Raw genomic sequence first — 144,179 nt, forward strand, 5'->3', positions numbered from 1 at the left:
AGGGACCATTTCCACGTCTCCTAAAGAGACCAGGGACATTTCTGCGGGACCCCACCCACCGGGGGCACCCATCTCCTCCCCTCCCAGGGCTACACTCGCTACCTGACGAGGGGGTGCACGCGGCGGTGCATTCGAATCCTTCATGGGACACTGGGGATCATAATAACGGTGTCCCACCTGCTTACAGGCATAGCAGGTCATGGGGCCCCTGTGAACAGGTTTACCTGTCGGGGCCTCTGGCTTCTTTACAGGGGGAGGCTGGGAACCCTTCCCTTGGTTCCCTTGGGGACTACTTTGGGGCCCTTTCTGAAACTCCCTCTGTTTACCCCTGTCCCCCCCACTCTTCTGCTGGGGACCCTGCCCACCTTTGGCTGAGTCTCCCACTGGACCCTTGTGGACCCTGGTACTGACCCAGCGGTCCGCCTCCTCAGCAAGTTTTCTAGGGTTAGATAGCTTGCTGTCAACAAGGTGCTGGCGTAGCTCTGGAAAACAGTTATTAGACAAGTGCTCCCAAGCAAACAAATCATAAAGAGCGTCATAACTATCAACCTTGCTACCCTTTATCCAACCATCCATGGTTCTGCAGAAAAAAGACACATATTCAACCCACGTAGTACCAGGCAACTTCTTACATTCTCTAAAGGTTTGTCGGTACCTTTCTGGGGTTAAGCCATATCTCAGCATTAAAGCATCTTTCATATGAGTATAAGACATCCTATCCTCAGCAGGAAGGCTCAACAAGGTATCTCTCCCCTCGTTTGTAAAGCGGCTCCACAACCCCGTTCCCCAATCCTTCTCAGGGACCCGGTGGGCCAACAATGCTAACTCATATGCTTTAAACCATTGGCTAATATCTTCATTCTTACTGTAATCCTTGATCACATCTTTAGGAAAATAAAACCTACTTTCTGCAGGCACAGATGGAGTGCTGCCACCAGAGGGATTCAACTCTAAACTCTTAGTTTTAAGCTCCATCTCCCTCACCATCTTCTCACGTTCAAACGCTAATTTCTCTCTCTCAAAATCTAATCTTTTGCTCTCCATTTCAGCTTCTCTCTTGCTTCTTGCATTCTCTAATTCCAACTGCCCTCCTAATTTAAGTTTTGCCATTTCTAACTTGTACCCCCTCTCCCTCTCCCTGTCTTCCAACTCTTCAGGAGAAAGGCTCTTAGAGGAAACACTGCTGCCTGGAGATGACACTGGCCCACCTGTGGGCTCTTCCTCTTCCTCTTCTTCTTCCTCTTCCGGTACCACCACCGGGTCAGAGGGATCTCTGGCCTCTAACCAGGCCTTCAGCGCTTTGAGGAAGTCGCCTCTCGATTTGAGACCTGTGGTAGGAACTTTAAACTGCTTGCAAAATCCTCTTAGATCCTTTAGCTTGTAGGAATCTATCTTCTCCTTATCAAATTCCCCCACAACAATCTCCACAGGTGTAGCAGCTCCGGCATTCTCCATGGTCAAAACTGGCAGTGTTTAAAAAAAATAAGCTCCAGGAAAGCGGAGAACAAAAATAGAATATCCTACCAAACAGACTGTGGCTGCGTTATGGTCTGCTTTCACTATGTAGCGTACACTAATCACTGCACATGAGTCATAAATGCAAAGTTCAAATCCTCACCGCTGACCACCAATGTTAGAACCGGCGGTCTCTAGTTGGCAGAGGTATACACTTCTGACAAATAGGGACCAACCAACTCTAGTCAGGGAAAGGGGTTTACACACTCAGATAACCCCTGCTACCCCCTTGGTAGCTTGGCAGAGCAGACAGGCTTATCTCAGAGGCAGTGTGTTAAGCATTTATGACCACATACAGTAATAAAGTGGATACACTACAGATGGACACGACACAGAAGTTATTATAAAAATAGTATTTTTATATAAGGCTTAGCACAAGACCAAATAACGACAAAAATATACCACAGTCTTAATAAATACTCTTTGGAAGGAAAAATAGTAGTTCAAGTAAGGTTTCTTCTTGGCAAATAGTTCTTTAGCAAAGTATTCTTCTGAGCACAGTTCTTTGGCAACAATGTAACCCCCACAGGAGTCACACGACGTCGAGTCTACAAGATTCCCAAGGTTCGGCGTCGACCGCGAGGAGCGCTACGTCGAGCCTGGAGTCGCAACAGACCCCACAAGTACAGTACCTTGAGAAACGAAGAAAACGATGATCCACGGCGTCGAGATGTCGGCGTCGAGGTCGGCGTCGATCGTGCCTCGGAGTCGGGTCAATCCGCAGCGGCGTCGAGGGATGTCGGGCCGGAGCAGCGCTCACGGCGTCGAGAAGGGCGTCGAGTCGATGCGATCAGCAGCGGCGTCGGGACGGGGTCGCTTGGAGGTAGAGCCGATACTCACTCCTCACTGGCGTTGATACCGGCGTCGAGACGGGGTCACTTGGAGCCGGGGCCGATACCCACTGCTCACTGGTGTTGCTGCTGGCGTCGATCGGGCCCGGCGGCCGGCGTCGAAGGCTCGGGACACTGGAGCCGTTACTCACGATGTCGAGCTGGATTCGGCGGCGTCGGCGGCGTCGAGACTGCAGATTTTCCCTTGTGTACTGGAAACAACACTTTCCAGCAATTCAGCAAATGGTGAAGTCCTTTGGCCCTGTGACTTCAGCAGGAGACTGGCACTCTTCCAGTCCTTGGAGATTTCCTAGCAAGTGTTCAGAGAGTACACACCAAGTTCCTCTCTCCTTGTTCCTTGGCAAAAATAAAGAAGCAGCTTTCAGGTTCCTCCACAGCAAAACAGCACTCTGGCAGAAAGGGGAGGCAAGTCCTTAGATCAGCAGGCTTCTTGTCCTTGGTACAGGTTTCCTTGTCAGAAGTGATCTGAGTTCTTGGTTCAGGGGTCCTTCTCTTATACCCCTTTTTCCCTTTGTTCCCTTTGTCCAAGCCGGGCGATTCCCACCATCTCAGGTTTGTTGTGGGTGTTGCCAGGCAGAGGCACCTGGCCTATTCACTGAGCAGGGCAGAGTCCTCAGCCGCCCAGCAGGAGGCGGAGCCAGTATTGTCACTGGTAGGAGCAGGGCTATCAGTCGCCCAGCAGGAGGCGGGGCCAGTATTGTGTCAGGCAGGGCAGGCTACTCTTCCCTCACTCTACGTGTAAACGCCCCATTCACCCCACACTGACTCACTCAGACCTCTGGAGCCACTCAGCCCCTGACACACACACCAAACCAGCAGAGACCGGTAGATAGTTGGACAAGAAAATAGCCACTTTTCTAAAAGTGCTATTTTCAAACATAGAATTTAAAAACCATCCAGCCTAAAGGGTGTGTTATTAAATTCTGAGTTCAGGGATACTAAACTCGACTTGCTACCATGCTCCCTGAGTCAGATAGATTATAATGGAGTTAATAATCAGTCTGCCCAGTCTGGCCTATTGGAGGCAGGTAGCCCTTCAATAGTGAAAAACGAAAATGGCTGTAATTCACTATTAGGTCATGCCACACACATCAGGGCATGACCTACCTTTTACCAACAATGCACCCTGCCCTAGGGCCTACCATAGAGGTGTCTGAAATGTGGCAAAGGGAAGGTTTAGAGACTGGTAAGTAGGTTTCCTTACCAAGTCGACATGGCAGTCAGGGACTGCACGCAGGCGCCGCGGTGGCAGGCCTGAGACACATTTTGCACGCTGCTTCTGTGGGTGGCACAACCAGTGCTGCAAGCCCACCAGCAGCAGTTAACTTACACGCCCTTGGCACGCGCAGTGCACTAGACTAGGGTCTGAACAGTAAGTCAACCAAGCCAATCATGGTAACACCAATCAACGTAACAATTTAGCATAGGGAGCACTTGCACTGTGGCACTGATCAGCAGTGGCACAGTGCCCAAAGCAATAATCCAGCAAAAACATCGTAAACAGAGGAGGCAAACAGAAAAAAATGGAGGAGAGACTCATGCCAATGATGCCAGGTCTAACAGTGAGAGATTGGAAGAGTTCATGTACAAATAAGTATGTGTTTCTATAAGTGATTGTTTAAAAGATTAAGTATGTGTAAGTTTCTGTAGAAGTAAGTGTGGTGGTGTGTGTATAACTGTATATGCAAGTAAATGGATGTTTGATTCTTTATTAGCATGAGTGACTATGTGTGTGAGTAACTCTATGAATGAGTGGCGTTGTGTAACAGGGTGTATAGGTGTATGAGTACATATGATGAGTGAGTACATGTATGAGTGACTGTATAGGACTGTTGGTGAATGAGTGGATGTGTATGTGGATGTTAGAATTACTGAATAGGTTGTTGTAACTGGTATTGGTATGTCCATTGTTTTGAAAATTTTAGTTTCAATTTTTGAATGTGTGTATCAAAGGTTATATTAGGGGGAGAGGAGGTCTGCCACTCTATCACAAGGATGATGTCATCAGTGCTGTCATTTGAGATGTCATCAGTGATGTCATGAGTGATGACACTGACCATGTCATGAGTGATGTAATATGTGACGTCATCAGCAGTGCATTGCGGGCACGCGAGTTATAGTTAGCTGAACTAACTATAACGGGGGAATTTCAATGGTTTTGTACGAGTGAAATGTCAAGCTAACTATAACGCCCCTGAAACCTATGGTTTTTCAGTGTAATTTTTAAGGTTTTTTAAATGCTAATTCCTAACTATAATGTGCCTGAAACCTATGATTTTTTAAGGGAATTTCAAAGGTTTTTTAAATGCTAATTTCTAACAATGCCTACAGAGATAGGACATGTGAAGAAAGAAGAAAAAACGCACACAAAGAAAAAAAAGAAATGCAGAAAGAAGCAACAGAATTCCTCAAAGACGAAGAAAAGTGCAGGGAGAAGGATAACATGCAGAAAGAACAAACAGAAGAGCAGAAAGAAGCCTTGTTGCAAAATCATCCTGTACCCTCAACTTTTTCAGACGGATACTGGTGGTAACTGAGTCTGAATAACCAGTCCTAGAGCCAGTGCTATGTTAAAAGACACTCAGAATACAGTGAAAACACCTACATACACTAGGGAACACTATGCGTTGGGGTCCCCCTGTGATTGGCATGACCTCCTCTGTAAGCATCTAGTATATAATAGGGCAGGGGATTAAAACTACCTCTTAAAACGCGCCACAGGGCGTGTTTGCACACGTCACCTCAGGCCCCGTCCCCTCCCTTCCCCACTGTGTAAACACTGTGGCCGTTTTAAGTTGGGAGATTAAGTCCCCTTGAATCCTGAGGGTCCTTAAGGTCCAACTAGCCCACTAGGTACCTCCAGTAAGCGCCACAAAGCTGCGTAGCAGAGAGATGTACAAAGGGGCACGGCCTAGACCACCTCTCTGCAACGCAGTGCAGTGGCGCTTACTGGAAGCACCTGGTGGGCTTGTTGGCCCCCAGGGTCCCTCAGGATTGAAGGGGAATTATTTCCCCAACTTAACACGCGCCACAGGGCGTGTTTGCACACGTTAACTCAGGCCCCGTCCCCTCCCTTCACCACTGTGTAAACACACCCTGCGGCCATTTTTAGTTGGGAGATTACGTTTATTTGAATCCTGAGGGTCCCTAGGGTCCAACTAGCCCACTAGGTACCTCCAGTAAGCACCACAGGGCTGCGTTGCAGAGAGGTGTAAAAAGTGGTACGGCCTGGACCACCTCTCTGCAATGCAGCTCTGTGGTGCTTACTGGAAGCACCTTGTGGGCTAGTTAGCCCCCAGGGGCCCTCAGGAGTGAAGGGGAATTATTTCCCCAACTTAAAATGCGCCATAGGGCGTGTTTGCACACGTCACCTCAGGCCCGTCCCCTCCCTTCCCCACTGTGTAAACACTCCCTGTGGCCGTTTTAAGTTGGGAGATTAAGTCCCCTTGAATCCTGAGGGTCCCTAAGGGCAAAATAGCCCACTAGGTACATCCAGTAAGCGCCATTGCAGAGAGATGTAAAAAGGGGCGCGGCCTGCACCACCTCTCTGCAACGCACAGCAGTGGCGCTTACTGAAAGCACCTGGTGGGCTAGTTGGCCCCCAGGGTCCCTTAGGATTGAAAGGGAATTATTTCCCCAACTTAAAACGCGCCACAGGGCATGTTTGCACACGTCACCTCAGGCCCCGTCCCCTCCCTTCACCACTGTGTAAACGCACCCTGTGGCCGTTCTAAGTTGAGAGATTAAGTCCCCTTGAATCCTAAGGGTCCCTAGGGTCAAACTAGCCCACTAGGTACCTCTATTAAGCGCCACAGAGCTGCGTTGCATAGAGGTGTAAAAAGGGGCGTGGCCTCAGAACACCTGTCTGCTCCCTGGCGCATACTGGAGATACCTGTTGGGCTAGTTTGCCCTCCGGGACCCTCAGTATTGAAGGGGAATTAATTCCCCAACTTACAACTGGCCACCGGGCGCGTTTGCAGAGTGTTGCAAGGAGGGGGCGTGGTCTCCGGCGCGATGTCGGTCTTTTATTTATTTTATTTTTTTAAGAAGGAGGGCTGTGTGGCCCCACTTCTTTTTCTAATTTATTGGCCCTGGGGACACCATCCCCCAGGGCCTGCACCCTAATTTTGTTTGTTGAAAAAAATTAATTTGGATGGGGGCCGCGTGGTCCCCCTCCCAAGGCCTTAATCGGCCCCAGGGACCCCAACCCCCGGGTCATGGCCTTTTTTTAGGAGGGGGGCTGCGTTGCCTCCCTCCTAAGGCCACTTATGGCCCCAGGGACCCTATCCTCTGGGGCTGGCCTTTGTTTTTTATTATTTTAAAAATATATATATTTATAGAAACACCTAGGACATGCTGGACAAACCGTATGTACCTATCACCATGACGATTTGCGTGATATTCATTAAAAGGTGACTATGCATACAATGAATCCACGTGGAATGTATTTACACCGCTAGTGAAGCTCTGACGTGACGGTGGGTACTCTCCAAGTAGACACCCTTGTCGTTTATTATACAAACATGGGTAGCTATTGACGGGCACATTTAATACACACACACACCAAGCCATTCAAAGGGGATTTGACAAAAATTCGACCAATCTATGCAAGAAACCCCCTCACGGTTAATAAAACACACATCCACCGCCGGATGTGTAATACTTTTTATCTTACTCTCTGGAAAGGACACAAACCTCACTTGAGAGTCACAGCGTGCTCCTGGCTGAGCCCAATGCTGTGTTACACCCACCAGTGCCTGCCGAGTACCACGCACCTCTGTGTTGTATTCCACCAGCTAGTACGTATGCTATGACACTCTCTAGCCCATGTGCACTGTAACACCACCCCGTGAATATGTCATGCCAGACTTGCCTTCGCACGGGTTATATTGCCCCATCTAACGTGCCTTCCTCGATGCCTATGTTATAACGCACAGCGCTATGCCATACATATTACAATCTGGGATCCATATCTTTGTCACAGTGCATATGCAACGTTACACTCCCCAGCACATATTTTATATTACAACTTTAGAGACTAGTTAGGTTACACAACACTGCCCTGTGCATATTACACTCCAAGGCGCATATCACATAGCACGAGCTAGTGCCTGTGCTATCTCGGGCTCTCCAATGAATCTGTCATTGCGCACAATGTATTGCATATTATATTTCACGCCCCGGCTCATCTTATATCACACTTTTTGGTGCATAGTTTATACCATATACTATATCTAGTTTTCATTTTCAATCGTGCTCTCAGGACTATGTTCTATATTACACTGTGTCCCCCTACCCTTTTCACGGGCATTACATTTTGCGATGGGGGTGGAGGGTCAGGGGGTGTTTCTGCCAAGTGAGCCCGGAGTCACAGTCACAAACGTCCTCTTCTTCCTGAATAAAAGTGAGATTATGCTGCATACTTGTTCATATTTTAAGTAGTTCACACAGACACACATTTTAAAAACAATGAAGTTCCTAATACCCACATTCTCTGAACAGTTAGCTTGCTGCCCCATCCACATCCTCCCTATCCTCTGTTGTCTGAATCCATGGACTAGCCTCCTCCCTCCTGCCATGCATGGTCTGATGTGCTGCCACTGCCCTCCATTTAGCATGTTGTACCAGTCCACTCCTCCTGCCCTCCATTGCCCAATTCTATGGCCCATCATTGACCTCCTGCTTAGCCTCTGTGCTTAGATTGCTGCCCCTATTCTCCTTCCCCCTGCTCTCTGATGTCTTTGTGCATGCCCCTGCTCGATTCTTTTTGCCCACCATGTTCCATGGACCTGCCACTCCTATCTACTCTGAGTGTTCTGTTGAGCTGCCACTCCCCTCCCACCTGCCTAGCATTGTCAGATGACTGTAACCTGTCCCTGCCACCTCCACCCTGCCTGTCCACATGCCATGCCCCTATCCCCATCCTCCTGTCCTCCATGGTCCATTTTAATGCCACACCCTTCTGCCCTCCCTGGTCTGTTGTGCTGCAACTGCTCCTCCAGCCTGCCCCGCGCAGTCAGTTGTGAGGGCCCCTTCCCCTGAACTCTCTTGTCTGTGCTCAGGTCCTGACTCTCCATTCTATCCTCCATGGTCCTTTGTGCATGCCCCTGCACCCTCCTTCTTGCCCATCATAGCCATTGTGCTGCCACTAACCCTCCCGCTTGCCATGCATGGTCTTCTGTGCTGCCATGGCCCCTCCCACCTTCCCTGTGTGGTCAGCTAGCTGTCCCTGACCACCTCCCACCTTCCCTCGTTGGTCTGTGTGTATGCCATCATAGTCTCACTGTTGCTCCCCATGGTGTGTCTTGTTTCTAGTGCCCATCCTTCATGGTCATCTTGCTGCTCTTGCCCTGCCCCCTTGCCCTCAGCCCTCTGTTTACATGTGCAGACCCCTTTTCCCTCCCTCCTGGCTTGTCTGTTCCATTGTATTGCCCCTGATCCGTCCCTCATGCCCTTTATGGTCTGTTATCCTGTCTCTCCATTATGGTCAGCTAGCTACCATTGTCTCTTTCCCCTCTGTTCTCTGTTGTCCATGTGCATGGTCCTGTCCCCTCCCTATTGCTTTCTATGGATTGATGTGCTGCACTCCCGTCCCGTATGCCCTGTGTGGTGTATTGTGCTGCTGCAAACCCTGATGCCTGCCCTGTAGGGTCAATTTGGTGCACCTCTCCCTGTCCCTCCTGTCCTCTTTTATCCATATTTTATATTACAACTTTAGAGACTAGTTAGGTTACACAACACTGCCCTGTGCATATTACACTCCAAGGCGCATATCACATAGCACGAGCTAGTGCCTGTGCTATCTCGGGCTCTCCAATGAATCTGTCATTGCGCACAATGTATTGCATATTATATTTCACGCCCCGGCTCATCTTATATCACACTTTTTGGTGCATAGTTTATACCATATACTATATCTAGTTTTCATTTTCAATCGTGCTCTCAGGACTATGTTCTATATTACACTGTGTCCCCCTACCCTTTTCACGGGCATTACATTTTGCGATGGGGGTGGAGGGTCAGGGGGTGTTTCTGCCAAGTGAGCCCGGAGTCACAGTCACAAACGTCCTCTTCTTCCTGAATAAAAGTGAGATTATGCTGCATACTTGTTCATATTTTAAGTAGTTCACACAGACACACATTTTAAAAACAATGAAGTTCCTAATACCCACATTCTCTGAACAGTTAGCTTGCTGCCCCATCCACCTCCTCCCTATCCTCTGTTGTCTGAATCCATGGACTAGCCTCCTCCCTCCTGCCATGCATGGTCTGATGTGCTGCCACTGCCCTCCATTTAGCATGTTGTACCAGTCCACTCCTCCTGCCCTCCATTGCCCAATTCTATGGCCCATCATTGACCTCCTGCTTAGCCTCTGTGCTTAGCTTGCTGCCCCTATTCTCCTTCCCCCCTGCTCTCTGATGTCTTTGTGCATGCCCCTGCTCGATTCTTTTTGCCCACCATGTTCCATGGACCTGCCACTCCTATCTACTCTGAGTGTTCTGTTGAGCTGCCACTCCCCTCCCACCTGCCTAGCATTGTCAGATGACTGTAACCTGTCCCTGCCACCTCCACCCTGCCTGTCCACATGCCATGCCCCTATCCCCATCCTCCTGTCCTCCATGGTCCATTTTAATGCCACACCCTTCTGCCCTCCCTGGTCTGTTGTGCTGCAACTGCTCCTCCAGCCTGCCCCGCGCAGTCAGTTGTGAGGGCCCCTTCCCCTGAACTCTCTTGTCTGTGCTCAGGTCCTGACTCTCCATTCTATCCTCCATGGTCCTTTGTGCATGCCCCTGCACCCTCCTTCTTTCCCATCATAGCCATTGTGCTGCCACTAACCCTCCCGCTTGCCATGCATGGTCTTCTGTGCTGCCATGGCCCCTCCCACCTTCCCTGTGTGGTCAGCTAGCTGCCCCTGACCACCTCCCACCTTCCCTCCATGGTCTGTGTGTATGCCATCATAGTCTCACTGTTGCTCCCCATGGTGTGTCTTGTTTCTAGTGCCCATCCTCCATGGTCATCTTGCTGCTCTTGCCCTGCCCCCTTGCCCCCAACCCTCTGTTTACATGTGCAGACCCCTTTTCCCTCCCTCCTGGCTTGTCTGTTCCATTGTAATGCCCCTGATCCGTCCCTCATGCCCTTTATGGTCTGTTATCCTGTCTCTCCATTATGGTCAGCTAGCTACCATTGTCTCTTTCCCCTCTGTTCTCTGTTGTCCATGTGCATGGTCCTGTCCCCTCCCTATTGCTTTCTATGGATTGATGTGCTGCACTCCCGTCCCGTATGCCCTGTGTGGTGTATTGTGCTGCTGCAAACCCTGATGCCTGCCCTGTAGGGTCAATTTGGTGCACCTCTCCCTGTCCCTCCTGTCCTCTTTTATCCAAGTCCATGTCCCTACCCCAATTCCTCCTGCCTACCATGATCCAATGTACCATACTTGCAAACATTTTGAACTTGGTAAGAGGGAGATTTTGAAAAAAAAACTGGGGTATTGATTTTCCCCTTTGAGTTACATTGAAAAAGAGGAGATTGTAGACAGGAGACAGATCAAATAAAGCCCATTTGAGCTTAAAAACATTGGACGTTTCCTGGCTGAAACGGGTCTGTTGGCATGTATGGTTGTACTACCACTGCCTCTTCCTTCTGCCCACAATGGTCTATTATATTGCCACAGCCTCTCTTGCCAGTCCTGTATTGTTGGTTTCTTGCCCCTGCCCCCCTTTCCACTGCTCTCCATAGTCTGTTGTGCTGCCACTGCCCTTCCTTCCTGCCCAGTGTGGTCAAATTGTTGCCTCTGCACTCTCCTACCTGCCTTCAATTTTCAGAGTCCGTGCCCCTGGCCTCTGCCTCTCAACAGTATCCAAATGGACAACTAGATTGCTAATATTCTATATTTATTACAAAAGTGTGGAACGCCTGACGTCATCTTGATGTAATCAAAACTGTAATACCTAGAGCATTTCCTTTAGAAATTACATATATGAGAGGGTCTTATTTGCATCAAAATTGTGGTTAGTGCTCTAAAAAACTAAAATGAGGACATAGTTTCAGAATTTTCAAATAGCGACAAAGAACTATTACATTATTTGTAATCTTTATGTTTTTTTATCCAGTTGACCACTTGATTAAATGTTTCACTTAGGGGAGAGGATGTGGTGTTACTTCCAGAGCTGCAGACTTTGCAACTGGGGGATCAGGTTGGAGTTTCTGCTTCAGCTCAATATTCTGTGATTCTGGTCAAATCACTTAATCTCCCCATGTCTACAACCAAAATAAATTTGATCTTATGTGATGTAACCAATGCTCATGTAAAGCACTCCAATACCTGACAAGTCTGCACTATATAAAACTGCAAATACACAAAAAATAAGTGTTTTGCACACTTCTGTCATTGGGCTACATGTAGGCTACATCTGGGTAGGCCTGGGCGGTAAATTCCGTTCCGTTCGCGGAATTTGCGGAATTTGGGTAATTTCGCGTTCCGCGGAGACCACGAAATTGCCCAAAATTCCGCTTTCCGCGACTTCGCGAAATTTTTGCTTGTTCGCGTTCTCAAAATGCGTGTTCGCGAGATATTTCTCCCCGAACACGCAAACAGCGATTGTGAACAGGAAAAAGGCATCGCGAACAAGCAATTCCGCGTGTTCGCGGAATTTCTGCGTGTTCGCTGAGATTTTTTACCGTTTCGCGGAGATTTGCGTAACGCGATTCCGCAAATTCCGCCCACCCCTACATCTGGGTGATATTTGTGCTGCATTTGGGCTCTTTTGTCTCTGGTGGCCATCTTGGGAGATTTATTTGTTATGAAGTTTCCTAATTTCCTCATTCACTGCAGTCTCCTCAGAAGGAAATGCTTTCAGTTTTTTACTTTGATTCCATCAAGAAGGTATTCAGATATGTCACACATTTGCCATAAATTCTGAATATTAGCACTTTAGTTGCTCATTAGATCACTGTAGTAAAGCTACTGCTCACCATGGAAGTCTGCTGCTGGTATTAAAAGTGCATGTTTCAGTCTGCATATCAGAACTTTTTAATGAAATAGAAGAGGATTTGAGAAGTCACTCAAAATGTGCCCTAATTTTTCTTTCTTCAGCACTAATCATAATTTCTATGGCAAAATGAACCCCCTCGTGTTCCTTTTTAAATTAAATGTTTTAAGTGTTACCAGTTTATTCCTATTAAGATGGCTTCAGGTGTGCCATACTTTTGTCATAAGTAAGACAGTAAGCGCTCTAGTTGTTCGTTAGAACACTCTGGGACATTCTGTCATTGGGCTATACTTGGGCTACATCTGGATGATATTTGTGCTACATTTGGGCTCTTTTGTCTCTGGTGGCCATTTTGGGAGACTTATTTGTTATGAAGTTTCCTAATTTCCTCATTTACTACAGTCTCCTCAGTAGGAAATACTTTCAGTTTTTTACTTTGATTCCATCAAGAAGGCATTCGGATGTGTCACACATTTGCCATAAATTCAGAATGTTAGCACTTTAGTTGCATATTAGATCACTTTAGTAAAGCTACTGCTCACCAGGGAAGTCTGCTGCTGGTATTGAAAGTGCATGTTTCAGTCTGAATGTCAGAATTGTTTAATGAAATAGAAGAGGATTTGAGAAGTCACTCAAAATGTGCCCTAATTTTTCTTTCTGCAGCACTAATCATACTTTGTATGGCAAAATGAACCCCCTCATTTTGTTCCTTTTTACATTAAATGTTTTAAGAGTTACCACTTTCTTCCAATCAAGATGGCTGCAGGTGTGCAATACGTTTGTCATAAGTAGGACTGTTAGCGCTCTAGTTGTTCTTTAGAATACTCTGGGAAGCTGCAGTAGAACACAAAGGAATCAACTGACAGTCTCTGCCCTTGTTGGATGTACATGTTTTACTGAGAATTTCAGACTTCATTCTCACATGACTGAGAAAGATAATATGAATTTACAGAAAATATGCTCTCAGTTTAGCTTATAGATCACCTTCCAAACCTCTGTGGGAAAAGTTTTCTCTCAAACATGATTCATGATATCACAGCAGAAGACTTTTTCACATGGTAAAATCACCTTAGAACACACCACAATTCCTAAAATGAGTATGGTACCATCAACAAATGATTTATAATGTAACTAAAGTCTTAAAACCTTCTATTAACTGCAATGCTTTTTAATGAGGTGCTATCATGTATATTGGTCCCAAGATGGCTGCCAACACTTCTTGGATGAAGTGGTGACAGCCAATCAGATCTCACGATGAGATGTGTGGTTAGGCTCTTCCCAGATATATATGTGATTTTACTTTTGATTTTCTCAGGAACTACTGAACGGATTTACACCATTTAAGCAAAAGACACATGCCTGACCTGAGGACTACCTCTTTGCCAAATTCCAAGTAATTCTGTTCAGCCGTTCGGGCTGTACCTTCGACTAAAGGTCCTATGGGAAAATGCATGGGAAAAACGCGTTTTGGGACCCCCCTTTTTTCTCAGCCCCCGCTTAACGAATCACCCCGAGACTTTCAGGGTAGGAGCTGAGCGGAGCACCCCATTAGTTTAGAAAATTTCACGAAGACAAGTCAACCGGCGCCAAAGTTATTCAAAATAGAATGTTGCGGATTTCCTATGGAAAATAGGTCCTAACTATAACTATCTACTGGCGACCGCCAGTAGATAATATATATATATATATATATATTATTTCCATAGGAAATCCGCAACATTCTATTGGGAATATCTTTGGTGCCGGTTGACGAATCCTCGCGAAATTTTCCAAACGTTTGGCCAGCTCCGCTCTGCTCCTACCCTGAAAGTCTTGTGGTGATTCGTCAAGCGGGGGCGAGAAAAAAGGGGGGTCCCAAAACGCATTTTCCCCATGCAATTTCCCTTAGGATCTGTTGTCGCAGCTACAGCCCGAACCGCTGAACGGAATGACACCAAATTTGGCAAAGAGGTAGTCCTCAGTTCGGACTCATGCCTTTTGCATATTTGGTGTGAATCCGTTCAGTAGTTCCTGAGAAAATTAGAGTTAAAAGTACATATATATCTATGGCCGCGGAGGATCCACGGACCCTACCCGCACCGTACGCGAACCCTCCCCGAACCGAGCACGCACCCTCCCGATCGCGCATAAAGGGGGCAGAGTGGAAATACTCTGACCCTCTAGAGGTGCTTAGGGGGTCCCAGAAGGACCCCCTGGCCCCCCCCCCTTTTTAAAAAAAAAAAACGGCGAAATGTGTGCACGGTGCGCGCATCCTATCGCGTTGGATGCATGGATCCTCTCGCGGTGGGTTCGCGGATCCAAGGGAAAAAAAATGAAATTGTTGGGAGATAAAGATTAAGCTTAAGTGTTTTGTTCTTGAGTGGCTCTAAAAAGAGCTGTTGTGTTCATTGAGAGTTTTTGGTACTTATAAGTAAGTACCTATACAGAGTATAAAGTTGTTGAGGAAGACTCTGTTTCCTTCATCAGTAAAGTGTACTCCATCTCTCCTATACATCTCTTGCATATGAAAGCGCAGATTGTTATTGTAAATGGACCCCATTCTGTAGTCTCGGAGAAAAGCAGAAACAGATTTATTCACATGTTTCCTAGCTTTCTCAATCTGTGGACACAAATTATCGGACCAGTTCCATTTCTGCCTTTGGCATATGTTAGAGTACACAAAGGCAGTTTTAGGGAAAAGTGAAATCAGTTGTGCAAAGGTGTCCTTCCTAAGCATTTCCAGACCTACCCCAGTCAAAGTGCCTAGGTCATTGCCACCACAGTGCACTATTATGAGGTCAGGGTGTTGGATTTGCATGAAGGATTTCACCAATGGCATCAATTGGTGCCACTTTAACCCTCTCTGTCCAGTCCATTTAATGTCTACATTTGGCAAACCTAGGTCTTTGTGAATGCCTTTGTTTTCTGCATACCTTTGGCTCCAGCATCTTGTAAGGAGGTCTGGATGCACTCAGATGGTCTCTGTAAATGAAATGGTAGTTTGGAAAGTAAGATGTTTCTAAAATGGTGGCTAAGATGCAATTTTGAAAAAATACAAGAAATCATTGGTTGTTTGACAACCTTTTACACTGAAAGGCAGGGTGCATATTTCTGTTTTTTAAACACTTGATTCTTATTGGTTAACAAAAACAGATTGTAAGGAACATTATATATGATAAGCTGATATGTTGAGAAGTCAAGCACACTTGGTGTTTTGATTAGCAACATTGTGTGTGCTGAACTTGTGACCTGTGTGCTCAGTACAGTGTTCCATGACCTGTTTCTATGGTAACGGGCAGAAGGCAGATTGGGGGAAGGGTTGAAGTTTATGTCATTTGGAAAGGGTTGAAATGTTTAACCAATAGAAATGTGTGTTTGATTTAAAATTTATGTGGGAAGGAATGTGATTTGATGTTTACATGTATATGTGTGGAAAATGGGGGTGGGGGTTCGACTCGTACATACACGGGTGTACATACAGGGTGGGGGTTCGACTCGTACATACACGGGTGGGGGTACGACTCGTACATACACAGGTGTACATACACAGGTGGGGTTACGACTCGTATATACACGGGTGTACATACACGGGTGGGGGTTCGACTCGTACATACACGGGTGTACATACACGGGTGGGGGTTTGACTCGTACATACATGGGTGTACATACAGGGTGGGGGTTCGACTCGTACATACACGGGTGGGGGTACGACTCGTACATACACGGGTGTACATACACAGGTGGGGGTACGACTCGTACATACACGGGTGTACATACACGGGTGGGGGTTCGACTCGTACATACACGGGTGTACATACAGGGTGGGGGTTCGACTCGTACATACACGGGTGGGGGTACGACTCGTACATACACGGGTGTACATACACAGGTGGGGGTACGACTCGTACATACACGGGTGTACATACACGGGTGGGGGTTCGACTCGTACATACACGGGTGTACATACACAGGTGGGGGTACGACTCGTACATACATGGGTGTACATACACGGGTTGGGGTTCGACTCGTACATACACGGGTGTACATACACAGGTGGAGGTTCGACTCGTACATACACGGGTGTACATACAGGGTGGGGGTTCGACTCGTACATACATGGGTGTACATACACGGGTGGGGGTTCGACTCGTACATACACGGGTGTACATACACGGGTGTACATACACAGGTGGGGGTATGACTCGTACATACACGGGTGTACATACACGGGTGGGGGTACGACTCGTACATAAATGGGTGTACATACATGGGTGGGGGTACGCACCGTACATAGGGGGGGCTGGGGGGGTGTTTGTCGCGTATGCGGGCACATGTCTCCATGGTTGCTATTGCAGTTCGGTTCGTACGGTGTTTTTTCCTTACCGTTGTAACTTCGGACGCACCGTACGGATCGTACTTGCGCGCTCAGACTTGGGTTATCACATTTGTACGTAAAATCGTCCGGGGACGTGTCGGACATGTTTTCCGACCCAAGAACGTGTGGGAGAATTTTCCCACTGCGATTCGTATGGACTTTTTCCCATACGAATCGTACTTGCCAGTTTGTACGGTACTTGTACGATTCATACGGAAAAAAAATCCGGATACGAGTCGTACGGGGAATTTTTTTAACGGATCGGAATCGGCACCTTATTTGTGACTCTTTTTTGCAGATACTGTTTTTCAACTTTAAAATCGTGAAAGTATGCCAGAAAAAGAAAAAAAAAGAAAAGAACAGAGACAGGAGGATTATTTGAAGAAACATCAACCACAAGTATTGAATGAAAAAGATAATGTGGCTAAAAGGAAAAAATCTTCTGGTAAGATCACAAAGCAATTTATTAAAAATGTTTGTAGGAGCAAACAGAATGTAGAGAATGTTGCAACTTCAAATAATTTTTCAAGTAAGAAAAAAAATCAAAATAAGAGGAAAAGTAAAAAAGCAAATGTACAGTCAAAGGAGATAAAGTATGGTAAAAGAAAAAAAAATCAGTATAAGGAATTACGCCAAAAAATATTTTACAAGAGAGTAGTGCATAATTTGCTGAAAGATTTAAAGAAATATAAAAAGAGAGCTTTATTTTATAAAAAGAAGAAGCATATTGAAAGCATTGTGGAAAAGGCTTTTGAAGTAAAAAGGAAACTGTTTATTTTAGCGTTAAATAGAATTCGATCACTAGATAAATCAATATATGTAATGAAGGCCAAAAGTAGGAGGAAAAGAGTTATTAATAAAAAAAAAAAATTGTGATGTTTTTTGGGAGAATGGAAACACAGTTCTAGTTCAGAGCCTTTTTTTAATGAAGAGAGTTATTCACTAAGTGAAAAATTATTGTATGCAGTTGACACCAGTGGTAGAGGTTATGAGGTAAGTGATGGTTGTCCAATGGAGAAAGAGAAAATGGTTGAAAGAAATGCATAAGAAGTGATAGCTGATGAAGTTTTAGGGAGACGTGCTAAAAACCCTGTGTACACTTGGGATTGCAGTAGTGTTTGTAGTGTACGGCAGGAATCTATTGAAAAATTATGTCGTTTTTTACGAGTCTATACAAAAAAAGTGTAAAACAAAAGATTAAGCTGATGCAAGGACTAGACCCTTGCAGAGTGAGAAAACATACTGGTTTGCAAGGTCCTTCTCTGGCTTGTCTTTCTAGGAAAGTTTGTGAAAGTGTTTTTCACCATTTCAGAATGCTGGCAGTACATCATACTAAAATGCGAAAGTTAGTGAGAAGGTTGTATTATGCAAAAAGTCCAGCACTAAAGTTAAGTGAGTTGAACAGTGCTCTTTTGCGTGGGTCAGTTTCAGATGTGAAGCAGGTCTGTGAGTATATTGAGTTTTGTTACTTTGGGCCTCAGCAATAGAGTGAAGAAACTGACACATTAGTAGAACAAAATGTTGAAGACAATGTAGAACCTGTAATTACAGAAAAATTTGAGGATGAAATGACAAAGTTTAAGGTAATTTCAGGTGAAAGACAAAATGTTTCTTGTATTTGTGGTCGGCGAAGTCACTATAAAAATCAGACTAGGGGTGTCAATCTGTATTTAAAAAGTGAAATAGAAGATAATGATAAGTGGATGGAATTTGCAACTTATTTGTTGGTAGAGGATTGTTTTGATTTGGGATGTGAGCAGCGTATTTGCAAATATTGTTATAATAAATTAGATGAGAATAAAATGCCTGCTAGAGCTGTTCATAATAATCTAGAGTTGGTTGCTATTCCTCCAGAGCTGATAGATTTAAATACGTATGAGTCTATTCTGATACAATGTGTTCACCCATTTCAGGCTATTGTTCGTATGGAGCCCAAAACAAGTAAATTACCTCCATCAGAGTTGCAAAGAGGATTGAAAGAAAGAGTTGTGTATTTACCATTAGATTTAAGGAAAAATGTTGAAACTATTGGTGTAGATCATGCAGAAAATGAGCCACTAGTCATTCTAGTTAATGGTGTTCCTACTAAGAATAAGAACATCTGGCAAGAGTTAGTGGATGTTAGAAAAGTGCAAAAGGCATCATTGTATCTGATAGAAAATAATGAGTACAATAGAAATGCGTTTGTTGGAGAAGAAGAAATAGATATAGCAGAAGATATTGAAACATTAAGTGGACAAATTGAAAAAGTGGACATGTCCAGATGTGAAGAGATCTATGAACATTACAGTGTACATCCACTTCATTCCAAAGAGGTGATGGGGAATACAATTGAGTTGTTTCAAATGAAAAAAGCAACAGGAAGTCCCATGAGTGGATGGGAAGAGAGTTTGGAAGCTCGTTGTTTCCCGTAGTTGTTTCCAACAGGAAAAGGTGGACGTTATGATGAACGTCCTGTGCAGATTCCTGCATCTGAATATCGGACAACAAGATTATATGCAGAAGATCCAAGATTTCGTCAATGTATCCCTTATATGTTTCATCTTCTGTTATGAAAGTGACTAGTCTGGACTTTCATATGCAGTAAATCACATTTTAAAAACTGGAATGCATCTGCAAAGGATTTTATGGATAAAGTGCATCAGAGAGATGATCATTTAGAATCTCAGTTGATTAATCTGATGGCATGTCAGCGTGGGACTAATGAATATTGGTACCGTCGACATGGAGAACTGAAATGCATGCTACGGAACTTGGGAACTCCTACATGGTTTGTTACACTAAGCTGTGCTGAGTATGCTTGGGATGATTTACTTGAATTTCTTCGAGAGGCAAATTCCAAATAATATTGAATACAAGACACCTGGAGAATTGTGCTCTTTGGATCCTGTCAATGTATGCAGATATTTCAATCATAGATTTGAAGCTATGATGTCTTTCATCTGCAATAAAAAGAATCCTCCTCTTGGAGAAGTTGTGGATTTCTTTTGGAGAAAGGAGTATCAAGCAAGAGGTGCACCTCACATACATATGTTGTTATGGGTCAAGGATGCCCCCAAATTTGGAACAGATTCAGATGAAAGTGTTTTGTCTTTCATTGAAGATTATGCTACATGTGCTGTACCAAATAGCAGAGAAGACAAAAACTTAAAAGAACAAGTCTTACAATTTCAAAGCCATAGGTGTGGAAAATACTGTCAACGAAAGTACAAGTCAAAGGATAAGTTCTATACCAAATGTCGTTTTGGATTTCCACGTCCTGTATTAGCCAAAGGAAGAGTGAACAGTTTCATGTCAGCTGTACGACATACCATCACAAGAAAGTCTCGGAAAAACACGTACAACTTAAGAAGAAGTAAAGAATCAAAATACATAAATGACTACAACCCAGTTATTTTATCCATGTGGAACGCTAACATGGATATTCAGTATGTTGCGGACAATTCTATTGCTGTTGCTCGATATGTAACATCTTACATTACTAAATCAGAAAAGACTGAATTGAAAGAAATGTGGGAAGAGATTTCTCACAAGAAGAGTCTAAGTAAGAAATTATACAGTTTCAGTTTGAAAATGTTATCATCTGCAAGTCTATATTCCAAAAGTAGAAGAATCATTTTCGTGAGTCTAGGTCTTGCAGGAATGAGAAATCGGGTACTGAAATCTGTTCAAGAAATTGAATATTTAGCAGAAAATGACCCTGAAAGTACAGATATTTTGAAAACCAATTTGTTGGACACATACTATCCAAAGAGAAGTCATCATCTTGAGAACACGTGTCTCTATGAAGTGTTGCAAAACTACACTTTTAAACGGAATATTACAGAGAACATCAACGATGGAAAATATGGAGTGATTGGTTCTGAAGGATGTCTGGTGAAACAAAGGAAAGGAAATTTAATTAATCACAGAAAACTGAGTTGCGACACTGCTGACAAAAGGGAATTTTACTATTTAGCCCTTTTGCAAATGTTCAAACCATGGCGGTCTGAACTGGAATTACTTGGAGATTTTCCCAGCTATGAAGATTCATTTAATGCTTGTAAAGATAGCATACAATGCAGTGCTTTCGCAAATTATGTGAAAATGTTGAATGATGAAATTGATCAAGAAGCTACAGTTGCAGCTGAGATTGCTAGAGACAGTTCTCAAGATAGTCAAAGTTCTGCTGCACTGAGTCACGATCCACTTGGACAACCAATTGTTGAAAATGAAGCAGCGATTGCCATGAATGAGGTGGAAACAGCAATGTATCAAGCACAAGAAGATGCAATACAGTTAGGAAACTTGGAAGAGCAACTAAATGTTGAACAGAAACAAATATATCAGCAAGTGAAAGAGCAGATTGACCATGGATTACTTCATGAAAAGAAAGACTGCTCATGTACATCATTTCAACCTATCCGAATGTATGTGAGTGGTCAAGCTGGAACAGGAAAGAGTTTCTTAATTAAAGTAATTACAAGTTATCTGCAAAAAACAACTGAGTCGCATTTGTCTTTTCTTGTCACTGCTCCAAATGGGTTGGCAGCACATAACATTAAAGGAATTACTTTACATCGTTTACTAATGCTGCCAGTAGAGCATGAGAACAAATTGGAATACCACAAGCTATCTGGAGAAGCTTGTTGTGAAGTTTCAAGAGTGCTGAAGAAAATGAAACTTCTCTTTATTGATGAGGTGAGCATGGTTTCAAACTTGATGCTTGCCTTTGTGCATTTAAGAATGCAGCAGATTCTTAAAACAGAGTATGACATGTTATTTGGAGGAAAACACTGCATAGTTTTTGGAGATCTACTGCAACTGACACCGGTAAAAGGACAACCGGTATTTAAAACACTTGCCCATGAAGATACTAGAAAGTCTCTTGGCAGTGTTGATAATGTGAACATTTGGAGTAATTTTGAATACAAAGACCTGACAACAAATATGCGACAGGCAAATGATGCTGAATATGGAAGTATTCTTCAAGATATAAGAATTGGAATTCTTTCAAAACAAGGCAAACAAACTTTGGAGAGTCGATTACTTTGCAATGTTTTTCCAAATGAAAATGCAGTTGCTGCAAAAGTGTACGTGGAAATTGCTAAAAATAAGTCAGTGATTTGCTTAATGCCAACACTGCGTGAGTGTTCAATATTCAACGAAGAATTATTAAAATTGGAAAATGAAGAAATTGTCAAAATGTAAGCCATCGATAAAATACTACATGAAGGAATCACTATTATTTTAACGGGTAAGTTGAGATCAAAACTAGATTGTTTAGAAAAAAAAATATCTAAAAATGCTGGTTTGGAAAAGACACTGTATGTGTGTGTAAACTATCGGGTAATTTTAAGGCGTAATTTGGATGTAGAGAAAGGTTTAGTTAATGGTGCAATGGGCAAAGTGGTGGATTTTGTGAATTATCAGAAAAAACAAGGAATTGAATTTTTTTAAATTAAATTTGATCAGATTGATGAAGTTAAAGAAATTGGTCATAGTTCAGTTCGTTTTTTGCTTGTTAAAGATTTATATGTCCGTAGGAAACAATTTCCATTTTCTCTGGCATATGCAGTGACTATTCATAAATCTCAAGGATCAAGTGTAGACAGTGCATTGGTGAACATTGGATCTACTGTATTTAAAGAGGGTATGGCATATGTTGCTTTGTCGCGAGTCAGAACATTATCTGGGTTGTTTTTGATTGATTTTGATGAGACAAAGGTTACTGCAGATGCAAACTGTGTAAAAGAGTATAATCGGTTAAGAAGGGAGTATGCTCCAAATTTAGGTCAATATCCTGTATTTGAAAAGCGTGTGGTTGGTCGAAAAAGAAGGTTAAAGAATATCTGTTCTGAAGGTATCAAGAAAAGAAAAGAACAAGATAATGTTGTGATTGCAGGTAAAAAGAAATTGGACACTGTTGAAGAGATTGTTGGTTATCAGTTTGAAAATAGTTCTGGTGTCAACTGCTATGCGAATGTAGTGGTCAATGTTGTTTTTTATCTTGAAGATTTGCAAGAGCAAATTATGGAGAATCGGCAAAAAAGATTTTGTTCTCTGTTGCACTCTGTTTATGAAAAATTGACAACAGATAGAAGTAAAATACAATCCGTTTCAGATGTTCGTAGTCTTTTGGAGGTGTGTTCTGGTCCTACACAATTTACACCAAATATCCAACAAGATGCTCAGGAATTTTTAATGTATATGCTTACCATTTTTGAAAATGAAGGTGTAGAAATAGAAAATATTTTTGGCCTTTCTTACAAATGGGAACATCATTTTGAAAATTGCACGTATACATGTAGCACCAATGTAGACACTGAGAGATTACTGTATTTAACATTACCAGACTGTAAATCAGTGGCTTTCAATAAATTAGTGAAAGGTGCAATTCAAAACATGGAGTGTAGCCAATGTAAATCAGAAATGTTATCCACATTATTGTTAACAAAATATGGAAAATACATAATTTTAATGATGCGACGTTGTACAGCTGATGGAAGAAAATTGGATACTTTAATAAAACAATTTGTAGCAGCACAAATATCAATATCAGGAAGGACTTTTGTAGCAATTGCAATAATTTTCCATGATGGTCCTTCCACCACATCTGGACATTACACTGCCTATCTAAAATGTGACAAAGGCTGGACACTTTGTAATGATGCCCAGTTGGTTTTCAAACAACGTTTGCCTAGGGAATTACAAAATTCCTACCTAATATTTTTGAAGCCAAAGTTTTAGGAAGCTAATTCACTCTCTGAGGAATTTATTATTATAATTTAATAGAACTACTACAGGACAGTTTACATAAAGAAGAAGTGCCAAAAATACCATTTGGCCTCAAGGAAAGGTATATTTTTGAATTATGGACTTTTTGGTGGTCATTTATTCGGTGATTATTTTAATGTGGCAACATTTACAGTTTTTATAGGTTAAAGTTATAAAATGTTGTAATCTGTAAGCATTTCATATATGTATGATTTGTATTTTATGGTATTTTACTGAGAATAGAATGTTGTTTTTTTTTAACAATCTTTCTGATTGTTTTTTTTTTGCCCGCTGTTAAGTGATGAGTACCATTGAAATCACTATTTCGAGTGAAATTCAATATATTCTGAGAACAGCAAAAAAGGCAAAAAAATACTTTGTGGAAATTATGTTGTGTTGTAAAAAATGTATTATTATATGTTATATATTTTTTTTTTTTCACAGATCCAAATTTTTAAAATGAGCAATCTTTAAGAATTTATATTTTAATGAAAAATAGGCAAAAATGAATAACATTTTTTATTCCTATTACTGTGAGGGTAAGTTTAACTAAGTCTCAATATGCAGAATGAAGAGGCCTGCAAGAATCTACAAAGTTGAAACACGTTTCTTAAAACACTTTGTTTATGTAGTTTTGAAACCTGACCATAATCAGATATCAAGTGACCTGCAAAAAAGGAGATTTGAGGGGTTCATAATATTTCATCTTTTTAGCTGTTGAAGGACCGCAATCATTTCAATCATTCTTCTTTGAACATCTTTTCAGTCAAAATTCTGGGGCAGATTTATGACGACTGGCGCATCCCTGCATACCAGCAGGGATGCGCCAGTTATTTTGCGCACCAGCTCCGCCACCATGGATGCGCCGCATTTATAATGCGGCGCACCATGGGGCAAAAATGGCACAGATGCGTGACGCATCTGTGCCGTAAAAGTGACGCATTGCTGGAGTTGAGTCGCAAGCGCGACGCAGCTCCAGCAATGCTCTGGGGGGCCCTATCTTTACAATGCTGCGTCAATCCTTACGCCTGCTTCAAGCAGGCGCAGGGTTTTGACGCAGCATGGGCCTAAAAGTGACTGAGTGAAATCTTGTAGATTTCACTCAGCCACTTTTAGGAGGCGTTCCTGCGCCGGAACGCCCCCACCTGCCCTGGAACGCCTACATGTGGCGCAGGGCTTTACATGTGACGCATCTCCCAGATGCGTCACGTTGTAAATACCCCGCACCATGGCGCAGGATTTGCGCCGCTGCTGCGTCACAAAAGTGACGCAACGGCAGCGCAAAAGTGGCGCAAGTGCTACATAAATCTGCCCCTCTGTGCTTACCTTCTATCATTCGCAAGGAAATTTAAAAACGGAAATATGTCACTTTTTGTAACATAGTTATTGTGTAAGATACTCTTTCATATTTTCAAAGAGAGGAAAAGGCACTCTGTGCACTTTTTATACTCCATGAAAATATAACCTCATCATGCAGACCACTTTCGGTTGAAAGGGTGTTCTATAAGTGTTGTTGTGCATGATTGCACTTAATACTCATAGAACAAGACACATGTCTAGATTTATTAGAAATTGTAAATCTCGATATGTGTGTGAATGGTGCACCATTCTACAATTGGTGTTGGAAAGCACAACAAAGAGAGTTGTTTTAATTTCTCCACATTTTTATATCTTCAATGCATGCTGAAATGTTCAGCATACATTGAAGGAGAAAAATGGATTTTCTCATTGTTTTTGTACAGGAAGGTGTGTCTTCCTGTAGAAAAACAAACAGCACATGACACAGATATCCTTGCACTATTGTGCAAGGGTGCATGTGTCACCACATGGCTGCAGTTTAAGCAGCCGTGCAGAGAGAAGCATAGATTTGCAACATATTTATGTACATATGTTGCATCCCTGTGCTTTGAAAGTACTACAGCACACTACAATTAAAGAGGTTACTGTGTGATGCTGCAGCACTTCCTTATAGTTCTGCACTTATACATTCACCATATGCTACTAATGCATTCATTCAGTCAATTACGTACTACACATACATTCATCTAAACTTTCACACACTAACAAAGAAATTTAGCTCTTTTTTTAAATCAGGAAAGTTAGTTCTTACAAGAACTTTTTTTTTCTTCTTTCTTTTTTTATGTTTATTTTGGGTTTTCTGAACAATTTTGTGATTTTTTTGGTTTTTCTGAAAATCAAAACAAAAAAACAAAACAGGAGAAACCAAACAATGAACTTCAGGGAACAGTAAAAAAAAATAAAACTAGCAAATATGACTTTCCTGCCGGCGGCAGATGGGGTCGATTGACTGCTCGCCATAGCACAAAGTCTTATTGCACTTAGTGCAGAGCACTTTTAAAAATTGAAATTGAGGACAGATGTCCAAGGTTTGGTCTGAGGGATGCACTCTTGACGTGCTCGGCTGCGATGAGGTGGATGGCGCAGGAGCAGGAGTGTCTCTCATCCGTCGGCACTCTTCACGTGCAAGATTGTTTGGATGAAGGCTCCTCATGTGCTTCATCATACTTGCCATGCCGCAAGGGTATTTCTTGGTAAAATCCCCTCTCGATAAGACTCTTTTGCAAATCTTACATGTGACCAAGGTGACATTGATCTTATTCTGTCCATCGGGAAAAGTAAAACATTTCCACACCACTGAAGCAAAACGTTTTTTGTGTGGTTCCTCCGGCAAAAATTCATCCTCAGAGGTTTGAGGTGATGCAGGTGATGCCTGCTGCCCTGAAGCCATTATTGGTTGCAAAAAGTTAGAACTAAGTGTATACTTAGACTAAAAAAATCTTCTTCTCTCCAAAGAGATGGTTCTCCAAAGAAGCTCAAAGAAGAATGATTGAAATGGGTGGGGTCTTTCAGTAGTTAGAACAGGAAGTGTAATGAACCAATCAAATCTCTTTTTTGCAGGTCACATGGGATCCGCACACCATGCGCTTACGCAGCACGCACCCAGCGCGCATCCGCGAAATTGAATTAAAAAAAAATATAGGGTTAGATGTAAAAATATATTACTTTTAAGACTAGTTTAGAGTTTGTCTTCAATTAATATTCACATGAAATACATAAATATGTTTTTTTAAATGTTAAATACTTCGCGGGATCCGCGCACCTACAGCGTCACGGACGCATATGACGCATCGCGGAAGCCCGTAGACGTCGCGTTACGTACATTGAACGTATCGTGTATAGGCTGGGAGTCGCGTACCGGTCGCATAGCGATCGCGCACTAAACACGTACCCAACGCATACCATGCGCGGATGCTATCACGTACGGATCGTGAACGGTGCGCTTAGGGTGCGCAGATCCAAAAACATTGAAAAAAAACATATCTAAAATAAAGTTTTGCACTTATAGTTAAAAAAATATTTTTAAAAATATTAAAAAATATGTTTGAAAAACTCATTAAGTTCAAATAATATTTTTTAATCTTTAAAAGAATGAATTGAAAAAATAAGTTTAAAAAATGGTGATAAAAAAGTATTTTAAAAAAAATAATTAATGAAATTGACACACTGAATTTGAAAAATATAGAAATCCAATCAAAATCATTAAACATGATATCTTTAGAGATAAGTTATAGATAGGAATTAGCATTTAAAAAACCTTTGAAATTCACTGAAAAAACAATAGGTTTCATGCACGTTATAGTTAGGAATTGGCATTTAAAAAACCTTTGAAATTCACTGAAAAAACCAAAGGTTTCAGGGGCGTTATAGTTAGGAATTGGCATTTAAAAAACCTTTGAAATTCACTGAAAAAACCATAGGTTTCATGCATGTTATAGTTAGGAATTGGCATTTAAAAAACCTTAGAAATTCACTGAAAAAACCATAGGTTTCAGGGGCGTTATAGTTAGCTGGACATTTCCCTTGTACAAAACCCTAGAAATTCCCCTGTTATGGTTAGTTCAGCTAACTATAACTCGCGCCCCCGCAATGCACTGCTGATGACGTCACATATTACATCACTCATGACATGGTCAGTGACATCACTGATGGCATCACTGATGACATCTCAAATGACATCACTGATGACATCACTGATGACGTCATCTATGTGATAAATTAGTACACCTTTTCACACCCTAATATAACTTTTGATACACCAACTCAAAATTTCAGACGGCCATTTTGAAGACCATAGATACTCCAATACCAATAACTACATACCCTCTCATTGACTCTTAGATCTACATCCATCTCCACTCACTCACCTGTACAGTCACTCATACTTACAGTCACTCTGTGCATTTATACACCTATATAGACACTCACACACCGCCAATCATCCATTGAGGTACTGACACATCTAGTCAGTCATGCAAATAATTAATCACAGTAAAATTTACTCACCTATACAGTTAAAAACACTCAAGTTCACTTACTCATAAAAATACTAACAAATTCTGTGTCTTCCTGCAGAAAAACAAACAGCACATGACACAGATATCCTTGCACTATGGCGCATACAGCCACTCCCAAAATCACACACTCTCACATATAGATAGTTATATACTCTTACACACATATACACTGCGTTTCACATATGTAGTTACTGACACATGTACAACTGAGATATACATTCAATCACTAGCACACCCATACATACACTCACCCAACCATACAGTCCATCACAGATGCACTCTTAAAACCATGCACCCACTGAATCACCCACTCACACATCTAGTCACAGAGTCACACACACCCTACCCACACAAACACTCAGGCACCCATACAGATCCTCAGACAACCAATCAATAACCCATATAGACACTCATATAGCTATTCACAAAACCATGCAGCCACGTATACACCGACACACAGACACATACAGACATTCACACAGTTTAGTCACTAGTCTGCAGTAAGATACATTTAATGACTCACTTATAGAGTCAGTTACACACCTAGAAAATCATCCATTCACACACTTGTACACCCAATTATTTTTCAACAGGCCTTTCCCTATATATATTAAACATATTAAAACTGTTCAGAAACACATACTCAATGGATGATGTTATCAGTGATGTCATCAGTGATGTCATTTGAGATGTCATCAGTGATGTCATCAGTGATGTCACTAACCATGTTATGAGTGATGTAATATGTGACGTCATCAGCAGTGCATTGCGGGGGCGCGAGTTATAGTTAGCTGAACTAACTATAACAGGGGAATTTCTAGGGTTTTGTACGAGGGAAATGTCCAGCTAACTATAACGCCCCTGAAACCTATGTTTTTTTCAGTGAATATATATATGTATAATTTGGGTAACAGTTTCAGCCCGACACTTCGTATCTCAGTTACTGGTCCCCAGTCTAGATTTCTTTTGACATTATGCAGAGTTTCTCTTTTATGACCATTACAATATATTGTCCTTGTGTATGTCTTCTATTCTTTAAAACCCCTTGATACGGGTCCGCTGTATGCAGCACGTCTCACGATCCTCCTTCTACTGTTCCAGAACACGTAATCTAGAAGAGAATATTTCACAGAAGATGAGAATTATTCATAAAGAAAAAATTAGAGTGAAGGAATACATTTTCAAGAAATCACAAACTGGGCCCTGAAGAAGCACAGTGAAGCGCGAAACACGTGATGGCTTCTGTCTGATCACTTACAATGTACAATAAATGAAGAATGGTGCGAAAGGAAGAATAAACACAACTTAAGAAACAAATCAAGAAGACTTGTTGTAAATTGTTGTGAATGAGGATATCTCAGTGATGTGTTGCCAGTAGGTAATTATAGTTAGGACCTAGTGTCCATAGGCAAAGTGTTTTTTGATTTGTCAATATCTTTGGTGCCGTTTGACGAATCTTCACGAAATTTTGAAAACTAATGGCCCGCTCCGGTCAGCTCATGTCTTGAAAGTTTCGGGGTGATTTGTCAAGCGGGGGCCGAGAAAAAAGGGGAGTTTTCTCCCTGTTAATTTCCATTGGCAACTTTAGACAAAGCTACAGCCTAAACTGCTGAACGAAATTACACCAAAGGTAGCTCTTAGTTCAGAAAGTGTGCTTTTTTAAAATGGTGCAAATCTGTTCAGTAGTTCCTGAAATATTCATGTTTAAATCTTTTTATATCTGGTGACTGAGGAGGATTTGCGAACCCTTCTGAGCACAAGCTTGATTCTGATTGGCCTCCAACACATAAAACCAAGAAGTGTTGGCAGTCATCTTGTGACTCTGTAGAACCGAATCACAAGAAAAAAGGTTAAGAAAAAAGAAAAGGGGGCAGGGTAGAAACACCCTAACCCCCTAGACGTGTTCAGGGGGTACCAAAAAAGCATTTTGTTTTCTAAAAAATTGCTGGGATTCGCACTGGGCGTGTGAATCCAGCTGAAACCCCACCCCCAAAAAACTAAGCACGGGCTCCCGCACTTCGTTTTAATACGCCCCCGTGTGGGCCAAGTCCTGGGGGCAATGTACAAAATATATGCAGGGGCTGTACGGGACACTGCAGCCCCAGGGACCGCCACCTTCCCAGGGCTTGAAAACAAATTAGTGTGGGGGCTCCCCCCACGCTGCCCCGGGACCGCCACCTCTCTGGAGCTTCAATTTATATGAGGTGGGGGGCCTTGTGGGTCTCTCCAAGCCCCGGGAACCGCCACCTCACCGGGGCTTCAATATAAATAAATAGGTGTGGGGCACATCTGCCACCCCCACACTGCCCCGGGGACCACCACCTCCCCAGGGCACTAATTATGCTAATGAGGGTGTCTGTTGTGGACCACTGGCCCTGGGGACCACCACCTCTCCGGGGCTATGCAAATGTTGGGAGGGGGCACGCGGCCCCCTCCTCCTGTAGCCCTAGATGGCCCTGGGGACCACCACCCCCCAGGGCCGGCTCCAGCAATGTCCTGGAGTGCCCACCCTGGAACATTGCAGTTTACAATGAAAGGGCGGTAGCACAGATCCTGCCCTGTCATTGCAAACTCTGCTTTGCTTCATGGAAGCGAGAGCAGGAATCCTGCTCTCGCTTCCATGAAGCGAAGCAGATTGCCTTTGGACAAGGGAAGCTGCATGTCAGCAGCTCCCCTTGTCCAAAAGCAATGCCGGGTCCCGCAAGAGGCTCACCCCGCGGTCCCAGTGAGATCAAGCCTTGGGGATGGGGTCCCCAGGGCCAGAAGTGGCAAGGGAGGGGGGGACTCGACTCCCTCCCTTTTAATTAATTCTTTTTTTTTTACAAAAAAAGAAAGGCTACCCTGGGGGATGGGGTCCCTGGGGCCACAATTGGCCTCAGGAGGCAGGCCATGCAGCCCTCGTCTAAACTGAAAAATAAAGTCTGGCCAGGCCCCAGGGGATGGGGTCCCCGGAGCCAATAGTGGCCAAGGGAAGGGGGGCCATGCGTCCCCGTCCCATATTAATAATAAAAAAACTAAATTAAATGAGGCCATGCAGCAGGGGATGGGTTCCCTAGGCCGAAATCGGCCTTGGGAGGGGGCTGCGTGGCTCCTTCCTAGTTTGCAGAGTGGCGTAAAATGGGGCGTGGCCTCGGACCACTCCCAGCAATCCAGGTGTGTGGGGCATACTGGAGGTACCTGGTGGGCTAGTTGGCCCCCAGGGACTCTCAAGATTCAAGGGGACTTAATTCTGCAACCCAGAATGCACCAGGAGGTGCATTTGCAGAGTGGCGGAGAAAGGGGGTATGACCTGTGTCCACCTGTCAGCTATCCCACTATCTGGCGCATACTGGAGGTATCAGGTAGACTAGTTGGCCCCTAAGGACCCCCAGTAGCGAAGGGGACTTTAATCCCCATCCAAGAGCATGACAGGAAGTGTGTTTGTGGAGTGGTGGGGAAAGGGGGCATGGTCTGCTATGAGAACTTAGCAATCCTGCTGTGTGAGACTTACTGGAGGTAATAGGACGGGTAGTTGGCCCCCAAGGTTGACCTGGGGGGGCCAACTACCCCTTCTGTTACCTCCATTGAGTCCCACAAAGTGGGATTGCTAAGAGGTCTTCGGAGGCCATGCTCACCTTTCTCCGCCACTCTGAAAACGCGCCTCCTGGCACAGTACTGGTTGGGGGATGAAGTCCACTTTACTCCTGAGGGACTTTGACGGCCAAGTAGCCCTCCTGGTACCTCCTGTAAGTCCTAAGCAGTGGAATTCCTGAACGCTGGTCAGAGGCCCAGGCACCTTTCTGCACCAATATGCAAACACGACTACTACCTTATAGTTAGAAGTTAGCAAATAATTAATTGCAAAAAAAACATAGGTTTCATGGACATTATAGTTGGAAATTTGCATTTAAAAAACCTTGAAAATTCACTGAAAAAACACAGGTTTCAGGGACGTTATAGTTAGTTGGACATTTCACTTGTACAAAACCAGAGAAATGTGGCTGTTATAGTTAGTTGAGCTAACTATAACTCGCGTTCCCGCCATGCACTGCTGATGACGTCACATATTACATCACTCATGACATGGTCAGTGACATCACTGATGACATCACTGATGACAAAGATAGAGCAGCACTGTTTTGCATCGCACTCGCAATGGTTCATTCATAGTTCCGCCCTTCAATGGCAGAGCCACGGCCATACATGTTACCAGCTAACCCACTGAGGTATTTAATTTTTAATGAAGAGAACATAGCGGCACCAACTTGGGTAAAACCACCATAACCACAATGCAATGCTATCTACGCCATTGAAGGGCGGAACTATAAATGAACCATCGCGAGTGCGATGCAAAACATTGCTGCTCTATCTCTCTACAAGCCAAGACCATTGACAAAGGGCGGAAGGACGCCCGAAACGCGTTTGGGACGTCTTTGGCAAGTTTTAAGCTGGAACTAGCGAGGTTGTCGGCTCTACTTTCCCTGCAAATAAAAGGATTTATACACGATCGAGTGTGGCGCCTTCACTTTGGGAGCAAAGTTCATTTGGAATATATATATATGTATATTTCAAAGCCGCTGCATTCGCTCTGGAATATTCAACTATTTTTATTGACTTAAACTTCTCTCCACCTACGCGTTTCGAGCTGAACGCAGCTCTTGATCACGGTAGTTTTACAAGTCCGTTTTTTGTTTCATCATATTTATACCATATAGCCACAGGCGCCGATAATGAGGCATTGTGGACTAGGTAGTTTTAAATGCTTACAAATTACAAATCATTTGTCTGTCAAACGGGTTTGACCTTGTGGGTAATTTTATTATTCTACATTACGGATGTAAGATTGATTGCCTAAGTGGCCATATCAAATACAAGAAAGCATTTATGATAATTCATAAAGTGGCGGCTTGTAGCACTAGTGCTGACATACGCGCGACTTTAGACTCATTGCTATTAGGTAATACGTCAGTTGCTATATTGGCTAAGTGCCCTAATTACATCCGGTATCTATCACAAAGTCGAGCCTGTTGACAGAAATTATACTTTTGTATACAAATCTACTCATCTAAAAAGAAAAGAAAAAGGGGGGGAGGGGTAAAAACAGAAGGAAGGGGGGAGGAGGAAAGGGCATTATTGAGTTCCTATGACTTTGGTCGATATTTAGATTGAGTGTGCATATAGCAACTATAAATGTACATGCATCTCTTCATCTCCAATGAGCCCCAACGGGCTTCTAGTTTTAAAACGAATTATGAGTTTAGATTCCAGTCGTCGCAGTTTTTGAGTTCTGTTACCTCCACTCTCATGGTCGAGTATCATGGCTAGGCCTGAGTATTTAATGTCTAGCCAGGTCTTCCCAACATGATTTTGTATATGCTTGGCTGTGGCATAAGTAGTGTCTTTGTTTTGAATCGCTCGAATGTGCTCTAGTATGTGTTTTTTCAACGGACATATGGTTGATCCTATGTAACGTAGGCCACAACAACATTCGATTAGATACACCACAAATTGTGATTCACACGTGATTGTTCCCTTGACTTCAAATGTTTGACCTTTGGGATCTTTGATTGTCTTCAGATTTTTTCCCACTTTACAGGCCTTGCATGTCATGCATTTAGTGAATCCTTTCTGTCTTTTTTGGAGCCAGGTTTCTGTTTTCTTGATCTCAAAATGACTGTGGACCAATGTGTCACAGATTGAGGGTGCTTTCCTGTTCAATGGTCGATTTCCTATCTTGATACCAATGTCTGTACCCTTCCTGATTATATTCCAATATTTCATAAGGATTTTCCGAATTTTAAAGCCTTCTTTGGAATATGTTAATGTGAGTCGCGGTATGTCATCTTTCAATGCTGTTTGCTTACTTTTATTTTTATCAATCAATGTTTGGGCTCTTGTTTTTTGTCTTGGTTTGGTCTCTCCACTTATAATATCCCTATATTTGTATCCCCGTTGAAGGAACCGCTTTTTGGTCTCATCGAACTTGGCCTCCATCTCCTTAGGTTCAGAGCAGTTCCTTTTCATCCGTAGGAACTCCCATATGGGATACTTTTTTTTAGATTTTCTGGATGGAAGCTTGTTCCGTGGAGAAGACTATTTGTTGCTGTTTTTTTGCGAAACAATGTTGTATGTATTTTGTTAGATTTTATATACACTTTGTTATCCAAGAACTCGATTTCCCTTGATTGTATGTTGTAGGTGAATGTTAGGCCAATGTCATTCTGATTCAATGTCATTATGTACTCTGTGAGTTTTTATATATAACCCAAAACCTCCCTTCTTTGAAAAAAGAGTCCTTGCACCTCCAGAGGGGGTTGAGCAGCAAACTTTATTTAAAAACTGTTCCCCAGAGACACGTTTCGGCAACAAAAATCCCTTTATACATTTGGGAACTTCGTGCCGCCTTTTGGTTTGAATATGCTGATAGTCTTTCCATTCTTATAAGTTTGGAATGAATACTCATCATTAGTTCTCTTTCATTAAACAAACTGGTGTCGTGGTGGACGTAAGGTATCCCAGAATGCATGGCGAGTATTACTAATGTCACTGGTGTGAACATAAAGGCGGAACGATAAAAGGTTGTTTGCTCTTTAATCTCTCACTTTTACCTCCTTTCATATTTTCAGCTCATATATATATGCCAAGCAACTAATAATCACTCCTAAAATAATTAAATGCATGAGATAAAACACAAGCAGTTAATAATGGTAAAACACTCAAATAATGATAATAATGAAACACTTACAAAAGAGTTAACAATGAAACATTCACAAGTGAAATGCAAGAGACCAAAACCTAAGCAGATAATAAAAACGGAACATTAACAAGTCGAATTTAAGAAAATAGATCACAAGCAAATATGAAAGCAGATAATAATGGACATCCAATGCAAGAAACGAGCTCAGTCAAATGCTAAGAATAAACACTGTTAAATGAGTGAATAACTAATAAAGAACACAACATGAAATCATCACAGAGCAATGAAACTCATAACTCATTCATCAACATTTGAGTGCATCATTCTGATGAGCTAGACTGGGAAGCCCTTTCAGTCAGTCACCCAGAAGTCTCAATGGGACAGCAACACTTTCTTGTGATGATGCGTCCATCTCATGAGTGAGCTTCAGTATGACCGCAAAAAACGTCCTGTCTTTAATACTCTTTAATAACACAGAGAGAGAGGAGGAGCCTAGCGCGCAACCAAGATGGCCGCGTAGGTGCGAGGCTCCCGAGGACCTCCGCAACCTCCTACGTCTATCCTGATTTCATCCTGCCTCGGTTGAGGGGACAGTGTTGGTGAACCTGAGTTGAGGTGGTACCCATTTTCCGTTTTCAAATCGGACCTCGGGTGCCGGAGTGAGCACCGATTGAAGTTTGCGACCTTCTCCTCGCCGGACCCCGGATTTGCGTTGGGGGGTGACCCAGCAACAAAGTGAACAACAACGGCGGGCCGGGCCTGGCGAGTGGCGTACCCCGCACTTTCGCTTTCGCTTTCGCACCGTCTCTGCAAGTGTGATCGCGGAGCCTTTTGTGTTGGTGTGGCCTCGCTGGGGGACCCTGCCTGCCTGCCGGCTGTGACCCACCCTGCCTATCTGGGGTGGCCCCCCCCGGAGCTTGTGGCCCTGATTGCCTGCCCTCTACGGCGTTGCTGGTGCGATTGTGGGACCAGTGGCGATGGCCACGAAACAAGATGGAGATCGGTCAAAGGCCAAGTCGACCCGGCGTGGCACCGTCCATCAGGCCAACAGTATGGACCGCTATACCCTCCAGAGGGGATCTCCCGGCGGACCGCACAAGTCCCCCGAGGGCCCTTCTGATGCCCCGGACTTGCCCACGGATCTGACTCTCCACGACGTCATGGGCGCCATTTCGGAGATGAGGGCCTCGGTGGGCCAGCGGTTTGATACCCTGGCACAGAAGATCGACGCGGTCCTTGTGGATGTCGGCCTGGTGAGGGCCGATCTTTCCAAGACCAACGACCGAGTTAATTCTTTGGCCCAAACCGCATCGGGCCTTACGACTGAGGTGGCGGCACTGCAAACGGAGGTGCGCCGGCTTACTCAGGCGAGTGCACTTATGGATCGACGCCTTGAGGATTCCGAGAGTCGGGCCCGGAGGAACAACATCCGCATCATCGGAGTACCCGAGGGACGGGAGGAAGCGGCGGCGGATCTATTTGTGGAAGACCTGATCGCTACCCATCTCCAGCCTCGGGGACTGAGTAGATTTTTTGCCGTGGAGAGGGCCCACAGAGTTCCCGGGGGAAGGCCGAAGGTCGGAGCCCCTCCGCGACCTCTCATTGCCTGGATTTTTAACTTTCGGGACAGAGACGCTATCCTGCAAGCCTCCAGACTACAAGGGCCGGTCAAGCTGGAAAATATGGAGGTGAACTTTTACCCTGATTTCACCCAAGCGGTCCAGAAGCAGAGACTGAGCTTTCTGGGCGTCAAACGCCGACTTCGGGACCTGAACTTAAAATACGCCATGCTCTTCCCGGCCAAGCTGCGAGTGGAGGTGGATGGTCGCACGCACTTTTTTGATCGTCCCGAAGCGGCTGGGGACTGGCTGGACACTCTGTCTGGGGATCGTGATCGGGATGGCGGGGGGGGGCGGCGGGAGGAGATGGCCCACTGGATCGTGACTGAGGGTTCAATATTGGGCCTCACTCTGGACGAAAACGATGCTATTTTCGATCAAGCGTCTGTCTTTGTACATTCCCCTCCCATGGAGGTTGTGTGGGGTCTAGGAGGGGTACTCTTTCCTCCTCTAGGGGGTCTAGCTAGTTTCCTCTATAGGGGCGACAGGCACACTGCAAGTTGGGGGGGCTGTCCGGGCTCATGCAGGGGTGCAGGGAGGGGGGAGTTTTGTTGGGATGGGTGGGTTGGGGTTGGTTGTTGTTTGTTTACACCACAAGGCAAACGTATCATTGTGTTATCTCTATAGTGCTCTCTGGGGGACGAGTGATGACTTCTGTTTATGATGGGGGGTAGAGGACTGAGTTTGTTGTCCTGGAATGTTAATGGACTGGGGGACAGGATAAAGCGAGGTGTGGTCCTGCAGTTCTTGAAGCGAATTTCGCCTGATATAGTTTTTCTGCAGGAGACGCACCTCATTGGCAATTCCTTTTGCGCTATGAATCGACGGGGCTACCGCCTCGTGGCCCATTCGGGCTTCACGTCTGGTTCAAGGGGTGTGGGCATTATGGTTAAAAACTCGCTCCCGTTGGCGATTGATGAGGTGCGCCATGACGATAGGGGACGTTACACGGTTTTGGTGGGCAGAATGGAGGGCAGAGTGGTCGTTTTTGTGTCAGTATATGTCCCGCCGGGGCTGCAGACGACCACCTTTGCGGACCTTCGCTTCCTCCTTGGCCTTCCGGAGGGGATTCTAGTGGTGGGGGGGGATTTTAATGCTGTAGTTTCCGGAACTGTGGATCGTCACCCCCCTAGGGATCTCCCCCGGGCCCAAGCGTGGTTATCTGGCCTTTTGGATACCCTGGGGCTGGTGGATTGTTGGCGTTTAAAACATCCCACGCAGCTACAGTACACCTTCCATTCAGGGGCTCATGGTAGTCTCTCACGGCTAGATTATGTCCTGGTTCCGGCGGCACACGTTGGGAGGGTAGGGGAGGTGCGCCATTTGGCACGGGGTATTTCGGACCACTCTCCACTCTTGTTGCAATTTGATATTATTTCGAGGGTAGAGGGTAGGGTGGTCCCGATTAATCCTTGGTACCTGCGTGACCCCACCATTCGCGCAGAGCTGATTAAATCCCTTAAGCGCTATTTTGATGAGAATGTGGGGTCTGTGTCATCGGCGGTCTCACTGTGGGAGGTGTTTAAGACAGTACTCCGAGGAGAGGCCCTGTCGCTTATTTCCCACTCCCGGAGGCGCGAGCGGGAGGAGGTGACCCGTGTTGAAGCTGAGATAGCCGAGTTGGAGGGGGATCTAGAATGTGGGGTGACGGATGACAAATTACATGTTCTCCAACTCAAGCAAGCGGCCTATAAGGCCCTCGTCACGGAGGCGGCCAGGGGCCTCAGTAGAGAGCAACAGGGGAGACTGTATGATGTGGGTGATAAGGCTGGTAAATTGATTGCGTGGCTGGACAAAAAGGAGAGAGCGAGTCGAGTTGTCCCGTTGATTGAGAAAACAAATGGTGTGTGTGTCACTGAACCGGAGGAAATAGTCTCCTGCTTCGCGGAATATTTCCAGGGGGTGTATTCCCCGGTGTCTTCCCGCTCTGAAGAGGATTCCCATGCCCTGCTCAGAGATATCGCGCTGCCTTCCCTTTCGGAGGAGGACAGAGTGTCGTTGGACGCCGCTCCAACCTCCGAAGAAATTGCCCTCGCCATACGCTCGGTCGCTTCCGGCAAGGCCATGGGTCCTAATGGTCTTCCCATCGAGTTGTATAAACTGCGACCGGATACGCTGGCGCCGCATCTCCGTGCTATGTTCCTTGCGGCCCACTCGGTGGGTTCCCTCCCGCTATACCAGCGTCTGGCTACCATCGTGGTTATCCACAAGGAGGGGAGGCCACGGGACCGGGTCACGTCCTATCGACCCATTTCGTTACTGAATGCAGAGCCCAAAATTCTCGCCAAGGTGTTGGCCAATCGGCTGGTCGGCGTAGTGTGTGACTTGGTCCACCAGGACCAGTCCGGCTTTATTCCACATCGCAACACAGCGCTTAACCTGCGGCGTTTGCATGGGGTGCTCGCACGTGTCCCGTTCATACGGGAGCCGGCCATCTTGGCGTCTTTGGACGCCACTATGGCGTTTGACACACTTGAATGGCCATATATTTGGGCGACGCTCGCGAAATTTGGGTTTGGCCCAGGGTTTATTAGCTGGGTTAAATTGTTGTACTCTGGCCCACTTGCGCAGGTGGTTGTGAACGGTAGAGTGACGGCTCCGTTTGAGTTGGGCAGGGGCACGCGGCAGGGTTGCCCATTATCGCCGCTCCTTTTTGCGCTTGCCTTGGAGCCCCTGGCGGAGTGGCTGCGGTGGGAACCTTCTATTCGTGGTCTCCGCTGGACCCCCGAGTATAAGGACCGCGTATCTCTATACGCTGACGATATTCTCCTGTACCTGGCTTCCCCACGTAAATCACTGATAGTACTGGTTGATGTATTGCATTCATTTGGTCGTAACTCCGGCCTTGTCATCAACTGGGCTAAATCGTGCGTGTATGTTCTTTCTGGGGAGGCTCCTATCCTTCCGCGGGGCTGTCCTATCCAGATCGCCCTGCAGGGATTTAGGTACCTGGGTGTCTTCATTACTCTGGACGCGGAGGCCCGGTATGATCGGAACTTGCTTCCCCCCCTCCAGCGTCTGAAGGAGGATGTCGTGCGTTGGAGGCGTTTGCCGCTCTCGCCGCTCGGCCGGGCGGCATTGTTTAAGATGATGTCGCTACCGCGTTTCCTGTACGCGCTGCAGAATACAATGGACCTCGTCCCGGCGCGCTACTTCCGCGAGGTGGAGAGTTTGCAACGCCGCCTGTTCTGGGACGGGAGACCGCGTATCGCCCTGGCGAAGCTGACGCTCCCGTGGTATGACGGGGGGATTGCCCTCCCGGATATCAAACGGTATTATTGGGCCTCCCAGCTGGCTGCGATTAATCACGGCCTATACGGGCCCGCCCTAAACCCGGCCTTTGAAATGGACAAGATGCTACTGCCGGGTGGTGACTATAATCGAGCGCTCTACTCCGGCTCGATCGACGCACGTCTGACGGGCCCCACGCGCGTCATGGTACGAGTGTGGCACGCGGCTAATGTTGCGATGGGGTGGAAGGATCGTTTGACCCGGGCATCACCACTATACCCATCTGAGCAGTTGGGCTCCCTGTGGACCTCGAAGGGCTTCGAGAAGTGGGACATGATAGGCATCAGCAGGGTGGGGGATCTCTGGACGAGGGGGGGATTCAAAACGTTCGAGATGCTGCAGACGGAATTCCAGTTGCAGGACAGGGAGTACTTTCGGTATATGCAGATCCGTCATGCACTATGCTCCGCCTTCCCGGACGTCGCCTCCATCCCGGAGTACTCCCCTCTGGAGGATAGAGTGCTGGATGGACATGTACCGGAGAACACGATCTCCTTGATCTATAAAAAACTGATTAATGACCGCTCGGGATTGCTGACTAATCTTCGTGAGGCTTGGGTTGCCGATGGATTGGAGCTGGACGACGAGGACTGGGTCTCTGCGGTGGCCTCCCCGAAAGAGGTGGCCATACCGGCCCGCCTTCGCTTCGTCCAGCTCAAGATACTCCATAGGGTCTACATAACGGGGCCAAGGCTATTGCGTATGGGCTATGCTGTGGATGGGTTGTGTAAGCGTGGGTGTGGTTCTTTGGGGACCTTTCTTCATATTCTGTGGGAATGCCCAGAGGTGGAGCGATTCTGGCGTGGTGTGCATGAGGTCCTGCGGGTGGTCAAGCGTGTGTCGCTGCTGCCTGAAGCGAGGAGATGTTTGTTGAACGTGTGGGAACCAACCGACTACTCGGCGCCACAGACGTGGTGGGTGACTCTGGGATATATGGTGGCCAAGCGCGATATTGCTCAATTGTGGGGCTCCCAGAGGTCCCCGACTGTTTCGGCCTGGAAGGAAAGTATGGACTGGTGCATGTTTCGGGAAAAGGTGGTGTATGTAGCGAGAGGTAAGCCTGGGACATGGGTGAAAGTATGGGGCCTAGTTACAAAACGGTTGGATACCGGAGGGTCAGAGGGAGCAAGTTTAGAGACCGCACAGGATTGGATCCCCCAACAAAGTACTTATAACACAGAAAAATCCTGAGGTCTATAAAGGCAAAGAGAAAAGGTGGTATGTATAGTGAGGGAAAGAAGCCTAATGTACGTGGTGGAAGGGCAAAAACTCCGAAGACGTGGTCATACAATCACCCTGGGTAACTAACCCCATCACATGGGATTTTCATCCCAAAGAAAATCTCAAACTCCCAAGGGGCAACAGGACCCTCAGCGAGAGGTGAGAGCTTTATGCTATTGGTATTGTGCACTGAGAAGTAGAATGAATCCACATATGAACGGGATGTGAGTGGGGGTTGCAGTGCTAGTGAAATAGTAGTGCAAAAAGGAGTGTATTAAAACTAGTGACGGGACGGCCAGGAGAACTCTGTTAGACAACGCCGTACCGATGCTAGATTAAAAGGAGTGAAGGCACCACTAATCCGATGTAATCAGTGGAGCAATGTATGAGATAATGGTCGACATGTTTCAGCCGTGGCGCCTAACTAGGCTCGGCTTTCATCAGGACCTAGTAAGCTACTGCAAGAAAGAACGTGACAAAGGATATAGGGGACGCCCTCAAGTTGCTTGTAGGGTGCACGACTCCTCAATGATACATACATCACCTAGACAAAAAAAGGGGAGACTCAGTGTCAGAATGTGGGACAATGTTGCTCAGTAAAGACAAGTGAGAAAGTATAAACTTAAAGCAAACTCCACTCACCCGTATAAACTGGGTGGAAAAAGGACCTCCACCTGGCAACCGCTCAGGAAGGAACACCGCTCTGAAAAGAAGATGTAAGACTACTGAAGGGATAGTGGCTTACATGTCATGAGCGAGTGTGAAATATGTGAGTAGGTCATCTAAAAACGAGGGAGACTGACAAAAGCAGTATTTGCACAGAAAGCTAAACTAAGCAAAGATCATCGTTTGTCAATTGAAAGAAGCAGAGTTGGAAACGTGACCTGTGCATGGGTAATGGGTCAGAGCAAAATGAAATTGTACATGTCTGTACAATAGTAAATCAAAGTCAACAGATATACTTTAAAAACATCGCTCGAAGGTGGAGGAGTAGTCACCTTCATAGTAATGTGAACGAAAAAAGAAGAAACAGGGGCAGTGGAGCCCAGCGAGCAAGCGTCCTACCTCTCCGTCGGGGAACCGGGCTGGAATGAGCCTGCAGCCGGAGGTCCCGCGGGGTTGGACGAAGGCGGATAAAGTAAGAATGTGTCAGCAAAAAACGGACCAATCACGGGACAGGTAGTTCATGCTCTCAAGAGCGAGAGCCAATGCGGAGCGCTGAGTCACCCGTATGGCAGTAACCTAGGAGATAGGAATGCAGCTGACAAGTAGAGGGTGATGCTGTCAGAAGTTCAAAGGTAAGAGCGCCACATTCAATTAGGGAGATGACGTGGTAGCGCAATAGCGCAAAGAATGCGGAAACGCACGTCTTATAGCAAAGCTAGCTGTCAAAGCGCGTGTCGCTCCGTGTTGCACAAAACGCTGAGGAGGGTGCGAACTGATACGAGAGTTCGGCTCCAACAGCGCAGGAGGTGAAAACTGCCCTGTATTCGCCGGGAAATAAATGGCGAATAAAAGATGAAGCTACAGGGAATAGTACATCAGCAGGGGGTGTATGTGCCGGTGTACAGAAGCCGTGCAGAGCAGATGCAAACAAAGGTTTATCATGACGATAGATTTGTATAAAGGCTAGATCGAAGGTGCCCATGAAAACGGTGTGAGGCATGGGTCAGTTGGTGAGGAGGTACGAACGAGCCAAGTGTGTTATAAAGATAGCCAAGGAATATCATCGTTCAGACCCTGAACGTGTGTCTTCAACTTGTACACCCACCTCTGCTCACGTTTGAATAGGAAAGAGGAGCTGTCTCTGAGATGTGGTGGTATGTAGGGTTTGTCAATGACTGTCCAGTGTAGGTCATTGGGAGCATGATTGACCTCTAGAAAGTGGTTGGTGAGTTTGGTAGAGGAGCGACCACACCGTATCGTGCTTTTGTGTTCCAAAATGCGAGTTTTGATACGGCGGGTGGTCATTCCAATATATCTCAGCCCGCAGGGGCAGGTTATTAGATAGATCAATTGAGAGCTGTTGCAATTACTGTGGCTTCTAAGAGTCCACGGTCTACCAGTACCAATGTCAATTTCCTTGGTCACGGAGGTAAGGCTGCATGCCGCACATGAACCACATGGGTAGTGGCCCACAACTGGAGGGAGACCCCACAGAGTTTGTTGGGTGCATCTTTGGTTGGTGCGTGGGCGGGTGTGTACCAACTGGTCTCTGATATTGCTGCTGCGTTTGAACGCAAAGAGGGGTCTAGGCAGCCCTACCTCACCTATGTTGAGAATTTTCCAATTGGATAAAATGATTTTCTTGAGTTGGTTGGAAAATTGACAATAGGTGTGCACACAAGTGAGTCTGTTCTCGGATGCCTTGGGGATCTTAGGTGCCAAAAGAGCCTCCCGATTGTTATTCGCGGCTACATACCACCACATCTCAGAGACAGCTCCTCTTTCCTATTCAAACGTGAGCAGAGGTGGGTGTACAAGTTGAAGACACACGTTCAGGGTCTGAACGATGATATTCCTTGGCTATCTTTATAACACACTTGGCTCGTTCGTACCTCCTCACCAACTGACCCATGCCTCACACCGTTTTCATGGGCACCTTCGATCTAGCCTTTATACAAATCTATCGTCATGATAAACCTTTGTTTGCATCTGCTCTGCACGGCTTCTGTACACCGGCACATACACCCCCTGCTGATGTACTATTCCCTGCAGCTTCATCTTTTATTCGCCATTTATTTCCCGGCGAATACAGGGCAGTTTTCACCTCCTGCGCTGTTGGAGCCGAACTCTTGTATCAGTTCGCACCCTCCTCAGCGTTTTGTGCAACACGGAGCGACACGCGCTTTGACAGCTAGCTTTGCTATAAGACGTGCGTTTCCGCATTCTTTGCGCTATTGCGCTACCACGTCATCTCCCTAATTGAATGTGGCGCTCTTACCTTTGAACTTCTGACAGCATCACCCTCTACTTGTCAGCTGCATTCCTATCTCCTAGGTTACTGCCATACGGGTGACTCAGCGCTCCGCATTGGCTCTCGCTCTTGAGAGCATGAACTACCTGTCCCGTGATTGGTCCGTTTTTTGCTGACACATTCTTACTTTATCCGCCTTCGTCCAACCCCGCGGGACCTCCGGCTGCAGGCTCATTCCAGCCCGGTTCCCCGACGGAGAGGTAGGACGCTTGCTCGCTGGGCTCCACTGCCCCTGTTTCTTCTTTTTTCGTTCACATTACTATGAAGGTGACTACTCCTCCACCTTCGAGCGATGTTTTTAAAGTATATCTGTTGACTTTGATTTACTATTGTACAGACATGTACAATTTCATTTTGCTCTGACCCATTACCCATGCACAGGTCACGTTTCCAACTCTGCTTCTTTCAATTGACAAACGATGATCTTTGCTTAGTTTAGCTTTCTGTGCAAATACTGCTTTTGTCAGTCTCCCTCGTTTTTAGATGACCTACTCACATATTTCACACTCGCTCATGACATGTAAGCCACTATCCCTTCAGTAGTCTTACATCTTCTTTTCAGAGCGGTGTTCCTTCCTGAGCGGTTGCCAGGTGGAGGTCCTTTTTCCACCCAGTTTATACGGGTGAGTGGAGTTTGCTTTAAGTTTATACTTTCTCACTTGTCTTTACTGAGCAACATTGTCCCACATTCTGACACTGAGTCTCCCCTTTTTTTGTCTAGGTGATGTATGTATCATTGAGGAATCGTGCACCCTACAAGCAACTTGAGGGCGTCCCCTATATCCTTTGTCACGTTCTTTCTTGCAGTAGCTTACTAGGTCCTGATGAAAGCCGAGCCTAGTTAGGCGCCACGGCTGAAACATGTCGACCATTATCTCATACATTGCTCCACTGATTACATCGGATTAGTGGTGCCTTCACTCCTTTTAATCTAGCATCGGTACGGCGTTGTCTAACAGAGTTCTCCTGGCCGTCCCGTCACTAGTTTTAATACACTCCTTTTTGCACTACTATTTCACTAGCACTGCAACCCCCACTCACATCCCGTTCATATGTGGATTCATTCTACTTCTCAGTGCACAATACCAATAGCATAAAGCTCTCACCTCTCGCTGAGGGTCCTGTTGCCCCTTGGGAGTTTGAGATTTTCTTTGGGATGAAAATCCCATGTGATGGGGTTAGTTACCCAGGGTGATTGTATGACCACGTCTTCGGAGTTTTTGCCCTTCCACCACGTACATTAGGCTTCTTTCCCTCACTATACATACCACCTTTTCTCTTTGCCTTTATAGACCTCAGGATTTTTCTGTGTTATATGAAAGTATGGGGCCCCTGGAACGCCTACCGCGGGGGAATCTGTACCCCGCCGTTATTGCCTGATCCTTCGCCTGCCCCGTCCCCCTAGCAGGTTTAGCTCTCCGGTGCCGGGCACGAAATCCACCCAGTCCCTGTCCTGAGCTTCTCCCCCCCTTGATACTCCTATGGATCAGTAGGGTCCCCCTTCTAGGGGAGCACATGCTGCTGTTTTCGATTGTGGGTTGCCTTGTGGTTTGATTTTTTGTTGTTATTTATGTTTAAAAGAAACCGTTATGTGGGGTTCGGATGGTGTGGCCATCAACGCTGCTAACTCCTGTACGTTTCCCTTTGTTGCAGCATGCGTTCTACTGTGTGTATCATATGCTCCTCTTGTCTGCTAGCGGCCGGCCTGAAGGTTGTAGGCCCATCTTTGTATATTCTTTGAACTTTGTAATAAACGGTTTCAAAAAAAAAAAAAAATAACACAGAGAGAGACTTTTAGAAGTTCCCCCACCCTGCATCTATTGCAAAATCAAAGCAGACCGTCCTGGTCTCTTCCAAGGTCAAGACGGAAGCTGGCCGAGCTTCTGTGTTTTGACTTCAAGACAGAGAAGTACATTCCATACATTTCTCTCTCATGCTTTCAAATGCACATCCCACACGTTCTGTTCGAGTCAAGGCTATTTAACTCTGTCCCGAAGAGAAACTAAACAATCCTACTACGAAGCTACAAGGTGGCACAAAATGAAATCACAAGTTAAAATGCAAGAGCACCAAAAATTATGTCGTACATTCACGATGGAGTAAGTTAAAACACATCGGGCCCAATTCCGATCCCGTTAGGAAAGCCCTTCGAATGACTCGGTTCCGGAGAGATTTCCAAGGGAATTGCGCTCCGGGAGTTTGTGTGACCGATTCCGATGCATCCGTATAGTGATGGACTTGGTTCGCTTGGACTCCCATTGAACTCTATGGGAGCCTGTGTACCGAACACAAGAAGAAGAGCAGGTCCAATCTTCTAGGGTCTTCTCAGGTATCAGACAGCAGGTTCTGTCCTCTTCTGACCTTTCTCTGGTACAGCAGTGTTCTGAAGTGGATGCCTGGAGATGCCACATTTATGCCTGGCATGAGTTACTGTTTAGAAATGACTCGTGGGCACACTCTAATCAAAAGGGTAAAGGTTGCCATGACCTACCCTATCGACTTTGGACATTTACAAAATGACAGATGTCTTTGGTCTCATTAAAGTTGAGCTGGGAGGGTTGGGAGTATGTAGGGGGAGTGTACAATGATAATCCTAGTGCTCCCCCATAGCTAACACTAAAGTCAAGTTTTGGGACGTCAATATGCCCCCAATAAATCCTAAAAACAGATGTCTGGTAGAAAATAAAGTAGGGTTTTTCAGCAACCAGACAGTGGATACACAAGAACTGTTTTGGTGTTTTATTTTTGCCCTTGAAGTGTGACCCATGTGTTATATGCAAAACCCCAGTAGACCTGTTAAGCAGGATTTGACATTCAAGCCCTGTTTGATACCATAATATCAAAATGAGTCCCACTGTAATTAGAGCCTGCCTGGCTGGAGGGATAAAGGAAGGGCCATGACCAGGTGTGTCAGCTAACATTTGCCTGTGACAGGGGAGGCCTCTATGAAGTGTGTACCAAGTGTTTTATGTATATCGCCAGCAGACCTGCCAAGCAGCTTTGACATTCCAGCAGGATTCGACACTGTAATGTCAAAAAGGAGGCTCACAGCTCCACCCTGTATACTTTGTCGGGTTCAGATTGGCCATCTCTCTTCAGTCAGGTCAGCCTATTTATTGCTCTTGGGAGCATTTCCCACCCATTCAAATGTTAATTATTAGCTGGCAAAAGGGAGAGAGCAAATGCAAATGTGTCCCTGGAGGCTTTAGACAGGGCAAAGGTAAATGTATAAAAGCACCTTTTCCTTAAGATTTATCAAACATCCAACTACGCCATTGAATAGGATTTTTAATAAATTCTTTAAAAAGTTGTTCCAGGTGGATTGTCAATGGATAAACAGAGAGTACTGTGCAATCTCAGCAGCATATGAACAAACCAGGCCACAACTGTGCCAAAGAAGTACAAGATGGGTGTATAAGAAGGCAAGGAAATTATTCTAAGCTTCCTTAGTTGTAGGTTTTATGGTAATAGTGACACATTGACATCATATACCACAATGCAGCAATGTTACTGTGCATTCTTACTTATTTATGCAGAGCCATATGCATTATAACACAAATTAAGAGTAAATAAAAGACATTTTAAATGCCATGTGACCAGGCTCTGTTCCTTTATAGGAGACAGGAGATAATGTGTTTCACAAACTGAGGCAAGCTGTAGTTAATTCCTCTATTCTTTCCAGCCCCCATTGAGTCAATGCCTCAGCTGTACCATATGTTATCCGAGAACCATTGGCTGTATAAAAATACAGCTCCTCCAGCACATAGGCAATCCTGTACATGGTTGATACTATATCTCCTTGCTCACTTGGTCATTTGTGCAGTAATGGATACATGCTATAACATGGATTACTCTTGTTAGCACTGAGCTTGAACGGTAGTGCCCCAGTGATTACCTCACATTTCCATAATAGCTTTCTAGATGTTGGCATTTGACCTTGCATAAATATCCATTAGAGCAGTCTGGGTGGCCTTTAGAGTTGCAGTGTCTTGAAGGCCCTCCTTAAGTCAGTCATCAGTGCTAAGGGGGAAACTGTGCGTGTATTTTGAGCACTCATCCATGTCATTAAACTACTCAAGAATGACTGTGATCTCCTGAAAGTTTACATGTCATATAGGCAACCCTTCACCATCTTTTCAGTATGTTCTGCATAGTCAATGCCAACCTAACTTTCCTTCAATAAATTTGGATGTTTGCTGGTACAAAGCTCTGTATTCCATTATATTGCTCACAGAGAGCAAGTTGAAATATGTCAGCATGGTGCAAATACGTTCCCACTAATTTAAGCCCATGAACAGATGAGCTGGAGGTTTTTCAACCAGGTACAATGCCTTGTGATTGAAAAACACCCTCTGGAGCACTGAGGCAGGCTCTGTTTCCGCAGTCAAGGTGAAATTGAATGAAGGTTTTGATTACAGTCACTTGCATCTGAGGGCTAGAACATGAAGAATTCTATAGAAAGTCCTGAGAATGCAGTCCGCTGTCACCATGGAGTACATGATCAGACACAGCTTGTACACTGTTTTCAATGGAACCGGATTGCTGACCACAAATTAAGGCCATCATAAGGCAGCCCATGTAGGGTTCCCCAGGAAAGTCAAAATAACCTCTCTTTTTTTAGTAGTATTTATATTTTAAAAGTTTATATTCCTTAACCTTCGCACACTAGGCAGCCAGGAAAAAAGACTTGCCTGATCCTCTTTATACAGATTGAACATCAATTGCAATTCATGTGCATACATGTGAGAACGCATCACCACTGTTCCCAGGATGGGTTAAAACAGTTACAAATAATCATGATAAAGAGGATGACGGTTTGTTTCTTGCACCCTGAGTTTGCATTATAGCTTATATTATAGTACATGATAAAGCTCTGGACTCAGAAAGCCTGAGTTAAACCCTTTCTGGCTGGATCACGAAAAAAACATCTCTTATCACTAATGGTCTCAAAAGAATTATTTAAAGATCAATATGGAATATTTAAGAGTGTTCAGTTTAAACTTCAAATTCATACACAATTTGATATAACTTCAGCTAATAATGTGACTGCCATTGGTACAGATAGGTCTCATTGATTATCCACTGAGCCCCTGAATATACAGGACTTATTAACTTTTTGTGGGGACAGTCACCTTGTGCAAAGTGACACAAAGCATTGTTTGGATTTACTTGCTCTTAAAAAATCACAATGCAGTAGACTAAAACTGTGCACTACAAGCACCTGCGCAGTCATTAGTAAAGTTATGCCTGAATCCAACTCAGCGGTACAAAAGGGGGTGGTGATGGACGGAGCATCAGAACCAATCAAACACTCACACCCAGTCAACAGATCTGAGTTTAATCCATCACCGTTCTTTAGCCCACTCTGCCACCCCAGTTCAGACATGGCCATATGCAAATCAGTCTGACCCTGTGCCTCATGAGAACAGTCCAGCCCGAACTGCCAAGCCATGCCTTCCCTGGACCGGACACAAGCTTCCTAGGACCGGTTTCTGGCATTTCAGCCGTCTTCAGCCAGGCTTGCTTGAATCCAGTGGCAAAGTGAGCAAGGGACTCAACGTCTGAGCATACCCTGCCAACTTATGGCGAACAAAGCGGTACAAAAGGGGGTGGTGATGGACGGAGCATCAGAACCAATCAAAACACTCACACCCAGTCAACAGATCTGGGTTTAATCCATCACCGTTCTTTAGCCCACTCTGCCACCCCAGTTCAGACATGGCCATATGCAAATCAGTCTGACCCTGTGCCTCATGAGAACAGTCCAGCCCGAACTGCCAAGCCATGCCTTCCCTGGACCGGACACAAGCTTCCTAGGACCGGTTTCTGGCATTTCAGCCGTCTTCAGCCAGGCTTGCTTGAATCCAGTGGCAAAGTGAGCAAGGGACTCAACGTCTGAGCATACCCTGCCAACTTATGGCGAACAAAGCGGTACAAAAGGGGGTGGTGATGGACGGAGCATCAGAACCAATCAAACACTCACACCCAGTCAACAGATCTGGGTTTAATCCATCACCGTTCTTTAGCCCACTCTGCCACCCCAGTTCAGACATGGCCATATGCAAATCAGTCTGACCCTGTGCCTCATGAGAACAGTCCAGCCCGAACTGCCAAGCCATGCCTTCCCTGGACCGGACACAAGCTTCCTAGGACCGGTTTCTGGCATTTCAGCCGTCTTCAGCCAGGCTTGCTTGAATCCAGTGGCAAAGTGAGCAAGGGACTCAACGTCTGAGCATACCCTGCCAACTTATGGCGAACAAAGCGGTACAAAAGGGGGTGGTGATGGACGGAGCATCAGAACCAATCAAAACACTCACACCCAGTCAACAGATCTGGGTTTAATCCATCACCGTTCTTTAGCCCACTCTGCCACCCCAGTTCAGACATGGCCATATGCAAATCAGTCTGACCCTGTGCCTCATGAGAACAGTCCAGCCCGAACTGCCAAGCCATGCCTTCCCTGGACCGGACACAAGCTTCCTAGGACCGGTTTCTGGCATTTCAGCCGTCTTCAGCCAGGCTTGCCTGAATCCAGTGGCAAAGTGAGCAAGGGACTCAACGTCTGAGCATACCCTGCCAACTTATGGCGAACAAAGCGGTACAAAAGGGGGTGGTGATGGACGGAGCATCAGAACCAATCAAACACTCACACCCAGTCAACAGATCTGGGTTTAATCCATCACCGTTCTTTAGCCCAATCTGCCACCCCAGTTCAGACATGGCCATATGCAAATCAGTCTGACCCTGTGCCTCATGAGAACAGTCCAGCCCGAACTGCCAAGCCATGCCTTCTCTGGACCGGACACAAGCTTCCTAGGACCGGTTTCTGGCATTTCAGCCGTCTTCAGCCAGGCTTGCTTGAATCCAGTGGCAAAGTGAGCAAGGGACTCACGTCTGAGCATACCCTGCCAACTTATGGCGAACAAAGCAAAAACCAAAGGAAATGATGGACGGATTGTTGAACATTGCAAGCACTCACCCCCAGTCAACTGATCTGGGTTTAATCCATCACCGTTCTTTAGCCCACTCTGCCACCCCAGTTCAGACATGGCCATATGCAAATCAGTCTGACCCTGTGCCTCATGAGAACAGTCCAGCCCGAACTGCCAAGCCATGCCTTCCCTGGACCGGACACAAGCTTCCTAGGACCGGTTTCTGGCATTTCAGCCGTCTTCAGCCAGGCTTGCTTGAATCCAGTGGCAAAGTGAGCAAGGGACTCAACGTCTGAGCATACCATGCCAACTTATGGTGCACAGGGTCAAGACTGATTTGCATATGGCCTGGTTCAAACTGGAACGGCATGGTGAGCAAAAAAACGATGGATTTAGGCCCAGATCTCTGTACTGGGGTGAATGTATGACATTGTTCTGCATTCTGTCCATCAATTGTTGTTTTTGCATGTGTCACCCCGAGTGGGAAGGGTATGCCCAGACGTGGGTCCCTTGCTCTCCATGCCACTGGAATCAAGCTATCCTGGCTGAAGAGGGTTGAAACCCCGAAACCGGTCCTAGGATGCTTGTTTCAAGTCCAGGGAGGACCTGGCTTGGCAGTTCGGGCTGGACTGTTCCCATGAGGCACAGGGTCAAGACTGATTTGCATATGGCCTGGTTCAAACTGGAACGGCATGGTGAGCAAAAATACGATGGATTTAGGCCCAGATCTCTGTACTGGGGTGAATGTATGGCATTGTTCTGCATTCTGTCCATCAATTGTTGTTTTTGAATGAATCCAACTCAGGCAGAATTTAAACCTATGAACTTTATATTAAGCATAGACTTGTTCAGAGACTCATAACACCCTCCTCTCCTTTCCCCAGTGGCGTAGCAAGGGGGGGGGGGTTGTCCGCCCCGGGCGCCACGAGTTTTGGGGGCGGCTGCGGCTCCCCACTCCCTCTTACATGAAATTACTGCGGGGCGGCAAACGTAAAAAATCTCACCACCCCCGTGCTTTTCAGCGCTGCCACAGGGCAAGTGCCAAGCTACGCCACTGCCTTCCCCATCGCATCCTCGGTTCCCTCATGGTTTTCTAACCGTTGAGTATGAATTACTGTGCAATATCTATAGAGTTATTAATAAGGGCATTTTGGAGGATGTAAAGTAGCGAGTCGGCTCCAAAACATCTTCTAAAATGGTAATAACATCGAATTATACATAGAATATAATACACAATTAGTACAAACAGAAAGTACTGTGCTCTCTTTGTGCTTTTCCCAATAGGGCGTTTACCGCTCAGAGGATAATTGAAAAAGGTATGTAAGAATACCTAAAAGACTTCCCTTGTACTAATTCCGGTAGTCAGAAACTCTTTTGGGAATCTGCCCCTTTATTTTTAATACTCCCAGACCAAGTAGCCTGCTACAATAACCATTGCTAATTTACCAAAAAATCATGCCATAATTAAGTTGTCATTGAGAGAGCAGTTCTAAAATGTTCTTTTTTGTCTTGGTTGGACTTCGCCTGTTATGTCAACAACTATAGATAGCTCTACGCGTGGTACTGTAGATTGTCATGAGCACTCCTGTTGACAGATTCCATATGTACTTTAACCATTTTGTAGAGTCAATTGCTTGTTCTAATTCACCCGAAATAGATTGAAACAGCAAGAATCTCTGAGGTTGCAGTGCTTGAGCTAAAGATTGCCATTTAATAGGACCAAAAATACAGTGAGATTACTTGACTTATTTCGGTTTCTGTAGCAACGCAGAATGGGCCCCTGTTTTATTGCTTGAGCTGAAGGTCAAGTGGCTTTTTCGTCAAAGCCATTTGCCACTCTGCAGTCTATGTTTAATCACAGACTTTCACTCCCAAAATCAATGCCTGCTAAAAGCAGGACGGATTCAGTGGATCGTACAGTAGCGCCTTTATTTCCATTTTTAACGCTTTTTGTTGACACTCACTTATAAATGGTTATCCGACGTTATAATAACTTGGACTGAATAAAATATTGACCCTGTTTCAGATCCTTGATAAAATGTCAGGAACGTGTCACGGTTGATAATGAAAACATTTCTAGCAGAGTATCTATTTTCGTGAAGGGGCGGCATACAAAAAGGTTACAAGAAAGATTTGTCAACAAAAGCACATCCGTTTCTGTGGTAAATTGCAATGGATAGCATTGTAATTACAAATGTCAAGTTTTATCTAGCTGCGAGTCACTGAGCGAACTTCTTCAGAGTATATATTTCCAGGGTCCTCGTTATATGTGAAAAAAGTAATTTCCTTCAGAATGGCAACTGGGTATGAAAAGAACGATAGCTTGTAACCTTTCACCTCATTCACATGCATGCCAACTACTTTTGTGAAAACAGTAGTAGGTTTTTGTGAGAAGACATTGTTTACATCTGACTTAGGCTTTAAATATGGGCGAGTATCACATGATGTCACTACCAGCAGCTGTCTCCTTAAAATGGTCTCTCAATCATTCTTTTGCAGCAGCCTGAGGTGTGACCCACCTCCCTAAGTCCTAAAAGCCTATCCCCTTACCTCGACCGCGCCCTGAGGCCTAAAACCTACCCCGCCATGCCCTTAAAACTATCCCTTCCACTCCCCCTGCCCTGAGGCCTAAAACCCTGACCCCACCAAAAACTACTTAGACCCCAGCTCCCCTGCAGAGCCCTAAAATGTACCCCCACGCTGCCCTTAAAACTACCCCTACCTCTTCCACCGCCCTGAGGCCTACAACCCTGTCTCCTTTAAAAAAAAGTCCTGACCCCCCCTGAGCCCAAAAACCAAACCCCACCCCTAAAAACTCGCCCCAAACCCAGCCCTTAATACTACCCCAACCACCTACCCCTGCCCTGAGGCCTAAAACCCTGCCCCCTTTTAAAAAGACTGCCCGACTCCCTGCCCTGAACCCTAAAACCGACCCCACCCCTAAAAGCTACACCCCCAACCTGGCCCCAGTCCTTAAAACTACCCCGACATCCCCTGCCCTGAGCCCTAAAACCTTGCCCTACCACCCCGAAAAACTTTCCCCAAACCCAGCACCTGCCTTAAAACTACTGCAACCCAATCTTCTGCCCTGAGCTCTAAAACTCTGCCCCCTTTTAAAAAGACTGCCCCACAGCCTGCCCTGAATCCTGAAACCGCCCCCCATCCCCAAAAACTACACTCCCAGCCTGGCCCCAGTCCTTAAAACTACCACGAAACCCCTCGTCCTGAGCCCTAAAACCCTACCCTACTTCCAAAAACTACACTGACCTCCCTCCATCCCTGAGCCTTAAAACCGCCCCCACCCATAAACCTTACCCCCACAACCCTGGCCCCAGCCCCACTTACCTGTCCACGTCCAGAGCTTCCTGTTCCAACGCTACCACTTCCTCTACCTGCCCATCTGGACACTAGACCTTTATTTGCCTTGACCATATATGCGTGGTTATGGCGGGTGCGTGGTTCAGGCAAGCATTGTTACACTTGCGAGGAAACGGCCCACGTGGCTCAGCCCGTGTTGTAAAGGTGGCTTTCCTTCAGGATATGCTTGCATGCATCACATGCTGCCATCCCTCACTATAGGCAGGAGACTCTCAATTTTACTTCAACCAAAAATTACTTTTGTGTCTTTTTGAGTATATTTGAAGCCTTATGTTTTAAGCCCCTGGGTTTTGCTAAAGATTGTTTTTCTGGGTAACCTATCTTTGAGCTCATTTGATGAACTTTTATGCGTGGCATATGCATAATTCTATATTGTGTTGCAGCTCAGTGTTTGGGATTGAAGGGACCTAGGTGGAGCAACAGGCACAGCCAGACTTTCCCTGTGTGATTTTGTGATACGGAATGACCCACTATGCAAAGGCTGGGGATAGAATAGGTGACACAGGAGGAGTTAAGGGACAAGTTATGTAGAAACAGTGAGGTCAGGAGTTCAGTTACTTGCTGACTCCATCACCATGTGGCTGGCCGTGAAGGTGTTTTTCATGAGAGAGAGGTGAGCACTAAATGACTTGAAGCCCTGCCCATCATTTTCATTGGGTCGCGTCAGCATTTATGCTAAACGCTGGCTTTCCATTGAAAATTATGCTTTTGGGCCACTGCCCTGTCTCCCTTTCATCCGGCCCATCCGGACTGGCTTGTCTGCTTCACGACTGTCGTGAAGCAATTTCTTATCTTACCATCTGTTTCAGTCAGCCCCGTGTTTATTTTTGCATCGCGCTTTCACTTACAGTGAAAGTGAAAGCGCGATGCAAATTTAAACAAGCGGCTGCCAAGCGCTTGTTTTTGAATGCCGTGTGTGTGAAATTGTGAAGGCTGAAGTGACAATCCCAATCCGTTGTTCACCAGCTGAATTACAGGACGCGAGGCAGTCTTTATGATTACAATGAACTCCTATCATACGCTGATAGTGGCTGTGCATTAGTCCCACTCTAAACAAGCTTAAGATCGCTTGCAATCAATCGCAGGAGACGGCAGGGGCAGCTCGGCCCTTGCTTAGGGCTGCATTATCAAACATGAGACATCCATGCTTGTTAAACTCACCAATCTCGAAGCGGGTGCTGGGTAAGCACTGCAAGGCGCCAATCTGATGGTCAGAGCCCTGTACACTAGGCTGGAAAGAGTCACAGTACTGACACCCCTCTTCCCACCCCCTCCATCCCACAGGTTTGCCGAGACTGGAGGTGAAAGTTTTTTGCAGAGAGTGCGTGCCATCAACACTTGCAGTTGTGCTGGTTTAATTAAACGTATTTTGTACAGAGATCTGATGAAGTGAGTTTTAAAATTCGTACAGTAGAAATACTGGACCAGCAAAAGTACAAGGTAGTCCACATTTCAAAGTTACTTGCCCTGCTTGTAGAATACTATATGTATGTGTGATGTGTGAAACCTTCATTGTGAGCTAGAATGCATGATGTGATTTCTCACCACTCCCTCATTACTCCCCATTCCCACCAAGCCTCTCGTCCCTCCCTCATTGCTCTCCTCTCACTCCAGGCTTCTCTTCCCTCCCTAATTGATTTCCTCTCCCTCTAAGCTTCTCATCCCTCCCTCATTGCTCCACTCTCCCTCTAGGCTTCTCATCCTCCCATGCTGCTCTCTTCTCCCCCCAGGCCTCTTGTCCCTACTCTCACTCCAGGCCTCTCATCCCTCCCCTCTCCCTCCAGGCTTCTAATCTCTCCCTCATTGCTACCCTCTCCCTCCAGGCTTCTCGTCCCTTCCTTGTTGCTCCCCTCTCCCTCCAGGATTCTCGTCCCTCCATCGTTGCTCCCCTCTCCCTCTGCTTAATTTGAGCCGGTGGTTGCAGTAGCCAGGATAGGTGTAAATTACTATCACTTGATATAGGTGTGACTTAAAATCACTGTAGACATAGGTGTGAAATTAATATTGTTGTTGTTATAGGTGTGTAATTTGTATTACTGTAAATATTGGTGTGAGATTGTTATTACTATAAATATTCGTATGATATTACAATCACAGCACTTAGACATATGAATTCACTGTCCTTGTGTATATTACTATAACTGCACATGTAGGTGTGAGGGAGTAGTACTTAGAAAGTTGTGACTAGACTATGTGTGTGAATTTAGGTGTGATATTACCTCTAATATGTGATTAGTAATATCCACTCAGAGTCCTTATTCTCAAATAGGTGGGTATTAACCTTAATTATGCATTAAATTAATATAATACACAAATAACTCATAACTAAAAGACAGTGCTTTACAATAAAAAAAATATCTGGTACAAAAGCAATGCAATAGATTAGAAAATACCAAAGTGACCTATTGCCATTTGGCATTACACCATTTGATTATTGCTTCACAAAAGGATAAAACAAACAAAAAAAACATTTACAATGCCAACAGCTCAATATAATGTCAGTATGAGACCTATTGCATTGTAAATGTTTGTTTTTTCTTTTCACTGGGGCTGGTTATAACTCGTTTTTTGAAAAAGCATTATTTCAAATTTGAAAGAAGGGTAACATATCCTCTGTTATGCAGGACGGCAAGACAGAGAGACAGGCACTGTGCACTTTATGTGCTGCAGGGAGAGTAGACGTAACTAAACCGGAGTTCTAAAACAGGCTTGGGTGGGCATGGCAAGCTCATTCAGTCAAACTTCAGGGGGTGTGCCAGAATAGATAGCGACTTGCTCTCCTCCTCAGGTCAGGTCAGTAACTGAGCAGCAGTGGGGGGAAAAAAAAACAACGCCGCATGTAAAAAAAGAAACAAATCCTCCGCACAGGAGAAATAGCTACCGGCATGTGTTGGGTCCAAAGAGTCAGAGGGGAAGCGGTTTGCATTACTGCAAAGAAACATGGGCATTGAACGAGGGTTGAAAGTGTCTGGCAAGAGCGCTTCAGCTGAAGAAATTGAAGTGCGCTTCACACCCGAGGTGGAAAAGGGGCCAGCACGTGCCACTGCCAGCGGGAGTGCAACGATGCCAAAGGTAGGTGTAGCGAGTGCGGTGTGCAAAGTGGGCCACCAGGGGGTGCTGAATAGGAAGAGCTTGGCGGCCCAAATGAATACAGAGACTGCAGAGGAAGGCATGATGGGACTCGTAGTCCCTTTGGCCACACATAATTAAAATACAGCCTGTTCTGGGGGAAACAGCAGTAAACAAGCCAGCAAATGGCAGGAAGGGGACTTCAAAGCTGAAAATCAACGAGTAGAGACAGCTTTTAAGGGAAACAGAGATTGAATGGGAATGTTAATATAAAGAAAGAGATGCTATGGTAGAACAGGGACACATTGAAAAGAAAGTGAGATGCATGCAGGAGGGTTCAGTTTGAAGAACATTTTTACAACAGGCCCTAACGCCCAGTGGATCGAGGAAAGGACAGTGGTTATAAGTTCCAGTAACAGAGAAAGAGCAGTTAGGGAGAGTAGGAGTTGGTGCGGCTCAAGGGGCCCATGGTGAAGAAGGTCCTCTAGTTTGGTGCAGCCTTGAGGAGGATTTTTCTGCAATGTCAAAAGGAGAGATTGACAAATAGGTGGTGAAGTCAACAGGGCATAGAATGGCTCTTGGACATTGGCCTGAAGAGATGAGGGGGTTGGTTTCAGCTCTCCCTGCGTTGACGGATCGGTCGACCACGGAACAAAAAGAGACACAAATGATGGACGTTTGTAAGGGAGAAGCATGGGGAGGATGAATTGGCTTTGCATTATGGTGCTGATAGTGAGTGGGAGGAAGTAGAGCTGAGAGACAATGAGGGGGCATTGAGGCAGACGATTACAGAAAAGGACAGAACAGTGCTAAATGGCTAGGGAAGACGTTTTGGTGTGTTTCAGAGGTCATGAGCCGACACAGAAAGCACCAAGGGTTTTCAAAAGGAAAAGGGAAAGAGTGTATCTGAAACCAGGGAACAAGGAAGCAGAAGAGAAAGACTTCAACAAGGTAATAAGGAATGGTGGTCTATGTGGGAGCATAGTGAAGGGCAAGCAAGGAAGTAAATCAGTTTGTGTTAGGGAAGGAATCATTGACAAATAAATTGAAAGGAATGCAGACAAAAAGAGGAGTCAAATTTAGGAGAGCTTTTGCAAGGCAAGAGAAAGCAGTTGACGAAAATGCTGTGTGAATATGAGATTCAAAGTGATACTAAAGAAGATACTAAACACAAAAGAGTAAGGAAGAAAAAAAGGATGAACTACAACATAGGAAGAAGTTTCACTATATGGGATTAGCTATGCCTTTAGGGTCACATACATCTGAAAAGACAAAAAATGTATTTGGAAACATAAATACGTGGTTGTTTTTAAACAGCTGCATAGAGACATTCAAGCGAAAGAGGGATCCAAGGAAGAGGAATGGGAATTTGCTAGGTAGCTCACGGCACCTATAATTATGGAAAACATTGGCATTTTTGATTTATGCCAATATATATTGTGAGAAGCATACACACAAGGCAAAAGCGATATTCAATATATGGAAATAATTAGGCAAGCCTTTTGGGGAATATTACTGGGTTAGATATGAGGAGGAGTTTATGAAAAGCGTCAGTTTGAACCCTGTAAAACCATGGAGGATGTCGATTCGGAAATATGGTTACAATGGATGTCTTCTACACAGCCACTGGCAACTACACATTTTAAAAAAAAACAGCCCTTTCAGTATCGCCTTGCATAACAGGGGGCAGGAGTTATACAAGAGGACATGGACACAATGTGGGGGTGTGCTAGAATTTCAACAAGGATGGCTGCCCAAGGCAAAAACCCTTGCTGAAATGTAAGCACAAATGTTCTAAATGTGGGGATAGGCAACCTATTGCACAATGTTTCGCAAAGGTCAATACCAGACAGCAATGGAGAGCACCCAGAGGGAGAAGATATCAGGTGCTAACTACTCCAAAGGGCTCCGACACCAGATAAAGTGTTAGAACGTGGTCAATTTCTATAGACATATCCTGATCAGGAAGCAGCTTTGAAACACGAGTGGGGTTTAAGGGAGGGTTCTGATAAGGATATTAGGGTCCCAGGGTGCAAAGGTGAGCAAAAAACTTGCAATCTGCTAAAACTTTGAAATACATTATAGCAAATACACTGGAAAAATAGGTGAATGAAGGGAGAATTGTAGGTCCTTTTTATGAATGGCCTATGCCGGAAATGATAATATCTCCACTGGGAGTAGTTCCAAAAAAGGAGGAAGGGGAGTTTAGACTGATTCATCACTTATCTTGGCCAGAAGGGAAATCGGTTAATGATTTCATTGTGCCAGATGACACAAGGGTAGTTTACGCTTCTGTAGATGATGCTCTGAAATGGTCAGAGTGGTCATGTTGCGGAACTCGCCAAATGTGATATCAAATTTGCATTTCGACTATTGCCAATACATCTAGCTGACTTTCCCCTGATGGGCAAGCAATTTGAGGGCACAATTTATGTGGATAGAGTTCTGGAGATCCACTATGCTATATCCTGCTCACTTTTCTTAGACATTTAGCACATTTTTGCAGTGGGCTTTTTGAAAAAGAAGCGGCCACAGAGGTTTTTCACATTATATGGATGATTATCTGTTTATTGGATGGAAGGATACAGGAAAGTTTCAGAGAGCTTTAGAAGAGCTTGAGGATATGGCATTGAGCTAGCTCTTGAAGAAACTGAAGGCCCATATACGGTCCTGACCTTTTTGGGCATTGAGTTAGATACCCAGAAGTTGGTGTTGAGGTTGCCCTGGCATAGTGGTTAAAATAAGAAAGTTTCTGGATGATGTGATTGGCATGAGATGTCTGGAATGGTGAAAGGTACAGAAGCAGTTTGGTTTCCTGAAATTGTGTGCAGGGTGGTGTGAGCAGTTGTGAAATTTTGTAGAAGACTGGGCATGACAATGTCAGGTGCAAGTTTACCACACCACAACGTTAAAAGGTCAATGGCTGTAGAAGCTGACTTATGCGTTTGGAGAATCTTTAAGGAAGAATGCTATGGGGTATCCATGTTTTTCCTGGAAGACAACACAATTTGGCAGGTGCACAATTTTTCAGATTCATGAGGTGAGAAAGGTTTGGGCATTTTTTGGGAAGGTAGGTGGAGTTCTGAATAGTGTCCAGAGCATTGATTGAGACAGGGAAGAATTATTTCCACTAATTGTAGCACTAGTGGTATGGAGTAGAGAATTATCCAACAGATCAGTGAGGTTTTATGTGGATAACATGAAAATGGTGGAGTTGGTGAACAAAGGGAAAGCACGTGACCTTAGGGTTTTACGATTGTGGAGACAATTCATGCTCATGTGTTTACAAAAAAAACTTATTTTTCGGGCAAAGCGTGTGCCAGGTGTGAACAATATTATACTGGATGCTTTATCTTGTTCATGGTGGCAAAGATTTTGAAGGCGGACTCGAGTAGCAGAAGAATGGAAGACGCAGTTACCATACAAAATTTGGTCATAGGGGGAATGAGATGTTATCAACATGCTTGTCAAGAGTTTAGGAGCTTTAAGTTGAATGCCCCGATGCAGACCTTTGATGAACATGAAAGCAATGAATGTAGAGTGATAAGTTTTGTACTTCATCTAATAGACAAAGGTTTATCCCCATGACAATAGTGGGGAAACTGGCTGGTGTGTCTTTCATAGGGAAATTATACTGGGGTTATGCTCAAGGTGAGCTGTTAAGTAGAATTTCGAGGGGTCAGGGAAGAGAGCATGGATCTAATCATTTAAACGGTTGCAGAACATTTTTTAAAGATTACCAGAATGCTGTTATGATCTTTTTTAAGTTCCTATTTTTAGATTATGCATGTGGTAAATGTTTTTTGGCTCCTTAGGGTTTTAGAATTATTTGATTCTAAGGGGATGGCAGGAGTAGTGCCTAGTGTAGTTTTTTTTAACAGACTGCAGTTGAGGATATGGTTAAGAAGTTCAGAATCAGATAAGGCTGGTAGGGGTAAATGGGTATGGTTAAGTGAAGGAGGAAAGGCAGGGACTTGCCTTGTGAAGGAATGGATGAGATTTAGGCAGTGGCCTGAAAAAAGAACGAAGGACAATTTTTTGTCATGAAAGGGGAACAATGGTTACAGCTTTTCATTTGCTAGCGGTGTTGAGAGTGTAGTTAAATCAAATGGGATGGATCCAGGCAGGTATGCCACACATTAAATTAGAACTGTTGCAGCCACGGAAGCAGCAAACCTAGGTTGGTTTGTGGACAGATACGAAAGATAGGCAGATGGAAATCTTAATGCTGCAAACAATATGTGAGGAAAAAGAAGGTAGAGAGTAGATGCTAGCTTATTTGTGGTCTCAAATTAATTTCTTGTTTTTGCCACAGGATGTGTGAATGGTTCCTGCAGGAGCAAGACGGTGAAATGACTAGTGGGATATTCTTTTGTGCGTTGGGCAGCTAAATATGCTGATCAGCAAATTTATGGAAGAAGCCTTGGACTATCAAGTAGTAGACATGAGGTGATATGGTAGGCATGGAGTGGGATGCAATGGGGCAGCTTATTGTCTTTCCTAGCGGGTTTGCTTCCTCAGAGGGATTGCCCAGATATCCTATTGAAACACTTGGGGGAGAATGATTTGGTTAGACTGTCAGGTTTAACACTTTTGCTGCAAATGAAGGAGGACCCACAGTTGCTAAAGAGATTGTTCACCGGGACATGTTTAATTTGGACAGAATTTGTTACCAGAAGATATTGGAGAGGAGTCCTAAAACACGCACATAGTGACATGGCAAGGAGGAAATTGATCAGATTAATGAGAGTTTTTTGCATGTCAGTTAACATATTTTTTTCATGTCAGCTGGTTTAATCACGCGGTTGTATTAAAGAAGAAGTTGAGTTATTTTTCAGGGGTCAATGGGGTCATTTACCTCTGTTTGGCAATGCCTACTACATAATGGAATTGAAGAATATCATGGGGTAGCTGTGGAATGAAGACGTGGTGTGCAGGAGTTTATGAATGAACCTATCCTCAGCATTTGTTTTTGAGGGGGGTGCAAAAAAACACACTTTGGGGTCTTAATGGATGGCAGTAGTTTGGGTGGATGGAGAGTCAAGTATGGGCTTTTCCACCCCTCGGGATGGGGGGCGGGCAGCACAAGGGAGGGGAAAAGAAAGTTTGGGGCTTGGAGCAGGACAAGGAGGCTTGGGAGGTTGTGAGAAAGAGAAACTGGGAAATGCAAGGGGGGCAGTAAAAGAAATAAGAAAGAATGAGGTTCAGGGTAAGGGGACTTGATTGGGTAATGGTTTGTACACCTTAGATGATTTGTTTAAGGGAATTATTTGATGTATTAGTGAGGTTTATAATATGTCATATTTGTATTTTAAATAATATATCCAACTGCCAAACTGTCTTAACAATGTGGCCTTTGGAGCTACAAGATGGTGTGTGGCATGTGAATATTTCACGATCAAGCACAGAGGAGGGGAAGATTTATTTTGGGGCTTTGGAGCAGGACAAGGAGGCTTCACTTGGGATGCTTGGTATAGAGAGAGAGAGAGAGAGAGAGAGAGAGAGAGAGAGAGAGACTGGGGATTGCAAGAAGGACGGTAAACAAAAGAAATAAGAATGAGGTTCGGGTATGGGGACTTGGCTGGGGAATGGTTTGTGCACCTTAGGGGATTTGTATAAGGGGGAGGGTTGATAGGAATTTGATGTATTAGTAAGGTTAATACTATGTTGTATTTGTCTTTGAATTAAAATATCCAACTACAAACCTGGCCTAATAAAGTGGCCTTTTATGCTAAATGATTGTTTTTTGGCATGTGATTATTTCATGATGTCAGTTTCAGTGAGAGATTTGCTAATATTTTTTCCAGAATTTGACTGCATTTTCACATTAATCATGTGTTTGAATCCTTAGGTTTAAAGCACACTGGAAAAGCATTGGTTCAAGTTTGTGCCATATTTTACGAAGTAGTACTATTTTTTTTACATGGACACTTTCGTGCTGAACTCTTCGTCCAGCTATGAAATTATCAATTAGCATGGAAAGGATACTTCATATGCTGGACTTAATTCCCTTGAAACAGGCCTTGGAAAAGCCAATGTGTGTCTGGCTTTAGCTGGCAACATTTTGACTTTGTCAATGCTTGCTTTATTTTTTTATCGTTTTTACACAACATGTTGCTGGGACCTCATTAACCTAAAATAAATTGCTAAAGCAAAAATATTTTTTGGTCCCAAAAAAAACATAAATTGCCATGTCAATGGCACAAAAGGCAAATACTTGGTCTGTGTAAATGTTGCTTGTGAAAAGGGCATTATGCCATCAAACACAGTGAAGTTAGCCAATAAATGTAGTGGGCTGACCCACTGCCTCATGCTGTAGCACACAGAAGATAAATGTGAAGAACACAATGACAGACCAATGGATGAAGAGGTCCCTCTGAAAACTGGTAAGTATGTTTTACATATACTTTCATGACAATCAAAAGGACTTCACTAACACTAGACCTAATAGTGGTGCATCAGCAGGTTTCAGATAGGGGTGGGCATAACTAGTGTAATTTTGTTTAGAGTGATTCTGCGAAAGCATGGCAAAATAATGCAAAGTTATGTATAATTACACAAAATGCAATTCACACTAAAAAAACGTCTTGAACGGCCCTTTCAGTTAAAATAGAATTTGAAAATATCATTTCGGGTTGATTTCCGGTTGCTCATTATCAGAACACTGCCGCTGGCATTCGGATTTGTACTTTCCAGCTCATAAATTACCGGAATGCTAGGTTAAAAAAGTATTACTGAAATACCGCTCACTTTTAAAAATTACCCTAGTGGCAAATCTTGCATTAAAACCTCTCCCCGAAATTACGCAATGTGACATAAAGGCGTAATCTAGGTACTTTTGCATAAATTTTGCTATGCAAAACTGACAATATTATACAAATTGCTCCGGGACAATTAAAATTTAGCCCAGGCCTAGCCATCTTTCCTTACCTTCTGTTTGTATACAGGGAATTGTCTAAAAAGGGCCTGGGGTTCAGTCCCTTTGATCTTCTGTTTGGCCATTCAGTGTATAGACCTCTCAGTCTTGTTAAGGAGGGATGAGAGCAAGGTCCCAAGAAATCCCCCAAGATGTAGTGAGCTACATGTTAGCCCTCAGATCTCAGGTGAAGCACTTGCGGAAAGAGACCATTGAGAATATAGTTCCCAGTTAGGAGGCAATGAAACACTGGTATGATCAGAAGGCCATCCTGTTGGAGTTTCAGCCTGGCCAAAATGTGTGGGTAATGGAGCCTGTGGAAAGGAATGTGCCCTGAGAGAGGAAGCAGTAGAAAGGGGAAGTCAGCTACCTGATGGAACCTAAAGACACCTAGCAACCACTTAAGGGTCCTACATTTGAAATGCCTCAAGCCCCACTTTGAAAGGTCTGAGGTCACTATGGTCTTGGTGACAGATGATGGTGAGGAGGAGGACAGTACACCCCTCCCAGGCCTCTTGTCTGCCAAGGAGCAAGATGGGTCAGTGGAAGGAGTTGTCATCTCAAATACCCTGAGCACGGAGCAACAGAAGTACTGTTGCCACTTGCTGGGGCATTTTGCCTCTTTATTCTCATTTACCCACTGAGTGGTGTAGCCATAATATACACACAGGGGACAGCATGCTTGTGAAAAATGAAGTCTACAAGCTGTTTGAAGAGAGAGCCAGCATCAAGAATGAGGTATCTAATATGCAGTCCCTGGTACTGGAACCTAAGCTGCTAACCTGGCATCACCCCAGAATGTAGGTTCTGTGTGGATTAGAGAGTCTAAATTCAGTCACCAATACTGATGCTCACCCCATCCCCAGAGCTGATGAGCTCTTTGGTTAGGGGCTGCCAAGATCCTGCGTATCTTTTACTTGACACCAGGATATCTGCAGATTAGCCTAACTGAGGGGGCCAAGGAAAGGTCAGCATTCTGCACCCTAGAGAGCCACTTTCAGTTCAGAGAAATGCCCTTTGGACTAAAGAATGCCTCTGCCACCTTCCAGAGGTTGCTCAACCGGATCCTGGCTCGACAAGAAAACTTCAGTGCCATCTACTTCAATGACATTGCTGTTTTCAACTCCAGCTTGGATAACCACCTGCTTGACCTCCTTGAAGTGCTTCTGATCCTGCAACAGGCATGCCCGGCTAACAAGGCCACTAAGTGCCAGATAGGGCAGGGATCTGTGATGTACTTGGGTCATCAAGTAAGTAGAAGCAAGGTTCAGCCTCTTCAGCCCTAGATACTGACCATAATGGCTTGGGAACCTCCTAAGACCAAGGCCCAGTTGAGAGCTTACTTGGGCCGTGCTGGGTAATACAGGAGATTTGTTAAGTGGCTTGGTACAATTGAAGCTCCCTTCACAGATCTGACTTTCAAGAAGCAGCCCAAGAAGGTGATCTGGACAAACGTGTGCCAGAAAGCCTTTAATGCACTGAAGAAGGCCACATGTGCAGTGCCGGTGCTCAATGCACTTGACTTTTCCAAGGAGTATCTAGTTTTAGACAGATGCTTCCAGGCAATGTATTGTGGCTGTCTTTTCACTAGGCCTGGGCGGTAAATTCCGTTCCGCTCATGGAATTTGGGTAATTTCGCGTTCTGCGGAGAACGCAAAATTACCACAAATTCAACGATCCGCGGTTTCGCAGAATGTTTTGCTTGTTCGTGCTTTTAAAATGCGTGTTCACGAGATATTTCTCCCCGAGCATGCAAACAGCGTTTGCGAACAGGAAAAAAGCACCGCGAGCGGGCGGAACAAGCAGTTCCGCGTGCTCGCAGAACTTTTGCGCCCTCCCGGAGATTTTTTACCGTTTCGTGGAGCTTTGTGTAGCGCAGCTACGCAAATTCCGCCCACCCCTACTTTTCACAGCTAAATGATGAGGCCTTCATCAGCAGGAGTTTACTTCCCAGGGAAGGGAAATTAGTGCAATTGAGAGAGAAACATTTACAGTGGTCTGGGCACTGACACAACTGAGACCATACTTGTTTTGGACTCACTTCCGGATTCAGACGGATCACAGACCACTCAGATGGCTGATGCAAATGTTGAGTGAAAATCCAAAACTGTTTAGGTGGTTCATCCCCTAAAATGAATAGACTTTGCAGGGGAACATTCCCCTGTGACTGACCACACCAATGTTGATGGTCTTTCCAGGTTTTTCCTCCTTAACGATGATAACTTGCAGGATTTTGTACAGTTCGTCCAGCCTTCTGCTGGGGGACATGTATTGGAAATTACCATCTTAAGTGTGGTGTTCCCCGAAATGTTTGCATTCTTTTGCTCAATCTGTTTATGTTGGCCATAGGATGCTGGGCACTTTACCCTTGCTAACCAATGGTAACGTGTGTGCTCTCCATTTCAAACATGTTAAAATTGGTATACCCCTGATTGGCATATTTAATTTACATGTTCTTCTTTACTATATGGGACTACATGTGCCCAGGTCATTAAATGTAATACTACCAGTGGGTTGCAGAACTCATTGTGCCACCAACTACATTCTGACTTTAGGCCTGCCAATGCAGCATAGGTGTGTAGTTTTAAACTGCCATTTTGACCTGGCAGAATAACAATTTATAGCAGGCCTGAACCTTCCTTTGTAATACTTCTAAGTCACCCCTAAGGTAGTTTTAAATACTCATAGAGCAAGTTGCTTTATATTTAAAAGTAGTTCATATATATTGGTGTTTTACATGTCCTGTCAGTGAAAAACCTCCAAAGTCAGTTTTCACTGTTGCGAGGATGGCTGTGCAATAGGGAACACCTGGGTTACGTTATACTAATGTGTAATGCTTCATTTCGGTTTGGAAGCAGCAAGAGAAATTATTAAAGTAGTCATTTAAATGGTAATTTAAAATCCTACTTAAATGATAGGTCTGATTTTATATTCCTATCAAGAAAAAGACATTTTAAGAAAGTTGGCCCTTTCCATTCTAAAACTGAAAGGACATTCTGCTGGTGTCCAACTGTCACTTGACTATTGATGGCTCCCCTGTTGTGGGATGCGGATTAGTCCCAGACAGTGGACAAGGGCCCTGGGTGTGGGAAGGGAGTTTCCCTCCTTGAGATGCTGGCCTGGCCTGGGGTTTTTTGCCCAGCCCCTTTCTGAACTTCAAATGGTGACAGTCTTCCACTGGCAGATGAAGCTCGCACCTATGCCTGCAACCATTTTGTCTTTCTAATCATGCTGCCTCCAAGCTCACTGGGGGGCTGCTCAGAACTGGTTTAGAGGGTGGACAAAGATTGCTCCCACCCACAGGCAGGCACTGGGTTCCACAAAACTCTCCTAAGAATACTCTTTAGACTGAGAAGAATCACAAGAAGGACTGTCCTGCTTTCTAATGAACCTGAAGAAAGACTGGACCTGCCTGCCTTGAACCTAGGACCAGAGAACTGACTCCAAAGGTCAGTTGGCTGACCTCCTGTTTGAGCTACAGGGCCACAAAAGCTTTTACCTGCTTTCCAGCTGAAAGGTTCCAGCTGAACCTGACCTGGTCCTCTCTGCTAGCCTCTGTAGGAGTGAGTCCTGATCCCCAAGTATTGTCCCCAAGGTTCTGGACCCTTGGCTGTGGTCAGAGTGCATTCCCCCTGCCTGAATGAAAGCTTCACCAGGCCCAGCACCAAGCATCGACGCCGACAATATTCCTCGATGGCTTCACCAGGTGCCACGTTGAGCAGCTTCCAATCAACTCTGAGACCTTGTGAAGGAGATCACCATTGTCATCAAGCCCTTCCTGGAATCCAGTCACCTACCAGGCCCCACTGAAAAGTTTCTACCTCAATTAACTTTTCTGAGACCGAAGGTAACTTTCTCATCAGGACAAACCTGGTTGCTGTATTCAAACCATGCTCCATCTCAATCGGTCTCAACTTTTAACATTGCCCCTGTCTTGTGAAACAAGATAACCACAGTTAGAGCTTCATGTTTACTGGTGTTACTTTTAACTCAAACTTTAAGAATTCATATCTCAAGTTATAGGTATTGGATTTTTATCATGTTGGTGTCATGTTAATAATTGCAATATTCTCTAACTTGTTATAATTGTTTTGAGATTTGTATTGTGTTGTGTCTTCACTTTATTACTGTTTGAGCACTGCAATACTTCATACATTCCCTTATAGTTGATCGTGATTGCTCTGTGCCAAGCTAGGCCCAGGTTTATTCACTGACTCTAGTGGTTCACCTGAAAAGGATTGTGGTTATTAATGAGGTGGCTGCCCACTCACCTCAATTAATAGTCCAATTTCTTACAGACATTCATCAAAATGCCATTTGGTTACACAAGTCAGATAATACACCCTTTGACCTCACTGGCATCACAGGAAGTGACATTATATGACCTATGAGTCTGAAACCCTGCATGATGACATCATGATCAAGAAAATCACTGAAGCCTACTCTATTATTGAAAGAAAATGTATTGATTAATCACATTGAGATTCACAAAACAGGGAAAAAAACAATAGTGGTTATGCCCACCGGTATTAATCAGTGCAGTTTCACAAACTTTATTTGGATAAACATTGTATCCATAAAAGTGCAACTATGGTTAAAATGACAGAAGAGGATAGTAATACATAATAGTAAGAATTACAGTTGTATAAACACAATGTCATGAAATTTAGATGGCACATTAAGACAAAAAAAAAAACGTCAATAATAAATAAATCACTAATATATAAAACCAATCCATTCGATTATTATAAACTGTCCATACATGATTAAAACTCACTGATTAAGCATTGTCTTGCGCGCCCTGGTGGCAATTCTCAGAAATGTGCTTAAACGAAAAACCAGCTCTTCGTCAGCCAAGGCAAGCATACATGAATAAGCAGAATCGAAACTGATGGGCCTGCTCTTGTTAAAAAATGGGAGAAGAAGCCACTTGATATATTTCATGTAGTATTTGCAGAAAAACAAGAAGTGTTGGGTTGATTGACCACTCACCCCGTCACATGGACAAGGTAGCGAATCAAGTTTCGGGTGGTAGCCCAAAGGAAAACACAATGCAAATTTAATTGTCCCAGCCCTCAGGCGGAATAAGGGGCTCCTTTCCCAACGACTCATGGGTAGGATGAGATAATTTGGTAGGGGGTAGCAGTGCTGTTCATAAGCCATATAACTGGAAACAAAGACTTTCTTTGATTCCAACACAGTTCTTGCAATGCGATATGACCAAGAAAGAGCGTATCTAAGTTCTTTTTTATTTACAGTTTCGGCTTCGCTAGGATTTAAGAAGATGTAGCCTTTATTACCGCTGCATAAGCTCTGATATACTCCAGATAACCAGGAAATATCCATCCTCTTCTCACACTTCAAACAGTCTGTTATGATATTTTTTGTAAAGGTAGCTGTCTGATTCTTCCAAACTGATAGCCAGAAAAGAGCTGGGCGGGCACCTATAAAATCAGATATATAATTTAAATTCAGTTCCTTGTGGCAAATCCAGCCGCGGTCGGTAGTAGGAGTAACTGCAGGGCGGTGACGTGGGGAGGGGGAGGGGCAGGGTGGGGGGTAGTAAACTATGGATTACGGAGGTTTACAGGTAAGTTAACATATACATGAATAAAACGAATTTCGGTGTGTGCACAGCATCGCATTTGGGGATGCAGTGCACGCAACGAAATTCGTTTTATTAATTTATATATTAACTTACCTGTAGTTCTGCCTTGCCAATTTCACATCTGAGGCACACCTAGGTTTGGCTGAAAGGGCCCTACGTAGGTTCCTATTCGCCAGTGAACATTTATCGTCAAACCATCTAGGGCCCTGCTTCCTCAAAGAAGCGGGCTTTGACAGTAATGTTTTGATGACCGTGCAAAGTCTAGAGAAATCATGAACTACCTCTAGGTGCAGGGTTTTAAATGACAGACATGAATTAATGAGGGGCAGATTATCCTTCACTAGTAACTTAAACAATTCATCACTATTAATGGGGGAACAACCTTTACAACGCAACTTTTACAATGCACTACACTTACAACGCAATTTTTACAACGCAACATCCATTACATCGCATGACACTACAACGCATTTTTAAAAACTACCTTTACAACGCATTCCATTACATCGCATACTACCTTTACAACGCATACCATTACAACGCATAATGTTACACTACACTATCCAACACTTACCCTACTGCTGCACCCCCTGGAGTTAGAATAGTAATTTTTACCCCTATACTATCCAACACTTACCCTACTGTTGCACCCCCTGGAGTAAGAATAGTAATTTTTACCCCTATACTATCCAACACTTACCCTACTGTTGCACCCCCTGGAGTTAGAATAGTAATTTTTACCCCTATACTATCCAACACTTACCCTACTGTTGCACCCCCTGGAGTTAGAATAGTAATTTTTACCCCTATACTATCCAACACTTACCCTACTGTTGCACCCCCTGGAGTAAGAATAGTAATTTTTACCCCTATACTATCCAACACTTACCCTACTGTTGCACCCCCTGGAGTTAGAATAGTAATTTTTACCCCTATACTATCCAACACTTACCCTACTGTTGCACCCCCTGGAGTAAGAATAGTAATTTTGACCCCTATACTATCCAACACTTACCCTACTGTTGCACCCCCTGGAGTTAGAATAGTAATTTTTACACCTATACTATCCAACACTTACCCTACTGTTGCACCCCCTGGAGTAAGAATAGTAATTTTTACCCCTATACTATCCAACACTTACCCTACTGTTGCACCCTCTGGAGTAAGAATAGTAATTTTTACCCCTATACTATCCAATACTTACCTTAAATGCAATGTAATATTATGCGTTGTAATGGTATGCGTTGTAAAGGTAGTATGCGATGTAATGGAATGCGTTGTAAAGGTAGTTTTTAAAAATGCGTTGTAGTGTCATGCGATGTAATGGAATGTGTTGTAGTGGATGTTGCGTTGTAAAAATTGCGTTGTAAGTGCATGCGTTGTAAAAGTATGCGTTGTAACGTCATACATCCCTATTAATGCCCCTCCATAATAATCTTAAATTGTCAGTGATGGCGTTAGATCTTTATCTCCACATTCAACTTAAAACACGGGTCGAGATGCCAATTTCAGTGCTAGTTTGATAGGGTTATGATCCCCATGAATCGTGGCAATAACATCTGCGGCCGTTAAGTAATCCACAAGCACAGAAGAAATAAAAACAAAATCTATTGTAGAGGAATGGCCCCTACCTCTGAATGTCAGAGGTTGATAGTTAATGGCGTGTGCTGGACCCATCTGGTCCATTAACGTTAACCAGGTCATGTGAGTTTAAGAACACAGCCAGCTCTGCGCCCCTACGAGAGGAGGAACCTAGGTTAAGTGTCTCAACACCATAATATGTATCATTAAGTTTTGCATTAAAATCTCCCCCTAAAATAATCCTGATAGTATCGCCCGAACGTTGCTGACAATCTAAATTAGAAATAAAATCAAAAAGCACAATAAAATTCCTATTAGGAACAGATTGGAAATCATTATTATAGAATTTTACCAAATAAAAAGAGACTCTTCTTTTGTAAAATACAACATGATAATTACAACTATTAGTTGATAGGACCTTAAAGCTCCCTCCAGCTGCTACATTAAACCCAATGAAAAGTCCCCCCGATGGACGGCCCGGTTTAATGAGATGCCGCTACACTAATGCAATGAAACCCCTCAATATGCAAGTCATGAGTGGCCCAGGTTTCCTGGAACATAACTACGTCCTGTTCCTTAACTAGGCACAACCAATTCTGGTCACCAAGCTTAGACTGCAGCCCTGCTACATTCCAACTTAGGATATTTAAGTCTGCTTCAATACTGCTTTTGATTGAGGATGGCTTGTCATTAGCATTGTAAGTTAATACCGTAGTAGCAGGAGAAACCGTCTTAATTCGGAGTGGCTTATCATTATCATTATGGGTTGATACTATAGTAGTGGAAGGGTCCGCCAAATAGAGCAGCTGATGCTGTTGGTCTGCCATTTATGGTATTTGTCAGTCCTGTGCGTCTAAGCTGGAGAGTGCATTAAACCTGTTGGTTAGCAAAGGGAGGACATGAGTGTCCCTAACGGGTTTAAAAGGTGGCTTATAAAAATAGCTCAAAGAAAGTGCACTAATACAGGTATTTTGTGTGGAGGGATGCTCAAAAATATTCAATAACCGCTGAACCATATGGGGCCTGCGAAAATTCAAAACAATACAGTCACCGTTTATATTCTTGGCAGAGTGACCAACCCACCTTCTCTTCTGGACATAAGAATGTCATTCATATTGGAAGGGTGAAAACCCTTATATTTGCAGAGCCAGTCTATGGACTTATTACGCAGGTCTACCCAAGACTCCCTTTGATCCTCCACTAAAATAGGGACCCCAGCCAACACCAACACATAGGGACAGGAGGCAAGAGGTAAGCTTAGTACATCAATATCTGGCCTCATACGAGCCTTCCTAAGACTATTAGAAGTATCCTTTCTTATGCTCAGATCACTTGCAGGAGCACTAGTCCGTGGCTGGATAATATTACTACTTCCTAGAGCAGAATTTAGGTTAACTATCCGCTCACTGATAAATTGTGGCGCTGGAAATATATTTAAATTACTACAATTTGTGACATCTTTATTCGGGACAAGACTAGGTTACCAATTCAGAGTCCAAATGCTCCAGTTTCCCCCAGAGTACATCAAAATTCGCTTTGATTAAGTCCTTGAGGTTTGCCAGTACATTTCCAATAGATTCTGCTGCAAGGTCAATGTCAACAGTGGCTCCCATGGTATCTGTATTGAGATCATTACAGGCAAAGTTGGAGAGAACATCAGTCTGTGTGCCCACTGAGTCGATAGAACTAGCCACCTGGTTTGATGCATTATTAACAGGTTGGCAGCCTTTAGTATATTTGATCTTAGCCTTAGTCGCCCCAGTGTTCCTCTTTCTTTTTACAATTTTGGCGGTTTGTGGTTTTGCTTTGGAATTCCTTTGTGGACGTGCTACCCGTGCTCTGGTGTTAAGACTAGGTGCGTCCGGGGCAGCCTCACTGGAGGCTCCCAGATTTCGTGAAGATGGGCTTGTAGGAGCGGGGCATGCTTCCGTTAGCAACACATTTTTTGGAGTTGCGCAAGTTACGCTATCTGTAATCAAACCACCTAATGATAGACGAAATTGTAAAGATACAGGGTCGAGGGACAATTTCATGGGTTAACAGTGGCTCAGCCCTCACGAGAAAAGCGTCCAGTGTCCCGGCTACTCCCCTGCATTTGCTCATTTTACAACAAACCTAATCAGTCCGATTGTAGAGCCATGAGGTAGCAAACTCTCAAATAGGGTGTAACAATTATATTAGCAATACTTGGAACTTACATTATGGATGCTTTTCTCAATGACAGATGTCAGAGGGGTGGCCCAGCCGAGCCTCTTCCGGCCCCAGACAGGCGCAGACGGGCCCGCCCTTGGTCCGGGCTACGTCCCGCATCGCGGTGTGAGAGGCTGCGCTATGAGCGCGTTGGCCCCGCCTCTCCCTCACTCGCAGCAGCTGCAGGGAACGGCAGGAACAGCGGAGCACTCTGGGGGTTGCAGTCCCCAGAGTGTAATTACCAGCGTGGATGGTGCAGCGGCGGTTATGGCACCCCTCAGACCCTTGTCCCACCAGGGGTTCTTAGCGGAATGGTGGTGTGGTGAGCAGCAAAGGACAAATGAAAAACAAGAGGGAATCAGGCAAAGGAACTAAGCGATATTAATCAATATGGATCATCTATTGAATAAAAATGAGAGGGTTATTTAGAATTTGTGAAGGATATCCCATCTGCTGTGTTACAAGTACCTTAGGTAATATTGCACTTCTAACACTGCAAATGGAACATCTGACACGTTTGTGAAGGAATATTTCATCCAATAAATTGTAAATAATGCCTTATGTTATTGGCTTGATTTACTCCTTCTCATTATTAACACATTTTGAATTATGATTACTTGTAAGAATCTATCCGACTTTTGAATCATAGAGGTGACTGTTTTGTTCAAACACATAATTAGGTGTAGCTTAGAGACAGCTTTTAGCTGTTTCGCCACCCTGATGTCATGAAACCAAATCATAATAAAAAAACACAAATATATCCACACATACAAAGAGGGACTTTGGGTCAGCTCTCTTCGACCATTGGTCTGTTTACTAGTCTGTCACCTTTTGCTTGTGCTCACTGCTTGATGTCATATTTTGCATCTGCGCACTACTGCATACAGCATGGAGCAATGGATCAGCCCACGCTTTCCATTGGCTTCCTTGCGCTGTGAGTGGCAAACTTTTTCCTGATCAGATATGCCTATCTGCCAAAAAAGATGTGCACCCCAGTGCCAGGAATGATGGACAAACACACTTGTGTGTTTGAACTATGTATTCAGTTTTTTGTACCTCAATAGTATCTCTGCTATGCACCTACAAGATTCATATTTTCCTGTGAGGTTCATTAAAACTTAGGGGCATATTCACAAGAACGTGAGATAACTATTGCCAAAGTAATTTATCGCCAAAAAAGTTAGCACTGCCGAACCCCGATTATTATCGCCGTGATAGCGGGGTATTCACAAGGCCGCGCTACATGGCAATAATAACAGTGAACGGTGGAGAAAACATGCGACAACAACATCGCAATGGTGATGGTTATTCCTGCATTAGCAGGCAATAGCGGTGGATCGGCACATCAGCGCCAGAAATCTCACCTTTCTAAACCCAAGCCATATCGCATTGCGAACATGGCCCTACAAATATTAGGATGTGAGGGTGAGGATGTCAAGTGAATAACAAATGCAGGAGACATCTGGTTCCTTTAACATTTGGCAGGCAGCCTGAAAGACTGCTTTGTCAACAGAGGCCCTTTCCCCGACCTCTGTACCTCCACTCTAGTGAAAGACCCTGCCAGCCAGCATCTACAAGTGATAGATGGAAATGCATTCCCGGGTGATTGCTGAGGAGCTGGCAGGTTATTAAAAAAATATGGCGGGGCTAGGGGTGGTGGCGCTGGGTGTTGTGACCCTCATGTGTATAGGAGCTTCATGATCATTGCTTCCATGGCATCTGTGGGTCTTCAGGTGTGGCTCTTGGCTGGGCTACCTTTCATGCTGTGGGTAGTTGTCCTGCTTAGCACCAGCAAAAGGCAGGTATAGAATCCCTGGTGCTACTGCGGGTTATCCCCTGTTTTTGCTTTGCTTCGCAGATCTGGCAGTTCGTTGTGAATGTCGTGTTGTGGTTTTCTCGTGTGTTTTTGCACGGGAACGCCTACTCTGCACCTCATTAGTGTTAGTTGGTGGTGTCCACCGTGGAGATGAATTTTGGGGCAGTTATCGCGAGAATACTGGTGTTGTCTGCAGTTTGCACCAGCTTGTGAATGGGGTGTTAAATCTATCTCCACTTTTGCTGCGTTAAGGTGGAGATAAATCGAAGTTAACTCCGTGTGAATATGCCCCTAAATATTTTGTATACATGATATATAGGAAGGAACCAGAATGTTCTATTAAAATGTGTGTAATTGTTATATTTAATTTGCGTTAATTTAAAATTCTTATAGCAAGCATATGGTGCTAGGTGTGCTTTTTCTTTTTAGGTCGAGCATTCAAGACCTCTTGTATATACTTTAATATATACTTATATGTGTATGTACTTTGTGGGCTCTGGAGATCAGCCCTAGGACTTGTCTGCTTCCACGTTGGGACTCTATTTAACTGTCTTGATGGAAAATGACCAGCAGAGGGCAGTAAAATAACAGAATTGCTTTCTGCTGAGGGACTTTCTTTTTTTATTTTTCTGGCAACTTCCTCTATTTAACTTTCTTGATAGAAAATGATCAGCAGAGGTCAGTAAAATATCAGAATCACTTTAGCATTCTCTAGATTCCAGTCCATAGAAATTGTCTTCCACGAGCACCCGTAGACAATAATATTTTTTTCAAATCTTGTATGTTCAGTGATATGACCACCGAAGGCCCTGATTTCATTTTAAAAACAGAGCTGTTGACTATACCATTTCCCTCTGAAAGGCAATATTTCTCTCCAAGTATTCCCATAACTGGCATGTCACGCAGTTTGGTGCTTACTTTGAATCACTGACAGACTATCTACTACAGACATTTCGACAACAAAAATATCGGAGGCTAAATATCGATGTCCACAATATCGAAGTCCTATCTACATTATGGTAAGTACAAAAATATCGGGGAAAAAATTACGTTGTCAAAAATATTGTTTTTTTAAAATGTTTAAAAAATAATGTAAAATAAAGTAAATAATACATCTAATTAAAAGGAACATAGTTAAAAATATATTAAAATGTTTAAAATTATAACTAATACATATAATGTAAGAATAAATTAAACATATACGTATAACATATAATATAAATACTTACTTAATAATATTTATAAATAATTATTTTAATAACGTATACATTTTCAAAAAACCTTTTATAAATTATAAATACATGTATACACATACAACAATAATATAAATACAAATATATATAACAATAAAAAAAATGTAATCTTTTTAAAATGAATTATACACTACTTTAACTAAAACAATAGAAAAAAAATTGGATAGCGGAGGGGATAAAATTACTATTCCCACTCCAGAGAGTGTAACAGCAGGGAAAGCGTTGGATAGCGTAGGGGTAAAAATTACTATTCCCACTCCAGTGAGTGCAACAGTAGTGAAAGTGTTGGATAGCATAGGGGTAAAAATTACTATTCCCACTCCAGACAGTGCAAAAGTAGGGAAAATGTTGGATAGCGTAGGGGTAAAAACTACTATTCCCACTTCACTGAGTGCAACAGTAGTGAAAGTGTTGGATAGCATAGGGGTAAAAATTACTATTGCAACTCCAGAGAGTGCAACAGTAGGGAAAGTGTTGGATAGCATAGGGGTAAAAATTACTTTTCCCACTCCAGAGAGTGCAACAGTAGGGAAAATGTTGGATAGCGTAGGGGTAAAAATTACTATTCCTACCCCAGAGAGTTTAACTGTAGGGAAGTGTTGGATAGCAGAGGGTTAAAATTAACATGCTTATCAATTATTATTTTTTTATTAAATAACCTATTAATGCTTTAACAATAAATTAAATATGAATACCAATAAATTACAATTAATAATTACTTTAATAAAATTCAATTACTTACCACCCTATTCCCCTATAAACCCACAACCCGCTCCTAAAATAAATTAAAACAATTAATATAATAATCAATTATTCAATTAATAAAAATTACTTACCAATTAATAATTAATTAACAATACATTAATCAATACCAATAAATAAAAAATATTAACTACTTTATTATAAGTAAATAACTTCCCACTCTGTTCCCCTATTAACCCAAAACCCACTCCTAAAATAAATTAACACAATTAATATAATAATCAATTAATAAAAATGAATTACCAATTAATAATTAATTAACAATACGAAAAAATAAAAAATTATAATCACTTCATTATAATTAAATTACTTCCCACCCTATTCCCCTATAAACCCACAACCCGCTGTGGTATTAAAACGCAAAATTTACTTCTAAAAATGTAATATATATATTTAAAAAAAATACAACACTTAAAAAAAGATATACAACACATACATATAAAATACATACTAAAATACATAACACTAATATAAACATTGATATTATTAACAACGATATTTATGCAAACAATATTACTGACTTCGATCTTAACAAAAATGATATTTCTTACCTTCAGGTCGATATTCTGGTCACCGCTATTCTTGATGTCGATATTCTGTCCCTTAGATATTTCCAACTCAATATTTCTGTAGTTCGAAATAAAAAACTCGATATTATGTCTGCATCGCTTACCTTGACCTCCATGTTAAAGAATAGTAGATGTTTCAGCACCCAGGCTAATGTGCTGCATAGCTAAATACATATAAGCTCCCAAAGGCGAGACCGATTGCATTGCAAATGCTTGGTATTTTTGAGGCACATCGTACAATAATAATAAATAAGCATCTCACAAGCTTGCCATGGCCGGACTTATTGACTTTACTGATTCTTGTTATTGATTTCTTCAAAATACTGAAACAAGGCAACAATTTAGAAATATTGAACTCGTTTTTTTGTTTCATTTTATGGTGTTTTCCAAAGAGCACTGCACAGTTTGCTGAATGTTTTTTTTTTACCAAACATGTCCTAGAGGAAGTTGAAAAAACAAACTGTGTTCATCAGGCATTTTTAACCCTTTGTTGTTGATGCTGCTTTTGTAACTTCTATTATAAAGGAGTATATGATGTCCATGACAAAGCAGATAGAAGCGTTGCACATATGAAATGAATGCCCTGTATCAGTGTCATATCTCGTTGTTTCTCCCAGATTTTTCAAAGATCTAGTGAAGACCAATTTTAAGCCTTTGATAATTCTTTTTAAAAAAAAGGTATTTCACGTCTCTATAGGTTGCAACGTGATGAACATATGTTGACACCTTTCTGGTTACATAAAATCTTTCACAAAATCCCCTATAAATTCCAAAATCCCAAACCCCTAGGCATTCCTCATAATATGTGTTTGTGATATCTATGAATTATGCCCCCCCATCTCTCCCTTGTCACAAATCTTCAGAGTGGTACATGCCATTACTTTATATGGCTGGGCAGACATTGAATTTGCACTGCTGGTGTGCATTCCTTTTTCTGTCTTGGCCTGCAAGTATTGATCAACCTAGACCCCTTTCATCCGCATCCAAATTTTCCAAACCCACTATTCTGAAAAGTGTGGTTCCGTAACAATGGAAGGACCCAGAGAAAGCCATCTTAAACAAATTCCTGTATAAAATGTACCCAGTTTTAGAGGGTCAGACACCGGGCTTTCAACCCATTTGCTTATCAGGTGCTGATTTCATTGCCATCCATTCCTTTTCTATGACCTAGGTCAAGCACTGTTAATTGACTTATTGTGTTTGTGTAGGGGGGGGTTGATCCCTCTGCTGGGGAGCAGAGTAATTAACTCAGCCCCGTAGATGGACATATGCCTGGATTATGATTCTGAACTAAGTCATGGAAATAAGACTAATCTTGAAGCTTGAAGTGTATGTGAGATGTTAGGGACTATCAATTCACACATGGGGCGCATTTTTATCTCAGACCCCCAGATTTTTACCTCACAGGACCATGTTGACCTGAGTGGACTGTACTTTAGGGCAGATTTATCCTATAATAAACACACAGTGAAAGCACCACAGGCCTTTAACATGCATTACAGATCTGCACTTGAATGCCCTCTCACATTATAAGGCTTACCCCAAGTCAGCACCAATCCCCGATGAGTCCCCTCTGAGCCAGGCTACTTGAGCACAGATGCAAGGCTGTGCAAGACAGCAGTCTCACAAATGCAGCATGCACACGTGTTCACATGTAACCAGCCTAGAGTATCTTACTATAGATGCACAGCAGGGCCTTATTTTAAAATGCGACACTGGCTCTCAGCACGCTCAGTCTAATTACTGTGAATTTACCATGAGTGAGACTCAGGTACTGAGGCTCGCTCACAGTAAAAGTCCAAAACCGGGTGGTCGAAAGCAAAATATCCCCGTGGCTAAATGGGCTGATCCCATTTGCTGCAGTTATTTTCTGTCCAGGTCCTAACATCGCCTTTGTCGAAGTCTCAGTTGAGAACTTACTTTTATAATTTTTACTGCTTCATCTAGACAGCACTGACTTCCATGGGCCATATTGTAAGGACTACTATGGGGAAATGTTGGAAAATATATTAGAGAATGAGAATTTTTTTATTTTTTGTTCATTTAAGAAAGGCATACCCTGCTATCAGATAAATACATTTGAATAGCATTTGTTGTTAAATGGTTATGGTTTAATTTCCTTAAATTGAGGGAATGAGGTCACACACCAAGTTCCTTTGGCGTTGTGCTTTTCTTTAATTTTTTATGTGCTTTTGCTTCCATTAGTCTCACATCCTCATTTCCTCATCAGGTTCTGTTTGCAGTTCCAAAGGCACATACTCCCTGTTACAGTCTAGTTTTAGGCTTAACTATTTTGATTGATTTTAGAGACAAAACATTATGCATCAAGCAATAGAGCCCAAGTCGTGGACCATAAGCAGTCATAGTACTACGCAAAGCATCAGAGAGAAAACAAGATAAACATCTCTGCCCCCCTCATCTCCCCATCCCATCCCTCCCCCACCCCACCTCAACTGCCGCAAAAAGAAAGAGGGGAAACCAAGCATGCCGCGGTGCAAATCGCTATTTGCAGTCTAGCTTTTTAGCTTAGGGTATTTAGACTTTGGTTTCCTACTAACATTTTAATTGTTGTTTAGAAGAAGAAATTGGGCAACTTTAAATACAATAACACTCTTTCATAAAGCTTTATGCACAGCATATCTGAAAGACTGCTTGAAAATGTATATTAATGTAACATACAGTATGGTGAGCAATCTATAGGTAGTGTGTGGCGTAGATGAAAGGGCTGGACCCATTCTTTCTAGACCTGTTCTAGAGTCACAAATAAATGGTTCTTTTTTGCAGCATGAAAGTTTCAAGGGGAGAAAAGTCATTAGGAAAAAATCAATGAACCAGTAACTTCCTTGGATACATATTAACCCACGGAAAACTACTTAAAGTTAGTTTGGTGTATTACAAAGCCACAAATAACTGAACATAAAGACACCTCAGTGTCAGAGTGTGAAAATACAGAGGAATTAGCATGAAGCCAATCTGCAGATCCAACTAATTCAAGAAGTAAAAAATTGAAAATCAGGAAACATGAGTCCAAATTCCCCTGCATCGAGGGTTGGTGATTGAAAAGCATTAAATCTGTCCCTATACTAGCACTAAGGTAAAATCCATAACTGAGCATTTTCAGAAGGAAGGGTTAAAGGTGTCAGCATGTGGAGTCTTCCTAAGAAGTCTCTCCAATATCAATGGGTCACGAAGCATAAAGCTACCAAAGACAGAGCTTGTTCTAAGATGCTCTCTCTCTAAAGGCAAGAAAGAAGTGGTGCACTATCCCTAATTCCAAGATCAATTATCCACACGTAGCATTCCCTATGGAGCTGTTAGAAAAGGGTTTTCTGGTTGGCTAGGGCATGCGCCTAAGCCAGGCAGAAACCACCACTCTAGTCAGGGCAAGGGAATTACACACTGAAGATAACCCCTGCTCACTCCCTTGGTAGCTTGGCAGAGCAGTCAGGCTTATCCCAGAGGTAATGTGTAAAGCATTTGCGCAACACACTCACACATCAGCGACACACTAGGCACACCAGAAAAGAAACTCCACACAAGGTTATATAAAAATATCCTTTGTGTTATCCATAAAACACATTAGAACATATCACATATATAAACTGTGCCACCGGCACTTGTCACGTATTTACAGGTATTTGCATAAATCATTAGGCCAGTCGGGCCACTGTCATAATACACAATTAGCACAACTCAGCCACTACTGGTAGGGACTGTTCCTAGCATCACACGTTATGCATATATCATAATCAGCAGTGCACCTTAGTACCCACTAGTAGCATACAAATATTAGGAACTCCCAATCACTGTGAATGCAATCCATAGCCCAATCAGATCAGGGCATAACACATTTGGCTGGGACGTAATCCAAAGTGCACCATAGTGGAAACCTGGGAAAGGCACATATTACCAAAACAGCATAAAAACATTATGCATAAATGCTGGGTGCCTATGCACCAACCCTGAACATGATCAGCAGGACACCATAGTACAAATCTTATAAGAGGCACAAATTTCTGTGTTCGCTCCACAATCAGCGCGTTCCTAAGCGGGGGCCCTGTACTGGGCTCACCCCGCTAGTGCCCTCGTTAGTGCAAGGCATCTGTCCACAGACAAGTGGTGCAGCTGCCAACAGCCAGTACAGTAGAGGGCAGAGCTCGGCGTACTCTACCCCTGCCAATGGGACCGCTGGCCCTCCAGAGATGCCGGCAATCAAAATGCCCCCGAAGGCAAAAGCCACCCTCAACTCCACCTGAACTAAATGACCCCCGGCAGTCCAGAAATGGTGGGTTCACTGCACGCGAGACCTTCCCCGGTCTCCCCCACTAAACCGATGTGGTGGCTCAACTGCCGCCTTATGGGTTTCCTCTCAAGGAGACCGCCTCTGTCTTTTAGCTCTCCACTTGTGTACGGCCCAACAAGATCTCCTCCAAGGACCTACTCCTCGAGCCTCTCTTCTCTGGCTGATTACTACCTGGGACGCGGTCCCATTCGGCCACACCCACACTCCGGTTTGGATGTCCTGCACTGCCTGGCTCCCGACGCCTCTACTCGCCCCACAGGGACCAACTACAACAGCTACCTGCAAGGCAGGAGCGGTACCCAGAGTGAAGTCTCCGGCTGCTTCTTCCTCGGAAGGTGGCCCCACCCACAACTAGGCATCCTCCACCTGCCTACGGCTTCTCCCGCGGCTCCCTCCAGCTATGGCAACTTAATGGGGGGGCGCTCGGCCACGGAGTCAACTTCTGTCTCATTGCAGGCTTCCTCCTGATGGTCCACAAGGAGAACACCTCCTGAGTTGTCAATCGCTAGACCTCATGGCACAGTGTCGGATCCAGACACACAGCGCCCCGGCCACAGGGCAGAGGGGGGTGCTGCCCACGCTGCTGGGCAAGAAGCTCTCCTCTCTACGTCAGCCCTGCCCAAGCCCACTCTTTGGGCAACAGAATCAAAGATCGCACACCAGTGCTATAATTTCCCCAACACAGGGGTAAAGAAAAGGGGCACAGCCAGGCCAGCACGCAGGGCCCTTTAGCAGAGGTGGTTCCTCTTGTCACACAGCAGTCCTTGCTATCCTCTTCTGTTTTAGTCCCCAGCAAGCTCAGCTCCAGTTCAAATGACATGGGGGTCACAGCCCCAATATTTATATTCCAGAAGGTCTTTGTTCTGCCCTGGTACAGGGCCCTGAACCCAGTCCAAACCAGTTCTGGGGGCACTTATCAAGTGCACAACACTCCCCATTGTAAGTGTAGGCTATGGCCCAGACACACCACAGGGTGGCGGAGCCGGCATTGTGGAAGGCAGGCACAGCCCTATGCAGATACAGGTGCTACTCCTCCCACCACTCTGAATGCAGATCAGGCCTATGCAGCCTAGTGCTGACCCACCCAGACTCTCTGGAGCCACTGCATCTCCCCAGCCCCTGTCACTCCAAGGCCTTGACAATCAATACACAACAGGCAGGCACAAAGACACATAACACACAGAAATGCCTACTTCTAAAAGTGGCATTTCTAAAATAGTGATAATAAAGATGCGAACACCAGTACGCAACATTTATCACCACTATTCCAAACGACTCTATTCATGCTACCCCTCTCATGTCAGGAATTACCTCTGAAGCACATATCAGGGGATCCCCAATACTTTCCTATGTGAGGATGCTTTTCACCACCAGGACATGCCACACAGTTAAGGTACATGTCCTACCTCGTACCTACAGTGCATCCTGCCCATAGGGCTTGCTAGGGTCTTTCTTAGGGGTGACTGATATGTAGTAAAAAGGGAGTCACTGACGTGACAACCACTTTATGTGCCACATCATAGCAGCAGTAAACTGCGCACTCAGGCCCTGCAGGGGCAGTGACCTGAGATAGGTTTGAAAGGCCACTTTGGTGGGTGGAGCACACAGTGCTGCAAGCCCACCAGTAGCATTTAATTTACTGGCCCTGGTTATATGAGATACCAATGTACAAGGGACTGATAGGTAAATTAAATATGTCAAATAGGTGTAGACCAATCTTACAAAGTTTACCATAGAGAGCACATGCACTTTAGCACTGATCAGCAGTGATAAAGTGATAAGGTCAGAAAAAATACCAGAAAAAGTTCTGGGATGACCATGCAAAAAGGGCCAAGTCCACCAGGAGCCATGCAAGTCACACCATCTGCCCTGGGTACAGTCCTGAATGAAATTCTCCACGATGTCAACGGTGAGCTTCTCTTGTTAAAATTTGTGCTTGGTTCCCGGCCTTCCCCTGTGTGAAGCACAATGACCTTCCTTTATCAATGCAAGTCACACGATTGTGTAATTTCTACTCTCCTGGCCTAGTTAGTAAAACAAAGAGAATATTCTATCTAATGAGAGCGCTTCTTTCACTTACATTTCAGGCCTACGAATTTCAGCAAACATAAGAAACACCACAAGAGCTTTCCAAATTCAAATAACATTAAGGCAATTTCACTAATGCATTTACCTATGTATAGGATGGCACAATAAATATGCACACCTAATACATTAAAATTTGTCAGTTACACAACACAAGTTTTCTGCTAGTTACATTCATTTTCTAGTTGATTCTCAATGTTACCTTTCAATAACCTAAAATACATCATAATCCATGTTAATACATTTCATAATTCTAACACTTCACGTTAATACAACAAATGATTATATGTTGGTGCCCTCTACGTGTGATTATGATGCACCCCTACAAATGACATAGGATCTCCACACTATCAGTTCCCCCCTCTGATGACGTTGAATCATCACAAAACACTCCATAATCCCTGCAGAGTAGACCAATCTAAACATACTCCACTTACCTCACCTTGTGCCACTTGTATGCCCTTATCATCCCTACCAAGATAATAACACAGATCATAACGAAAATTATTGGCTTCAAGATGTATCCAAAGATTCTACTTCCTAAGTTTGTAAACCAACTTCCAACTGCTCCAAATCCTTTTCCAATCTTGTCCCAAACTCCTTCAACTGCCAGATCGTGTATTTCATGATGTATATCAGTGATGTTATTAATATATCCCCTCAGCTCAGATCCTTACTTCTGTCAGGGATATAAGTACAATGCTGTTGGACCGTCAGCATCCGACAGACTCCGCCTTCTTTTTCCAGTAACACATCTAAAGCAAGCCGGGTCTGCATCACCATCACCTTTTTCGAACCCATCTCCCCACCTATGAGTAGCAAGGACTGAGCTGTGTTGACCGACAACTTAACCACGATAGTAGACAGCCTTTTAATCTTGATGTCATTCAATACCACTCCTGCACTAGGTATCATCGTTCCAAATATATCTCCCACAACTTCACCAGCACTCAGTCCAAGTTTCTCTCTTCTGTCCAATCTTCTCTCCAAACCCTCCTGATCCTTCACATGATAGATCTTTGGAAATATGACTGCCACAGAACAGGTCCCATACCATTTGCTCGGAAGCCAAGCATATGCATTCTTTCCGCAAACAAAATATACCCCTGGCACCATTCAAACTGACTCTTGCAGACACAACTTCCAAGGACCATTGACTAGAAATATATGATCCCACAAATACAGTGTCATAACAGCTCCCAAAGCAAAGCTTTCCTCGTTGTTCCCAATGTAAAGCTATAGAACCATAACTTCCTTTAGCCTTGTGAGCTAACTCCTCCTTGGTCCACTCAGAATTCTTGTCCTTGATATCAGACTTAATGACTAACCCTCTACTTCTATCTTGTACTTGATCTATGAGTTTCTTTTCTATGCCTGTTAACATGCAATTTAGGGTATGTCTATGCGTGTAAGCAGTGTCTAATGTTACTATGGGTGTAAAATAATTGTCCAGTCTCTCTATTTGCTTATGGTAATCGTATTTGTTCAGATGTTTATAGACTGGTATTTCTGAAAGTACCACATCATAGTTTGAGAAGTAGTACTCATATTGGCCTTTTCCCTAGAACATACTAAGGAGTAAACTACAACAAATGCCATATGTTAAGGGTAGGTGGAGGTAGCGAATGCCCTCCTCAACCGAAGCAGGTAATTGCATGCACACATAACAATCTCTCACTTCCATAGTATCAACATACTCGTACAGCAACTTAGCATAAGCATTCAGTGAGTAATCACCTTTGGACAGATCTTCAAAAAGTAAGCAACTAGTTTGCTCTATTAAACCTTTTTCGGATCCTAGTGTACCATCTTTTTGAGGAGGCAGTGGTAGGTGTGGATGTCCCAAGTACCCCCACCCTATGTCCCTCACCTTTGTGTGCGCTTAAAATGGACTCAGTAATGACTATAGCTATTAATATGAGTACTCCTACGATGGGTGTACTTATAATACATTTTTGCATACGATTCGAATTTCCAGACTCCATATTAAAAATGGCTCGGATTACAGCATGGAAGAGGATCAACACACAGTCTTTTCTCTGCACCTCTTATTCATGTGTGACAAAGTATTCGAGCAACCTTTTCTTTGAAGCCTTGGAAAGTTCTTTTTCAGCAAGACACTGCTTTGAAGACTTTATGAACCCTCTTTCTTCTACTAGATGAAAGTCCCTATTTTTGTTCTCCTTTCACTCTGGCCTAGGTTATCCTCTTTCAAGCAACTTATTTACAGTTCAAATGTTCAATTTACATCCCTTATGAGATCAGAGCCCATCTCCTCAATGACTTGTTGTAACAGATCAGTTCTCAAAGCTGCAAACTCTTGAGGAGACCGTGGTGCTCCAAAGCTTGAGAACTCAATGCCTTCCAGAATCAGAGTCTGTAAACCACTCAACTTTGGGGGAAAGGCACAGAAAGTGACAGAAGTGCATTAGCCTTGATTCCAGGAACTCTCAGCAAGATATGAACAATCATGATCGAAATCTCAGACCTCACTCTCCCTGGCATCTGTAACTGGATAAGTCCACTTGGGAGAGGAATATTTGCGACACGGCACGCAACCTCTCCTGGACCTTCTCACAATTTCTGTGGTTTGCTCAGCTTCATTCAAGTTAGACACTGAAAATTCACCCAGTGGTGCGAGTACTATTTCCAATGCAAGTCTCAGATTTCTCCTCCTTTGTCTCACAGGCCAGGTTTCATCTGCATGATCTCTCTTTCTCAACTGCACACAACTTCTTGTCACACCAGTCTCTTCTGCTGAGTCAAACTCTATACCACTTGCAACGTTACCATCTCCCTCAGAGTCTATACCAGGGTCTTGTGTAGCCTGACCCCACTCACTCGATCTGGTGTTTATCCAGCCTCTTCAGGAACCTCCACAGCTTGGCTTTTCCTCTCCAGTCGCAGCTGGAAATACTTCTGGGAGAGGAGCTGTTTCATTGGAGGGACCTGTGACTCTTCGGGTATGGAAAGCGTGCATCCAGTTCGGTATCCCGCCTATCTTGACAGCAATGTTTGTCACCAGTATCACTTGGTATGGCCCACACCACCGAGAGTCAAGACAGTTTTTCCTCACATGATTTTTGATGTGCACCCAGTGTCCTGGGCTCAGGTTGTGGCAAAGATCCTTTGAACTCTGTGCAGTCGCTGCTTCAACCTGATGAGACACAGAATGAACCACATCAGCCAATTCATCTGTGATGTTTACTAATGCAGCGGTCGGCACAGCACACAGATGCATTGCTCTTTTCATTAATATCTCTTGAAGTGACAACCCAGTTCTCCTTTCAGGAATACTGTATACTTTCTGCAAATAGGCAGTCTAAATTTTAAGATGATAATAGTCTTGCATCTCCTGGCGCGCCTGTCTCAATGCCAGTTTATTCCAATTGTTTTTATCCCTTAAGTATAGCTCATTTATATGTTTAACCTTGGCCTCGAAAAGGTTTCTCTCTATCATGTGTGCCTTTTTCTCGTGGCAATCTGCTTAGATGATATGATCCCGCAAATTGTTTCTTTAAAAGCATCCCAGATGTTCTTCAGCGAGGCTGTACCTCTATTGGTCTGGAAAAAACCCTCTATCTCCCTTTGGATACTTTCACACCAGTCTTCATCCTCCAAAAGAATTCTATTAAATATCCATTTCGGGGTATTTAAATTTCTGCTAGTACCAACTAATTCTAATTTTAGTAATGCGTGGTCTGAGAAACTATTTTGAATGTATTTAGACGTAACTTGTGTCAGTTCTGTGGAAATCAAAACGTTATCTAATCTAGCAGCCAAATTGTATTTAGCTGAGTAACATGAATACTCTTTTTTCTTTGGGTATCTTGACCGCCAAGAGTCTATCAAATGTAACTTTATCATACAGTCCTTTAATGCTTTTCCTACCCATGTTTTTTTTTATTTCCTCACCCCTGACGAAGAATCTAAACCTTGATTTCTGTATGTAATTAAAATCCCCTCCCAGAATAATCGAACCAGGAATTAGCAGCAAAGCTTGGTAGAGAACCGTCAGGGGAACGGGATTGTCCTCTACTGAAGCGTAGATCGTTGCTATAGTTATCATAGTATTGTTGACTGTACCACTAACCAGTCCCCATCTGTCATCTTTGTCAATCTGTGAGTATGTAGCCTGAAAAGGGAAGCATTTACTAAAGAAAATTGCTACCCCGCTTTGTGCCGTGCCTGCTGAACAGGGATAGCAACTGCATGCCCACTTCTGGAACATATTAAAATAAATTTTCCTCTCACCACGTAGTGGGTCTCTTGCAAGAGGACAATATCTGGAGAGTAGCCTTTTAGCCATTCCTCCATGGCTCGCGTTTTAATTTTATTATTCAGGCCATTGGCATTAAAGGAAAGAATTCTTACCCCATTACTTGCTACCTGATGGTTAAGTGCTATTACTGGTATTATGGAGAAGTTGATCTAAAGTGAAGTCGGTGCATTCCCTGGTCTATCTGTGGAGTAAATCTTCCTTGGTTCAGATGAGTGTCAAACAAATTTCTGAATAAAACCCTTAAAAACATTAGGCAATACGCAGAACTATACAGCATTTTTAGAAGACAGTTAACCACTGAAATTGCAGTGTACTTAAAGTAAACAACCATTGAAAGCAATTTCCAGATTGCCCTGAAAGCGAACACACTCTTGGCCCATAAAAATATAAAGTGACAGTGTGAATAAATATCTTGACATAAATAAACAATGCATCCTTCTCAAAAAAGAGGTTGCGAACCACTGGGCAACACACCTAATTTGCAAACAGCTAGAAAGCATGACATCATCATACTTAAAGTGCTTAAAGTGATTTTCTTTTTTTAAAACAGGCCTAGTGAATCACTTTCATAATAGGAAACATATAAGATAGTACTAATGATAAAACCAGAGATATCGGAAAAGTACATAAGTATAAAAAGTCCAGATCGCGACTTATAATTCAAGACTCCCTGGGGTAATGTTAACTCTTGCCAGTCAGCCATCTTTACTTGGTGGCAAGATAGAGAGTGCCATAGCGAGATGCTTAAGCTATGAGTCATATAAAAGCTTAACAAGAAAAAGTAGGCATATAGCTGAGCAGAGAATCTGACTTTACAAATTTGCCAGCGCCGATAAGAGTTGAAATACCGCTCTTGGCAGTGGCGAGGTAATGGCGAACACCTAAAAAGTAATGTGACAAGCATATATTACAGTATTAATATTTTAACGTGCCTAAACAGAGGCAATGGCGAACGCCTAAAAAGTAATGTGACAAGCATACATTACAGTATTAATATTTTAACGTGCCTAAACAGAGGCAATGGCGAACGCCTAAAAAGTAATGTGACAAGCATACATTACAGTATTAATAATTTTAACGTGCCTAAACAGTCCAAGATACGTGATCCTAATGTGCAAATAGTGCTTGTTGTGCAAAAACCAGTTATAGTACTGCCTTGAACTCTAGCTTGGTTATTATATTTAACTTTCCTTGTCAAATTGTAGTCTTCTCCAGATTTATAAGAACTAGCTCCTATTTTTTTCCAATGCTTCCCCTGTGCACCCTGTGCACGCCGCTCATCCTTCAAAGAAACCCCCCACTGTGTTCCCTGTGTGTGTGGAAAAGTGTATAAACACAGTTAACTTCTCGGGTCTAGACAAGCTTAAAGCGCAGGCACAAAAAAAAGAATGAAATAGTAAATCAGTGTCTCAGTAACAACAACCTAGTAGGGGAAGAAACCCTTTGTAGGATGAATGCCCTCACTCACCAAAGGTGACATGCTTCATCATTTGGGCTTTCTCCTCCCAGTGGGAAAACCTAGTCCCACTGAGGGCTACAACCACCTCTTTGAGAGGTGGGAGCTCAGGGATGTTTTCAATTATATGGAGAATCTGGATGCTAAAATCCCAAAGAAGAGCAATAAAGTGATGTAAGGGTGCAGCGCAAGGAAATTAATAATAAGTGAGTGCAAGCTAAAACTACCTAGTGCGGATGAAAATAATTTTTATTAGCTCATCTGCACTGACAGAGATAAAAAACAGTGCAAAGCAGTACCTATTGAAAACTGCTTGATGGAAAAAAGGTCAACATGTTTCAGCCATCAACCATCTAAATAGTACGTCTGGCTTTCGTCAGGACCAAGGAAACAAAGCTGCTGCAGTAAAGTGTAAAGCAAATAATAATGAAAAATAATTTTAGATACAAAACCAATCATCCAACTGCGGATTCAATATCACTGGAACTTGTCTAAAATAAAACAAAGAGACACAAAAAACACATAAACACTCTAATGTCATGCCAAATAATTGTTATATCGTTTGAGGATAATTGTATTATAAATGCCTCAGACGCAATTTATTTTTGAGTCCTGTAGGATACTCAAAAGATATATACACTCACCCAATTTGAAGGACAAGTGAGCCCGCCTCAACCTGGTTACAACTCAGGGAAGGGAGCCCTCTCTGAAAAAAAAATCAAACGTAAGATAATCAATACGTTTTGCTATGTAACATGTAAGGATGTGTAAGTAGTGTGAGTGACCACCAACAGAAATGGACAAGTGCAGAAATTTTTAAAACATAACAATGGCAATGCTAAGTTAATTCAATGATCTGGACAATTATCCAAAATGCCCAAGCCTTATATTGCTTAATAGAGGTCTCTAGAGTATAAATACCTACTCTAAAGCTCATCGCTTTCCTCAATTGTGGCATAACAATAAACAGCGAGGACCTACAATTTTGCTCATATGCGTGCATTGGCAATCATCTTATCGCACAATAAGGCAAACATAACACTACTCGACCTTTAGTGTATGTGCCTATTCCAAGCACGCTAGCTTAAAAAAGGTGTATATCCTACTTATGTCACACAGTCTATGATGTACTCCAAATTGCCGTTAATTTACCAAAGGAGAAACCAGCCATTTAGCAGTCTCACAGAACAGCAAGACATTTATCTGATCCTCCCAGCTCACCTCTCCGTCGGTACTCCATCGTAGTAAAAAAGTTGCAACTGGAGGTACCGACGGGGGTGATTAAATGATGTTTAAATACCTGCACTGTTTGTCTGCGTTTACGTAACTAAGGCCCCCATAGGTGTCTTACTGGGATGCCTGTTCAATTCTATAAACGTGGCCCAAACAAAAGTGTTTTATGTTTGCACATGCGTGTTTTACCGCATCCATTCCCCGCATTGTAGTGGGGAAGGACCCCAATTGGTGTCTAATTTAAGGGCTTGTTTAGATGAAGGACCTGCGTCACAGAGCAGTGTTCTAAAGCATACATGTGCAAAAAAATGTAAATTGTTAAGCTTTTTAAAAAAAATAACTTTATCATTGTCCTGCACGATCAAAAAGACCCCGAATCGCACTTTAAGCACAGCGTGATGTCACAAGTGCAATTGGATTTTGTAGAAAATTCTTAATCTAAAGCCCAAGAATATAATAATGTGAGTGAAAAACTACTCCTAACACTTTAATCAGTCTTAGGCTACCGAAAGGGGGCTGGAAATACTCCTCAGCTAGAATTGGTGCCCCCATAATTAAAGCAGATCAATCTCGCTTATGATCTGTATATAACAAGATCAACACTTGGATGATGGTCTAATATTCGTGACACAAACTGAATATGGTGTCCCCCTTCAGAGACAACCAAGCAATGTCTCTTACTTGCTCAAAAATCTGGATACCTAAGTATGTAATCATTGTCCAGCCAGCCCACAGTGACTGTCGTAATTGTTGGAAAAATCACATTGTAATAGAAAGATGATCATACGCTCATTTGTGTTTTCAAAGAAACACAAAAACAACAACAGATCTTATGTAGAAAAAAATTCCTGACAAGAATAAAGCTAATATCATCTTACAGAGACAACCAAGGAATGTCTTCCTTGAGTCCTAATGTGTCACTTTTGATACCAACCGCTGTTCTTTTCTAAATAAAAATTTAGAAATATCAGTAATGTGTTGGGGTATTAAAGGTTGCTCAAGGATTGTCCATCGAATATCATCTGCTTCATCATTAAAATCTAAGAAATGGTTTGTCATTTTGGTTGATCTCCTCTTGCACCGAATGGTGCTTTTATGTTCCAATATTCTTGACTTTGCCTTGCGCGTGGTCATACCCACATAGCGCATGGAACAAGGGCACGTGATCAGGTAGATAACCTTTTCACTGTTACAATTTGTATGCTTTTTAAGAACCCAAGGTTTGTTAGTACCAATGTCTACCTCTGCCATGTGTGTCGTCTGTGGGCAGGCTGCACAAGAGCCGCAAGGATAATGTCCTACCACTGGCGGTAACCCCCATAGTGAAAGTTGTTCAATGTTCTTCTGCATGACTCTGGGTCTAGTTTGGACAATGTGGTCTTTGATGTTAGCACTCCTCTTAAAGGCGAAAAGTGGAGGGGCTAAGGGCTCAGTGCCAATGTTAAGAATCTTCCAATGTTTAAGAATACTACTCTTGATCTTATTAGAGTGAGTGCAAAAAGTATTGACACAGGTTAATCTACTGAGAGGTTCTTTAGGGCCGATCAAATCAATGAGAGCTTCTCGGTTCTTATTGGCAGCTCGTTTGCGGGACCTCCGGATGATTTTGTGAGGATAGTTCTTGTCTTTGAGTTGGGTACTCAATAATTTAGCATGTTCATTGTACTTTTCCATTGTGGAACAATTCCTCCTTATCCTTAAAAATTGACCGAAGGGAAGGTTCGTTCGAAGGGCTTTGGGATGGAAACTTTCAAAAGACAGCAACGAGTTGCGAGCCGCGGGTTTTCGAAAAAGTTCTGTGCCTAACCCTCCTCCATCAGGAAAAATACGGATATCCAAAAATGGTAAAATACTATTTGAATATTCAACCATAAATCTCAGGTAATGATTTTGTGTGTTAAGCCATGCATGAAAGGCAACAATGGTATCGGGAGTACCTCTCCAAATGACAAACACATCATCGATGTATCGCTTCCAGGTGCGTATATGTCTCCTGAAGGGATTGTCTTCTTTGAGGACGGTAGACTGTTCAAACGCATGTGCATAAAGATTGGCCAGGCTCGGCGCAAAAATAGTGCCCATGGATGTTCCGGATGTCTGCAAGTACATGTCATTCTCAAATTTGAAGAAATTTTCCTTCATTGCTAACCGTGCACACATCATTATGAAGTGGACTGGAGTAATGCTCTCTCTCGGTTTAGATTGTAAGAGAGTCTCAACTGTCACAAGGGTCACCTCTTGTGGTATTGAGGTGTATAAAGCCTCCACATCAAAGGAGACCAAGTATTCTTGCTCCTGATCAAATGTAATCTCATTCAAGAGACGCAATAGATGTTTGGTATCCTGGAGGTAAGTAGGCATCTCCAACACCAAAGGTTGTAAAAAGAAATCAACAAACTTTGATAAAGGTTCTAATAGAGAACCTATTCCAGAGATAATGGGTCTCCCTGGAGGCGGTAGCTGTCCTTTATGCACTTTAGGTAGCACATAAAAGTATGGTATAACTGGATGGAGTGCTGCTAAAAATGCTGCTTCATGATCAGTAATCCACCCATTGCCCTTAGCTTCTTCTGTCATCCTTACGTTTGCTTGCTTTTTCAGAGCGGGCTCCCTTCCCTGAGTTGTAACCAGGTTGAGGCAGGCTCACTTGTCCTTCAAATTGGGTGAGTGTATATATCTTTTGAGTATCCTACAGGACTCAAAAATAAATTGCGTCTGAGGCATTTATAATACAATTATCCTCAAACAATATAACAATTATTTGGCATGATATTAGAGTGTTTATGTGTTTTTTGTGTCTCTTTGTTTTATTTTAGACAAGTTCCAGTGATATTGAATCCGCAGTTGGATGACTGGTTTTGCATCTAAAATTATTTTTCATCATTATTTGCTTTACACTTTACTGCAGCAGCTTTGTTTCCTTGGTCCTGACGAAAGCCAGACATACTATTTAGATGGTTGATGGCTGAAACATATTGACCTTTTTTCCATCAAGCACTTTTCAATAGGTACTGCTTTGCACTGTTTTTTATCTCTGTCAGTGCAGATGAGCTAATAAAAATTATTTTCATCCGCACTAGGCAGTTTTAGCTTGCACTCACTTATTATTATTTGCCTTGCGCTGCACCCTTACATCACTTTATTGCTCTTCTTTGGGATTTTAGCATCCAGATTCTCCATATAATTGAAAACATCCCTGAGCTCCCACCTCTCAGAGAGGTGGTTGTAGCCCTCAGTAGGACTAGGTTTTCCCACTGGGAGGAGAAAGCCCAAATGATGAAGCATGTCACCTTTGGTGAGTGAGGGCATTCATCCTACAAAGGGTTTCTTCCCCTACTAGGTTGTTGTTACTGAGATACTGATTTACTATTTCATTCTTTTTTTCGTGCCTACGCTTTAAGCTTGTCTAGACCTGAGAAGTTAACTGTGTTTATAGTGAATATTTATTGGGGAAAAACTTCTTGCAGGTCTCTAAACATACATTCCCTTTGACCCCTTCTCCTTTCTAGTGTGTTACTATGTGTGGAAGAGTGACCCACATCTCCTCCCACCCCCCACCCCCTTTGGTTGCTGGGTGCCATGTTACTGCACCCCCTAACTTGTGTGCTTCCGCTACCGGAGGCTGTGATGCCTCCTTACCCCTGGCGACCCCGGCCCCACTTACATTCTATGTAAACATTATTATTTTAGAGGGCCCCGCTGTCCCTAAAAAACCCGACCCTTGTTAATTGTGGCTTACTCTTGTCTGGCAGCCTTATCCCAGAGTTGAGAGCTGCTGCAAATGTTCTTGTGCTCTCATTACATTGTCCAACTTATGAAATGTTCCTCTTGCCAGAACCTTCAATTTTGATTGTTGGGCAATAGATGCCTGTGCGCCCTTCTATTTAAACATGTCGATCATTTTTACAAATTCACGGTGCCTCTTTGCTGCCACAGCAGACATGTCTGAGAAGATTCTGAAGTTCGGTACTTCTTGTGTGGACAGTGTTCTTCTTTCAATGGCTTTAGAAAGAATCTTCTCCTTAATTCGAAATTCAGCAAAGTTTAACAGAATCGTACAAGGGAATTTTGCAAATGGGATCCGCTGAATGAGGACTCTGTGGACTCTAGTAATGGTTAAGAGCGAGTTTACGGGCAGGTTCCTAGCCTGGAAAACAAAAGATAAACAAGCTCAGAACTGAGTCCTTGCATTAAGTAATAAACTCACTAAGAGCCGAATCACAGATGAAAACTTAATACAAAGTGAGTTTATTAGGCATTATGAATCCATTTATTCCGTTAGACATGAAATGGATATTGCAAAATTGGATTATTTTTTTAACGGATTACAAATTCCAAATTTAACTACAGATCAATCTACAAGCTTATTGGCCAACGTCTCAATACAAGAAATAGAAGGAGTAGTTAAAACAATGGCCAATGACAAAGCATGTGGAGATGACGGTATTCCAATTGAGTTTTTCAAAAATGTTAGCGCAAATCTGAATAAGGAACTGGTGCTACTGGCTAACCATATTTTACGGGGCGGGGAAATACCATCTTCTTTTAGAACAGCTGTGGTAGTCAGTTTTTAAAAATAAAGATAAACATAGGGAGGATATAAACTCTTATAGACCCATCAGTTTGCTGAATTCTGAATACAAGATTATAGCCAAACTACTGGCTAATAGAATTAGCAACTGTACAGGGTCTATAATCCACAAGGATCAATGTGGCTCTATTGCAGGGCGACAATTATCTATTAATACCATTAATTTGATCAAAATAAAACTGTCTCATATTATGCTTTGAGACGCAGAAAAGGCCTTTGACCTAGTGTGCTGGGAAAGCCTTTTTTACTCACTTGCTAAATTTGGTTTTCCCTTGGAATTGATCGCAGTTATTTCAAAAATCTACACGGGGCGACGGCCCAAATAATAGTGAACGCCAAGAGGGTAGGCACTTGCAGAGTAGTTAGGGGGACAAGACAAGGCTGCCCGCTTTCCCCCCTGCTATTTTCCTGTTTTATCAAGCCCCTTGCAATAGCTGTCCGTTCGATAAGCAGTATAACCTCTCCAATGCCTGGTATGACTAATATTAAATTATACACAGACGATATTGTGCGTTTTTTAAAACCTGAAAGGGAAGTGCAATTGCAAATCTTTAACTTGTTTCATGAATTCAATCTATTGGGGGCTATAAAATTAATACATCTAAAACAGAGATTATGTTATGTAATTGCATAGCCGAATCACTACTAACAGATTTAGATTAATTCGTTAATATACAACCTAAGAGATATTTAGGGATATACGTAACAGAGAATATTAATGATCTGTATGCATTAAATTATATCCCTCTTTTTAATAAAATAAAGAGTAAAGTGCTAAAATGGAAAGAGCTTCCAGTTTCATTATTAGGTCGTGTAGATTTAATCCGTATGATGAATCTTCCATTATGCAATTTTCTGTTTTTATCCATCCCCAACGCAGTTCAAATGAATTTTTTTAGGGAAGTCCAAGCCCTCTTTTCTACATTTATATGGGCAAATAAGGCGGCAAGACTGTCAATGGAAATGCTCTTTAGGCCAGTATCAGAAGGGAGACTAGCACTTCCTAATCTGAAAGAGTATTATTATGGCAATTTTGCACACACTTTATATAGATCCATGAAGGTTTTAAACATTAATAGGTACGATAATTTTTTTTAGATCTGATTTACAAAGAACATTTAATCCAAGATTTTATGCGCCTTATAAAAATCCCCCAAAAAGTAAGATATAGAACCTTCCAATGGAGCATTAATCGGAAAAAACTGCTGCTGAGGCATTTTGCGATCCCCATACTAAATGCAGAAACCTATCTCTCGGATATTTACGAAGGTCAAGATTTACTTCTAGATCCAGCAATTACGAAGAATTGGAGAAGCCAGGGCTTCAGTAAAATAGGAGACTCCCTGCAGGGAGAGTGGAAAACCTGGCCCGAAATAGAACTATCGCTTAAGCATAGTAAAATTATTTTACAATGGTCATTCGCTAGGGTTAAAAGCTTTTTGTCAGGACTTGACCTCATACATATCCGGGATGCCTGTGATGTCGCAGGGTGTTTAGTAAACAACTCTCACCGCATTTCAATAATCAGGTGGGTCTCCTTATTTCGGAAACAAGGTGAAAATAAACTCTGCCAGAAGGCACAGATGAAGTGGGAAAGTCAGGAAGGGCTACACATCTATAGTACAGACTGGCACCAGGTCAATAAGTTTAATAGCTCCTTGCTGAAAGGAGCTCATTTTAAGCAGATACAATTTTATAAAAAATGGCTGTTGTACCGTACACAGGATTTTTTTGCAGAAAATCAAACCCAGATCTCATCAAATTGCTTTAGGTGCAATTTAGTGGGAGGGGGGAACTGGACTCATATTATTTGTGGCTGCCTGAAATTAGATGGATTCTGGGAAAATATTAACAAATATTGCCAGAACACGCTGAAGGTCCCACAGGCTTTAGATAATCAGACAATGGTTTTAGGATACTCAACAGACTTTACAGCAACTATCCTTAAAAAACCCCAGATATTCATCCTGGTCCTGGCTGCCAGGTTGCTAATTCTGCAGCGATGGAGATTGGCTGAAATCCCTACTTTCACACAGATATTAAGTAAATTGTGTAGGATTAAAGAACACAAAAGAAAGTAAGCTCTGAGAGCAGGTTCTTATACAAAATTATGGTTCTGTGGGAGAACTCGGGTTAAAAGTAGCTGGGGAGGCTGCAGAGTTGGTTTCGGATATATACGGAAAATATTATTAAATCAGATTGAATAATTAAGGATGTGATTCATTGCACTTTATTATCATCGTGGGGCTTTTATTGCGTTTGGTTTTCCAATGGATTTTTTATCATCATGTGGGTGTATTGCTTATGGCAAAAATGTATTTCTTCCTCTTAGTGTCGGTTTGTACTTATGATTTATGAACTATCTCCAAATAAAAAATATATTAAAAAAAAGGAATACTGTGCAAACCCATTAGCACCAAATGCAATGCACCAGGCCACTTCAGAGATGTTGAATCACGCGCTTTAGCCAGTCTCGCCTTTAAGGTACCATTTATCTGCTCCACCATGCCTGATTCCTTCAGCCTGTAGCTACAATGCAGTCTTTGATCCACACTGAAGGCCATGCAATGTTTGTCACCAATATCACTTGGTATTGCACACACCACCGAGAGTCAAGACAGCTTTTCCTCACATGATTTCTGATGAGAACCCAGTTTCCTAGGCTCAGGTTGTTGCAAAGGTCCTTTGAAGTCTGTGCAGTCGCTGCTTCAACCTGATGAGACACAGAACAAACCACATCAGCCAATCCCTTACAGTAGTCAAGGACCAAATCATCTGTGATGTTTACTAATGCAGCGGTCATCCCAGCAGGTAGACGCATTGCTCTTCTCATAAAAATCTCTTGAGGCGACAACCCAGTTCTCCTGTCAGGAATACTGTGCAACCTCCTTAGCACCAAACGCAATTCATCAGGCCACTTCCGAGATGTTGAAGCACACGCTTTAGCCAGTTTCGCTTTTGAGGTACCATTTATCTGCTCCACAATTCCTGATGCCTCCAGCCTTTAGCTACAATGCAGTCTTTGATCCACACTCAAGGCCATTCACAACAGCTTCATGACTTCATTATGTAAGTGTGGACATCTATCTGATTCCAATGTAGTTAGAAATCCAAAACTAGGAATGAGTTCCCTCAACAATAACTTTGCTACTGTGAGTCTATCACACCTTCTATTTGGTTGGGCTTCCACCCATCGAGAGAAGATGTACACAACCACCAGAATGCATCTCAACCCATTACACACAGGCATTTCAGCAAAGTTCATCTGGATATGATTGAATAATAATAATAATAATCCACATTTGTAAAGCGCGAACAATTACCCATACGGGTCTCTAGGCGCTGGGGGCCGTCGGGAAGATTAAGCAAGCTATTGCCCAGAGTCACATGGTGCTGGGCTAATCTGCCGCCGGCGCCGGGGATCAAACCGTGAACCCCAGATTCCGGAGGCATTCACCCTGGCCGCGGCGCCACACCTCTTCCTCCTTGAAGGGACTCCCTGACCTACCAATGTGACTCAGAGCAACAACAGTCTTCTTTCCAGCATTTATTTGTTGACATGTGACACACCGATGACACACAGCTTCAGCAATCATGCAAAATCTAGGATTGAACCAAGTCTGTTGAAAAGTCTCACCGTTGCATCCCTTCATATATGAGCTGCTCCATTAATCTGCCTTGCCATGGGATATAACAAACAATCTGGTAATACTGCCCTGCCATCAAATGACACCCAAATTAAATGTTCCCCTTTCTCACAATCTGCTCTGATCCAACCCCCTTGCTCCTTGTCTGTGACTTCCATTTTCAAACGTCTCACTTTATCCCATGTGTCGGCAACAGCTAGCATGATGCTGAGTTTGATTTTCTCTGTAATCTCTCCAGTATATTCCACATAGAAAACACATGCATGAAAAGCACAGAAACAAGCAACTTCTTTGGCGTACCTATTTCCAGTAGTGACAAAATCATCTTCCCTTCCATGAGCTGCGCACTTAATGAAAGCCACTTCTCTTGGCAATTGCAAAGCTTCCAGCAGTTGTCTCACATACTCCCCGATTCTAATCAGAGAACCTGATGACATTAGGACCCTCTCTGTGACCATAGCTTTCCAAAAACATGAACCACACCAAAACCATACTGCTTATCGATTTAGATGGTGACTCAGATCTGCTCAGAAACTCGACATGCATGGGTCAAGGCAATGATTTCCGCCACTTGTGCGTAGTGTACTCCCTTTAAACAAGCAGCTTTCACCATTCCAAAGATGGTACAGACAGCCAACGCTGCTCCCAAATTACCGTCATTGTCTCTTAAGCATGAACCATCAACAATAAGGACGTGAAAGATCTGGGTCAGATAATAGCTCATCCACAATGTCAGGTCTCAGTGTCCTGCAAAGCTCAGTGACATCCAAACAGTCATGGTCTTCACATTCCTCCCCTTCAGCATTTGGAACAGGCAACAAGGTAGCAGGATTTAAAACAGAACAACGCTTCAGGGAGATGTTCTCGGCAGGGAGCAACACTTGCTCATACCTTGTCAACCTGTTACTTGTCAAATGTTGTGTCATCAGTAGCTCAAGTGAATGTGGTACATATACTGTAAGAGGATGACCCATCACAATGCTTTCACATCGTTCAATATTGATACCTGATGCAGCAATGGACTTGAGTGATCCGGGAAACGCTGAAGCTACAGGATCTAATCTAGCTGAAAAATAGGCCACTGGTCTATGGGCACCTCCATATGTCTTGGTGAGTACAGAAAGAGCACAACCTTCCTGCTTGTGACAGAATAATGAGAATGCTTTGTTGTAATCAGGCATTGCTAAAGCTGGAGAGGCACACAGAAACTCCCTCAGCTCCAGGAAGGCAAGCAAACAGTTGTTATCCCAAGGCACCAGATCACACACATCCTTGTGGGTCAGCATATGCAACGGCTTTGCCATCAAGAAGAAATTACAAATCTACTGTTAGCAGTAGTCAACCATTCATAAGAACATCCTGACCTCTTTCTGTGTACTGGGTGAATTCATTTTCATGATCGCCTCCACTCGTTCTGGTGACACCTTCCTCTTGCCTTTTTCAACTCGGACACCCAAATACTGCACTTCATTCTGGCAGTACTGAAGCTTACTCAGAGACACCTTATGCACATTGTCAGCAAGATGGTTCAGTAAGGCGATAATATGTTCCAAGCAAACCTCCATCATTTCAGATGCAACAAGGAAGGCTGTTGATGTAGTGAACTAACACTGAGTTTCAGGGCTGAATCAAGCTCTCAAGGTTCTTTTTCAGTACCTAATTGAACATGGATGGACTTTCAGTAGACCCTTGAGGAATACAACACCATTCTCCAGACGGAAAGCAAATTCAAATTGTCGCTCTTCATGCAATGGCATGGAGAAAAATGCCTAGCAGAGGTCAATCACTGTGAACCACTCAGCCTCACAAGGAATCTGAAATAGGATGACAGAAGGATTTGGTACCACGGGACAACATGGAATCACTATGCTATTGACCTTCTGTAGGTCCTGGACAGTGGGATATTTCCCGCTCTGCTTCTGCTATCCCATCATAGGAGAGTTTCACGGACTTCCCATGATCTCTTTTAAGATGCCCTGCACAATCATGGACTCAATTATGGGTGTAATCCCTGCCACTGTTTTTGAGGTCGGATTGTACTGAGGCATTCTTGGAAATTCAGCGTTTTGCTTGACCTGTCTGCGGACTGGCTTTACTCCTCGAATTAATTTGATGTCCTCCCCAGAGAAATCCCATACCACTGGAGGGACAGTGTCTCTCAAATTCAGCGGCATGTCTTCCACTGTCAGTAAAGGATACATGGCTGTGTAATGATTTTGATTGGCCAATTTGAAAGCAATGCCCTCATCATTAGTGTGTAACTCAATTCCCTTTGGTGTACAATTCAAGTTACACAAAAGGTCATGCCCAAGCAAACAGACTGGACTCAAATCACACACCACGAACTGATGGTGATCCGAAAGGTTCCGATTTTCAATGATACCTCTTCTGTCAAAGGATTTGTCATTCTTTTGTTAGAAATTCCTACAACGTGGATCGATTTTCCTGAGAGGGGTAGGTTTGGGGCCACTGCAGATCTCACAGTAGAACAGGTAGCACCAGTATAAATCAAGAATGTAATGGGTTAATGTCTGCTTCGACATATGGTCCGCTCTGGTCTTCCTCAAAGACTGCGCCAAGTGTACAGTCTTCCTCCCCCTCAGGCACTGTCATAAAGACGGGTCCGGATCAAATCCTTTAAAAACTTTAAAACTTTAAAATGTATCCAAGTTAACGCAAGGTCCGTGGTCAAACATAGCCTGGAGTGCGCAAGGCTCATAGAAGACAATGATATAAAGATGGCTTTCATTACAGAAACATGGACGGACGAGGCGACCGGACCTGATTTGGTGATAGCTATGCCACCAGGCTTCCTTTGCCAGGTATTAAACAGCCAGATAGGAAGGGAGGTGGGTTGGCAGTTATTTATCACAACTCCATTCAGGCTGTATTCAGGCCCGTATTTTTAACAACTAGCGAAGCCCTGTCTTTCAATTTCAGGTTAACCAACCATCATTCTTTTTTTTTTCAGCATGGAGGAAATGTAGGGAGAAAAAAGAAAATGGGTGTATAGCAAGCCCAGATCTCTTATACTATCAGAGAGCGTTTCACTTGAAAATGTTACAGTTATTAAAGGATTCAAATAATATTACCCCCTTGTTTCGTGCCCTGACGTACGTTTCACCAGACCAATCTAATCACTTTTTATATAAGTTTGGAGACCCCAAATTTTTCAAAAAAATTAGACTAAAGACTCTTAAATGTGCATGTAAAACGTGGTATTACATCAGGAAGACGCTACAGATCCCGTACTACATCCACTATGCCCCCATATGGAGTCCCCCTGGTACCCCGGAGTGTTTGCAAGATGCTAAAGCAATCCCAATAAGAGAAAAGGGGATTGGTAGATGGGGCCAGTTAATAGAAGGCACTCAACTAATATTTTGGCAGGATTTTCAAGAGATCACTGAAGGAGCTGCCTCCCGTTTTAAATATTGCCAGCTACTAGGTTGGGTTAAAACTTTGAGTCAGATGGGAAGTCAAAACAAACTTTATGAAGCTAAAATAGCTCTATGCCCGGGTCTCCAGAAAGAGGTCTCGATATGGTACTGAGCACTGGTACATTCACTAGAAGACTCTACTACATGGCACACGGAGACATGGAGGAGGGAGCTACCGGAGACTGATCTTGAAACATTATGGCAAGTATCTACATCGTTACTATGGTATTGTGTGAAATCGGCACCTTTAAAGAAAAATCATCTTTTTACTATTCACAAGGCTTATTGGAAGCCACGAAGATTGGCAAAGATGGGCCAACAATCAGTGAGGTATTGCCAAAAGTGTGGTGAACCTAATGTGGACGAAGCACATATGTTCCGGTGGTGTCCATCCATCCAATTATTTTGGCAGAAAGTGGGTAAGATCTTGTCAGAGCTGTTGTGCCATGAAGTAAAGGTGAGTCTTTCACTCGTAATATTCGGGGTAATTCCGGAGGAAGAATCTATTGTTAATATTCCTAAATCCTTAAAGGCACTTATATTCATTTTAATTTTATTAGCCCGAAGAGAACTCTGCATTAAATGGATTCAACCTAATTCGCCGCTAGAATCCGAATGGTGAAATTCAATTCATAGAATTGCTAAAATGGGTAGAGGAATATATTCTAACAAGAGAACGAAACATTGGCGTATATGGGATAAGTGGGCTGAAACTCATGGTTTATTTGAATTTTGTAAAGTTCTCCCCCTACTCATAGCGCCATTTACAACCTTAACCTAAATCATCCTTTATTAAATTCTTGTCTATTATATAGTCTCTCTTAACTATTTCTCTATAAATTAGGCACCCCGTTAGACATGGTATGAACAATAATTTGATGTATACTTTATTCAACTTTTTTTTCGCTTGATTCGCTTTTTTTTTTTTTTGACTGTCACTCTTTATCCTTGTATGCAACACCAATCCAATGATTAAGAGTCAGTAATTACAGGATATTTTCACTAGCTAGGAGAGAAACCAAGATGGTTTAGTGATACTAGCATGAGAATTAAACAAATTCCTGTATAAAAAGGAGAAAAGAGTAAAGCCCATTTTGAAGAGAAAGATCCCGTGATGACCACCATCCCCTCCTAAGTGGAGAGAGCGGGTTTCATCTTGTCAGGCAGTTAGAAAGCAATTTGGCTATCTCTTCTTTCTCTACTATTATACTGATCCAACATGTGAGGATTTAATAAAAAAAAAAGGAAAAGAGAGAAAAAAAAAGGAAAAAAAACATCATTCTTTTGAAGGCATGCCATTATATAGGCCACCAGGGGGCAGATACTCGTTTACTGGTCCTCTGGGGAACATGCTGGAAGAAGGTCTTTGTTGTAACACTTATACCATCTTGGGAGATTTTAACTTTTATTTAGAACTCCCGAACGACCTTGACACAGCTATGTTGATGGACTTGATGGACAGTGTGGACCTTAAACAACTTGTCAGAGGGCCAACTCATGTAGCTGGACATAGCCTGGATGTTATATTTTCAAACCATCCAGGCTTGTTGTGTATGGACCTACTACCACTTGTGTGGTCCGACCACGTTGCTGTGCTATTTGAGCTAAGTGTGGTGGACCAAAATGCAAGGAGTAGCTATCACAAAGGATGGATAGAGACTAGAGCCTGGAATAGAGTTGATGGGATTGCTTTTCAGGAGCTCCTAACCTCTATGGCAGGTCATCTAACGGATGGGGTTGAGGAGGCCTCTTCCTCCTATACCAAATGGCTGGCACAGGTGTGTGACAAATTAGCTCCACTTAAAACTATCCTCCCGAAAAGACTACATCCCTCGGCCCCTTGGTATACTGAGGAAATAAAGGTTTTAAATGTAATTGCAAACACCTAGAACGTAATTGGAGGAAAGGCTATATGGATGCAGAGAAGAAACTGTATAAATCTAGCCTTCACATTTATAAACAAGCCATTTTCTCCGCTAAACAAAAATTGTACTCATCCCAAATCGAATTGGTAAAGAATTCACCGAAAGAGCTCTTTCGAACGGTCTCCGAATTAGCTTCCCTGAGGCAAGCTACTGTCCAACCTAGTTTAGACCTATGTGAGGAGATCGCCAAATTCTTTCATAATAAAGTGGTGAGCATATTTTCAGTCTTCAGTGGATCTAACGATGAAGGTTTAAAAACGGCGAAGGAGGTCTCTGAATACACGAGGTTCGCCCTCTATGCCTTGGACAAATTTAGACCACTGACTGTACACGATACTTTGGAGCTCCTAACAGGAGCTAAATCGGGTTCACCTTTTGACCCTTGTCCAGTAATATGGTTTTAGAGAAGGACACAGCACTGAGTTGGCTCTCATCAAGGCTACAGAAGAGATCAGAGTAGCAGTGGCAGTGGATCAGGGAGGTAGGGCAGCTATGATCTTATTGGATCTTTCTGCTGTATTTGATACGGTCCATCATGAGATTTTGATGGACCGTCTCAGGGATTGTGGGGTATGGGGTAAAGCCTGGGAACTGCTCAAGTCTTTTCTATCACACAGAGGTCAGATTGTTTCCCTGGTGAAATTTCAGTCAAATCTCTTTACACTGCCATGTGTACCGCAAGGGTCGTCTTTGAGCCCAACAATCTTTAATGTGTATTTCTCATCTCTGGCTCCTGTTATCAGGGTCTTTGGATTTGGGATCACATCTTATGCAGATGACACACAAATTGTGGTGTCTCTTTTACCCGGCCAAGAACTGGGAATAGATATTTGTTTTCAGTCCTGCATGGAAGCACTAGGAAGATGGATGGCAGAAAACTGCCTAAAATTGAATTCGGATAAAACCGAAGTGATGCTGTTCGGGAATGACCCTCATTTTTGGACTCCCAATTGGTGGCCGGCCTCCTTGGGATCACTCCCTTCACCCTCCAACAAGGTGAAGAATCTGGGAGTGTTGTTGGATGAGAAATTGACCCTGGGAGTCCAGGTCAATGCAGTAGTTTAAAAAACAGTACATGTCCTGAGAACTGTCAAGAAGGTAGTGCGGTTTCTTCCGCTAGGATGCCGGAAAACAGTGGTCACAGCCTTGGTTTTATCGAGGCTGGACTACTGCAACAGCTTATATTTAAATATTCAGCAAAAGTTTTTGTATACACTTCAGCTGCTTCAGAATGACTTGGCCAAACTTCTTACAGGTACACCCAAATATTCCCCAATCTCTAAAGAGATAAAAAAAAATTGCACTGGCTCCCAGTCAGGAACCGGGTGCAGTTTAAGTCCTTTAGTCCTTGTGTATAGTTTTTAAAGCGCTGCAAGGTGTGGGACCTGATCATTTAAGACGCCAGTTTCAGGGGTATAGACCGACAAGAACTCTGAGATCATCAGCAGCTAAACTGGTCGTAGTCCCACCCACAAAAAAGGCCCAGTGGGGTGGCAGAAGCTTCTCCTTATGTGCAGCCACAGCCTGGAATGGTATCCAAGTCCACTTGAGAAATGCTACTAATCTTTTAGCTTTTAGGAAAGGGTTGAAGACTTGGCTCTTTGACAAATAATTCTCCCTTCCCAGTTCTGCTGCACGAGAAGTAACTAGCGCCAGGACATCTCAGGGTAATCGCACACTTTAGAAATCTCCATAACATAACATAACATCCAGCGTTTTTTTATTAAGGGCATCTGGTGGTAAATTCGGTAGCCCTGTGAGACTCTCGGAGGTTGAGGCACTTACACTAACTGGTTCTGATTCCCTCCTCCATTAATCGATCTTGGCCTACTCACCGTCGGTAACTGATTTAATCCATCTGCCACATGCACAAATTCTCCCTCCTGCACTTGATTCACACGGTTAAGGCGACACTGGCTCAGCAGCAGGCCACTCAATAGCAATCTTACAAGCAGACCAAAGATCACTAGGAACCACATTTTCAAACAAAATATTTAAGTCAATCCACAACACTTTCGAGATTTTAACTAAGCCATCAACTTGCTTATACTTCAGCAGGTTTCTCCCTCAACCTGGGAAAATCATTTGTGAATTCAGCAAGGTCACCCCAGCTCCAAGGGACATGCACATAACCTCCAATAGGCACTTCCCATAATGGGTATGCCTCTATTCCTTGCGTTCCCCCTCCTGGAGGCGGTGTCTCACCTGTCGCCTTTCTTGCATTCTATGACCATCTCTCCTCCCACTTATCCGGCATACTCCAGGCTCTTATTCCTATTACCAGCTCTGTAATGTGCATCTTCAACCCGTAATTCTCTTTTCCTCTAGCTCCTTGCCACTGTAAGTAAGGCTCTGATTTCCTTGCAATGTATTTGTTCGGGACAAATCTACCTCATACCTCTGGGACAATTCAAACAACTTTTCATGTTCCTGCCTTGCCCTTTGGGTGACATTCTTCGCTATAAACAACAGGTGATCTGGTTCATAGGTCTCTATTCTGTCTGAAGGTAGATTCCCACTGATGATCTCGTCCACCTAAGCCTTCAGCCTCACCACATCCAGTAGCTTCGCCTTCACTGCAGCCTTTATGGTACCCTGACTTGAAGTATCACTTTGGCTCTCTTTATTGTTATTATGATCTCTCAACCAGGACTCCAAATTGGCAATGTCTAGGATATGATGACTTCCAGAAGTTATCTGACTTGTGCTTGCCTGTAAAGTCGCACCACTTGGTCCTCTCACTGGAGATTACCATTTCCTCAGATACTTCCAAGGCAAATGAACCAAGATGTGGAAATGACAATTCACCCTCCTTTTCCGTGATCTTATGCCAATTTTGACGCAATATGATAGGGTGGAGCCAAGTTTTGTCGCCATATAATGCACTGGAGTATCCTCGGGTGGCACCTCTTCGCCCACTCGAATAACAACTACTTCATCCCCCTAAATAGATCCAGCAATGCCTTAAAGCATCTCATGATTCTAATTGCAATTTACTGTTCAATAGATTACGGCGGAACAATCTTTGTCAATCACAAACTTCCTGATAACTAAAAACTAATCCCAGTGTGGCGTTACACCAACTAACCTATCGCAGTGCGACACACTCTGACATCACTCTCACTCTTTGCAGTGGCTCACCCTACTTCACAATTTCGTTATGTACTTTCCCTCAAACAGTCAGCTTAAATCTGTAATTGTCTGCCATCTAAAAGATCGATTGAATTCAAGCGCTCAAGAATATTCACATATGGTGACCCTTAACCAGCGTGGATCACCCGAATCAGTGTAGCTCGCCTCTGTACACAAGGTCCACTAGATGATTCCCATGCATCCCATTCACTCAAAGTTCCCTGTCTTAGGTGTAACTGTCAATAACATCTCACAACACCTCCTCAGTTCTTTGGTCAGTCAATCACAATCTTTGTGTCTTCTGCACCTGTAGGGTAGTTCCTATGTCCCTAATTGGCTCTGCGCATTGGAATAATATACCCTATAGATTTGGCATAGGACTGAGGTCAGTATGCCCCTATCGAGTATATTAAACTTAAATAATTTATACCAGCTAACTCAGAGGCCACTAGAAACTCCTTGTGAACAAGAAGGGATTAGTTTCTGGCAACCGCATAAACATGACAACTTTGTTTCCCTTTAGAATCGGAACACTCTCAGAATCGTGAATACAACAGACAACAGTTTCACTCAGCTAATCGTGCATGCATACAGGCACATGCATCAAGCACAAAACCGGTCGCAAACGGGCAGATTCTCAGAATCTGCCCCTTTGCGACCGGTATTTTTGCATTTGGGATGCATCATCCCAAATGCACAAATCGCTATTTAAGGAATCTCAAAATAGCGATTCCTTAAATAGCGATAGCATTTAAGGAATCCCTAATTGAGATTCCTTAAATGCAATGCATTACAGTTTTAAAAATAGCGATTTCGCTATTAGCGTGAGCAAATTACCATGAAGCTGGACTTCATGGTAATTTGCGAAAACTTAGAAAAATGCACTTATTTGCATTTTTCTAAGTTCATGTTGCGCACACACATGCTCTTAGAGCATGTGTGTATGCAACATATGTGCAGAGTTAACATACATGGGTGCAATAGGGTGTCATTTTGACACCCTTGCACCATCGAAATTGCGGGAGCAATTTGCGAGTACCTACTGGTACTCGCAAATTGCTCCCGCAATCTCTAATTCATTCCTATAGGCCTGGAGGCCCATAGGAATGAATGGGAAGACATTCCTTAATTGCGACTCGCAATTTGCTAGTCGCAATTAGGGAATTTGTGGGAATCGCTATTTCTTTAGCGATTCCTACATGCATAGGGTTTTGCTATTCCTTAATTGCGATTCCTTAATAATCGCAATTAAGGAATCGCAAAACCCTATGATGATGCATGTGCCTGTTAGTTTCTTCAGAGCTACACAGAAAAAATAGACAGGCGTTTCAATAAAAGGATTTATTGAACAGTCTTGTTTCTTGTGTAAGAGATATGAGCTGTTACAATCACAAGACATTATGCATGATATCTTAGGTACAGCGTAAGCAGTAGAAAGAAATAATACTGCGCTATCATTATCTTTTAGCTATGACACATATATTCATATACATAAATAACATAAGCTAAAAATGCGAGTACTCATAAGATGCATCTCTAACTAGTTCTACCCCAGTGTACCTAACCTAAGTGTAGTACAAGGTAAGAAGTAGGTAATGTATTCTATAGTATGGTAGGCTATAGTGCGATATGCTAAGTTTAGGATGCCAAGAGTCCCTCTAGGTTCTAGTCAGCTCCATACCTTGAGAATGAGAGAGGTGGGTATCTCGTTCCGGGTCTCGAACTCTAACACCCCGCAAAGGGAGTCAGAACACTGGAAGCTGGATTCTCTGCGAGCAGGGATGACAGCATCTCTTGTCAGTGCGTCAGGCCGGGACACGGGCTCCTCTAAAGTCGAGGTCTCCTCCTACTTGTTTGGGCAAGGGAAGGTATATTTATACCCGCTAGGTGCCTTGGAATGTTAGCATTGACGTAAAGTCGGGCAGAGGAAGACGTCAGGAATGAACCCTTAAGGAATAGCGGTTCATGCATAATAAATGCGTTCTTGGAGAAATCAATAATCCTGTGCTACGGGAACTCCCAAGAGCTTAAGGGTCTGGTTTCTAAGAACTCGTTGTGACGTTGGGGTGGACGGATGTAGGTGACCATACCTGTATTTGGATAGCATGGCTAATGCCTAAATAAGGACTGGGATCTTATGCCTATATAAGGGCAATGCGAATTGTGCCTATATAAGGACATGTATCAGGAAAACCTATATACGGACACCTAATGCGGAATACAACACACCTTTTAATATCCTGAGATCTTAGGTCACTTCGGGACCTGCAACTCAAATCTCAATCCATGGACCAGGTCCGGCCCACATTCACTCTCAATTCTCACTCCAACTCCGCAAGACACACACAATCAAACATTCCAGCAATCTAAGACACCACATGCACCCATTAACGCTCACTTCTCCTTCTGCCACTAGTCTTGCCCTACCATCAAACTCCATTGGACTCCGCCAGATTTCGTCACCTTCCATTTTCAATGATTGAACTTTATTTGTGGGCTTTAGGGTTCTAGGTTCCACTTAGTCTAGACTATTCTGGATTCTCCCCTTACTTCATGTGTGACCTATCCTACTCTGCTACCAACTGAAAGGGCAGGGTTCATGACTTCTATACTTGTTCTAGAGTCACAATTTGATTGTTCTTTTTCACAGAATGAAAGTGTAAAGGGGAGAAAAGTCGTTACGAAACAATAAATGAGCCAGTAACTCCTTTGGATACAGAATAACACACGGACAATTACTCAAGGTTAGTTTAATTTATTACAAGGCCAAACATAACTGAAAATAAAGACATCTCAATATGAGAGTGTAGAAATAAAAAGGAATTACCATGAAGCCAAATCTGCGCATCTAGTGTAGACGGTGCAGCATATGCAATATAAGTAAATCAAGAATTAAAATACACAAAATCAGGAAGCATGAGTCTAAATTCCCCTGCTTAGAGGGTTTTTGAGCGAAAAGCATTAAATCTGTCCCTACACTAGCACTAAGGTGACAGCCCTAACTAAGCATTCTCAGTAGTATAAAGCTAACAAAGACAGAGCTTGTTTTAGGATGCTCTATCTCTTAAGGCAAGAAAGAAGTGGCGCACCATCCCTAATTCCAAGACGAATTATCCATAGGTAGCATTCTCATGGTGCCATGCAAGTCACGCCATCAGCCCTGGGTACATTCCTGAAGGAAATTTTCTGCAATGTCGATGGTGAGCTTCTTTTGTTACAATTTGTCCTTGGTTCCCTGCCTTCTCCTGTGTGAAGCACAACAACCTTCCTTTATCGACTCAAGCCGCATGATTGTATCTTCTTCTCTCCTGGCATAGCTGGTAAAACAAAGACATTATTCTATCTAATGAAGCGCTTCATTCACCTGCAACACAAAATATGAGAAAGAACAAATTCACATCGCACATGAAATTCAAACTGTTATTTCTAAAGGGAGAGTTTTCCAGGGTCTTGAATTTCAGGCCTATGAATTACAGCTATCATAAGAAACACCACATGAGCTTTACGAATTCATATAAAATTAAGGCAATTTCACTAATGCACTCACCTACATATGGGATGGCATGATTAATATGCACATCTAATACATGCATAATTGCTCTGACAGGAACAGGAAGCAGGCAGCCAAGCTCCCTCCCCTAAGATCATCACAACGCTATATGCAGCGTTGTGATTGGTCGGTACGGCGCCCAGCCAGGGGCCAGTGTGTTGGGCATCTTCTCCATGTAGGCTGCCAAGAGGGCCAACCAAACAGTCTTTGCGCACTCAGGAGTGGGCAAACCACTCCTCCCCTGAACTGCTCAAAGAGCAGAGCAGGCCCGACCACCCGTCCGCAATGCGCAAAGTAAACTATTTTATGTTTTGACTTTCTCGCCCTGCGAGAAAGCAGTGGGTTGACGCTCCTCCGCCCTAGTGAAGGAGCCGCCCCTGTTTGTCTCTCCTCTGACAGATTAGCTGGTGCAATATATTTTTGATTGAATGAGTTATATATTCTTCTTCTGCTAACATTCACAGAACTACATTTTTGTTTTATTATCAGCACACCAATGGAGAGCACGTTTTCTTGCTGCCTTTCCAGTGTAATTTTTTGCCCTTCATATTTCCATCACTGTGCTCTCAGTGTAGATTCTTCCCACCCAAATGGCTCTTTACGTTCCGACCCGCTCTGCATTTCTTAATCTTTTTTCATTCCTCCTGCTCCTTTGCTTCACCATCCACTTCCTATCATTGTTTTTAATGCGTTTGTTTTTTTCAAGGAGAGGAAGCTGCAGTTTGCTATTGGTTCGCTCTTTTCGGGACATTGAGATTTCACTCACTTTAAAAAAAATAGGGGCATATTATCAAGACAGACGATAAAATTATCGCCGCTTTAGCGGCAAAAAACTGCCGCTAAAACTGCGATAATGGGCTTGATAATATGCTCTATGGAATTCCAATTGAAGCTCAGGTTAGATGTCCTTCACATCTAACATGGGCTTCAATTGGAATTCCATAGAGCATATTATCAAGCCCATTATCGCCGTTTTAGCGGCAGTTTTCTGCCGCTAAATCGGCGATAATTTTATCGCCTGTCTTGATAATATGCCCCATAATTTTCTAATCCAAGATGTGCGTCTAAGATCTTGGAATGGTAATTAAGTTTAAGAAAATGACCACTGGAGCGTCATGATGCATACATGCGTTGCTATGCAATTATACGACAGAACACTGGGGCATTCATAAAGTAAAGAAAAGGCCCCAGCCCCGTCAGAATCCTTACTTGCACATGCATGTTGGCAAAGGCATGCCCTTACCTCATCTTGACAACCTTTTTAGGGTTTTTGCTTTACCAATGTTGTTCAGCCTCGGCAACAAGCATAAAAGGGCAAAAATGTCGGCTAACCCCTTTCCAAGGCGACACCTGTTGGCTTTGCAAATGGTTGTTTACCAAATGAAACTTTAGTGAAAGGAGAAGATACTTCCAGACATTTTATCAGTTTCTGTAGAATGTACAATAGAAATGTCAGCAGGCTGAGTTCATTGGAGCACAGGGAAAGATTGTGAGAAGTGTAGAAGTAAATGAGAACCTGGAAAATGAATTGAAAGTGCTTGTAGCTCATATGTGACTTGTCATGTCGCACTAATAATGAACTCTAATGCTAACTGAAATAGGAAAATATAATTTTTCAGTCAGCTACTCGATGTTCAGCTTAATTTCTGCAGTATTCCAGGCGTATCTGTACATCACTCAGGGAGAATCACTTTAAGATGCAGTTTATTACCAATTGATTTTTGCTACAGTACATTGAGCACAGCCAGGACTGGCGCAGCAGAGCAGCAGAACAAACATTTGAGAAACTGAACATTAATGAATGCATCTGTCTAGCAAGCTATGCCTTGTTTTCCTGTTGTTACAATCATTGCCTCACACCATTTTGTTATGCTACAGGGCGACTGCTGGTTTCCCCAGTCTCTTTCACAGTTAAGTAGGTTTGCCATTTTATTCTCTGCGATTCAAATTACGAAATTATGCAATTGAAACATGTCTACTCTACCAATGTGCAAACAACAAACATGCTTTGCATGATTGGGTTGAACTCTTCTTTTATGTTTAACTATAGCTAAAGCATCATTGATTGAACCCGGTATTTGGATGGCTTCATTTAATCGTATATCTATTGAATATGTATCTCCTGCTGTATTTTATAATTTCATTGCAAGCAACAAAATAGTTCTGTGACCCAATATCGAGGCTGAAGACCGAGTTCCTTTAGAAGTTCTTGGAAAACTGAGGTTTAACATATTCAAATAATTGTTTAATAGTTATTGATATATTTTTACCATTGAACAAAATATATGAATACATTTTGAAATTCTAAATAGTTTTGTTTATTACACATTATTTCCTATCGGGTGTTATTTTAAGGCCTTGAGCTTTCTTTTGGGGTTGAAGAATGTTAGAAGGTCGGTTAATAGTAGTAGCAAATATGCATCTGTCACTCGCAATAAGGCCACTAACACAGTCTAGAGCTCAGAATGTCTCGGAAAATTATTCCCATGCTCAACCCTTGGTAGCTTGGCTGCGAGCAGGCAGGCCTAACGTCAGAGACAGGTATGTAAAGCATTTCAAAACAACAATTCAGCGAATAATTAAAACACAACACATAATAAAAATCCAACACCAATTTATAGATAGGAACAATTTTTATCGTTAAAATTACACCAAAACAAAACAAATCCAAAGATTTAGCACTATGTGGCACATAGAAACCTATAGCTCCTGTTGGGAATTCTTGTCGTGTTAGACCGGGACAAAGTGAAAGTTTCCGGATGACCGCAATGGAGCCCTGCGCAGCAACCACTCGTGATAGGACTCAGTAAAAATGTTTACTTCTGGACTTATAACCTTTTCTGGAGCTTTTCTTCCCGTGGTCCCTTGAAGCTCTCAGCCAGTCTGGATTCACTGAAGGTTCACCAGCTTGCCTTGCGAGTTCGACATGCTCCTGGTCAAACTTATGGAAGTCCGACCTCTGGAGCTTTCCATCAGGATGAACTAGATATCCAGGCCAGCTCGCGGTTGAAGGTGGGTGGCTTGACTCTCGTGGTTGGTCCTGGTCACCTCCTCTACATTCGTACATAGAAAATTTTACAGAGCTTTTTCTCGCGGGGTCCCTCAATGCTCTTCCCCAGGCTAGTTTCGGTGAGTGTTCACTGGCTTGGGTTTCGACAAGCTACCGGTCAAACTCTGGAAGTCGGACCTCTGGAGCATTTCAGAGGGACAAACCTTGATGGCTGGCCGGCTCGCAGGTGAAGGTCGCCGGCTTGGCTAGCCAGGTCGAGCTTTTACCAAAGTTGCTCCAAACTTCTTCAAACTTCTAGAACGTCTTCCTGAAGTTCCTTTGAGGGTCTCAAAGTGTTGCAAATTTACTCCAAGGTTCTAGAAGCTGCAAGATGGTCCCTGAAAGTTTGGGACTTCAATTCCCACAATCCACTTGAACAAAACCATTAAAAATCCACAGGTAGTACTCCAGGCTGGGGATTCTTGGTGGCGATTTTCCAGGTGAGCTCTGTTAACCTGTAGCTTGCAGGGAGTCCACTCTTTAGTCCGTTTGAAGCAGGTTTGATCCACAAGGCTGTAGTTTTAGATTGTGCTGCAGGCGCAGTCAGTCAAAATGCATGGCCTGGTTAGTGCAAATCAAACTTCCAGCATGGACCCTTCTTCTTCCATAAGTTTCAAGCAACAGATCTGAGAGGTACTTGATACTTCCTGAGAGTGCAACCAGACCACCTGTTTTTTTAGAACTCCTGAACACTGAGCCAATACCTTCCATTATACATTATGGAACAATGAGCTCAGCCCCCTGGGGATAGCTTGTGCCTGTGCGGCTACTCCCCCTTTACTTATGTGCTTGTAGGCTCGGACTCTATGAATTTAAGAGGAGAGAGGTTCTTGCTTTCCCTCGCGAGTGTGATCCAGCTACCTCAGTTCCTAACAATTGATAGATTACCCGAAAACCAATTGTCAGAAATTGAGTTATTAATTTGGTACAGGATGCCCCCACCAACTTAATAAACCACTATCTTGTTAAGTCACAACATAATTCACTGAGAAATTATGCAACACCCCTTGTGGCAATGGCAAAACCATCAGGCAATAACACAGAGAAATGTGTGACACTAAACATTAGAAATACAACCTAATACATTTTCCAGGTCAATTTAAAAATTATCAAGGAAAAGGAGCAGCTAAATGACACAAATATAGTGAGATAGATTAAGGGAAGAAGAGATATGAATGTATGGAAAAACTATCAACAAATGTGCACAGGAGCAATGGTGAAAATGTCAGTCCATGCAAATTATCTACAAGTAAACAAAAGACACAGCTCTTGTATCAAAAATAAAAAGGAGAAAAATATAGAAGCAAACTGTTCTGCCTCACAGCTAATTGGAGGACAGGAGACTCATTAATATTCCAAATTGGCACATGCTGATGCTTTCAGTCTTCTTGGTTCTCTTCTGTGGGTTTTCAGTCACATCTCTAGGGTGCTGACAGACCTCTCTGTTACTCCCTACCGCTTAAGTCTAGAGTACATCCACCTATCCAATCACATCCTGTGATGTTTACCAATATCAATACCAATACCAATTCAGCCAATTTAAATTGTTCCAAATGATTGCATCAACGCAAGTACACAAAGATGGAAACAGTCCTTTACTCAAAAATAGCTGAACAAATATACAGCAAACCACAAAAGGCGGCCAAGAGCCTGCCATGTTTGGTGTACCACATTCAGACACTTTTTTAAAGATGCTTAAAAAGGTGCTTTTGGTCACTCCCACAGTTCCCAGACTTTCACTGAAAGCTCCTTGGTTAATTACCCAGGGCTACTACAGGGTCCAGTGCAGTCTCTAGCCAATTGGACAGCTGGTACCTCCACAGAGGATTAAGCCTTTCTTCAACTTTTCCTTTCCTTGAGGCAGTCAGCAGGAGACCATGCAGCTGACCCTTGCTGTACTGTTACACCTCCTTTGCACAATGGGAAAACATAAATACTTACTTACCCAGCAGGTCATTCAGTATTTGTCTTCCTTCAGATGTTTTCTTCTACATCCTGGAATGTTCGGAGAAGGTAGTGGAATGTCATTTTTGTCCATTGTACTATCCAGTGATTAAAGATTTCCCATTTACTGCAGAGTTCCTACCAAGAAGCAGTTCTTTTTTTCTGCACTCTTTCCCTAACTTGATTTTAACCCTTCACACAGGCCTCGTTTCATGAAGGCAGAAATCAGGTTCCCCTCTCAAGAGCTCTGAGTTGCCTCCTGCCTGTATGGAAACTTGGATCCTCCTCTTCCTTCTGATCTGGGATCAGCTTCTGCTCAAGCTGTGGGCCAAGACTAATGCCAAAGTAACTCCTATAAATGGAAGACTTTGGTCACTTGATATCATTACGTCTTTTCTGATACCATCTATTCCTGTCTCCTTCCAAATGGCCAATTCGAGCCAAGAGAGTAGTGTTTACCCTGCAACTATCTTTGCAGCTTCTGGAGTCGATGGACTATTTCTTGGCAGCATAACACATCACAGCTCATTGGAATGCTAATTACTGATACTGGATTTTGGAAATGGCCTTTTCTGCAGGGTCACCAAAAACCTTTTGTCTTCCTCCTCCCCTTTTTGATTAATTTATTTTTGTTGGCTTTAGGACTCTGGGCACTTTATCACTGCTAACCAGTGCTAAAGTGCATGTGCTCTCTCCCTAAAACATGGTATAATCGGTTTACACCTCTTTGACATATAAAATTTACTTATAAGTCCCTAGTAAAGTGCACTACATGGGCCAATAAATTAAATGCCACTAGTGCGCCTGCAGTGCTGGTTGTGCCACCCACTTCAGTAACCATTTAAACATGCATCAGGCCTGCTGCTTTAGAGCCTTTGTGTGCAGTTTTAAACTGCCATGTCAACCTGGCAAGTTTACCCTCTTGCCATGCCCAAACCTTTTTTTTCAGTATATACAACTCACCCCTAAGGTAGGCCCTGGACAGCCCCAAGGGCAGGGTGCAGTGTATTTAAAAAGTAGGTGTTGGACCTGGCCCTTTTTGCAGCATTATCTCAAAACGTTCTGCCTTCCTCTTGTATTTTTTCGAACCTGTTTCAGTTGGCGTCAGGACTCTGGGCACTTTACCACTGCTGACCCGTGCTAAGTGCATGTGCTCTCTCCTGTATACTTAGTAAGATTGGCCTACACCTGTTTGGCATATTTAATGTACCTATAAGTCCCAAACAGTTTTCTTTAAAAATCTTCTACTGCACAGCTTTTAACACAAAAGTAAGCTATATATAAAGTCTAATACGGATTAATCCCAAACGTTTATGATCAAATGGCATGGGTGAAGATGTTTACAACTGTGTGGACTTTGGTGCAGAAACACAAGGGCTATTGTAGGAGGAGTCAACTGAGTAGAAATGGAGGCAGTGAGTATGAGAGAGAGGTAGCGAGATATGTAGACAGGCAACGAGAGAAAATGAGAGAACGAAACACACTCAGTGAGTGTGGGTCTGCTGTCTGAATTGTTGTCTCCTATCACCACTAGCACCGGAATAAACTACTCTGTATTCATCCCCAGTAATGGGTCTTGGTTTAAGATGTATCTGAATTTAACTAGAAAAGATAAAATATGTATCTAACATGTCAATGCGATTATCTCTGACCTTTGACCTTTTAGTCAGCTGTTTCCATTTTTCCTTAATAACCAGTTGGATAATTCCTTTGTAACATGGAAGATATAAACACAAGATTACTCAGCAGAATAATTTAATCAAAAGAGTCTATAACCTTAGTGAAAATGTTTCAGTTGCCTTAGTGCTTCGGATTTTTCCCATAACCCCTACAGAGACATGATAAGTAATTACTAAATGACAGCACTGCGTAATCTTCTTTATTCAAGGTCAGTAGTTCAAACCAACACACTTTCAAGCAGAATGATATTATTCACAGGCCCCGCTTTGAAACTGCTTACACGGCCCTGCTCACCTCCTTTATGATTCAAACCGACCGTCTCTCTCTACAGATGCGGGCGCATTGCAACAAGAGTGAGGTTTCCCTCTGAGATACAATAACCAAGGATTTTAATGTGGTGCTGGAAAACGTAATTTACCAGCGTAAGTTAAAACTGACCTTGATGGAACAAAAAAACTAAAAAAAAAAGAAAAAAAATAGGAATGTATCTTTCCTGTTCATCAGCATTATCTATTTCGTGAATATTCGATTTGAGCTATGTTTGTTTTCTTTCATTTTAGTGGTTAATTCATAAAATCCGCAGCAAAATGGGTGTTTGAGTCTCTTTGTAGGTTATTTAGTAAGGTTTTGCGTGGGCGCTCATGTGGCACAAAGCAATGCGAAGAATTCTGCTGATTTATTTGCTAATGTAAAAAGCCTGTGAGTGCAGCGGAAAAGTGCGAGAGCGCGGGGGCACCCATGGAACCTGTAGTAAATACAGCCTTTTATTCAATGTCACTTGGTGATTGGTGCTTGGCAGGCATCCAGCACAGCGAGGTGGTCTGGTGCAGAGAAGTTCATGGGGTTTTACTTTTCTTCAAGATAGCTTATACCATGTTCTTGGGTACCCTCTGTTATGTTTTGGGGCATTTTGATAATGGACTCGATGACGGCACAACATTCTACAACGAAGGAATTAGAAAACACAACTGCAATGGCTTTAGAAGACCAATGCAGCGTAGTCTTAATAACTAAAATCCTCAGAGTCTTCATGTCATACATACCTAAGCGTCTATGCAGCATTAAATATACCCCTGACAGAGCTCTAATGTGGGCTCGACTGAGGAGTAAAAGTCGTCTCCATTGTTATTTGCCCCTGTTGAAGGGGCATCTTTATCTTACTGAATAAAGTGCTAGATAGAAGTTCACTGTTCTTGAAGTTCAATAAAGATTTTTATGATTTATTTACTTCATAATGAGAATGAACTGTCACTGCATTTTCTGATACTTAGGGGCTCATTAGGATGGAAAGGGCAGAGGCACATCCTTGGTGCTGGCGGAAAATGTATTATTCCGCACTCCAGCAGCGGTCCGCGGTCCCGTCATATTACAATGGGCAAACATAGCCCATTTTCCGTCCGCTGCGGAGTGACGTGAACCACCAGAAATTTGCACCCGACACCGCGGCGAAGGCAGCCAATAGAGACACACCGCCGTGCGGAATGAAGCCCCATCCACCGTAAAAATCATGATGCCGCAAACCGCCCATCACACCGCAGCAGAGAATCCACCCACCCAGAGATGGCGGAAGCATGGCAGCCGAGCGCGAAACCAGACTCCTGGTCCCCTCCACTCAGTCCTCACCGCAATGGATCCAGCTCGTCAAGCCATTCCGATGCTGTACCTCATTCACTACCAGCAAATAGTGCACCGTCGCAGACAACGCCGCAGGTTCACAAATACGCAACTCCGCACACAACCACAACACACAACTCCTGTGCTGACATACGGTTCCTGTCCACATCGGACACTCTGGTGGGGACAGGAACATATCCCCCAGTGTACCCACACATGTCCGACCTGTCTGAAACACCCCTAGGCATCCGGGTCACGCATCAACCGTGAAATCACTGCAATGTCCCGGTCCTGTCACCGCAGCACTGAAGACGTGGGAAAAACTGCGCACAATGTAGTAGGCAGGGCCTGCGCCAGGCATGGGCAGTCCACCAAGATTCAAAGGGCTCCACCTCCACCATTCCCACACTACGCTTCCCACACCGATTTGGGAACATGCTGTGTGCCCCTCCTATGCCCCCTGCACAATTAATCAGCCAGGTGAAGCCAGACCTCGGACCTCACACATCACAGGACAAGGGAGATTGACTGGGAAGGTGGGGGTGAAGAGGAACACCCTGCACAGAAGCTCAGGGACTGGACAACCCTCTTCCTCACACCTACCTTCCACTCATGTGAAGCAAACTGAAGACTCACACTGCCTATGAACATCCACTGAACTGTTCCCACTGCCTGTCAAGTCACTCACAAACACCCAACACTGACACCCAGCCACATACTCCTACCATAGGTCAGCAGCAATGGAGGACAATAAATGGGCCAGCCAAAAGTGAAGTGGACAGTGCTGGAAAACCATGGAGTAAGCCACATAGCATCTGTGCATCACATGCAAGAGAAGGAACATATCACACCATCCCCAGGCCATCAAATCAGACATGGGTGCCACAGTGAGTGAAATTAAACCAAAGTGACCTCTGTGCAACAACTCAGGGAGACCTCAAGGCAAGCCATGCATAGGCACAGGAATGATAGGAAGTGTCTGAAGTCATAAAATGACCAGCCACATATCTATGTCAACTTACTTGACATGTGTATGTCATCAGCACAACACACATGGCTCATTGCCACACTCCATGACTGTCAAACACAAGTAGGACCTTCAAACATACCCCTCCTCTACCCACCTCACACCTGCAACACTCAACACCTGTGAGAAACACACATAATGATCAAATTGATGTCCTGTGAGTTAAATGACAACCAATCACACTCCCTGTGGTGCATCCACAAACATCACACTCAGGGATGCCTGAACCAATGCAGACACAAAAACAATAGCCAGACACAAAGCTCACAAACAACATCCACAAGTCCAACAAGCCTAGACATGTGCAGCCAAACAGTGGAAAGGCAATGCGTCCCTAGACAGAACAGGAGTACACAACATTGTCACTCAGGGCCAATGCAAAGACACCATACCCCAACACAAACAAGAATGGCATCATCAAAAAACAACCATGAACACTAACTGGGATCAATGGGACAGTCAGCTAACACAGACATAGACACCACACCAGTCATCAAGTGAACATGGTGTCATAGTGTACCACAATCGTGCACATGCACAATCCTGACAAGTATCAGGTCAAAAATGGGAGGACAAACCATCAATGTGCACCCAATACAAGCTCAGGAACAGGAATCCACCTTGCTGAATGTGACAGCCACACAAGTAATGCACACTACACTTGCAACACACATCTTAATGTATCACAATGCACAAACTACTTGCACACAATGTCATGCAAATAGAACATCACACACACATAGCATCTGTCAGTAGAAAGAGCCAACACAGGCCAAACACTGCATGCATTCACAAAAAAAACACAACAGAGGCACATACCAATCCATCACATTGCAAACTCAGCTGGACATCAGTGGGATGCACACCAGGCACGTACAAGGAAACATAAACTGACAGCACTGTATTCACACCAAGCAGTGTGTGAACACCAGCCAAACCAGTAGGACACATCTGAGTGCCACACCATGAACTCCCACAACACAAATCATCCCAGCACAAACATAACATCACACTCGGGAAGGGTAACAGTATCCCAGCAAACACACATACAGCTTAACCATCACCCACAGAGGCACAACTAAGGGAAACCCAGGGGCAATCAACATGACTAGAGGACTGTGCTGCTCAAACATATGCACTGCACATGAGCAACCATGACAGCAAAACAGTAGAAGAAAATAACACATAACTAATAGGGGAACTGTCCTGAGTGTCACATTGGTCCTGTACACAGGTCAGCCTCACACAGCACAGTGTCACACAATGAAGTGGTGGGGAGGCTAACACATTGGCAATCCATTGGGTGGAAGACATGAGACTGAAGTGGTGTGTACGTCAGTAGTGGACAGGTGAGGAGTGTACAGTACACAAACACATAGAGGAGTTACAATGTGTAGGCATTAGAAGCACATATAGGGGAAGGCATGACTCCACATACCACATACCACATACCATCCTCGGGCCAAAAATGGGCCAAGTGACATTAATGCATGAGAAAACTCACAAATAATGTCTGGGTGGATGAGCAGGTCTGCACAGTGAGCACAAACAAGACACATGGCTGATCAACAAAACACAGCACAGACTTGGCAGTCACACACTCTGCATGCTCACAACTGGCAGCAACAACAAGTAGATGTCCACCAGTTGTGCAAGGACATACCAACATACTGCACAGTGCCTAACCTACAACTCCTAATTGTGCTCAAAATCGGAAACACATCGCAGACAATTGAAACAGCCAGGCACTCATTAACTGGATCATACATGTGTGCAGTTGGCATTGCAGGAGCACACACACATCAACACCACTGACAATGACAGCCCATTCACATTGCATGACCACTCAAGTTCACATATTCAAATGTACCCATGTGACTAGGAAGACAGGCCTACACAAGATGACCACACATCAACACTGCTGTTCACACATCAAGAAAGATCACACAGATATGATGGACCCTGGCCACCCTGCAAGTAATCCTGTGGATTGAATTCACTTCTGTTGTGGTATTGCATCATAACATGACATGTGTACAATTTAGCAAACCTGACCATAGAGTGATTAGGATAAGAGTAGATCATCACAAACAGCCATCATTGCACCCTCAAGCCTCAGAGTCAACAAGAACTAAAGTGGCATACTGAGCATGTGTCACATTAAACCATACCCATACATAAAACCTGTAATTTAGCAAGGTCATAGACAAAGCAGACAACAGGAGTAACTGTATTTATTACATATCACCCAGACAGGCATCAAAAGTAGAAAACAGCAAGGCCATTGGCCAGTCCATAGTTCAAAGTATGTACATGTGTGCATTGTAAACTGCATAGGGAATGGGCATCCAAAGTGACAAACAGCAAGGCCATTGGCCAGTCCATAGTTCAAAGTATGTACATGTGTGCATGGTAAACTGCACAGGAAATGGGCATCAAAAGTGACAAACAGCAAGGCCATTGGACAGTCCATAGTTCAAAGTATGCTGATGTGTGCATGGTAAACTGCACAGGGAATGGGCATGAAAAGTGACAAACAGCAAGGCCAGTCCAAAGTTCAAAGTATGTACTTGTGTGCATGAGAAACTGCACAGGGAATGGGTAACATCGTACACCGCCATGGGAATCACCACATCTCCGGGCATAACAATGGGCAGTCCAGGCACCCCTGTGAGAGAGATTGGTTTGGGAGGGGGACTTTGCCTCAGACTTGGCTGTCTGTTGATCTGGGAGGTGACTGATTGTCAGGGCCAGTTGAAGGACTGGACCTGGGAGAGAGAGGACCAACTGAGGTAGAGGTAGCAGTGGCTGTGGGAACCAGAGTGCTGCTTGGACTGCAGGGCTGCTTTGACCGGGTAGCATGGTGGCACGGGGAGGTGGAGACATGCTGCCGTGAGACACAGTGTGTGAGGGTGTATGTGGAGGGCTGCCTCTCCACTTCTTGGGGATTCGATAGCCAAGAATTGTCTTGGTAGGAGTAGGAAGTGGGGCGGGCACAACATCCTCACTCTCCACAAAAGGTACATCAGGTGCAGGTGGCTCTCCCTGTGGGGATTTGCTGGATCTGGTGGTACGCTTGGGCTGGCCTTGCCTTTTCCCCTCCTTCCCCTGTTGACCAGGTGAACCCCCACATTGCTCTCCTGTCTAACCCTGGGGGTAGTTTGCGTAGTAGCGCTTCGCATAGCTACGTGAAGTGCACTTCGCACTACGCACACTACGCGTAGCTACGCGAACTGCGTAGTGCAGTAGGGAAATGCTGTTCGCACTGATTGCACAGTGCCGGATACTTGTCTGCACTGTGCAATCATTGCACACGGCATCTTGCACAGTGCAAGCGGTCGTTTTCTGCCGCTCGAGTAGATTTGTACTCAAGTGGCAGCTTTCTCAACGCGGACTGGTAGTTTCTCATCGCGAGCGGTCGCGAACATACGCGACCACTCGCAATTAGAGACCTGACCTCCCCACATTGAGAATCTCGCTGGGAGGTTTATTTTCCACCCTCGCGATCGGCAACTTGATGTTGCTGATCGCGAACAAGGAAAAAGTCTCGCCGGGATGTTGATTTTGCTCGCTCGTGGTCGCCAACTTGACGTTGAGGACCGCGAGCAAGCAAAAAATGCCCGCTACGCTTTGCTACACATTTTTGCACTGTGCTATGTGCAATTCGCTTAATAGCGTAAACTACGCATGCTCTGCGAGCGTAGCGTAGTACTACACCCAGGGTAACTCCTGTCCCAGCTTCACAGGGGTGTGGGTGGGAGTTGAGGTTGTGGGTAAATCTGCCTTAGAGAGCTGTTTTTGCGGACTCTTTGCAGGCACCAGCTTCACAGCAGGCAGGCAACTGTTTGTTTGTCTTTGGAAGCAGGTGTGGGAATGGGAATGTCATTGGATGTGGGTGATTTGGATGCATGTGAGCCTGAGGCCTGCTTCTTGGCCTGATGACCCTGAGTGTCACATGAAGGGCTTTTGCCTTTGCACTCCTGTGTGCCTGTGTTTTGCTTTGGGGATGGTGTTTGTGCTCTGGGCCGCTTGTAGTGCTGCTGTTGTGTGTTGCTTGTAGAGTACTTGGAGCCTGAGGGCTGTGGTGTGTGGTCACTCTCATCAGATGTTGCCACTGGCAGGGTGGGTGCTAAAGGGACTGGAGCTGGAATCTGAGCCTGTGCCAGCTGAAAAGCACCGTCACTGTGGAGGACAAAGACTGGACAGTTCTGTGTTGCCCACCCACGTCAGAAAGAATGCCCTCCATGAAGTCAACTATCTGTGCCAACTTCTTGTCATGATCCTGGAAGGCATTCAGGAGAGTAGTCTGATCCACACACAGCTGGCGCAAAAGGTCCACTGCCTCCACACTGAGGGCAGCAGGGGAGACAGGGGCAGGAGCAGGGGCAGCGGTGCCTGGAAAGAAGGAGACTCTACCCTTCTTACTGCTGCAGGCACAGTCAGCACTAGTGGTAGTAGCCCTCCAACATCGAGGAGTCCCCGCTGGAGTTTGATGATGCTGAGGTTGGTGTTTCTGGGCGTGATTCTTCAAGGGCACCCCAGTCCCCCTCTGAGGCACTGGTCACATCAGTGTCAGTGAGCTTGTGTGTAGCAGTCGTGCCAGATGCCTCACCACTGGTGTCCTTCCCCTGTCCTTCTGTGCCCTTGGTAAATGCTGCAATAGACAGAGACGGAGGTTCAGTATAGTGCCATACTCCCAAACATCATATGCAAGCAAAGCACAAAACTAGAATATGAGACCCCCATATTGCACACCACCCTGTGCAGTCTGCATGTGCAATCTTAATGCAAAACTTAGAAGATGCATGGAAATATGCATAGTTGGTATTACTGGCCCATGTGACATTCACACAGCCAAATAGCTGACCCGTGCCTCCTTGTAACCTTACATACTGATCTCTGTAAACATACCTACGTGCCTGTAGGTGAGATAGATGTACATCTCAACATGTTGTCACAGTCACATATGGAGTCACTTTTAGGGGACAACACAGATACTCACTCCAAAATGTCCTTTTACAATGGCCATGAGCTACTGATGTGCACCATGTTGTGCTTTGAAGCACAACAAACGTTGCACATTGGTGTCAGATGTGTAGTTCTCACAATTTCCAAGTCGTGCACTGCACACATCTACGAAAGCACACTAAAGGGATGCACACTGCTGTTCACTGCCCGGTGATGTCTATGACACCCATAATGCAGCAGATGTCTGAAAGCCACAGCTCATCCTGAAATGTCAGGGGCCATCATATTAAACACATGAGAAAGTACATGTAGCGAAAATGCATGACAGCTGCACTCAACACAGAGGCCACTTACAAGCCATTGCATCACACTAGAAACATCACTGAGCTCTGCAATGGCTCAGGTTTCACACACATCCAAAGTCACCATACGCAGAATACTCACCCCCAACTTGCTGCTGATGGGCCCTCAAATGTCCATCCAGCTCTGGGTGTGTCACTGCCAAGATGCGGGCCATTAGTGGTGTCATGCTCTTGCGCGCCAACCTTCCAATCCAAGGGAGCAGCCCCAGCCTCATCTCTGCCACGTTTTTGCTCAGGCGGCAGATGTCATCCCACCTCTTGTGACACTGTGTGTGCCATCGGTTTGAGACACCCAGAGCCCGCACCTTGCATGCAATTGCCCTCCATAAGGCCTTACACTGGTGAACTTTAAGCTGCAGGCATGGGAGACAAGGAGAGGTAGTTTCAGTGACACTGTGTTATGTACCACTGTGTCTCAGTACAGGACCATGCAAAAACTTAGCACAGCTATACAGAAATGTTGAGCAGAGGCCATACAGCATGACACGTAGTACATTTGCATTAGATAATCTCATTGAAATGGATGCAGGTATGAGGATGGGCATAGTACCTGGCCATCTCACACACATGCAGAATGCCAGCACAGAAAGTATTGTGAAGAAGGACCTCAACTGTGATGCAGTATGTGAGGGAGCAAGACATACATTACATTAGAAATGATGTGTCGGGCAGACTCACTGTGTCACTACACACCCCTCAATGTCCTTGGCCTGTGAATGGCTCACTGTGTCATGGAGGTCATATTTAGGGAAATAATCATACATTCTCACACCCTTCTCACAAGGTCTGCCTTGTGCAGTCCTCAGGCCTAAGATGACTCATTGAGAAGTAGGGTGGCAGACAACACATATGTCTCACTCTGTCCATTTACTGATGGGTCCCTGACAAATTGGGCAGTATCTGTTCAGGCCAGGGGGACTCACACAGCGGTTAAACATGAGCCATCAGAACATTCACATGCATGTACAATATGAGAGGGCAAACAGTGCCTACACTTACGAGTCAGCACACATAATGAAAACAATGGAAGGAGGATGTTTCAGAAGTACATTAATCTGATGTGTCATAGGTGTTTTTCCACCAATAGTGTCACCCTCAGGCATTTCAATCTTGTGCATAATGCTTACATATCCTTAGTGGCAATATGAAAAGTGTACACACATCCTTCAGTACCCTCTGGACGAAACACATTTGTAATGTCACAAATGAGCATGGGAAAACCTCATGGACGCTGACATCCATTAGCACAGGCAATGTTTGCTCTGACTTCCACTTTCCAATCCAGCAGTGTTACTTCATGGCTGCAAAAAGACTGCATGTCCCTCACATCCTGAAATGCTGCCATGGATCTGTGGAAATTAGGCTACAAACACCATTGACATGAAGTCAGCATTTTAGGCATTGTATCACACAAACTTGCACTCACAGGCACATACTACAGCACATCAACTTCATGTGTGCACTCTTTGCACTCTCCAACTTTCACTCTGAAACACTTACCATTAAATCAGGAGCACCATATAGCCTCCCATACTGTGAAAGCACCTCATCCACCAGGACCTTCAGCTCCTCTGTGGTGAAGGGACGGGCCCTGATGTTCTCAGTTCTCGGCATCACTGGGTCCAGGAGACAGGTACAGCAGCAGTTGTTGGTGATGAATGGCAGGCAGCAGTGTCTGGATGCAGTGGAAATGTGTGGCTCTCTCCCAGACATATATAGCCCCCTGGGGTTGTTTCAGTGGTACTCAGATGCTGCAATTGGTGTTCCAGATCAGCTTTTTTCAAATGTAACCAATGACCAGCCCGCCGTAGCAGAGCACGCCTACCATGATTTTCAAAAGTGTGTTTCACTACCGCGATTGCAGTTCCCATAGGCTGAATGGGCATGGGCATTGGCAGCGTCACACCGCGGGGCCCAGGCGCTCTCTACCGCAATCGTGCATCTTTCAATTGTAACCAATGACTGGCCCCGGGGTAGCGGAGCACGTCTACCACGATTTTCAAAAGTGTTTCTCACTACCGTGATTGCGGTTCCCATTGGCTGAAGGGGCATGGGCATTGGCAGTGTCACACAGGGGGCCCAGGCGGTTGCTCCGCGAATTGGCATTTTTACATTGGTGCCAATGGCCGTGATTGCAGTGGCAGAGCACGTCTACCGCGATTTTCAAATGTGTATTTCACTACCACGATTGCGGTTCCCATTGGCTGAATGGGCATGGGCATTGGCAGTGATACACCGCGGGGCCCATGCTGTCGCTACCTTCACATTGGTGCCAATGGCCGTGATTGTGGTGGCAGTGCATGCTTACGGCACCTATGGACACATCATGCTGTGGCAATAGCAATGGCCAGTTCTCAGCATTGAACAGTAGACACTATGAATCATGCCACCAGATAGTGTAATTCAATGCTAGTGTGACATTTAACTCACCGATGGCTTGTCATGACAGTGCAGAGGATTACATGCATTGGCATGTTCTCCCTCACATGTCACTTATGATGTTGTTGTGCATGTACACAGATCTGCTGCGTGATGGACTCTCAAATATGTACACATGTCAATGTGTGAGATGGCTGAGCAACTCACAGTAATGATGGACTGACTACATAATGTGCATATTTCACTGTGCAGATTGCTGAACTCATGTTTATACTTGATCTTAATGCACACACTGTGCTCATTGTGTTGGTAATGTGTGCCCTGTCTGACTTATGCAAGAAGGTGTGGCAGGTACAGCAGCTAAGTAGAAGCCAGCAGTGTTGCTGTTTCAGACATGTGCTGTTTCAACTACTCTCAGGGCTGGTGAGACAACATGTTGGAATGTACCTTCTGGCATTCACATAGTCTGAATCTGTTTTGGGGGTACTCACTATGTGAATATTGGACACCTGTACAACTACTTTAGATCAAGGTGTCTCTACATGTGACTTGTGCTGTAAGCTGTAGTTTCAGGCAAGTCATTGTTGGAGCTGTGTCAGTCAAAACGTAAGATGTTGGACACATCTCATAGGGGAATTAAATTGACATGTGTCCCTTTTCATCTTACCTAGGAGGCGACCAAATGTGCATCGTCCATTCACATTGCTTGCAGACATGGAGGATGAGGACATCATACGGAAATTCCGTTTGGATCAACCTACCTTTCAGGACCTATGTGCTCAGTTGGAGCCCCATCTGAGGCCTCGCAGAACCTATCTGACTGCTGTGACACCAACATGTATGGTAATGGTACTGTAGCCCTGCATTTTTTTGTAACTGGTTCGTTCCAGTACACGGTGGCCTGCGCATGTGGGATGTCTCAACCAATGTTCAGCATGGTGCTACATGATGTCCTGTCCGCTATGATGACCTACAAGGACAGCTACATCCATTTTCCCAGGAGACATGAATTGGCAGCTGTGAAGGGTGATTTTTATGACCTCGCCCAAAACCATAATGTTTGGTGCCATTGACTGCACACATGTTGGCCTGGTTTCACCGCAGGCACATGAGCACATCTACAGGAACAGGAAGCATTTCCATTCCATTAATGTAAAAGTGGTATGCCAAGCAGATATGATAAACTCCCATGTCTGTTCCAAATTTCCAGGATCAGCACATGACTCCTACATACTGCGTAACAGCATCGTACCACAGCTGATGGCAAATCTGCATCCGGACCGTGCCTGGCTTGTGGGTGAGTATGTAGAGTAGAGTAGCATGCTGTATGTGTGACATGCTGTCATCTGCCACAGTTATATTACAAAATTGGTCTGTGTATCTCACACCTAGGAGACTCTGCATATCCCAACCGGCCTTGGTTGCTGAGCCCACTGAGGAATCCCAGGACCCCGGATGAAGTCCGCTACAAAGAGGCCCATGAGAGGACATGTTGTGTGGTGGAGTGTACTTTTGGTCTTCTGAAGTCTCGATTTCAGTGCCTGGACAGGACTTGAGGTGCACTGATGTACTCTCCCCAAAAGGTGCGCCAGATCGTAGTTGTATGCTGCATGCTCCACAACCTGGCCTTGCGCAAAGAGATCACCCTGATCCTGGATGATGATGAGCAGCAGATGCCCCCGCCTGCAAACCCACATATGTCCAGTGACAAGGATAGTGGAGAGGAGGAAGGTGTCGACCTGCGTCAACAGCTCATCAACCGCTATTTCCCTTGAGTGTGAGTAACATTGTACAACAGTGCCATTGTCTGCTGTCTTTGATGGTAGTGAAAAGGCCTAGGGGAGCTTTTTGACTGCTGCCTTTTGTTGGCTCTGTGCTGATGGCTGATGTTTGCGGCACAGTGTAGTCATGACCAGCCACATGACGTCTATGTTGGTATTGTTTCTCATTGTAATGTGTGCTGGTTTGTGAACCTTGATGACTAGTGGTATGTAATGGCTGTGATGCCATCACCTGACAAGTAAATGTCGTTATCTTGTGTCTTTCTAGGTCCCTTCACCCTCTCAAAGCCTCGTCACAATCAGAGCTTCTGGTACATTCGAATCAGAGTCAACATTGTACATCCTGTGATAAACATGGAGCTGGCGCAAAGACATAGGTGTGTAAGGAGTGTTTATTTACAAGGAGTGTTTGTGACAGACAAGTGATGTTTGAGAAAATGGTGCAAAGTCAATCACTGAGTTGTCAGTGATAGTAGACGAGACAATAGAGTAGTCACCACATTGATGCAGTGACACAGTCCAACAGACACCTGCCATCAACATGGCAGTGTGGGTAAGGATTGTCAACAAAGTCAATGTCAAGGTGAAGAGAGGTGTCATCATGACTGGCTCTTTGACTTGCGTTTGGCTGGTGCTTTGCCACGTGATCCTCCATGGTGTTTTTCGGATGGCCCCTTTTGTGTTTTCCAGGGGGGGGCATCTGCTGTGGGCTCAGCGGTGCCTGAGGAGTCATCCTGTTCTAGCTCACCCCTCTCTGGCCGCAGCTGAAGTGGTGGAAGTATCAGCTTGCGGGCCACTGGAGGGAGGTTGAGCTGTCCTTTGAACCACATGATTGTCCCTCAGAACACCCACAAGCTGGCCCATGAAGTCCACGATTTGGCCCATACGCATGTCCAGGGACCTCAGCAGCAGGCGGAGCTCACGCACATCTTCTATAACCTGGCATATGTGCCCCTGGGTTTGTTCATATGCCCCAATGACTCTGGTGATGTTGGCCAGGGCTTTGGCCCCAGTGTCCTGCCGATTTTGTTCCCCAGTTGCCCTCACACCTGCCCTGCTGTCCCGGACCTGTGGCGTTACCACTCGACGCACCCGCAGACTCTCCCTGTCCTCCTCAGATTGTGGGATGGTGTTGGTATCCTCTGAGACAGGGAGAGTGTTGCAGGGAGCACTGGTGGTGGTGGTGGTGGTGGTGGTTGAGGCCGCACTGGTCATTGCGGCAGGGTCAGCGTGGTTGTTGTTGCTGAGGTGGTGGTGGTGGGGACAGTAGGGCCTTGGGACGGGCTGCGCCCTGGCAGTCCTGATGGGCCAGATTCGGGCTCCGCATCCAATAAATTTAGGGAGTCTGCATCCGAGTGTCCGTGTTCCGGGGAGCGGGGGGAGACTGGCTCTGCAGGTCGGTGTTCTCATCTGCAGCAGTCAATTGTTGATCTCCTGTTGGACAGAGGTGAAATGGTCATTGAAGAGCACCCCACAAGCTTGGTGTTAGATGTTTGGATGTTACATGTGATATACCACACAGTTTACATTGCCATCACTTGGTGAGGCTGAAAGATACTGAGCATCATGACATGATGTAGAGGTACATACATTATATGTCCATGGTGTGACATGTCAATAGATACCATGTTCCACGTACAGATTGTGTCATTACAAGGACATGTCCTCATCTAACAACTAGCAGCACAACAACTTTATGTGAAGCGTATTTTTGGTTTACTCTGCATGGGAGTCCTTACATCTGAGCATGAACTAGCCATTGTAATCTTATGCATACCTTTGTCATAACATGTACTTTACTTTCTTTTTACAACTGATCATGCATGTTTTGTGTTCATTGGGCCTTGATGATCTGCCCCCATGGCACTTACACATAGCATTCAGTGCTGTGCATGATTTTTCTCTGAATTTCTTCAACAAGTGATTTGGTTAGTCAAACTAAAGTTTCTGTGACAGTTACATACACATTTCTGTATGCACACTGGGAGTAGCTATTGGATCTATGCGACGTTGGGTGACATGTGAGGGCTGGTGTGGTCATATGGCTCCATGCTTTTTGAGAGTAATGACAGGGTGCATGCACTGGCTACCTACCTGTTCTGTGACCCATTTGAGGGGAATTGCTGCCACATGGTTCGGGGGGTGTACCAGCCTGCTGAGCTTTAGGACAAGGGTCCATCCCACCCACAAACACTCCTCCCTGTTAAGATGGCTATCTACCTGTTAGGTGAAGGTGAACAATGGATTGTCTGCCACATGCTTCTGGGTGGGGGGGAAGTGCTCTATCCTGCTGAGCTGTGGGACAAGGGTGTCTGGTGAAAGTTGGAGTACTGGCTTCCTACCCACATACCCCCTCCCTGTTAAGATGGCTGCCTCCCTGTGAAGTGGAGCAGAGGAAGGGAATGGGCTACACATGGCTCTTGGGTGGGGGAGGGGTCCATCCTGCTCCGGGGTAGGACAAGAGAGCATAATGGCTACCTACCTGTTAAGTGAAATGAGCAATGGATTGTCGGCCACATGCTTCCAGAGGGGGGAGTGCTCCATCCTGCTGAGCTGTGGGACAAGGGTGCCAGGTGGGAGTTGTAGTGCAGTCTTCCCACCCACAAACACCCCTCCCTGTTGAGATGGCTACCGACCTGTAAGTTTGATGGGGCAATGCAATGGATGACACATGGTTGTGGGTGTGGGGTGGAGTGTAGGCCTGGGCAGTAAATTCCGCCCTGTGCGCGGAATTTGGGTAATTTCATGTTCGGGGAGAACGTGGAATTGCCAAAATTTCTACGATCTGCGGCTTCGCTGAATTTTTTGCTTGTTTGCGCTTTCAAATTGTGTGTTTGTGAGATATTTCACGCCGAGCACACAAACAGCTTTCGCGAACAGGAAAAAAGCATCTTGAACAGGTGGAACAAGCAATTCCACGTGTTTTCGCAGAACTCTGCGTGCTCACAGAGATTTTTTACTGTTTCGCTGAGCTTTGCGTAGCGCAACTATGCAAATTCCGCCCACCCCTAGTGGAGTGTACCATCCGGCTCAGCTTTGGGACTGGGGGGCCTGGTGGGAGTTGTAGTGCTGGCTGCCTGTACACATGTCCCCATGGTAATGTTGCTAGCTACCTTTGGGGTGAATCAGAGGGAGTAAATGTTGGATCTATGAGACATGTGTTGGGGAGAGTGTGGTGCACATGAATGCATTTTGGCATAGGATGTGTCGCTTTGTAGTTGTGCGAGACAGTACATAGCAGTGTAATGGTAGACATTTGTTGGTACTTACCTGCCTCCACTCCCCCGGCTATTCCTGTGAGACTCTCTGGATGCAGTGTGGCAAGCACTTTCTCCTCCCATTCAGTGAATGTTTGTAGTGGAATGGGAGGGCCACCGCCAGTCATCTGAGCCAGCTAAAGGTTCTTCTTGTTCCTCTCTTTCACCTTGCTTTTGAGGTCATTCTACCACTTCCTGATCTCCTTCTAGGAGCGCGGGTTGGTCCCTACTTCATTGACCTTGCTAACTATCCTTGCCCACATTTGAGTTTTAGTGGCTTGTGGTGTCTGTTGGACGAGGCTTCCAAACAAATGTGGTTCTACTCTGATTACCTCATCTACCATGACTGACAACTCATTGTCAGTGAATTTGGGCATTGTCTTCTGTGACATGGTGTGTGATGTGCAAATGGGTTGAAGATGCAGGTGTGAAAGTGGTGGTGGTGATGTGTGTGGTGTCTGTGTGTGGTTGGCATGGTATGATGTGTGGTGATTTGCCTCTCCTTTGTGCTGAGGGTTTGGGCCCTTCAGTTGTGGAGTTACGCAAAGGATTCTGGTCAGGGAAGGGGCTGGTTTTATATTCAGCTATGTGGGTGTGTCAAAATGGATATTGTTGACAGGTCTGTTGTGTGGGTTGACCTGGGATTTGTATTTTTTAGTTGCCATGGAGATGTGTCATTGGGGTGCGTTAGGTGTTTTTGAGACTGAGCCAGATTAATGGGTACACTTTGTAGCCTTGTGCATTTTTTTTGTCGGCCACCATTACTATTTCGGAGCGATCGTGGCCGTCGGAATACAACAGCCCTTCCGCTGGCTCTCCCGTTCATCAATAGTTGCAAGCGCGGCGGTCGTAAACAGCGGATCGTTCCGCTGTCACTGCAATAGTATCTTAATTTAACGTGCGGTCAATCCTCTGGCCGTGCGGTGGTTTGGGGTCTTTCCGCAGCAAATCCGACCGCCGCGGACTGATTTTTACCTGCCCGCTCGCTCCCAGCGATCTTTTATGCAATCCATCTCCCGGGGTCGGACTTTTCTGGTGATTCATCCTAATCTGACTGCCGGTTTTCCCGCGGTACCTGTGGACGGTTAATTTCCGCTACCACGGCGGTCAGAATGGTTTTCTGACTGCCATCCTAATCAACCCCTTACTTTGGTAAATACAACATAGGAACTGATTTAGCCCTTGACGGTCTTTACCTTGTCCATCAGGTCTGATCACCTTGAATGATTTTTAAACATTGTGAGTTTTAAATACCATTTTCCTCTAATTTATGTTTAATAGGGTAATGTGTGGGAGTCTATTACAGACATTTTGCAGAGGAATTTTGTGTTTGTTTTTCAACACCATGCAACATGAATAAAAAAAGTTTCTTATAGATCAAAACTTTTGCAATAATATTAGTGAGCTGCTGCTATATGACAATATTGAAAACACACATCACTATCCCTGGATATTAGATGGAAACACATTTAGAATTTGGACCAGTCTTCCTGTGCACTGCTGGAGACCTGGCCGAAGAGGGCATGATAAAGCTGAAATTGGATCGCAAATTCAAAGCTGTTCCGAACAGTGCCTCCAAAATATGTTTGGCCAAGAGTGCCCTAAAATCCCTAAGATGTCCCTGAGTCTACAGGAGCTGCCGCCATAATGTCCCCTGTGAAGGCATTGAAAGGTTGGTGCAAGGCCACCATTTTAGGCAGCCATGCTCCAAAGTGGGAGTTTGTTTCGAAAAAGAAAAAACTAATGGCCCCCAAACATGGAGAGTGTTCTTCCAGCATGTGAAGGTCATTAAGAAAAAAGGACATTAGACTGCTCTAAAAAAGGTCAAGAGGTCTGATGCCTTCACTCCGATGGCCCCTACTCTGCCGGAGAGCCAGTGGGGCACTGCTGTCAGAAAAATTAGGACACATATAGGGTTTGGTGGATAGGGTACTATCTCACATTTGAGACTCAATACCAAGCCCTCCAAACTCTAAATCAAACCAATTAGTTTGAGCCTTTAGAAAGTATACTTTTTTAGTTGTAGTAATGCAGATGCTCATTGGAAGCTGATGCTACAGAGATTTTTTAAATAAACAATGCAGTTGAGCACTATCATAGGTGTTAGAAATTGGGTTTTTGGTTGGCAGATGTATGCACCCTGTCCAAGCAGGAACCACAATCCTAGTCCGGATAAGTCAGATACACATGATAAATTAACCTGTGCTTAACCTCTGGTAGCTTGTCACAGAGCAGGCAGGCTTAATTTAAAAGGCAATGTGTAAAGTATTTGTGCCACACTTCAAACAGTAACATAGTAAAAATATCACAAACAACTCCACACCAGTTTACAAAAATAGATTATGATGTTATGAATAAAACAAGACCAAACTTACAAAAATCCAATAAGTAGAAGTCAAGATGTGAATTTATAAAGAATAAAAGTAAAAATAGTGCCTAGTAGCAATAAGCGACTATAGGGGTTATCTGGTCCCGTTGGACTGGGGCACAGTCAAGAGTTAAGGCCAACAGCGATGAAGTGTGGGCCATATACAGGAGCCATGCAAGGCCTGTTAAACAAAAGTACTGTGATTCTGGTCACAACAGTGAGACGTGGGGTGCAGCAGAGCAATGAATTGGTGTCGATCCCGTAGCTGAGGTAATGTGTTGATTTTCTCCACGCAACAATGGTGATAAACTAATTCCGAAAGTGAGGCTTCAATTCCGAGATGCATTGGTTCCAAGTCCGATGCACGGGTTTCTCCAAGCAATTAATGGGAGGCGTTGATCGTCTCTGCTGCGGGGGTTCTGATACACTGGTTCTGATGGCGATGCACTGGTTCAAATTGCAATGCACTGGTTCTGTTCCTGCAACAACGGAGATGCATTGATTCTGCTTCACGCTGTAGAGGAGCAAGCACCTGGATCTACTTCCAATGGACCAGGAGCAGGGGGTAAGAGTTTGATATCACAGAGTCTTAAAACAAGAGGCGAGCCAGCATGCCCTTGGAGATCACTCTGGGTTCATACAAGAGTCTAGTACTCCCTCAGCAGGACAGAGGGTAGCAGGCAGCAGGGCGACACAGCAGCAAAGCAGTTCTCCAGATCAGCAGTCCATCAGAGTGGAAGCCCTTGTAGCAGTACAGCAGTCCTTCTTCCTAGCAGAGTTTTTTACAGGTCCAGTGTTGAGGAGATCCCAATGTTAACCTATGCGAGGGGTAGGCCTCACAGTGGAAAAAAACAAATTTGTGCGTTTTTAACTACCAGAACATGTAAATCTTAGCTGGGCATCTTCTATCTTTTAATTACACAGCACCGTGCCCTATGGGCTATCTAGGGTCTACTTTATGTGTGACATATATGTAATAAAAGGGGAGTTTCAAGCTTGGCAAGGGGGTTTTAAATGCCGAGAGGAAATGGCAGTAAAACCACACACACAGGCTCTGCATTGGCATGACTAAGACATGTTTAAAGTTATACTTATGTGGGTGGCACAATCAATGCTGCAGGAACACTAGTAGCATTTAATTGACAGGCTCTGGGCACAGTTAGTAGACTTTGATAGGGATTTATGGATAAATTAAATAGGCCAGTTGTGAATATTCAAACAATCCATGTTTTAGGGGGAAAACACATTCAGTTTAGTACTGGTTAGAAGTGGTAAAGTGGTCAGAGCACTAAGGCAAACAAAAAGAAATCAGCAAAATGTGAGGCAAACAGGCAAACGGTTTGGGGAAGATCACCCTAAGGCTGTCACGTCTAACTCGTGTCCCCCCCCAGCTGAATGTGGGGTGAGCTATTCAACCTCATGAGAGTTCCAGCACTAAGGCAGAAGAAGCTGGAACGACCATCAGCGCTGGTGTGGTCTACCCCAGGTCTGTGTTCCACCCTGGAGTCTATTTCCTGTAGGGAGATGGATCACCTCAACAATTTTGGATTCTCACCCTTCATTTACATAAGCCACCTGAGAGGCCTGTGGTCTGTCAGAATCAGAAAGTGAGTACCAAACAGGTGTGGACTCAACTTCTTCAGTACCGAGTCCACACCAAAGGCTTCCGTTTAAAAAGCACTCCACCTATGTTCCCTAGGAAATAACCTTCGAGAGATGGTAGACCCAGGGGTGGTCTATGGTAGACCCAGGGGTGGTCTTTTGATATATGTTGCAGGCAAGCTAAACATAAGCATCAACAGGCTTGAATTTAAAGAAGACTGGATGACTGGCATTAGGATCAGGAGCTTCAATTCCATCAAACAAATGCCCTTGATTAATGTATATATCTCACCAAATGCCAGGGAGAAAAAGGCTAAATTGTAACACCTGACCCAGATCATGTGCAATCTAATAAGCAAACATGGTAGCACACCCTGTCTAATTTCAGGTGACTTTAACACAAACCTCTTTCAAGATACCCCAGAGGAGCTTGATGATATATATATGGGGGGTAAACAACATATCATGGATCAGACAAAGGCCACTGGCTACAGATATAGTAAATTCTGAGAATGCATGGTCCTACAATTCAGCAGCTTACGTTACACCACATTGAACGGCTGCTTTTCCTGGACAAGAACAAATGGACTCACTCAATCATTCTTAGATCATACTTTATGTAACAATGAAATGTTCTCTTTGACAGAAAATTATACTAATGTGGAACGAGGAGAGAGCGACCATCGCCCCAAGTAATTATTCTGTCTTCCAGTGTAGCCCAGCACATGACAACAAGTTCAACAACAAGCGGGATCTATACAGAGAACCTCAAACGGTTAAAATGGTTAGACTCTTCCATACTGACTATAATGATAAACTGCAGAGACATGCTAGGGCTTCACAAGGCAATTACTCAATAAATTCCCATACACCTCCCGAAAAATCTCAACTGGGAACCTATTATTCACTTCTGCAGAGACCAAAAAGCTAAAAACCTTACGTAACTCAGCTATACAACATAGCCGGAAGCACCCGGGGGACGCACAGCTATTCACCAACTACAAGCAAGCCCAACAAGCATTCAGGCAAGCAATATTCCTAGATAAACAAAAAAGCTCTGACCAGTTTTGGTTAAAATTAGTCCACACAAGTAAAAACCCTAATCAAAAGGCATTCTGGTCTCGTGTGAATAGGAGGACACAAGGCCCTAGAAGGCAAAGTAGTGCTAATATACGTGAAAACGAATGGCTATCATTTTTAACATATCATTTCAAAAGTGACCAAAAATGAAGAGGGACAATCCACTAAACCTATACCATCTGCCTTCTCGACCATCCCCAATTATTCACATCTCACCTTGGGCACAGCACGCCCCGGAACGCCAAACAACTAACAGACACGGCCACCCAGATACAAGTTGCAAACATTACCGAAATCCTGTACCAGCAAGATTAACTTCTGTCTCAGGCACCCGAAGTACTGATAACTTGCACGGCACTAATTATAAGCAACGCAGCAGGTCGGATGGTGCCCCCAGGCCAAATGGACTTTCTCAGGCCCTGTACAAGGCGAACATCAAGTTGTGGGCTAAACATCTGACACCCCTGTCTCCTATTGTTGGACTAGTCAGCATATTCTAGAGTCCTGGTATGGAGCCATCATCCATCTGATTTTTAAAGGGGGAAGGAGAGCAGACCCTAAAAACTACAGGATGATAGCCCTTTTGGATGTTGAATCCAAATACCACGCTAACCTGTTGCTTCAGGAGCTGTCGTCTTGGGCCATCGATAATCACCTCTTACCCCTTAATCAGACTGGCTTTGTGGCAAAATAAGTACCACAACAAACCTGCTTGCACTATCAGTACTAACTGAGAAAGCATCGGCCTCAAAAATGCCACTCCATTGTTGCTTTGTCGATTTCAAGGCGGCCTTTGACCGTGTCCTCAGGGGTCTTCCATGGCTTAAACTGCAGAAATGGGGGATTCCTTCTGCCCTCCTAAAGGCCATAATCCTGTTTCACTCTGACACCTGGATCCGTATAAAATTGAGAGACGGATCCCACATCACAAGGAAAATACAAACATCCTGTGGTGTAAAACAAGGGTGCGTTCTGGCACCCCTTCTTTTTAACCTTTTCATCTCAGATTTACCACAGTTACTTGATGATGTTAATTCCCACCCTCCAAAACTTGGCGGGACCCGCGTAAGCAACCTGCTATATGCAGACGATCTCGTCTTGCTTAGCCACACAAGGGTTGGCTTGCAGAGGCTTCTCAACCAACTGCTCCCCTACACAACCTGCAACGAGCAGGAAGAAAATTTATCAAAGACAAAGACAATTACCTTTGGGAAAGAGAAGCTGCTAAATGGAGGGTGGCAATTCAATGGTAAAAGTATTAAAAGCACCACCTCTTACAAATATCTGGGGGTTCATTTGGACTCAAGGGGCACTTTCTCCAAACAGAAGGAAGTGGTCAGGGCAAAGGCTCTGTCAATTGAGGTAGCAATGACGAAGCTTGTGAGACAGATATACGGCCCAAGCCTGTCCTCTCTTCAAACCGGAATGAAAGCCAAAACCTCCAATTATTTATCCTATGGCCAGGAGATTATGTTGGGGAAAGACTCCTGTCTGGTGAATGAGATAATAACAAGAATCTTCAAGCGAGTATGGAGTCTACCGAAATCCTCAACCCCAGCTCAGATGAGACTTGAGTTCGGCCTTCTAGACCATCGAGGGGTTGGGGTAGGTGCTTTTATCAAGCTGTGCAACAAACTGCCTTCTTCAAGTGAAGGAAATACCTGGATGTTTTGCTGTGACAAGAAATATTAACCAGCCAAGTGGAATGAAAACACCGCTGTCATCAGAACACGTATTGCAAATTCTGGATGCAACTGAAATCTGGGGAATTAACCCATCCCGGCAGGCCCTCAAAACGTTCATTAAAAAAAGAGTCCGGTCCTGGTCTTTTCACTCTGATAGGGCACAACAGCTAAAATGTGAATATGCCTGGACAATTTTATCAGGGTTTAAGACAGGGATCGCAGTGCCAAATCTATCGTGCATCCATGCAGTAGCATGGAAAAAAAGATTGTTGGCCCTCAGGATGTGTGAATGGCCTTTCTTGCACCACCTACCACACTGGTGCCTCCAAACGACAATACAATGTGCAGGGGGTGTGGGTGTACTTTAGAGTCGATTGAGCATGTGGCGTGTGTTTGCCCTGCCTTACTCAACAATCGAAGGATACTGCTACAGGGCAAATGGAATAAACTTGGTGTTTACTCTTACCAGCAAGCCATCTTAGCAGCCATCAACCCAGGAACCGGTTGGTCAATATCAGGTTCACCAAGTTCGTTACAAGAGCGGTAAAAAGGTTAATGCAGCGGGAGCGCCAGTAACCAATTCTCCAACTTATTGCACTGGGTCGCTTCCCACTCATAAATACAGTCAGTCGCCACCTCTTCTCTGGACCAACTTTTTAGCAGCCCTGTGTGGTTTACTGATTGCTCACTTCACTTAATGGCCCGAGCTGCACCGAAAAACCAGAGTCCCTTTCCTTTTCTATGCAGGGACAATCCTCCTTTTAGATAGACTCTTAAAGTGAGCGGACTGGACAGTTGGACTTCTCTGGATTTGTGCCTTGTCCGTTTCTTTTACTGTGTTTTAATGAAATGGTTCCTTTTTAGTAACAAAGGTATTCTGTGCCCCTTGGAGCATATTTTGCAAAGAAAACGCAAAAATTATGAAAAATCTAATTCGGTACCCTCTTGGTTTTATGTAATTATGTACCTTCAAACATTTCAACTTTTTATATCACTGAAACCTTTTTTTATAGCATTTATATTATCAGAGTGTTTTTCTATTTAAAATATTTTAATTAGTCGAACAATAAAGTTTTTCTTTCTTCTTTTTTTCTTTCTTCCGAGGGATGAGAGCTAAAGGTTAGTCTAGGCCCTCATCATTTAGCTGTGAAATAACTGCCCCTATGCCATGTTCTGAGGCATCTGTCTGTTCAATTAACTCCCTGGAAAAGTGAGAGGCCTTGAGCACAGGGAGTCAAATGCTTTTTGGCATGCCTTGGTCCAAATCACATTTCGTGGCTGCTTCCTCTAAATCAGATCTGTCAAGGGTGCGAAAATGTGCCCTATCTCTTGATAAAATCTCCTGTAGTACCCTGTGGGGACTAAGATTGCTCTCACCTCAGTTTGGATTTTGGGGGGTTCCCAGTCAATGAGACCCTTTTTCCTTGACTCGAGTGGCGGCGCCCACCAGCTGCCCTATCTGGCACTTACTGGTTTTGATAGTCAGGCCTGCATGTTGCTGGGCCTGAAGCACTCCCTGCAGGTGAAAAAGGTGGTCCTTCCAGCTGCTGCTGAAGACAGCTATGTCATCCAAGTAAGCAGCACTGTAGGCTAACATACCAGCCAAAACCATCGTTCACCAGCCTCTGGAAGGTGGCAGCGACATACTTTAGTCTAACGGGCATCACTCTGAATTGATAGTGGCCCTCTGGAGTGGAGAAGGCTGGCCTTTCCTTGGCTGTTTCAGCAAGGGCAGTTTGTCAGTACTCTGAAGTGAGGTCAAAAGTACTGAAGAACTGGACAGCACCAACCTATCAATCAGCTCATCAGCCAGGGCATGGGATGAGCATCAGTCTTGGTGACTGAATTGAGTCCCCTGTAATCTACACAGAACCTGAGTTCTGGTGTAGTGCCGGGTGGGGCAACATTTGGTACCAGCACCACAGGGCCGGACCAGGGGCTACTGGAGGGTTCAATCACCCCAAACTCCAGCATCTTAGAAACCTCATCCTTGATGTTGGCCCTCAATTTGTCAGGCATCTTGTAAGTTTTATTCTTGAGAGGGAGGCTGTCTCCTGTGCCCACATCATGAGTGCCCGGTGTTAATCCCAGGATTTACAGAGAGGAGAACTGCCCCAGCAACTGGTGACAGTCTCCCTTCTGTTCTGAAGTCAGGGTAGGGGAGCGGTTCACACCTTTCACTGACCCATCCTTCTCTTTGGAGGCTACCAGATCAGGGAGAGGTTCACTCTCCTCTTCCTCTTCTCCATCTCTCACCAGCAACATGGTGACCTCATACCTTTCAAAGTATGGTTTGAGAAGTTGACATGGATCACAGTGTGGGGTGCCTGGTGGTCTTCTGGTTTACCAGGTAAGTGACCACCCCCTTCCTCTCAACTATCTCACAGGGCCCACTCCAATGGTCTTGGAGGGCCCTGGATTCCACTGGTTTCATCGCCCACACTTTCTGCCCAGGCTGTAATTTCACAGGGGTAGCCTCTACGTTGTCAGACGCTTGCTTCCACAACTTGGCCATTAGGCTTCTGAAGGCCAGCATGTAGCGAACCACATCCTGCTCCCACCCTTCTTTCAGCAGACTGAGAGGTGCCCTTACAGGATGACCACACAAAAGCTCAAAGGGGCTATATCAAACCCCTTTCTATGGTAACTCTCTGTAAGCAAAGAGAAGGCATGGCAAGAGGACATCCCACTTACACCAAGGGCCTCAGGCAGGGCATTGATCAAGCCATTGAGGGTCTTGTTTAATCCCTCAACACATCCATTGGTTTGGGGATGGTAGGTCAGTGGAAAATGTATAAGTAACACCATACACCTTCCACATTCGCTATCTATAGGCACACATGAAGTTGGTGCCCCTGTCAAACACTACTTCCTTGGAGAAACCCACTCAAAGTAAAAATCCCCAGCAGGTGCACTTGCAATCCTCAAAGGTATGGCCTTTGTATATCTTGTGGAATGGTCCACCTATGCCAGATAAAATCTGTTGCCAGAGGCTATCTGGGGATCCATAAGCCCTACATTGTCAATGCCCACCCTTTTAAAGGGGGTGCAAATGACGAGCAAGGGATTAAGCGAGGCTTTCAGCCTCAGGCCTGGCAGGTTAAACAAGTCATGCAGAATATATCTGAGGAAATCTTCATCCAGGGCCAGTAAAAGTGGGGACATGCATGGCAAAGGTCTTCTCCTGCCCCAGATGTCCTGCCAGGGGTATCACATGAGCCAGCTCCATTAGGAAAGCCCTGTAGCATTGGGGTATCACCAGAGCCCTTGTTGCCCCATGTACAGGTGCTTTAGGCTCACTATGCAGGAGGTTTCCTTCCAAGTAAATGTGGTGATTAACAGAGGTATCACCTGCTGTCTTACCTTCAGACTGTTGTCTCATGCGCTCCAGGGATAGGTACTCTCGCAGTACCTTACAGAACTCCTCTTTTGGTGGGTTCTCCTCTACTTACCATCCAGAAAGTTCAGGAAGGTCACCAAGGGAGGCAAAGACCTCCTCAATGTGCTCCAGGCAGCCTCCTTGGGCACCCCATTCACCTCAGCTGGGAGACATTCAGGGGCTGGTTTAGCATGCCCCTTTCCGTCTCCCTCTTTTGAAAGCTGTCTGGGCCATTTTCCCAGGCTCTAGACCTCCTTGACTCTCTTGCCGTACAGCCATGGACCTGCCCTTAGCACATATACACTCAGGCAACCCTAACATTTCCAGGTGTTACTTGAACTCCACTTCCTTCCAGGTAGTGTACTCAAGGTAATTCCCTAACAGACATTCCACACCAACTTTTAAAATACCTGAGATCCCTCCTACTCACATGGAACAAGGGCCACTGGATAGTGACCCTCCCAGATGTCAGCCACCACAACCTGGTGGAATGCATTGGGTATAGCTTGTTCTTTTATACCTGCTGACTCCTCACTATAGTCATGCTGGCAACTGTGTCCCTCAGAGCCTCAATACCTTGCCCATTGATGTTAACCCACTTCCTACACTTTGCAGTATTGGAAGGAACATAGATTTTAGGAACCATCTCACTGTCACCCA

Source organism: Triturus cristatus, chromosome 4_1, assembly GCF_964204655.1.
Source record: "Triturus cristatus chromosome 4_1, aTriCri1.1, whole genome shotgun sequence".
Lineage (NCBI taxonomy): Eukaryota > Metazoa > Chordata > Amphibia > Caudata > Salamandridae > Triturus > Triturus cristatus.